Consider the following 144,179-nt stretch of genomic DNA (forward strand, 5'->3'; position numbering starts at 1 on the left):
TGAAGATTACCAACAGCCCATGGATTCTCCAGTCTATCGCAGAGGGCTACAAGATAGAATTCAGACAGATTCCACAGGGAAGGTTTCACTTGACAACAACCCATTCCGCTCAGGTCTCCAAAAGGCTGCTAACAGACGTGAGGAAGCTAATAAAATCGGGAGCAGTAATACCAGTACCAAAAGCAGAACAGTTCCTGGGCTTTTACTCGGGTCTTTTTTCAATAATTATCGCACCATAATAAATCTGAAATCTCTAAACAAATCAGTCGTTTACAAAAAATTCAAAATGGAATCAATCAGGTCGACAATTCCCTTAATTGGACACAACATGGTGACGTGTACAGTAGATCTCAAAGAGGCCTATTATCATGTCCCAATTCACCATCACAGTCCAAAATTTCTACGGTTTGCTCTAAAAGAAGGAGACACCATTCTACATTACCAGTTTACTTGTCTTCTGTTTGGCCTTTCTTCAGCTCCACGTATCTTTACCAAACTGATGGCCGAAGTTATAGCGTTGCTCAGGGAACAAGGAATATTAATTATTCAGTATCTAGACGACTTCCTGGTATTGGCAGACTCTCCACAGCCGCTAAAGACCAACCTAACAATCAACCATCCTGACCCTGAAAAATTTAGGATGGATTATAAACTGGGAAAAATCACATCTTGTACCAGAAAGAAGAAAGATTTTTTTGGGAATCCTTCTAGACTCAGAACAACAAATGTCTTTTCTCCTGGGAAAGAAACAGACAGAGTTCAGAGTCAGGATCAAGAAATTCATGAGGAACACGAAAGTTACCATTCGGGAAGGTATGAAAATCCTGGGTCTCATGACAGCTTCCATACCGGGAGTCAGGTGGAGCCAATTCCATTCAAGACAATTGCAGCAACAAATTCTATCAACCTGGGATCGGAAAATGGTCGATCTGGACAAAAAGGTTTCCTTATCAAAGGTAACCAAAAGATCATTGACTTGGTAGACCTCCAAAGCCAACCTACAGGAAGGAGTCATGTGGAGGTTGACCCCATTCGTGACTCTCACTACCGATGCGAGCAGCAGGGGCTGGGGGGCTCACGTAAACGGTCAATATCTACAAGTTACCTGGCGAACTCAGGATCGTCCGCTTGGCGGGCGAAATCTTCCAGTGGGCAGAAAGTTCGGTCCTTTCAATATCTGCAGTACATCTAAAAGGCTCTCAAAATACAGTAGCAGACTTCCTCAGTCGAGAAACTGTTCTACAGTCAGAATGGGAATTGAACTGGGAGGTGTTTCGGCAGGTAACACATCGATGGGGCATTCCCCAATGGGATCTTTTCGCTACTCAGAAAAACGCAAAGGCAGGAAAATTCTTCTCCCTCAATCCAGAAGACAGACCAGAAGGGATAGATGCGTGATCTCAGAAATGGAACATGAATCTAGCATATGCATTCCCTCCTATACCCTTAATACCATGGGTGCTAAAGAAGGTTCAGGAAGACCGAGACAGGGTGACAATAATCCTACCTTTCTGGCCCAAGAGAAGTTGGTTCCCCTTACTGAAGAAAATGTCCCTGGAGGATCCGATAATCCTTCCGGAGAGGCAGGACTTGCTGTTTCAGGGCCCGATATTCCATCCAGATGTGAAATTTCTCCAGCTTTCGGCATGGACCCTGAAAGGCAGATAATGAGATCTAGAGGCCTACCAGACGCAGTAATCTCAACCATGCAAAATAGTAGGAAACCGGTAACATCGGCCATCTATGCAAAAATCTGGAAGAGATTCTGTTTACAGTACCAAACAGCATCTGAGATTTCCGTTCCAGACTTCCCCAAAATATTAGAATTCTTGCAGACAGGGTTTGAAAAAGGTCTAAGGCCCAGCACATTAAAAGTACAAATTGCTGCATTGAGTGCTTTCATGGATTACCCACTAGCTCACCATCCATGGGTAGAAAGATTTGTTAAGGCTGCAACAAGGTTAAGACCAACAATTAAAACCCATATCCCACCATGGGACTTGAATATGTGTTAAAGAGCCTATGCAACAAACCCTTCGAGCCTCTCATAGAATCAAACTTAAAATTCCTCTCACTTAAGACAGTGTTCCTAGTCGCAATAACCACAGCGAGGAGGATAGGGGAAATTCAAGCATTCTCAATCAGAGACCCATACTTGAAATGCCTAGACGATTGTATTATCCTCAGGTTAGACCCAGCTTTTTTGCCAAAAGTAGTTACCCCTTTCCATATGAATCAGGAGGTAGTTCTACCCTCTTTTTGTCAGGACTATAAGAATGATCAGGAACTAACTTTCCACTCACTTGATGTCAGGAGAGTAGTTCAACAATGCCTAGAGGTCACGAAGGACTGGCGTATAGATTCCAACCTATTTATACAGTTTGGGGGAAAAAATAGGGGGGAAAAGCAACAAAATCTACATTAGCCAGATGGGTCAGATCAGTAATTAGTCTAGCCTATTTAGCCGAGGGGAAGTCCCCTCCAGAAAATATTAGAGCCCATTCTACCAGAGCTATGTCCGCATCATGGGCAGAAAGAGCAGGGGCATCTGTGGACCAGATCTGCAGAGCGGCAACTTGGACAAATCTGAACACCTTCTGTAAACATTATAAATTGGACATTCTATCAGGCCAAAAGATGGCCTTCAGAGGGAAGGTCCCCCAGGCAGTGGTCCCCCCCTAAATGTATACTCTGGTATTCTCCTAATGGTGCTGTCAGGAGGGACGTCCTGGAAAGTAGGCATTAAGGCCCCGTCACACTTAGCGACGCTGCAACGATCCCGACAACGATACGACCTGTCAGGGATCGTTGCTGCGTCGCTATGTGGTCGCTGGTGAGCTGTCAAACAGGCAGGCTCACCAACGATCAGGGGAGCAACGACATCGTGGAAAGAATCTTTCCACGATGTCCTGCTCCTGGTTGTCAGCCTGCTGAAGCAGGAGCAGGCTGGTAACCATGATAAACATCGGGTTACTAGGGGCACACGCGCACCTAGTAACCCGTTGTTTATCATGGTTACCACTCTGCTACGGTGAGCGGGAGGTTACCGCTCACTTTAGCAGGCTCGTAACCATGATAAACAGCGGGTTACTAGGTGCGTGTGTGCCCCTAGTAACCCGATGTTTATCATGGTTACCAGCCTGATCGCTGCTCCTGCTGGTCACACACAGCGATGTGTGCTGACCAGCGGGAGGGCAACGACCAAAAAATGGTCCAGGACACTTTGCAGCGATCAGCGACCTCACAGCAGGGGCCTGATCGCTGCAAAGTGTCACACATAGCGACATCGCTGGTGAGGTCGCTGTTGCGTCACCAAAACCGTGACACAGCAGTGATCTCGCTAGCAATCTCGCTATGTGAGACGGGGGCTTTAGACCTACCGGTAATAGGGTTTCCAGGAGTCCCTCATGACAGCACCCATTATATTCCCTCCCTAAATATTCCTAAACGGCTATGTGAAATTAACATAAATTGTTGAAAGGCAAATAAAATAGAGTTGCATCCATCCTGGTGTGGTACTTGGAAAATCACAGGAGTGAGGGTGGAGGGAGGGACCTTTTAACCTCTTGTGTGTTTCCTGTCCCTATCAAGGATATGAAGGACGACCGCCTGATGGTGCTGTCATGAGGGACTCCTGGAAACCCTATTACCGGTAGGTCTAATGCCTACTTTCTAGGGCACTTGCACAGGGCATAAACATTTTCTAGGAGGAAATATTACAATCCAGAGGTTACGAAGGAGTCACTTTATTTTGTAAGGGGCACAATGGTGGGCTTTCTTATGTTGAGCTTTAAGAGGAGCACAGTTCTTGTGCATGGTGAAAAAAAAAATTGGCAATGGATGAGCCAATGTAAGTGGGGGGGAAATAAAACAGTATAGCATCTAGCAATATGAAAGTGGGAGCCGATAGTAGCAGCATTACCACCATCACTAGCACCAGCCTTCTGGGCAGTGATGTACCGCCAAAAGGAGCAGGCCAACACCCCTCCTCCCCATCATCGCACGTTCATCTGTATACCAATACAGTTGAAAGAAATTATGAAAGAGGAAGCCGTCCACTCCCTTCTTCATCATACTCACTCGGCATCTGAACTCTGACGTTACAGCACAGCAGGCATGGTGACATCACTTCATGGTGCCGGCTATGCTGAGCACTAAAGACAAAGCTTCAGAACGTTCGCTGCAGAGACCGGAGTAGTGGGGGCACGAGGAAGAGAGGGGAGTATTGTATTTGTTGTTTTTAAATTGCTGAATACATTGTGGTGGCCATAATACTGCATGGAGCACTATGGGGGAGGAGCACTATGGGGGAGGGGCATTATACTATATGGAGGACTAAGGGGTGGGCATTATACTATATGGGGGACTAGGAGAAGTGCATTATACTATGTGGAAAATTATGGGGGGTGCATTACACTATATGGAGGACTATGGGCTGTGCACTATACTATATGTAGGACTATGGGGGTGCATTATACCATATGGATGACTATGGGGGTGCATTATACCATATGGATGACTATGGGGAGTGCATTATACTATATGGAGCACTATGGGGAGTGCATTGTACTATATGGCGGATACATTATACTATATGGAGTACTATGGGAAGTGCATTATACTATATGAAATACTATGGGGAGTGCATTATACTATATGGAGTACTATGGGGAGTGCATTATACTATATGGAGTACTATGGGGAGTGCATTATACTATATGTAGTACTATGTGGGGCTCATTATACTATATGGAGGACTATGGGACTACATTATACTATATGGAGGTATATGTGGGACCCATTATACTATATAGAGGGCTATGTCGGGCCCATTATACAATTTGGAGGCCTATGTGGGACCCATTATACTGTTTGGAGGGCTAGTGGGGGCCTTTTTACAGTCTAGAGGTGTTGAGGCCATTATACTGTGTGTTGGCCCATTATACTGCATGGAGGGCTGTGTGGGTGGGTCACAGTTGGTGATCATACTGTGTTGGGATTACCATATTTTGCCAGGGTAGTTGACAGTATGGTCATCATACCGTCCATGTGGAGGAATTCATTTTGGGGGTATCATACAGTGTTTGTGAAGCACTTTTGTTGGCATAATACTTTATGGGTGCAATGAAAGGGGAATCTATGGCTTCAGTAGGAGGAAAATTACTTTGGAAGGGCTGCAAAGTTGTGAGATATACTCTTCTGTGCCCCACCGAATATTATTTATTTTTTGGGGGGAGAGGAGCCCAATTAGAACTTCTGCTATGGGGCCCTATGATTTCTATGAACGCCCCTGCTTCTGGGAAGCACTTACTACCAAATATTACCAAATGCAGGTCACAACTGTCTTACTTTGCCTCCAGTAAGTGTACGAGTAGGGAGGAAGTGGATGACATTAAGGTTGATATGGCACATCACTCATCTCAGTCATAGCACGATAATGTTACCTATGCCAGTGAGCCTGTCAGTCAGGGTTCTGCACATTACTTCCCTCTGCAGTAGCAGTTAATCTTTTTGATTTAGTACTTTTTACTCCATCAATGACATGTCTGCTTTTCTGACCCCTAGTTCCTTAAGACACAATATTTCAGGAGGTAAGGAAGATATTTCACAATAACTTCTTCCAGTTGATATGTTGGATGAGAACCAGTAAGCATTTGGACTTGAATGAGTTGGGGATGTAAAACAGGTACACAGAAGCAAGGGCATAGAACATGCAGACTCAGTAGTAATACCGTAAATAGCACATTTCTTTAATTTAACTATTTACAATTCGAGTTGTCAAAGATGCAAAGTCTGGCAAATGACAATTCGCAAATCACAAAACGTTAAGCTGTTATACAATGCTTCAATTCATTGTTTTGATATACCTAAATACTAACTTATGCAAGACAATCAGAATCACAGTATTAGATAAACAATACACCAAATTATATTTATGAAAGATGCTCTGGTCCATAATTAGTCAACGTCCGTGTCATCACTATAATGGTCGATACCTAACTTTTCAGACTGTCGTTAGCGGTCACCTTGACAGGTCCTAACAGTAGTCTGTTCTGTTTCCTGTTAGGCCACAAATGTTGTGCCTTGGTCTGCTGGCAACTACAAGCTATAGCGGCTGCTTCCGTCTCCTACAGCGCAGCTCACGTCCCTTCTGTTATCTAGACCTTCTGGCCTCCAGCTCAATCGACTGTCCCTGTAACTAGGCCTCCTGGCCATTCAGATCACTCATATCGACCATCCCTTTAAGCTGACCTCCTGGCCTGGGTGAAGGAACCTGTCTCACTGTTCTACTGAGCGATTCTCCATACCGCTAGAAGGTCATCTTGTACTGTACAAATTAGTGGACTTGGCTGACCTTTGTCTAAAGTATATACCTGTGAGTGCAACACAGAGAGTCACGCCAGGTGTGAGTGCAACACAGAGGGGAAAGGGAGCCCAGACACTAGGGAAAGGGGGAAGAGGTGACCTCCTAATCTGGACTAGCATCACCCTGTCTCCCCCTAACGTACTGTTATGGAGACCCTCTTTGGCTTAAGGAGAACTTTGGTTTAGACAGCAAAGGGTCTTCACATTGCCAGCGAGATTCAAATTAAGGTACTTCATCGATGAAGGAAGAGAGACAGAATACATGTGACATGCATTGTCAGCAAGTAGAGTCTTCTGGTGTGGCAACCTAGACTCACCAATTTATTAGCTAGACAAAAAAGCAGAACTTCGTTTTTACATACAACTGAACAGACAACCAAAATAGCTTATCGGTAACAAACACATTTTCCCTTGACCCAACGTAAAATCTTCTCAGAGACTTTCACAGGAAACCAGTATCTTAGTCAGACATTTCACAATGTATGTCTTAAAACACTCAAGCAGAGGCCTCATGAATCAAAATTGTTTTATCTAATTAATAATATCTAGGTATTAAAATTTAACCATAACAATTCCTCCCTTTTTATTATTTTACAAAACAATTTATTCATCAGCTACTTCCCCATGCTATAAAAGCCTGGAGGGGACAAATCCTGTTCACCGACAAATATCTTGCTTGTAAATCTCATCATATATGTTTATAGGAGAAGTGGCATTATATTTCACAGGCCTGTGATGTTTAATCTTGTGTGTTTTCTTGCATAATCTCTTAATAGCAAATATACAAATCCTGGCAACTATATACACTAGTAATATCAAAATTCCTATTTGTAGAATACCTTGTAGGATACCCATTAGCCATCCACCTGTACCCTTGAACCAATTGACAGGATTAAGAAATGAGAAAGTGTTGCGCCACCAGGAATCTTTGTTGACATGATGTTCTTGGAGCCACGCATCCCTCATTTCTCTAACTATCTCTATCTTGGTCTTTACCTGGAAATTTCCGGCAGGGTCTATGTAGTGGCAACAGGTAGGGCCTATTATCTGTCACATCCCACCCTCTCTAGCAGTCAAGTAATCTAGCACTATGGTGTGTTGGTTAGTAACTGCAATTAGTTGTTTCTGTACAATATTAGATGTATTGAGAATGTCAAGAATCTGGAAGATCTGGTCATCTAGATAATCAGTCGCCTCTACCAACTTATCCCACATTTGCATTATGAATGGGTAAATGAATAAAACACTAAAAAATGTATTAGCCATCCCCATTTCTACAAGATGTGGCTTACCATTTGGTCTGGTCTTGTTGTCTGCAGCTCGTCTGTACAGTGTGTGTAGAGGGATTGCTTTAATATCTACTCTTGTGTGTGGTACTATAGAAGTAGAAGGTGTCAGAAAGGCCAATGTGCAAACTCCTGTGAAATTGTTGGGTAACCACTTGTAAGCCTGATGTCCACATACAATATATAAACTCTCTGGTGCTCCAACAACAGTGTTGTTGAACAAACTAGCAATCCATTTAGATAACAAGGTGGTGCTTAATTTTTCCATAATTCTTTCCTGATAATGAGTGTCAATTGAGGTAAAACCTGATATTAGATTTTGCAAGGTGACATTTACACAGTGAAGCTTAGGATTGAGAGTGGCATCAACCGCTATACACTGCGTAGCAGTGGTAGCAGATCCATTACACTCTGAATAGTCAGCTGTAGAGAAAGGAAACCCTCTGGATTTTATCTGAATACAGCTGCAAGAGGTAAAGTTCGGATAACAGGAGAGGTCGACGCGACTGGTCGCCCAAGGCATTTCAGTCTGACTTAGAGGTGGACCACTCCTGTTAAACAACAACCATGGCTCAGTCACCCAAGCAGCTACCGTTAGACTTACAGCCTTATTTTTCTTTGTTGTTCTTAATCTAATAGGAAAAGTGTAGTTAGTTAAGTAAAACATTTCATTCAAAGTCACTGGAATAGCTAAATAAGGCATAGTATTGGAGGATATTGGACTATGGGTGCATATCCAACAGTTCTTAGGACGGTCATTAGAGTTCATGTCTTGGAGTAAGACTTGGTGATGCTTTATCAGTTTGCTATCCCAGTTCTCTTTAAGTACTTCATGGAGAGTAAAGCCCCCGTCTCACATAGCGAGATCGCTGCTGTGTCACGGTTTTGGTGATGCAACAGCGACCTCACTAGCGATTTCGCTATGTGTGACACTTTGCAACGATCAGGCCCATGCTGTGAGGTCGCTGATCGCTGCAAAGTGTCCTGGACCATTTTTTGGTCGTTGCTCTCCCACTGGTCAGCACACATCGCTGTGTGTGACCAGCGGGAGCAGCGATCAGGCTGGTAACTATGGTAAACATCGGGTTACTAGGGGCACACGCGCACTTAGTAACCCGCTGTTTATCATGGTTACGAGCCTGCTAAAGTGAGCGGTAACCTCCCGCTCACTGTAGCAGAGTGGTAACCATGATAAACAACGGGTTACTAGGAGCGCGTGTGCCCCTAGTAACCCGATGTTTACCAGCCTGCTCCTGCTTCAGCAGGCTCGTAACCAGGAGCTGGACATCGTGGAAAGATTCTTTCCACGATGTCGCTGCTCCCCTGATCGCTGGTGAGCCTGCCTGTTTGACAGCTCACCAGCGACCACATAGCGATGCAGCAACGATCCCTGACAGGTCGTATCGTTGTCGGGATCGTTGCAGCGTCGCTAAGTGTGACGGGGCCTTTAGGGCAAAGGGTACGGTTGCTATCACCATAGTCCAAACAAACAGGGTCATCATCTTTGCTGCTGGGGTTCAAAACTTTTTTACAATGGCTGGCGTGAATCCAAGTGTCCTTGCCTTGAAGCTTGACCAAAGTGGCAGTGGTTAACAGCACTTGGAATGGTTCACTGTATCTGGGCTCCAGTGGTCTCCTCATATGTCTTTTTACCACGACCCAGTCTCCTGGTACCAAAGTGTGAGTGCCGCTGAGGCAATTGGGGTCTGGGATAGAGGAAAGAACACGATTATGAGTAACAGTCAAATGTTTATGCAACTCCAGAACATATTCAGTGAGAGAACAATAGGAGGCCTGCAGCTGCTGTGGGAAATACAACCCTGTCTTAGGGACACTACCAAACAGTATTTCATATGGGGACAGCTTCTCCCTCCCTCTTGGGGCGGTCCTCACTGAATACAATGCTATGGGCAAACAATCTACCCAGGACAAGTGTGTTTCTTCCATGCACTTTTGAATTTTTAGTTTCAAGGTACCATTGAGACGTTCCACCTTCCCACTACTTTGTAGGGAACATGGAAAGCCTGTTCTATCCCAAGAGTGACCATGATTTGTTTCATTAGTTCTCCAGTAAAGTGGGTTCCTCTGTCACTTTCTATAGATTCGGGCACCCCATATCTACAAACTACCTCACTGATCAATTTTTTAGCAGTAGTTTTTGTGTTTGCTTTAGTCACCGCCCAAGCTTCTGGCCACCCAGAGAAAAGGTCAATGCATACCAGGGCGTATTCATAATTACCCACCTTAGGTAGCTGTATGTAGTCCACCTGCAGTCTCTGAAATGGGTAATCTGGTTTTGGTGTGCATTTTCGTGGGACTCGAATAGGCCTACCAGGGTTATGTTTTGCACAAACTAGACATTCTTGAACATACTTTGCAGCCGTATTCGGGAACTCTGGGGCACACCAGTTTTGTAGCACCACTGCACACATAACACCCTTTGAGTTAGGCACCGGAGAATGTGCAAGGGCAGCCATCATGGGGAACAGGCAGCGTGGAAGGCAAATATGCTTGTTTACCTGCCATACCCCTGACACTGACTGTACGGCGCCCGCTTTGACCCATGCATTCTGCTCGTGAGGGGGAGCATGGGTCTGGAAGACCTGCAGTAGTTCGAGGTCCACGGCCACTGGGACCGGTGCAGAGGATGTCTCCTTATTTGAAAGAGGGCTTCCAGCACTCCCTGACTCTGAGTCTCCTGAGGTTCCCGTACTTGCGATAGCCAGTATCTCTGTCAGAGGTAATCGTGCTATTTCCTTAGCCGCCTGGTCGGCCAAAGCATTCCCTACTGCAAGGGGAGTTTCTTCCCGAGTGTGTGCTGACACTTTGACTATGGCTGCCCTTCGGGGAAGGGTGAGTGCTGTGAGTAGCTGCTCTACCGCTTGTGCATTCCTTATAGGTTTGCCAGCAGAGGTCAAGAAATTACGGCTTCACCAAATGGCGCCAAAGTCATGTGCAACACCATAAGCATATTGCGAGTCAGAAAATACATTAATTTCTTTACCTTTTCCCAGATTACATGCTGCAGCAAGTGCTTAAGCTCTGCCTCTTGCGCAGAGCAGCTGGAGGGGAGTGGTTCTTGTATCACTGCCTTACCATTGTGGACTACTGCATACCCGGTGATGAATCGTCCTTGTTCACTGTTCCAAGCTCTGGAACCATCTACAAAATACTCAGCAGAGGGGTTAGTGAGTGGTACATCAGTAATATTTGGCAAGCCCTTTATTTCAGCTTCCATCAATGCCTGACAATCATGTTCATGTGCCATATCAAATTGAGCTTCCTCATCTGCTAATTTGAAAAACAGGGGCAAATCTTGGCTCATGGTCTCTCCCTCTTCCACATCCTGATACTTTCCTCCCTTTTCTAAATCCACTGGAAGTAGTGTAGCTGGATTTAGAACATTACAGCGTTTGATAGTTATATGGGGAGGTGTAAGGAGTGAGACTTCATATTTTGTCAACCTTGATGCTGAGAGGTGACGGGTCTGAGCCTGTTGAAGTATTTCAGATACAGCATGAGGAACTTGAAGTGTGAGGGGGCTTCCTAACACTATGTCCTCTGTCTTTTTAACAAGTTCTGAAGCAGCTGCCACAGCTCTAACACAAGTAGGAGAACCCATAATGACTAGATCAAGGGTTACAGATTAATACCCTAGAGGGCACTGCCTACCACCATGTTCTTGGGTAAGGACACCAGACGCATGTCCAGCCTGTTCGTGGCAGTACAAAGTAAAAACTTGTCATAATTCGGGGTCACTGCCTTTCTGCAGAATGACAGAAACTAGATCATCCCATGTGGCCCGATATGCCTCCTGAACACCCTGGAGGCGCATTCTGAATGTTAAGGGGGTTATTCGGGGATCTGGGAGCTGTGTAGCGAGGGCAATAAGTTCACTGGGGGACCAAGGCCGATATGTTTCTATTGGCCATACTTGGGGGGGATCGTGTACCGGAACATTATCAACCTTCCTAGGAGGTTGAAACTGTACATGACTAGTGGTCCTCATAGGGAACAGAGGCACCCTGGGTGTTGTCCCTGGGTGTGAAGACCCACAGGACCTACAACAATTAACCCCAGGGGAATTCTGATGACCACAATGTCTGCAAGTCCATCCCATTGACCCAGCATAAGGCGGTGGTGCTGAAGGGGATGCAGAATTTACATCAAGTACAGAGACTACAGGGGTTGAGAGTTTTTCAAACTTTCATAGATTACATAGACCGTTCCATGACTGGTTTCCTCTGATTTATGTTCACTCATTGAGAGATGTTTTGCTACTTCTAACCACATCCAAGCCTGCTCTAGTTTTTTTTTATCTTTCAACCATCCTTCCCAATTGCAGACATAGTTCTCCCATTCCTTCTCTTCCAAATTTCCCCATTTTCCCATACCAAATTTCCTCAATATTATTTCATATCCTTCTACCGCTTCTTTCCCTTTTAGTCTCTCCACTATCTCACATGCTGGAACTGGGGCCTCGCCCTTTAGGTTAGTCAATTCCTTACTGCTGCCAGTCCCCATGACTGCAACCACTGTGCCAGAATTACTGCAGAACTCTCTTCAGCACACCTAGAGCCTCTCAGACTCTAAATTTGATCCCGTCCCAGTCTCCTCTGATCCTCGAAAGACGGATCTGATCCTGTCCTAGTCTCCCCTGAGCCTCGGAAGACAGATCTTTAAGGAAGTACTAACACCGATTTTCCAGCCCTGTGAGCTAGGGAGATTCTTACACACAACCAAACAAATAACAATACCTACTGCTCCAACTACTATTCCAATTATTTCTGCATGATCATATAACATTTCCCAGTTCAGAGGTTTTCCTTCTACACCTTGTAAAGGCACTACGTGACAACTATATCTGCAATAAGTGTTACTTTTTATACTATATGTTTCCCAGTGAGGGTATACAGGCTAAGCAAGAACTTCAGCTACTATGATTTTCCCTCTCTTGAGCTTACACAAAACAGAACACAGACACTGAGGACAACGATTCTGATTCATCAAAAACGACTTAACAATACGTCAATCATTCAATGCACACTGCACACTGCACAATCGCTGATATTAATCCCCCTGCTAAAATCTGCATTCAGTTACCCTTTTCTTGAGGGTGCCCTTATCAATTTACAGGGGTATTCAAGAGAACTTTGGTTTAGACAGCAAAGGGTCTTCACATTGCCAGCGAGATTCAAATTAAGGTACTTCATCGATGAAGGAAGAGAGACAGAATACATGTGACATGCATTGTCAGCAAGTAGAGTCTTCTGGTGTGGCAACCTAGACTCACCAATTTATTAGCTAGACAAAAAAGCGGAACTTCATTTTTACATACAACTGAACAGACAACCAAAATAGCTTATCAGTAACAACACACTTTTCCCTTGACCCAACGTAAAATCTTCTCAGAGACTTTCACAGGAAACCAGTATCTTAGTCATACATTTCACAATGTATGTCTTAAAACACTCAAGCAGAGGCCTCATGAATCAGAATTGTTTTATCTAATTAATAATATCTATGTATTAAAATTTAACCATAACAGTCCCTATACAGCCTCTGCAGCTGTCACCGATCATGTGCCTCACCCTACTATCCCTGGCGTAAGGCTATAACTGGGGGTGGAAGGAGATGAGCACTAGTCAACCTCCACTAGCACTCTAAAGACAAAAGGGGAAAACAACACAGGGGAACAACAACTCCGCTTTAGAAGAACTCCAACAGGGCACACGGCCTCAAGACTCCAGAGAGGACGTGATGCTGCTTCAGCCAATTTCCAAGTAGAAATGAGTATAACCAGCGACGCCCACCTAGACACACCAGGTATATATACACCCAGACTAAAGGGAGGTAGTCGCTGGGTCCTAAACGCTGCCTCCTATCTTGGCAGCTGTCAGCATTGCCAAACGTGGAGATCTCCTGCAAACGACTGCAGAGTGACTACCTGTCACCTCTGACACACCTATGACAGTACCCCCCCCCCCTCTATGAGTGGCCTCTGGACACTCAGAACCGGGTTTCTCAGGAAAAGAGTGTGAAAAGAGCGAACCAATCTGGTAGCGTTCACCTCTGACGCTGAAACCCACGTCCTCTCCTCCAGACCATAGCCTTTCCAGTGCACCAAGTATTGCAGAGAACGACTTTGGAGACGAGAATCTACTGTCCTCAAAATCTCAAACTCCAAATTACCATCGACCATTACTGGGGGCGGTGGTAGAGGTGAGGGCTCAAGAGGTTCTACGTACCTTTTGAGTAAGGTCCTGTTGAACACATTGTGAACCTTAAGGGCCCAAGGAAGTTCAAGACGAAACGCTGCTGTGTTAATGACGGCGGTAATTTTGTAGGGACCAATAAACCTAGGTCCCAGCTTCCAAGAAGGAACTTTCAATCTTATATTCTTGGTAGACAATCACACAAAGTCATTCACATTCAGGTCCGGACCTGGAAAGCGTTTTCTGTCAGCCATACGTTTATACCTGTCATCCATGGTCTTCAAATTACACAGAACACCCTGCCACACCGAGGAGAGTGACGAAGCAAACCGTTCCTCTTCTGGAACTCCTGAAGCTCCTCCCCCACTGAAAGTACCAAACTGTGCATGATAACCGCATGCACCAAAAAACGGTGACCTGCCAGTGGATTCTTAACGATGATTATTGATGGCAAATTCTGCCAGCGGTAAGTAGGATGCCCAATCCTCCTGATTTTCGGAGACGAAACACCTGACGTATGTCTCCAAGTTCTGATTGACCCGCTCGGTCTGACCATTCGACTGAGGGTGGAAGGCAGAGGAAAAGGACAGCTGCACCCCCAGTTGAGAACAGAATGCCTTCCAGAACTTGGAAACAAACTAAGTCCCCCAATCAGGCACCACATCGGAGGGAACCCCGTGAAGCTTCACAATCTCATTTATGAAAACCTGAGAAAGTGTCTTGGCATTGGGAAGTGCAGGTAAAGCGATGAAGTGAACAATTTTACTGAACCTATCTTCTACTACCAAAACCACCGTTTTGCCTGCAGAAACCGGTAGGTCAGTAATAAAATCCATGGACAAGTGTACAATACTACAAGCAGCTACGTGTTCAATTACATCCCGATGCAACCCCGGCCACCAAAAATGACGAGACAGGAGGTCCGCAGTTGCCTTACCACCTGGATGCCCAGCAAGCACAGAGTTATGATTGTAACATACCTGGCGGCATCCTTGCATAGTGGTCCATCTCCCACTGTGCAAGAGCGCGCACTTGATCTCCTGTCCAGAATGTCTCTCTGGCTTCCCTCCATGCTGTCTGTTTGTGTCTGTTTCTGCTGCTTAAGGGCGGCGCCCGATCACTTCCTGCTTTTTGTACCTGCTGTGGGTCACACCCCTTGTGCGTCCTCAGCCTATTGCTGTCTGTCACCTGGTATATAGCTCAGCTGCTCCCATCTATCCCTGCCTGAGCATAGTGTTTCTTTCAGTGTGTGCTTGCACTCTGAAGGTGCCAGGTCCCGTTCTGTGTTCTCTTGTCTGCCTATCCTGGAGGCTGTATTTCCAGGCCTGTCTGAACACGCTCCTAGCCTGTTCCTCCTGCCTTCTAGGGGCCGATTACCTAGACCCGTTCCTGTATCTTGTCTGACCTGTCTGAACACGCTCCTAGCCTGTTCCTCCTGCCTTCTAGGGGCCGATTACCTAGACCTGCTCCTGTATCTTGTCTGTCCTGTCTGAACACGCACCTTGCCTGTTCGTCCTGCCTCTCTGGGGGCCGTATTCCCAGACCCGCTCCTGTATTCCGCTGCAGTGTCTGTCTCCTCCGTACACTCAGTTCCAGTCTGAACTCTCTCCTATCCTTTACCTGTTTTGCCTCTATGTCCGTTCCCTTCCTTTTTCTGCAGAGTCTGAACTCGTACCTAACTCCTGCTTGTTGTCTCTGTACTCCCGTTAGTGAGTTTGTGGTCCACTCGCTACTTCTCTGCTAGTACCCTGTGGGTGTCTGGCTCTGCCTTTCCCTTCCTGTCTGTTCCGTGTGAACAGAGCCCTGTCCCCCCTACTCAGCCTAGCCTGCTCTGACTCCTTTGCTCACCGCTCCGGTGGTTCTAGCCTGCTCTGACTCCTTTGCTCACCGCTCCGGCGGTTCTAGTCTGCTCTGACTCCTTTGCTTACCGCTCCGGCGGTTCTAGCCTGCTCTGACTCCTTGCTCACTGCTCCGCAGCCTTGCTCCGCTCTGTCCCTTTTGCTCACTGCTCCGGCAGTCCTGTCCTGCCCTGCTTCTGCCCACTGCTCCGGCAGTCCTGTCCTGCCCTGCTTCTGCCCACTGCTCCGGCAGTCCTGTCCTGCCCTGCTTCTGCCCGCTGCTCCGGCAGTCCTGTCCTGCCCTGCTTCTGCCCGCTGCTCCGGCAGTCCTGTCCTGCCCTGCTTCTGCCCGCTGCTCCAGCAGTCCTGTCCTGCCCTGCTTCTGCCCGCTGCTCCGGCAGTCCTGTCCTGCCCTGCTTCTGCCCGCTGCTCCGGCAGTCCTGTCCTGCCCTGCTTCTGCCCGCTGCTCCGGCAGTCCTGTCCTGCCCTGCTTGTGCTCGCTGCTCCTGCAGCCCCGTCCTGCTCTGTTCTTGCCCACCGCTTCGGGCGTTCCCTCTCTGCTGTGGTTGTCTACCGCATCTGCGGTTCTGTGACCCAGTCTGTACTGGGTCTTAACCTTTCTGTGCTCCAGCCCGTCCTTTCGGCCAGTACCTCCCTGCCTGCATACTCGCCTGTATCCACCCATCTGCATACCTGCCGTGTTTGCTTATATCCACCAGTCTGTGCCAGCCTAACCTGCCTGTTCCTGAGTCCCAGTGTGTACTGGGTCCTATCCCGCCTGTGTTCCTACCTGCTAGTGCCTCCCTGTCTGCACTCTAGCTGTGCTTGCCTGTACCCCTCTACCTGTATTGTTCCTGAGTCCCAGTGTGTACTGGGTCCTATCCCGCCTGTGTTCCTACCTGCTAGTGCCTCCCTGTCTGCACTCTAGCTGCGCTTGCCTTTACCCGCCTGCCTGCATTCCAGTCGTGCCTGCCTATACCCTCCAGTCTGTGCGCCAGCCTAACCAGCCTGATCCAGTAATCCCTGTGTGGGTCAACCCCCGTGTCCGGAGTTTGACCTGGAGTAGCACCTGGTCCCTCTGCCCGGTTTCTCCCTGGTGCACTGGCGTCGTATGCCGTCGTGCCATCTTGGTCGGATCGGCCAGATACTTAGTCACGCCCCTCCAGGCACTCTCCGGTTCATGGTCCAGTGGAATCACTACAATCACACGCACACGCCGCTCAGCCCGGGCGTGTGCATAACAATGATGTTCCTTGATTACTTTATGGCGCAGATCAGGTGGTACAAATAACTTTCCTGAAGGGCAGGGGGCAGGGGCGTCCCCCTGAGCCTCCAGCACCTCACTCTCCAGTTCAGGAAAAAGAGCCGAAGTAACTACCCCTTTCTGTAATATCGGGGCAGGGTTCTCATGGTCACCACCACCATGGAAGCTCCGGGACAAAGCATCAGCCTTGATATTTTTGACCCCTGGACGAAAAGTGGCAACAAAATTGAACCTAGTAAAAAACAGGGACCATCTGGCTTGTCTAGGATTGAGACGTTTAGCTGATTGGAGATATGACAGGTTCTTATGGTCAGTAATAACAGTAATAGGATGGACAGCCCCCTCCAACCAGTGTCGCCATTCCTCGAACGCCAATTTGATTGCCAAAAGTTCCCTATTACCCACGTCATAATTTCTCTCAGCCGAAGACAATTTTTTAGAAAAGAAGGCGCATGGATGCCATTTACCAGGGGACCAACCCTGAGACAACACAGCCCCAACCCCGACATCCAAAGCATCGACCTCCACAATAAAGGGTTGAGAAACATCGGGTTGACTGAGAATAGGTGCAGTGGCAAAATTATTCTTTTAGGAAGAAAAAGCCTAGAGGGAAGCATCTGACCAGTTGGAAAAATCAGACCCCTTCTTAGTCATGTCAGTAAGGGGTTTCACTACCACTGAGTAATTTTGGATGAATTTCCTGTAAAAATTAGCAAAGCCCAGAAAACGTTGCAGGGCCTTTAGGTTCTCGGGACGCTCCCAGTCAAGGACTGCACGGATCTTCTCCGGATCCATCCGAAAACCTAAAGATGACAACAAGTACCCCAAAAACTGCACCTCCTGAACAGTAAAAACACATTTTTCTAGTTTGGGACAAAGTTTGTTATCCCTTAATATTTGGAGCACCTGCTTAGCATGCCCCTGATGAGTCTCAAAATCAGGTGAATAAACCAAAATATCGTCCAGATAGACCACCACAAACCTCCCCACCAAATGATGAAAAATATTATTTATGAAATGCTGGAATACCACAGGTGCATTGGTCAAACCAAAAGTCATAACCAGACTCTCGAACTGACCTTCCGGGGTATTCAACGCTGTCTTCCATTCGTCCCCCTCTCTGATTCTAACCAGATAGTAGGCTCCCCTTAAATCCAACTTGAAGAATACCTTAGCTCCCACAACCTGGCTGAACAAATGAGGAATGAGAGGAAGAGGGTATGGGTCACGGATGGTAATTTGATTTAATTCCCAGAAATCTAAACAGGGACGTAGACCGCCATCTTTTTTCTTCACAAAGAAGAACCCTGCCACCACGGGCGAAGATGAGGGTCTGATATGTCCTTTCTCCAGACTTTCCGCAATGAAAACATTCATGGCTTGTCTCTCAGGGCCAGAAAGATTATATAGTCTGGACTTTAGTAGTTTAGCTCCGGGGGTCAGGTTAATAGGACAGTCATAAGCACGATGAGGAGGCAAATCCTGACACCCCTTTTCAGAAAAAACGTCCTCAAAACCAGACAGTTAAGCAGGCAGTATCCCCGTAGAGACAACAGCAATAGAAACATTCAGACAGTTCTCATGGCAGTAATCTCCCCATTCAGTAATCACCCTGGTTTGCCAATCCACCAACGGATTATGTTTAACAAGCCAGGGGATACCTAAAACAATTGGAGTTGGGAGATTTTCCAAAACATAGCAAGGGATGATTTCACAATGAACTGACCCCACCCTCTGTTTTACATTATGTACAATCTGAGTAAATGCTTTCTGTGCAAGTGGAGCCGAGTCAATGGCAAAAATGGGAATAGGTTCAGCTAAAGCACAGCAAGCAAGACCATGAGTTTTCACAAACTCGGCATCAACCATGCTGACCCCGGCTCCACTGTCAACAAACACAGAATTTTTTTTCGGTTTTGCTCTCTAGCACCACCTCTGCTGTCAGGACAAAGCGGGAACTGCTGTTTGGCCACAAATGCACCCCTTGTTTATCTAACTCCAGACTACCGACAGGTCCCAACAAAGTGTCCCTTTTTCCCACAAAAAAAACATACGCCTCTTTTCTTGTGAATCTCCAGGGAGATGTATGATGTAGAGACACCCCCTAACTGCATAGGTTTCTCTTACCTCCCCCAGTACTGGTTCACCCCCAGACCGCTCCCTTGGCAAAGGTACACAACCCCGACAAGAAGGCTCCGGAGAAGAAGGTTGCACCCGTCTATCCTGAAGGCGCCTATCCAGACGTATGGCCAAAGACATGGCAGCCTCCAAGGACTGAGGGGTATCATATACAGCCAAGGCATCTTTCAACCTTTCAGTAAGCCCCTCACAAAATTGACTGGGCTGAGTCATTCCATTTGAAATCCGTTGCCCATCTACGGAATTCCAAACTGTATGTTTCCACTGACCTAATCCCCTGCTGAAGGCAACGTAGCTTAGCAGAGGCGTACATAGGAATCATGGGGCCCCATAGCAGAAGTTCTAATTGGCCCCCCCCACAAAAAATAAATAAATATTTGTCTGTGTCACAAAAGAGCAGATCTCACAACGTAGCAGCCTTTACACAGTAATTTTCCTCCTGCTGAAGTCCTAGATTCCTCATTCATTGCTCCCATAAAGTGTGATTCCAACAAAATTGCACCCCAAACACAGTATAATACCCCCATGGTGCATTCCTCCACATTAGCCTCCACATGCACAGTATAATGACCCTATTGTACCCAACTTCAACTCCCAAGGAAAAGTATGGTGACCCCAACACAGTATGATCCCCCAACTGTGACCCCCAAAGCTCTTCATACACTATAATGTGCCTATGTGACACCCCAGGGGTCTGGTTGCCACAGTGATAGAGATATTACGTCTGAGAGCAGGTGGGAGGTCCTTTGGTCAGGGATCCTGTGCATGCCACACCTCCTGCCCAGTCTTGGGAGGGGAAGGACTTCCCCTATATAAACCCGGGGCTGAGGCAGAGTTAGTGAGAAAGAAGACAGAACAAGAGTAGAGAAGAGAAGCAGCATAGCAAGAAACATCAGGAGCTCTGTGGGGAGCAGTGTTACAACGAGTCAGGGGCTGGCAGCTACAGAGCTCGCCCTGACTGAGAAGATTTCTTACCGGACCCGGAGTCCGAGGCTGTGGGGACTAACTCCTACCCAGCAGCAGAAACCGTCCGGCAGAGGATTTCAGGTCCTCTGGCCCAGAAGCCCGAATGCACGGTCACACGCGTGGGACCAGCACCGCCATCGTGGAGCGGAAGCCATTAGAAGGCCCCGAGTCACCGGCCATACGGGTGAGCACCACACGGTACACTCAGGGACGTGGGCTACTTATTCCCGCCTTTAGCAAGGTAGCCAGAAGAGTACAGTTAGTTGGGAAGGCCTACAAACTCCGCCTGGCCAGGGGAGATCCCATCTGCTCAAGGACTGACCAGGCCCCTATCACTAGCAAGTACTCCGGGAGGGTCTATCTTTGTCACCAGTAAAGACCCTGAACTACACCGCACCGTCTCTGAGTGGTTCCTGCTACCCCCATCATCCACGTCGGCTGCCCTGAGGCCATACCCCTCCCGTTGGGGGTTATACCATCCACGCTGCACCATCCTTCCACCGGCCTCAGCGGTCTGCCCTGCAGCGGCAGCTCCATAGCTGCATTCAACGGGTGGCGTAGTCACCAACCATCTACTGCTAGTACATCGCCGCTCAGTTTGACTCCCTGGGCGCGGACCGGGTCGCCGCCACGAGACTACAACCCTCAAGAGATCCGGCTCCGGGTAAGCTCCCGCGTGCGCAACGCAGCGCGACACAGGCCCAGGGGCGCGTCAACTTTGGCGTAGTCGGCAGGATTTCGTGCCCGCAACCACCGGGTACTGCGTGCCTGAAAAGCAAAGACTGTTCAAACTTACCAGTGGTGAAGATTCCCGCTATCCGTGGAGGTTTCCCGCCATCCGGCGCCATCTTCGACCTTCTTCCCGCCATCCGTGGAGTTTTCCCGCCATTGGACGCCATCTTGAGGACGCCGCGCGGGAAGAAGAGGGGCGTGGACTCCGAAAGCGCGCGAGAACTGAAGCCCCGCCTCACGTCCGGACGTTGCGTAAGGTCCTGGAAGGAGCCCAGCAGACGCCGACGTCACAGGAGCGCGACGGAAGGTCCTCAACCCTGACGATCCACTGCGGAGCCGCGGCCTACGGAACAGGATCATCGCAAGGTAGGCCACGGTCCACTAGGGGGGAGGAAGATGTCGGATACGGAGGAGAGCTTCACTGCCTCAACCCCCGCCAGCGCTACCGCTGCTGCAGTTATGCCCTTCACCATGCCCTATATCCCGGGAGCAGCTTGGCTACCCCAGTACTCAGGGGAGTCACATACCCTGCATGACTTTAGAGAAAAGCTGGATAGCCTCTTCCAGGTGTACCCCCTCACAGAAGAGCAAAAAGTGAGCATCCTGGTGGCCCAACTAACCGGGGCAGCCAAAAGGGAAGTAAAGTCCTGGCCACCTGGGAGGAAGACTGTCGCAGGGATACTAACCCGGCTGAAGGACACCTTTGATACCCGCACCTCAGCCGAGATTAAGCTTAGATTCTACGGGTGCAAGCAGCGAGCGCATGAGAGTATAAGGGACTATGCACTAAACCTACAAGAGGCCCTGAGGGCCATAAAGCAGACCGACCCTGATGGGGTGGGAAACGAGGACAGGCTGTTGACTGAACAATTTATAGAGGGTTTATATTGCAATGCCCACCGAACCCAGTTGCGGGCAATGGCCTTACAGGATCCCCATCTGGACTTTGCACAGTTCAAGGACAGAGCCATCCGGGTGCTCCGAGAACCGGCACCGGGTGGCGTTGTGACCCACAGGCGCCCAGCTATCACTTACCACCAGGAGGCGGCGCCCTTGTCGGCAGGGCCTGTGGGAGCTGATGCGCAGGCTTTGGACAATGACCCGGCTCCAGACCTACGCCATCAGGTCCAAGAGCTAGCTAAGAGCGTTGCTGCGCTAACCCGAACTGTGCAGTCTTTACAGGTTTCCACCCCAGGGAAGATCCAGCTGGCATCCGGACCGGAGGACATCCCGTGGCGTCGACCAAGGAGGACCCCACCGGCCAGAGGAAGACCCAGTGACCGATACAGCGAGGACGGACGACCCATCTGCCGCCGCTGCAATCAACCCGGACATATGGAAAGGTACTGTTCTTTAAACGGGCACAACCTGGGGTAGAGGGCCAACCCCCAGGAAAAAGATCACCAGGCCCATCGAACTGGCGCGACAGATATGTGGGAGGACGTCCAGTCTTGCCTGTGGTACTGGATGGCATTCCCATGAGTGCCCTACTGGACACCGGGTCACAGGTCACCACTATCCCGTACGTGCTCTTTAAGCAGTACTGGAATGACTCGGATATTACCCGCTACCCTGACGACGACTTGAGTATCATCGCCAGCAATGGCCAGCCCGTGCCACAGATCGGATTTAAAGAGGTGACCATCAAAATCGGTAGAGTCGAACTGGCAGCACAGGGACTGATCATTGTAGACATTGACAAACATGAGAGCCACCCAAAAATAACTCTAGGAACTAATGTAATTGAGAATTGTCTTGCAGAGGTGATTTTCCTTCTACAGCAGGTTGCCAAGAACGCCAGCTCCGGCGAGCAGCGAGTGCTCCAGAAAGAGATCCGGGCACTGATGCGACGGCAACAGGTGGAACTCTCCGGCGGTGAGATTGGTAGCGTAAGAATGTGTGACCCTTTCCCTATTGCCATGCCCCCAAAAAGCGAAATGATGATTTGGTGCCGGGCAGCTATTGGTCTGAGAGGTAGAGATTACCAGGCAATGGTAGAACCAGTTTACTCAGACAGTAGGCCCACCATTTTGACAGCACGGGGGGTGGTCAATGTACGCCATGGGAGGGTGCCCGTTCGCATAATCAATATCGGGGAGAGGGAAGTGTACCTGCCCCGGTATGCCACGCTAGCAAAATTATATACCATCAACCAAAACTCTATACAGTCTGTGGAACCCTTGCCTCCATCTCACCCGGAGGAAGGTAACGGCTCTAAGAAAGTAATGGAGGATTGGTGTCAGCAACTACACTTGGGAACTGACTCCACTCCCTCCCACCAGAAACAGGGAGTCTACCGGGTGGTTCAAGAGTATGAGAGAGTGTTTAGTAAACACCCGTTAGACTTCGGGCGAGTCAAGGGGGTAGAACACCGCATCCCCACGGGAGATCATCCTCCCATAAAAGAGAGGTATCGACCCGTACCCCCTGCACATTACCAACACGCCAAGGGGATGCTTAGAGACATGAAGGAGGCTGGGGTAATCCGGGATAGCTGTAGCCCCTGGGCAGCCCCGCTAGTTTTAGTCAAAAAGAAAGACAACACCATGAGGATGTGTGTAGATTACCGGAAAATCAACCGTATCACACACAAGGATGCGTACCCCTTACCAAGGATAGAGGAGTCATTGGCTGCTTTAAGATCTGCTAACTTCTTCTCTACCTTGGATCTCACTAGCGGGTACTGGCAGGTTCCTGTAGCAGAGGCGGACCGGGAGAAGACCGCATTCACCACCCCGATGGGACTTAGTGAGTTCACCTGCATGCCGTTCGGACTCTGCAACGCCCCAGGAACCTTCCAACGATTAATGGAGTGCTGTCTGGGCCACAGAAACTTCGAGACGGTCCTGTTGTACCTGGACGATGTCATCGTATACTCCAAAACTTATGAGGACCACCTGAAACACCTGGCGGAGGTGTTCGAAGCTCTGGCGAGTTACGGCCTAAAGGTGAAACCCTCCAAGTGTCACCTCCTGAAACCAAAGGTGCAGTACCTGGGACACGTGGTGAGCGCTGACGGAGTGGCTCCCGACCCCGATAAGATCACCGCAATTAAGGGATGGCCAAGCCCCTCCAGCGTAAAAGAAGTGCGGCAGTTCCTCGGGTTGGTAGGCTACTACCGAAGGTTTATTCCCGGTTTCACCAAAAAGGCAGCGCCTATGCAGGACCTCCTGATAGGCCAGTCCCGGAAGGCCAAGAACCAGAAGCCGCCCTTCAAATGGGAAGAGCTAGAAGAAGAGTCCTTCCGCCAGCTGAAGATGGCCCTCACGGGGGATGAAATCTTGGCGTACCCGGATTATAGCCAGCCCTTCATCCTCTACACCGACGCCAGTAACATCGGGCTAGGAGCCGTACTGTCCCAGATCCAGCAGGGGAAAGAACGAGTAATCGCCTACGCCAGCCGAAAACTGCGACCCACCGAAAGGAACCCCGAGAATTATAGCTCATTTAAGCTAGAGTTCCTGGCCGTGGTATGGGCAGTCACTGAGCGCTTTAAGCATTACCTTGCTTCTTCCCGGTTCACCGTGTACACGGATAACAACCCGTTGACACACCTGGACACGGCAAGACTCGGTGCCCTGGAGCAGAGGTGGATGGCCCGTCTGTCCAACTACGAGTTCATAATCAAATACCGGGCAGGGCGCTCCAATACTAACGCGGACGCCCTGTCCAGGATGCCCAACCTGCCGGACGAAGGAGAAGATCCGGAGGGACTGGAAGAAATTGAACTCCCTGCGTTCCACCGTCATGGGACTATCCAGTATTCCCACCGGATAAGGAGTAAGCAGGCTGCTACGTTGAACCCCTTACCTCACTACAACTGGGCGGAAACGCAAGACAGCGACCCTGCCGTCCGACTGGTGAAGGAGATGCTGACTCGGCCGGAGGCTCGCCTTGAACCAGACGCTCCGGAGGAAGCCAAACAACTATGGGCAGAGAAGAGTCGACTGTTCCTTTACAAAGGGAAGTTGTGCCGCAGAATGGTTAACTCCCGGACGCATGAATTACTCTGGCAAGTAGTGGTGCCACGAAGAGACGCAGCCATGGTGATGGAGGCATACCACGACGGAGCTGGACACTTCGGGTGGAAGAAGCTGGAGTTCCTGCTGCGCGAGCGATTCCAATGGGTAGGCATGAGGGGAACCATTGAGAAGTGGTGCAGAGACTGTGGCCCGTGCAACCTGAGAAGGAAGGACCGCGCCAGCCAGAAGACTCCCCTGCAGTCCATCGTCACCCGGCAACCGTTGGAACTGGTAGCCTTGGATCATGTAAAACTGACCCCAAGCAGAAGTGGCTACGTCTACGCGTTAACCATCGTGGATCATTACTCCCGGTTTCTGGTTGTCGTCCCCGTCAAGGACTTAACGGCTCAAACAGCAGCTAGAGCCTTCCAGCAGCACTTTTGCCGTCCACACGGGTACCCGGACCAAGTGCTGACGGACCAGGGACCTGCCTTTGAAGCGGAGGTCTTCCAGGAATTCTGCAATCTGTATGGCTGCCGGAAGATAAGGACGACACCCTACCATCCGCAGACTAATGGACTTTGTGAAAAAATGAACCAGGTGGTAATGGATCTTCTAAAAACATTGCCCCTGGAAGAACGCAGTCTGTGGCCTGAAAAGTTGCCCGATCTGGTGGACCTATACAACCACATCCCGGTAGGTTCCACCAACTGTACCCCGGCTTACCTAATGAGGGCAAGACCTGGTAAGTTACCTGTTGACCTGGAAATGGGAGTCCTGACACCCGAGGACACTTCACCAGAAACAGACTGGGACACAGAGAGGCAGCAGCAGTACCGGAGAGTACAGGAGAGCGTGGAGCGAAGTCTCTGTCAGGCTAGGGAAAGACAAGAGAAAACTTACAACCAGTATGCTCCCGCTGTTCCCCTGGTACCCGGAGAGCAGGTCTTGAAGAGGAAGAGACGGCTCCACAAGTTGGACGACCAGTGGGAGAAGGACCCGTACACCGTACTGCCCTCAAGCCACGAAAACCCGAAGGTCTGTACCATCAGTAAAGACGGAGGGGAAACCACAGCCATTGTATCCCGGGACCACCTGAAGAAGTGTCCCGAACAACTGAGGAACCCTGAAGAGGAACAAGAAGACCATCGACCCGTAGAGGAAAGGGAAGATATGGTTAGTACCGTGCTCGGGGACTTCCCTCGGTCTTGGACTCAAGTCAATGGTGCAGTTGTGGTACCCGTACTCACCTTCCTCCAACCATCATCCCAAGAACCTACGGAGCAACCGGTAGAGCTGGAAGAACAGCCGGTCCAGGAGGCAGAAGACTCTACACAAGCAGACCCGGAAAATCAACCCTCTGCTTATAGTGAGCATGCCATACCCCTAGTGAGCCAGAGGGCCCATGGACAGCTGCCCAGTTTACCCTTGGCAGCTCCTACACCCTGTAGTTCAGGGCCAGACAGTCAGCTCCGTAGGTCCACTAGGGCCACTAGAGGCCAGCTACCCGCACGTTGGAGGATCTAAATGTTTAAGCTATCTTATAATGTTTACTTGTTTATAGTTGCTTGTGTATAATTTTGTGTTTCTAGTTCTTTTAGGAGTCCTTGGTGGATTTACCGGGAATCCTTGTACATAGTTGGAGCGTAACCCAGGATGGACTAAAGACTGTTAAGGACTCGGGGCAGGACAGGCCCCTACCTGGTTACGTCTCCCTGTTTTGGTGAAATGGACACCTTGCTTTTCAAAACTGCACCCGGTTGCGGACACGCCGTAACCATCTTATGTGTTTTTCTTATTGTATTGTCATTGTTATACCTTGTTATGTTTTTCTAAAAAAAATATGTTTAGTCCCGGAGTACTAAATTTCACTAGGGGGGAATGTGACACCCCAGGGGTCTGGTTGCCACAGTGATAGAGATATTACGTCTGAGAGCAGGTGGGAGGTCCTTTGGTCAGGGATCCTGTGCATGCCACACCTCCTGCCCAGTCTTGGGAGGGGAAGGACTTCCCCTATATAAACCCGGGGCTGAGGCAGAGTTAGTGAGAAAGAAGACAGAACAAGAGTAGAGAAGAGAAGCAGCATAGCAAGAAACATCAGGAGCTCTGTGGGGAGCAGTGTTACAACGAGTCAGGGGCTGGCAGCTACAGAGCTCGCCCTGACTGAGAAGATTTCTTACCGGACCCGGAGTCCGAGGCTGTGGGGACTAACTCCTACCCAGCAGCAGAAACCGTCCGGCAGAGGATTTCAGGTCCTCTGGCCCAGAAGCCCGAAGGCACGGTCACACGCGTGGGACCAGCACCGCCATCGTGGAGCGGAAGCCATTAGAAGGCCCCGAGTCACCGGCCATACGGGTGAGCACCACACGGTACACTCAGGGACGTGGGCTACTTATTCCCGCCTTTAGCAAGGTAGCCAGAAGAGTACAGTTAGTTGGGAAGGCCTACAAACTCCGCCTGGCCAGGGGAGATCCCATCTGCTCAAGGACTGACCAGGCCCCTATCACTAGCAAGTACTCCGGGAGGGTCTATCTTTGTCACCAGTAAAGACCCTGAACTACACCGCACCGTCTCTGAGTGGTTCCTGCTACCCCCATCATCCACGTCGGCTGCCCTGAGGCCATACCCCTCCCGTTGGGGGTTATACCATCCACGCTGCACCATCCTTCCACCGGCCTCAGCGGTCTGCCCTGCAGCGGCAGCTCCATAGCTGCATTCAACGGGTGGCGTAGTCACCAACCATCTACTGCTAGTACATCGCCGCTCAGTTTGACTCCCTGGGCGCGGACCGGGTCGCCGCCACGAGACTACAACCCTCAAGAGATCCGGCTCCGGGTAAGCTCCCGCGTGCGCAACGCAGCGCGACACAGGCCCAGGGGCGCGTCACCTACATACAGTATAATGGCCCGCACAAGCCCTCCAAAAAGTATAATGGACCCCACACAACCCTTCACACTGTATAATTGCTTTCATACAGTATAATGGCCCCCCACATAGCCTTCAAAATATTATAATGGCTCCACAGTCTTCCATAGAGTATAATACACCACCGATAATCCTCCATATAGTACAATGCGCCCCCCATAATCCTCCATATAGTATAATGCACCCCCCATAATCCTGCATATAGTATAATGAACTTCCCATGGTCCTCCATAGAATATAATGCACTCCCCATAGTCCTCCATACAGTTTATTACACACCCCATAGGGTAAAATGCAGCCCCCATATAGTATAATGCACCCCACAGTCCTGCAGTATTATGGGCACCACGTACTCACTGATTTTAAAATACCATATATTTTAAATAAGCCGACCCGAGTATAAGCCGAGGCACCTAATTTTACCACAAAAAACTGGGAAAACTTATTGACTTGAGTATAAGCCCAGGGTGAGAAATGCAGCAGCTATTGGTAAATTTCCCCATCCTGGTATGTGTGGCACCCCCTCATCCCCCAATCCTGGTATGTGTGGCCTCCCCAATACCCCAATCCTGGTATGTGTGGCCTCTCCAATCCCCCAATCCTGGTATATGTGGCCTCCCCAATCCCGGTATGTGTGGCCTTCCCAGTCCCCCAATCCTGCTATGTGTGGCCTCCCCAATCCCCCAATCCTGGTATGTGTGGCCTTCCCAGTCCCTCAATCCTGGTATGTGTGGCCTTCCCAGTCCCCCAATCCTGGTGTGGCCTTCACAGTCCCCCAATCCTGGTATGTGTAGCCTCCCCAAGCCCCCCCCAATCCTGGTATGTGTGGCCTCCCCAATCCCCCCAATCCTGGTATGTGTGGCCTCCCCAATCCCCCCCCAATCCCGGTATGTGTGGCCTCCTCAATCCCTGCCCCAATCCTGGTATGTGTGGCCTCCCCAACCCCCCCCAATCCTGGTATGTGTGGCCTCCCCAATCCCTCCCAATCCTGGTATGTGTGGCCTCCCCAATCCCCCCCCCCAATCCTGGTATGTGTGGCCTCCCCAATCCCCCCCCAATCCTGGTATGTGTGGCCTCCCCAATCCTGGTATGTGTGGCCTCCCCAATTCCCCCCCAATCCTGGTATGTGTGGCCTCCCCAATCCCGGTATGTGTGGCCTCCTCAATCCCCCCCCAATCCTGGTTTGTGTGGCCTCCCCAATCCCCCCCAATCATGGTATGTGTGGCCTCCCCAACCCCCCTAATCCTGGTATGTGTGGCCTCCCCAACCCCCCCAATCCTGGTATGTGTGGCCTCCCCAATCCCCCCCCAATCCTGGTATGTGTGGCCTCCCCAATCCCCCCCCAATCCTGGTATGTGTGGCCTCCCCAATCCCCCCCAATCCTGGTATGTGTGGCCTCCCCAATCCCCCCCCCAATCCTGGTATGTGTGGCCTCCCCAATCCCCCCCAATCCTGGTATGTGTGGCCTCCCCAATCCCCCCCCCAATCCTGGTATGTGTGGCCTCCCCAATCCCCACCCAATCCTGGTATGTGTGGCCTCCCCAATCCCCCCCAATCCTGGTATGTGTGGCCTCCCCAATCCCGGTATGTGTGGCCTCCTCAATCCCCCCCCCCAATCCTGGTATGTGTGGCCTCCCCAATCCCCCCCCCAATCCTGGTATGTGTGGCCTCCCCAATCCCCCCCAATCCCGGTATGTGTGGCCTCCTCAATCCCCCCCCTCAATCCTGGTATGTGTGGCCTCCCCAATCCCCCTCCCCAATCTTGGTATGTGTGGCCTCCCCAACCCCCCCCAATCCTGGTATGTGTGGCCTCCCCAATCCCCCCCCAATCCTGGTATGTGTGGCCTCCCCAATCCCCCCCCCCAATCCTGGTATGTGTGGCCTCCCCAATCCCCCCCCCCCAATCCTGGTATGTGTGGCCTCCCCAATCCTCCCCCAATCATGGTATGTGTGGACTCCCCAATCCCCCCCCCCAATCCTGGTATGTGTGGCCTCCCCAATCCTGGTATGTGTGGCCTCCCCAATCCACCCCCCCAATCCTGGTACGTGTGGCCTCCCGAATCTCCCGCCCCCAATCCTGGTATGTGTGGCCTCCCCAATCCTCCCAATCCTGGTATGTGTGGCCTCCTCATCCCTCAATCCTGGTATGTGTTGCCTCCTCATTCCCCAATCCTACTATGTATGGCCCCAATCACTGCACACATAAAATAATAAACACTGATACTCACCTTCCTTCCTCACCTCTGCTCCAGCGCTGCGTCTTGTCTGCTGCAGTTCATGTCGGCGTCTGAGCAGCGCGCGCTCTCAGAAGCCGAGGTGAGCTGCTGCTGCTGCCGGCACATTCACGCTTCTCCATGCCGGGACTATGGGTGTGGAGAAGCGTGAATATGCTTTCTCTTTAGCAGCAGGCACTGACAGAAGGAGCCGGAGCTCAGCGCTCCTCCTTGGCCGCTACTTAAGAGAATGAATATTCCCTCTTCTCCACGCCCATGGGAGTGGAGAAGAGGGAATATTCATGTCCCTTTAGCAGCGGGCACACGTGATAGCTGCAGCAGCCGGCTACTGTGTGTGCTCGCTCCTCCACCGCCGCAACCTCCCTCCCCCCCAATACTCACCTATCCTCCTGGTTCCCACGCTGTTTGGGGCCCTCCCGGCTCATGGGCCCCCTTCCGGTCACGGACCCCATAGCAGTGGCGTGGCCTGCCGCCATTGGCGGTACACCACTGTAGCTTAGACTCAGCCAAGGCGACTCGGTCAGGGTCATCATAGATGAGGGCAAGAGCTCCAAAAAAAACCTCCACAGACTGGAGACAAACATTCCTGCGGTAATGAGAACGCCCATGACTGAGTATCGCCCTGCAGTAGAGAGAACACAATACCAACCCATTGCTCCTCATTACCGGAGGAGTAGGGACGAAGTTGAAAGTACAATTTGCATGCCTCCTTAAACACAAAAAAATTGTCCCTACCTCCTGAAAACCTGTCTGGGAGGGCAACCTTGGGTTCAGACTGGACAGGTCTACCAGCAGAAACCCCTACATTGGCGGCCTTTAACCAGTGATACTGCTGCTGAACCTCACAGCAGAGGTCATTCACCTCCAGAGACAAACAGCGGAACTGCTCTGCGAGCTCTGCATCTGATCCCATACTAAAGGGAGTAAGGAAAAAAAAGGTGCACGCCCAAAAACACACAAAGAAAAAAACAACAAAATGTCAATCTTGTGTCGTTTTTGTTTTTATTTCAAATACGTGCTCGGCCGGTTATAATGTCACGCCAGGTGTGAGTGCACCACAGAGAGTCACGCCAGGTGTGAGTGCAACACAGAGGGGAAAGGGAGCCCAGACAATAGGGAAAGGGGGAAGAGGTGACCTCCTAATCTGGACTAGCATCACCCTGTCTCCCCCTAACGTCCCTATACAGCCTCCTCATCTGTCGCCGATCAAGTGCCTTGCCTTACTATCCCTGGTGTAAGGCTATAGCTGGGGGTGGAAGGAGATGAGCATTAGTCAACCTCCGCTAGCACTCTAAAGACAAAAGGGGAAAACAACACAATGGAACAACTCAGCTTTAGAAGAACTCCAACAGGGCACACGGCCTCAAGACTCCAGAGAGGACATGATGCTGCTTCAGCCAAGTACCAAGTAGAAATGAATATAACTGGCGACGCCCACGTAGACACACCAGGTATATATACACCCAGACTAAAGGGAGGTAGTTGCTGGGTCCTAAACACTGCCTCCTATCTAGGCAGCTGTCTGCATTGCCAAACGTGGAGATCTCCTGCAAACCACTGCAGGGCGACTGTCTGTCACCTCTGACACACCCATGACTTTTAATGCCTTAAGACCAATACAAAAAAAAGGATATAGTTTGACCCATTACTATGCTTACGAATTCACATGAATGATAGCTACATACAGTCATGGCCGAAAGTGTTGGCAACCTTGAAATTGTTCCAGAAAATTAAGTATTTCTCCCAAGAAAATTATTGCAATTACACGTTTTGTTAAACTCATGTTTATTTCCTTTGTGTGTATTGGAACAACACAAAAAAAAAAACAGAAAAAAGGCAAATTGGACATCACTTCACACAAAACCCCAAAAATGGGCTGGACAAAATTGTCTCTATAACGACCATACAGCAACTCCATTCTAGCTGTCTCATTAGAGATGACTAGATCGGAGTTGCTGCACTGAGGTTCATCATTTCTGTGCACAGAGCACTGTCTATAAGGACGTCCTCAGTGCAGCAACTTAATTATAGATGTCTCACTACAGAGATGAATAGATGGAAGTTGCTGCAGGGAGGATCATGATTTCTGTGCACACCGTACTGTCTATAAGGACGTCCTCCATACAGCAACTCCATTCTAGCTGTCTCACTACAGAGATGACTAGACCAGAGTTACTGCACTGAGGTTAATGATTTCTGTACAGTGAGTATTGTCTATAAGGACGTCTTCCATACAGCAACTCCATTCTAGCTGTCTCACTACAGAGATGACTAGACCAGAGTTACTGCACTGAGGTTAATGATTTCTGTACAGTGAGTATTGTCTATAAGGACGTCTTCCATACAGCAACTCCATTCTAGCTTTCTCACTACAGAGATGACTTGATCGGAGTTGCTGCACTGAGATTCATCATTTTTGTGCACACAGCACTGTCTATAAGGACGTCCTCAGTGCAGCAACTTAATTATATATGTCTCACTACAGAGATGACTAGATCAGAGTTGCTGCAGAGAGGATCATGATTTGCAGCAACTTAATGCTAGCTGTCTCAATACAGGAATTACTAGAATGAAGTTGCTGTATGGAGGAAGTCCTTAACCCCTTAATAACATCTGACGTATTAGTACGTCATCGCGATCGCGCGCGCACACATGCTGTGCGGGCGCGATCGCCGCCGGGTTTCAGCTGATTGTCACAGCTGACACCCGGTACTATGTGCAGGGAGCGGTCCTGCACCGCTCCCAGCACATTAACCCCTGCGATGCTGCGATCGAAGTCGATCGCAGCCGATCGCAGCATTGCGGGGGCAAGGGGAGGTGATCGCAGATACTCACCTCCTCTTCCGGCTTCCAGCGCTGTCTGCAAAGGCTTCCCGGGTGTTGCCATGACGACCCGATGTCGTCATGACAACATCCGGGTCACCAGACAGCAGGAAGATTGTTTGGACATGCGCAGTGCATCTCCAAACAATCTTCTCACTGTGCAGCGCTGATAGCCTGTATGACACAGGGATGGTGCTGCATTCCTGTGCCATGCAGGCGATCAGAGAAAAAAAAGTGAAAGTCCCATAGTGGGACAAAGTAATAAAGTATAAAAACTGTCAGTAAGGGAAAAAAAAAAAAAAATTGCAAAAATATAAAAAAAAAAAAAATAATCCACCAAAAATAAAAATATAATTTACCCATCAATAAATATTATTCTAAAAAAATACAAAAAAAACAATAAAAGTACACATATTTGGTATCGCCGCGTCCGGAACAACCTGACCTATAAAACTGTCCCACTAGTTAACCCCTTCAGTGAACACGGTAAAAAAAAAAAAAAAAAACGAAGCAAAAAACAATGCTTTATCACCATACCGCCAAATAAAAAATGGAATAACATGCGATCAAAAAGACGAATATAAATAAAAATGGTACCGCTGAAAACGTCATCTCGTCCCACAAAAAACAAGCCGCCATACAGCTCCATCAGCCGAAAATTAAAAAAGTTATAGCTCTCAGAATAAAGCTATGCTAAAAAATATTTTTTTCTATAGAATTGCTTTTATTATGTAAAAGTGCAAAACATAGAAAAACTATATAAATGTGGTACCGCTGTAAACGTACTGACCCGAAGAATAAAGCTGCCTTATCACTTTTACCACACGCGGAACAGAATAAAAAAAAAAAAAAAACAATTCCTGAATTGTTGGTTTTGGTTTATTCTGCCTCCCAAAAATCAGAATAGAAAGCGATCAAAAAATGTCACGTGCCTGAAAATGGCACCAATAACAACGTCAACTCATCCCGCAAAAACTGAGCCGTCACATGACTGTCTGCCAAAATCTGGAAAAATTATAGCTCTCAAAATATGGCGATGCAAAAACTAGATTTTACAAAAAATGCGTCTTTTTGTGTGTGACAGCTGTCAGTCATAAAAACCCCATATGATTCTGGTATTGCTGTAATCACACCGACCCGAAGAATAAAGTCGTCTAATCACTTATACCACACGAGGAACGGCGTCAAAAATAAACTCTTGGGTTAGGATTGGGTTAGGGTTAGGGCTGGGTTTGGGGTTAGGGTTGTGCTAGGGTTAGGGTTGTGCTAGGGTTAGGGTTGTGCTACGGTTAGGGTTGTGCTACGGTTAGGGTTGTGCTACGGTTAGGGTTGTACTACGATTAGGGCTGGGGTTGGGGTTAGGGTTGTGATGGGGTTGGGATTTTTTTCAAAAGTAAGAAAAAAGATGACGATATGGCGACTAGTGTTGAGCGCAAGTGCTCGCTACTTGAGTTTGCATCGGGTGCTCTGGTATGCATTGAGTATCGTGGGTATTTGAGTGACATGCTCGAGTCTCTGCCCCATATGCTTCGCGGCCAAAAAAACTTTACGGGGATTGCCTGCCATGCACGAGCGATCCCCGCATGTTTTTTTTTGGGTGTCTAATAACCGTGAAACATGCGGAGCAGGGACTCGAGCATGTCACTCGAGCACACGCTGTACATGGTGCATACCTGAGTACCCGATGCAAACTCAAGTAGCGAGCACTTGCGCTCAAGACTAATGACAACTTATTCAATATGATGACCTAATGTAAACAAATTGTGTGTCGTATCTCTGGGTTCAAAATGTTCACTATACACCTTAATAAAATCCTTGAGGGGTATAGTTTCCAAAATTGGGTCACTTGTGGGGGAGCTCCACTGTTTAGGCACATCACGGGCTCTCCAAACGCGACATGGTGTCCGCTAACAAATTGAATGGAAAATCGGCTCAAATTGTTAGCGGATGCCATGTTGCGTTTGGAGAGCTACTGCGTGCACAAACATTGGAGCTCCCCCACAAGTAACCCCATTTTGGAAACTAGACCCCCCAAGGCACCTATCTAGATGCATAGTGAGCACTTGGAACCCCCAGGTGCTTCACAAATTGATTCGTAAAAATGAAAAAGTGAAAAAAAAAACACTTTTTCATATTTATGAATCAATTTGTGAAACACCTGGGGGTTCCAAGTGCTCACTATGCATCTAGATAGGTGCCTTGGGGGGGTCTAGTTTCCAAAATGGGGTCACTTGTGGGGGAGCTCCAATGTTTGGGCACACAGGGACTCTCCAAATGCAACATGGTATCCGCTAACAAATTGTCGGCTCAAATTGTTAGCGGACATCATGTTGCGTTTGGAGAGCCCCTGTGTGCCCAAACATTGGAGCTCCCCCACAAGTGACCCCATTTTGGAAACTAGACCCCCCAAGGCACCTATCTAGATGCATAGTGAGCACTTGGAACCCCCAGGTGCTTCACAAATTGATTTGTAAAAATGAAAAAGTGAAAAAAAAAACACTTTTTCATATTTATGAATCAATTTGTGAAACACCTGGGGGTTCCAAGTGCTCACTATGCATCTAGATAGGTGCCTTGGGGGGTCTAGTTTCCAAAATGGGGTCACTTGTGGGGGAGCTCCATTGTTTGGGCACACAGGGACTCTCCAAATGCAACATGGTATCCGCTAACAAATTGTCGGCTCAAATTGTTAGCGGACATCATGTTGCGTTTGGAGAGCCCCTGTGTGCCCAAACATTGGAGTTCCCCCACAAGTGACCCCATTTTGGAAACTAGACCCCCCAAGGCACCTATCTAGATGCATAGTGAGCACTTGGAACCCCCAGGGGTTTCACAAATTGATTCATAAATATGAAAAAGTGTTTTTTTTCCATTTTTACGAATCAATTTGTGAAGCACCTGGGGGTTCCAAGTGCTCACTATGCATCTAGATAGGTGCCTTTTGGGGTCTAGTTTCCAAAATGGGGTCACTTGTGGGGGAGCTCCAAAGTTTGGGCACACAGGGGCTCTCCAAACGCAACTTGGTGTCCGCTAACAATTTGAGCCGATTTTCCATTCAATTTGTTAGCGGATACCATGTTGCATTTGGAGAGTCCCTGTGTGCCCAAACATTGGAGCTCTCCCACAAGTGACCCCATTTTGGAAACTAGACCCCCCAAGGCACCTATCTAGATGCATAGTGAGCACTTGGAACCCCCAGGTGCTTCACAAATTGATTCATAAAAATGAAAAAGTGTTTTTTTTTTCACTTTTTCATTTTTACGAATCAATTCGTGAAGCACCTGGGGGTTCCAAGTGCTTACTATGCATCTAGATAGGTGCCTTGGGGGGTCTAGTTTCCAAAATGGGGTCACTTGTGGGGGAGCTCCAATGTTTGGGCACACAGGGGCTCTCCAAACACAACATGGCGTCCGCTAATTATTCAAGCAAATTTTACAATCAAAAAGTCAAATGGCGCTCCTTCCCTTCCGAGCCCTGCCGTGCGCCCAAACAGTGTTTTTTCCCCACATATTGGGTATCTGCGTGCCCAGGGGAAATTGCACAACAAATTTTGGGGTCCATTTTTTCTTCTTACCTCTGTGAAAATAAAAAAAATTGGGTCTAAAGTAACATTTTTGTGAAAAAAGTTAAATGTTCATTTTTTTCTTCCACATTCAAAAAATTCCTGTGAAGCACCTGAAGGGTTAATAAAGTTCTTGAATGTGGTTTTGAGCACCTTGAGGGGTGCAGTTTTTAGAATGGTGTCACTTTTGGGTATTTTCTGTCATAAAGACCTCTCAAATTGACTTCAAATGTGATGTGGTCCCTAAAAAAATGGTTTTGTAAATTTTGTTGGAAAAATGAGAAATCGCTGGTCAACTTTTAACCCTTATAGCTCCCTAACAAAAAAAAATGTTGGTTCCAAAATTGTGCTGATGTAAAGTAGACATGTGGGAAATGTTATTTATTAACTCTTTTGTGTGACATATCTCTCTGATTTAAGGGCATAAAAATTAAAATTTTCAAAATTGCAAAATTTTCAAAATTTTTGCCAAATTTCCATTTTTTTCACAAATAAACGCAAGTGATATTGAAGAAATTTTACCACAATCATGAAGTACAATATGTCACGAAAAAACAATCTCAGAATCAGGGGGATCCGTTGAAGCGTTCCAGAGTAATTACCTCATAAAGTGACAGTGGTCAGAATTGTAAAAATTGGCCTGGTCATTAACATGCAAACCACCCTCGGGGCTTAAGGGGTTAAAGACACTACTGTGTGCACAGAAATCATGAACCTCAGTACAGCAACTCCAATCTAGTCATCTCTGTAGTGAGGCCGCTAGAATGGAGTTGCTGTACAGAGGACGACCTAATAGACAGTACTGTGTGTACAGAAATCATGAACCTCAGTGCAACAACTCGAGATCTAGTCATCTCTGTAGTGAGACAGCTAGAATGGAGTTGCTGTATGGAGGACGTCCTTATAGACAGTACAGTGTGCACAGAAATCATGATGCTCAGTGCAGTAACCCTTTCTAGTAATATCTGTAATGAGACAGCTAGAATTAGAATACAGTTGCTGTACAGAGGTTCATGTTTTCTGGACAGTCACACAGCATTACAGCCCGAATTAATCAAAACCGCCATTTTGATGTGCCCGCTCTTAAAAATGATGGAGAAGTTGCTCAGTCAGGACTGATTGAATACTGGCAAAACTAATGAATTGGGGCCTAGGTGTAATTTTTATTATTAAAAAACAATAATAAACTGAATGCAACTTTTACTAATCACCAAAACATCCAGTTTTGTTAGACATAGAGCAATAAAAAATATCTAAATAACATTTATTGTAAAACTGTTCATGTTTACTGCATTATCAAATTGAGAAATACACCCCGAAAAAGTCCTGTGCTATTCTTTCCACCTGCTCCTCATTATGAGCACAGGATCCTGAGTGCAGGGCCTCTCCAGCCTGATCTGTATAGGACAGTGTGGAGTATTCTCCTCCATCATAGACGTGTCACACTGATCAGCTGTCTACAGCTCGGCGTTACCGCAGGGAGGAGCTCACAGGAGCCGCCTAGAGACGGATCCATCTCCTGCAGCATGTGACCACTCCGAGCCAGCACTTTCTGCACAGCCAAGGTAGCTCCTCCCACATAAGGCTGGTCACATGGGTATGACGTCATCTGAGGACCACCTTCAGCTGACTAGAATTTAGCATCTACTGTATTCCGAGACTTGTAACGCGTAAGCCGGAAATAGAAGTAACAGCTTCCAGTGCCTAAGCGACCAGACGAGGGAGGAGTCACCGCGCAGACGGCAGCCTCCTAACCCGCGGTGCTGTGCCCTCTAACCCGAGGTACTGTGCCCTCTAACCCGAGGTACTGTGCCCTCTAACCCGCGGTGCTGTGCCCTCTAACCCGCGGTGCTGTGCCCTCTAACCCGAGGTACTGTGCCCTCTAACCCGAGGTGCTGTGCCCTCTAACCCACGGTGCTGTGCCCTCTAACCCGAGGTACTGTGCCCTCTAACCCGAGGTGCTGTGCCCTCTAACCCACGGTGCTGTGCCCTCTAACCCGAGGTACTGTGCCCTCTAACCCGAGGTGCTGTGCCCTCTAACCCACGGTGCTGTGCCCTCTAACCCGAGGTACTGTGCCCTCTAACCCGAGGTGCTGTGCCCTCTAACCCACGGTGCTGTGCCCTCTAACCCGAGGTACTGTGCCCTCTAACCCGAGGTACTGTGCCCTCTAACCCGAGGTGCTGTGCCCTCTGACCCACGGTGCTGTGCCCTCTAACCCACGGTGCTGTGCCCTCTAACCCGAGGTACTGTGCCCTCTAACCCGAGGTGCTGTGCCCTCTAACCCACGGTGCTGTGCCCTCTAACCCGAGATACTCTGTCCTCTAACCCGAGGTACTGTGCCCTCTAACCCGAGGTGCTGTGCCCTCTAACCCGAGGTGCTGTGCCCTCTAACCCGAGGTACTGTGCCCTCTAACCCGAGGTGCTGTGCCCTCTAACCCGAGGTACTGTGCCCTCTAACCCGAGGTGCTGTGCCCTCTAACCCGAGATACTGTGCCCTCTAACCCGAGATACTGTGCCCTCTAACCCGAGATACTGTGCCCTCTAACCCGAGGTACTGTGCCCTCTAACCCGAGGTGCTGTGCCCTCTAACCCGAGGTGCTGTGCCCTCTAACCCGAGGTGCTGTGCCCTCTAACCCGAGGTGCTGTGCCCTCTAACCCGAGATACTCTGCCCTCTAACCCGAGGTGCTGTGCCCTCTAACCCGAGGTGCTGTGCCCTCTAACCCGAGATACTCTGCCCTCTAACCCGAGGTACTGTGCCCTCTAACCCGAGGTACTGTGCCCTCTAACCCGAGGTGCTGTGCCCTCTAACCCACGGTGCTGTGCCCTCTAACCCGAGATACTGTGCCCTCTAACCCGAGGTGCTGTGCCCTCTAACCCGAGGTGCTGTGCCCTCTAACCCGAGGTACTGTGCCCTCTAACCCGAGGTGCTGTGCCCTCTAACCCGAGGTGCTGTGCCCTCTAACCCGCGGTGCTGTGCCCTCTAACCCGCGGTGCTGTGCCCTCTAACCCGCGGTACTGTGCCCTCTAACCCGAGATACTCTGCCCTCTAACCCGAGGTGCTGTGCCCTCTAACCCGAGGTGCTGTGCCCTCTAACCCGAGGTGCTGTGCCCTCTAACCCGAGATGCTCTGCCCTCTAACCCGAGGTGCTGTGCCCTCTAACCCGAGATACTCTGCCCTCTAACCCGCGGTGCTGTGCCCTCTAACCCGCGGTGCTGTGCCCTCTAACCCGAGGTGCTCTGCCCTCTAACCCGAGATGCTCTGCCCTCTAACCCGAGGTGCTGTGCCCTCTAACCCGAGATGCTCTGCCCTCTAACCCGCGGTGCTGTGCCCTCTAACCCGCGGTGCTGTGCCCTCTAACCCGCGGTACTGTGCCCTCTAACCCGAGGTGCTGTGCCCTCTAACCTACAGCTGGAGCAGACTGTGGTGTCCTGTCTGTTATTATTACTATACAGGAGGAGCAGACTGTGTTGTCCTGTCTGTTATTATTATACAGGAGGAGCAGACTGTGGTGTCCTGTCTGTTATTATACAGGAGGAGCAGACTGTGGTGTCCTGTCTGTTATTATCATACAGGAGGAGCAGACTGTGGTGTCCTGTCTGTTATTATCATACAGGAGGAGCAGACTGTGGTGTCCTGTCTGTTATTATCATACAGGAGGAGCAGACTGTGGTGTCCTGTCTGTTATTATTATACAGGAGGAGCAGACTGTGGTGCCCTGGTTGTTGTTGTTATTATACAGGAGGAGCAGACTGTGGTGTCCTGTCTGCTCCTCCTGTATAATAATAATAACAGACAGGACACCACACTCTGCTCCTCCTGTATAATAATAACAGACAGGACACCACAGTCTGCTCCTCCTGTATGATAATAACAGACAGGACACCACAGTCTCCTCCTCCTGTATAATAATAACAGACAGGACACCACAGTCTGCTCCTCCTGTATAACAATAACAGACAGGACACCATAGTCTGCTCCTCCTGTATAATAATAACAGACAGGACACCACAGTCTGCTCCTCCTGCATAATAACAGACAGGACACCACAGTCTGCTCCTCCTGTATAACAACAGCCAGGACACCACAGTCTGCTCCTCCTGTATAATAATAACAGACAGGACACCACAGTCTCCTCCTCCTGTATAATAATAATAACAGACAGGACACCACAGTATGTTATTATTATTATACAGGAGGAGCAGACTGTGGTGTCCTGTCTGTTATTATTATTATACAGGAGGAGCAGACTGTGGTGTCCTGTCTGTTATTATTATACAGGAGGAGCAGACTGTGGTGTCCTGTCTGTTATTATTATTATACAGGAGGAGGAGACTGTGGTGTCCTGTCTGTTATTATTATACAGGAGGAGCAGACTGTGGTGTCCTGGCTGTTGTTATACAGGAGGAGCAGACTGTGGTGTCCTGTCTGTTATTATTATACAGGAGGAGCAGACTGTGGTGTCCTGTCTGTTATTATTATTATACAGGAGAAGCAGACTGTAGTGTCCTGTCTGTTATTATTATACAGGAGGAGCAGACTGTGGTGTCCTGTCTGTTATTATTATACAGGAGGAGCAGACTGTGGTATCCTGTCTGTTATTATTATACAGGAGGAGCAGACTGTGGTGTCCTGTCTGTTATTATTATACAGGAGGAGCAGACTGTGGTATCCTGTCTGTTATTATTATACAGGAGGAGCCGACTGTGGTGTCCTGTCTGTTATTATTATACAGGAGGAGCAGACTGTGGTGTCCTGTCTGTTATTATTATACAGGAGGAGCAGACTGTGGTGTCCTGTCCGTTATTATTATACAGGAGGAGGAGACTGTGGTGTCCTGTCTGTTATTATTATACAGGAGGAGGAGACTGTGGTGTCCTGTCTGTTGTTATTATTATACAGGAGGAGGAGACTGTGGTGTCCTGTCTGTTATTATTATACAGGAGGAGCAGACTGTGGTGTCCTGTCTGTTATTATTATACAGGAGGAGCAGACTGTGGTGTCTTGTCTCTTGTTATTATTATACAGGAGGAGCAGACTGTGGTGTCCTGTCTGTTATTATTATACAGGAGGAGCAGACTGTGGTGTCCTGTCTGTTATTATTATACAGGAGGAGCAGACTGTGGTGTCCTGTCTGTTATTATTATACAGGAGGAGCAGACTGTGGTGTCCTGTCTGTTATTATTATTATACAGGAGGAGGAGACTGTGGTGTCCTGTCTGTTATTATTATTATACAGGAGGAGCAGACTGTGGTGTCCTGTCTGTTATTATTATACAGGAGGAGCAGACTGTGGTGTCCTGTCTGTTATTATTATTATACAGGAGGAGCAGACTGTGGTGTACTGTCTATTATTATTATACAGGAGGAGCAGACTGTGGTGTCCTGTCTGTTGTTATTATTATACAGGAGGAGCAGACTGTGGTGTCCTGTCTGTTATTGTTATACAGGAGGAGCAGACTATGGTGTCCTGTCTGTTATTATTATACAGGAGGAGCAGACTGTGGTGTCCTGTCTGTTATTGTTATACAGGAGGAGCAGACTGTGGTGTCCTGTCTGTTATTGTTATACAGGAGGAGCAGACTGTGGTGTCCTGTCTGTTATTATTATACAGGAGGAGCAGACTGTGGTGTCCTGTCTGTTATTATTATACAGGAGGAGCAGACTGTGGTGTCCTGTCTGTTATTATTATTATACAGGAGGAGGAGACTGTGGTGTCCTGTCTGTTATTATTATTATACAGGAGGAGCAGACTGTGGTGTCCTGTCTGTTGTTATTATTATACAGGAGGAGGAGACTGTGGTGTCCTGTCTGTTATTATTATTATACAGGAGGAGCAGACTGTGGTGTCCTGTCTGTTGTTATTATTATACAGGAGGAGGAGACTGTGGTGTCCTGTCTGTTATTATTATTATACAGGAGGAGCAGACTGTGGTGTCCTGTCTGTTGTTATTATTATACAGGAGGAGCAGACTGTGGTGTCCTGTCTGTTATTGTTATACAGGAGGAGCAGACTGTGGTGTCCTGTCTGTTATTGTTATACAGGAGGAGCAGACTGTGGTGTCCTGTCTGTTATTATTATACAGGAGGAGCAGACTGTGGTGTCCTGTCTGTTGTTATTATACAGGAGGAGCAGACTGTGGTGTTCTGTCTGTTATTATTATACAGGAGGAGCAGACTGTGGTGTCCTGTCTGTTATTATTATACAGGAGGAGCAGACTGTGGTGTCCTGTCTGTTATTATTATACAGGAGGAGCAGACTGTGGTGTCCTGTCTGTTATTATTATACAGGAGGAGCAGACTGTGGTGTCTTGTCCGTTATTATTATACAGGAGGAGCAGACTGTGGTGTCCTGTCCGTTATTATTATACAGGAGGAGCAGACTGTGGTGTCCTGTCTGTTGTTATTATGCAGGAGGAGCAGACTGTGGTGTCCTGTCTGTTGTTATTATGCAGGAGGAGCAGACTGTGGTGTCCTGTCTGTTATTATTATACAGGAGGAGCAGACTGTGGTGTCCTGTCTGTTGTTATTATGCAGGAGGAGCAGACTGTGGTGTATTGTCTGTTACTATTATTATACAGGAGGAGCAGACTGTGGTGTCCTGTATGTTATTATTATACAGGAGGAGCAGACTGTGGTGTCCTGGCTGTTATTATTATTATACAGGAGGAGCAGACTGTAGTGTCCTGTCTGTTACTATTATTATACAGGAGGAGCAGACTGTGGTGTACTGTCTATTATTATTATACAGGAGGAGCAGACTGTGGTGTCCTGTCTGTTGTTATTATGCAGGAGGGGGAAGACTGTGGCGTCCTGTCTGTTATTATACAGGAGGAGCAGACTGTGGGGTCCTGTATGTTATTATTATACAGGAGGAGCAGACTGTGGGGTCCTGTATGTTATTATTATACAGGAGGAGCAGACTGTGGTGTCCTGTCTGTTATTATTATTATACAGGAGGAGCAGACTGTGGTGTCCTGTCTGTTATTATTATTATACAGGAGGAGCAGACTGTGGTGTCCTGTCTGTTATTATTATACAGGAGGAGCAGACTGTAGTGTCCTGTCTGTTACTATTATTATACAGGAGGAGCAGACTGTGGTGTCCTGTTTGTTATTATACAGGAGGAGCAGACTGTGGTGTCCTGTATGTTATTATACAGGAGGAGCAGACTGTGGTGTCCTGTCTGTTATTATTATACAGGAGGAGCAGACTGTGGTGTCCTGTCTGTTATTATTATTATACAGGAGGAGCAGACTGTGGTGTCCTGTTTGTTATTATACAGGAGGAGCAGACTGTGGTGTCCTGTATGTTATTATACAGGAGGAGCAGACTGTGGTGTCCTGTCTGTTATTATTATACAGGAGGAGCAGACTGTGGTGTCCTGTCTGTTATTATTATTATACAGGAGGAGCAGACTGTGGTGTCCTGTCTGTTATTATTATTATACAGGAGGAGCAGACTGTGGTGTTCTGTCTGTTATTATTATTATACAGGAGGAGCAGACTGTGGTGTCCTGTCTGTTATTATACAGGAGGAGCAGACTGTGGTGTCCTGTCTGTTATTATTATTATACAGGAGGAGCAGACTGTGGTGTCCTGTCTGTTATTATTATTATACAGGAGGAGCAGACTGTGGTGTCCTGTCTGTTGTTATTATACAGGAGGAACAGACTGTGGTGTCCTGTCTGTTATTATTATACAGGAGGAGCAGACTGTGGTGTCCTGTCTGTTGTTATTATTATACAGGAGGAGCAGACTGTGGTGTCCTGTCTGTTATTATTATACAGGAGGAGCAGACTGTGGTGTCCTGTCTGTTGTTATTATTATACAGGAGGAGCAGACTGTGGTGTCCTGTCTGTTGTTATTATACAGGAGGAACAGACTGTGGTGTCCTGTCTGTTATTATTATACAGGAGGAGCAGACTGTGGTGTCCTGTCTGTTGTTATTATTATACAGGAGGAGCAGACTGTGGTGTCCTGTCTGTTGTTATTATTATACAGGAGGAGCAGACTGTGGTGTCCTGTCTGTTGTTATTATTATACAGGAGGAGCAGACTGTGGTGTCCTGTCTGTTGTTATTATTATACAGGAGGAGCAGACTGTGGTGTACTGTCTATTATTATTATACAGGAGGAGCAGACTGTGGTGTCCTGTCTGTTGTTATTATGCAGGAGGGGGAAGACTGTGGTGTCCTGTCTGTTATTATACAGGAGGAGCAGACTGTGGGGTCCTGTATGTTATTATTATACAGGAGGAGCAGACTGTGGTGTCCTGTCTGTTATTATTATTATACAGGAGGAGCAGACTGTGGTGTCCTGTCTGTTATTATTATACAGGAGGAGCAGACTGTAGTGTCCTGTCTGTTACTATTATTATACAGGAGGAGCAGACTGTGGTGTCCTGTTTGTTATTATACAGGAGGAGCAGACTGTGGTGTCCTGTCTGTTGTTGTTATTATACAGGAGGAGCAGACTGTGGTGTCCTGTATGTTATTATACAGGAGGAGCAGACTGTGGTGTCCTGTCTGTTATTATTATTATACAGGAGGAGCAGACTGTGGTGTCCTGTTTGTTATTATTATACAGGAGGAGCAGACTGTGGTGTCCTGTCTGTTATTATTATACAGGAGGAGCAGACTGTGGTGTCCTGTCTGTTGTTATTATTATACAGGAGGAGCAGACTGTGGTGTCCTGTCTGTTGTTATTATTATACAGGAGGAGCAGACTGTGGTGTCCTGTCTGTTATTATTATACAGGAGGAGCAGACTGTGGTGTCCTGTCTGTTGTTATTATTATACAGGAGGAGCAGACTGTGGTGTCCTGTCTGTCTGTTATTATTATACAGGAGGAGCAGACTGTGGTGTCCTGTCTTGTTATTATTATACAGGAGGAGCAGACTGTGGTGTCCTGTCTGTTATTATTATTATACAGGAGGAGCAGACTGTGGTGTCCTGTCTGTTGTTATTATTATACAGGAGGAGCAGACTGTGGTGTCCTGTCTGTTATTATTATACAGGAGGAGCAGACTGTGGTGTCCTGTCTGTTATTATTATACAGGAGGAGCAGACTGTGGTGTCCTGTCTGTTATTATTATACAGGAGGAGGAGACTGTGGTGTCCTGTCTGTTATTATTATACAGGAGGAGCAGACTGTGGTGTCCTGTCTGTTATTATTATACAGGAGGAGCAGACTGTGGTGTCCTGTCTGTTATTATTATACAGGAGGAGCAGACTGTGGTGTCCTGTCTGTTGTTATACAGGAGGAGCAGACTGTGGTGTATTGTCTGTTATTATTATTATACAATAGGAGCAGACTGTGGTGTCCTGTATGTTATTATTAGACAGGAGGAGCAGACTGTGGTGTCCTGTCTGTTATTATTATACAGGAGGAGCAGACTGTGGTGTCCTGTCTGTTATTATTATACAGGAGGAGCAGACTGTGGTGTCCTGTCTGTTATTATTATACAGGAGGAGCAGACTGTGGTGTCCTGTCTGTTATTATTATACAGGAGGAGCAGACTGTGGTGTCCTGTCTGTTGTTATACAGGAGGAGCAGACTGTGGTGTCCTGTCTGTTGTTATTATACAGGAGGACCAGACTGTGGTGTCTTGTCTGTTGTTATTATTATACAGGAGGAGCAGACTGTGGTGTCCTGTCTGTTATTATTATACAGGAGGAGCAGACTGTGGTGTCCTGTCTGTTGTTATTATTATACAGGAGGAGCAGACTGTGGGGTCCTGTCTGTTATTATTATTATACGGGAGGAGCAGACTGTGGTGTCCTGTCTGTTGTTAATATTATGCAGGAGGAGCAGACTGTGGTGTCCTGTCTGTTATTATTATACAGGAGGAGCAGACTGTGGTGTCCTGTCTGTTATTATTATACAGGAGGAGCAGACTGTGGTGTATTGTCTGTTATTATTATACAGGAGGAGCAGACTGTGGTGTCCTGTCTGTTATTATACAGGAGGAGGAGACTGTGGCGTCCTGTCTGTTATTATTATACAGGAGGAGCAGACTGTGGTGTCCTGTCTGTTGTTATTATTATACAGGAGGAGCAGACTGTGGTGTCCTGTCTGTTGTTATTATTATACAGGAGGAGCAGACTGTGGTGTCCTGTCTGTTATTATTATACAGGAGGAGCAGACTGTGGTGTCCTGTCTGTTATTATTATACAGGAGGAGCAGACTGTGGTGTCCTGTCTGTTGTTATTATGCAGGAGGGGGAAGACTGTGGCGTCCTGTCTGTTATTATACAGGAGGAGCAGACTGTGGTGTCCTGTATGTTATTATTATACAGGAGGAGCAGACTGTGGTGTCCTGTATGTTCTTATTATACAGGAGGAGCAGACTGTGGTGTCCTGTCTGTTATTATTATACAGGAGGAGCAGACTGTGGTGTCCTGTCTGTTATTATTATACAGGAGGAGCAGACTGTGGTGTCCTGTCTGTTATTATTATTATACAGGAGGAGCAGACTGTGGTGTCCTGTCTGTTATTATTATTATTATACAGGAGGAGGAGACTGTGGTGTCCTGTCTGTTATTATTATTATACAGGAGGAGCAGACTGTGGTGTCCTGTCTGTTATTATTATTATACAGGAGGAGCAGACTGTGGTGTCCTGTCTGTTATTATTATTATACAGGAGGAGCAGACTGTGGTGTCCTGTCTGTTATTATTATTATACAGGAGGAGCAGACTGTAGTGTCCTGTCTGTTACTATTATTATACAGGAGGAGCAGACTGTGGTGTCCTGTTTGTTATTATTATACAGGAGGAGCAGACTGTGGTGTCCTGTCTGTTATTATTATACAGGAGGAGCAGACTGTGGTGTCCTGTCTGTTGTTGTTATTATACAGGAGGAGCAGACTGTGGTGTCCTGTCTGTTATTGTTATACAGGAGGAGCAGACTGTGGTGTCCTGTCTGTTATTATTATACAGGAGGAGCAGACTGCGGTGTCCTGTCTGTTATTATTATACAGGAGGAGCAGACTGTGGTGTCCTGTCTGTTATTATTATTATTATACAGGAGGAGCAGACTGTGGTGTCCTGTCTGTTATTATTATACAGGAGGAGCAGACTGTGGTGTCCTGTCCCTTCTTATTATACAGGAGGAGCAGACTGTGGTGTCCTGTCCCTTCTTATTATACAGGAGGAGCAGACTGTGGTGTCCTGTCTGTTATTATTATTATACAGGAGGAGCAGGCTGTGGTGTCCTGGCTGTTATTATTATACAGGAGGAGCAGACTGTGGTGTCCTGTCTCTTGTTATTATTATTCAGGAGGAGCAGACTGTGGTGTCCTGTCTGTTATTATTATCATACAGTAGGAGCAGACTGTGGTGTCCTGTCTGTTATTATACAGGAGGAGCAGACTGTGGTGTCCTGTATGTTATTATTATACAGGAGGAGCAGACTGTGGTGTCCTGTATGTTATTATTATACAGGAGGAGCAGACTGTGGTGTCCTGTCTGTTATTATTATTATACAGGAGGAGCAGACTGTGGTGTTCTGTCTGTTATTATTATACAGGAGGAGCAGACTGTGGTGTCCTGTCTGTTATTATTATACAGGAGGAGCAGACTGTGGTGTCCTGTCTGTTGTTATTATACAGGAGGAGCAGACTGTGGTGTCCTGGCTGTTATTATTATACAGGAGGAGCAGACTGTGGTTTCCTGTCTGTTATTATTATACAGGAGGAGCAGACTGTGGTGTCCTGTCTGTTATTATTATACAGGAGAAGCAGACTGTGGTGTCCTGTCTCTTGTTATTATTATACAGGAGGAGCAGACTGTGGTGTCCTGTCTGTTATTATTATTATACAGGAGGAGCAGACTATGGTGTCCTGTCTGTTATTATACAGGAGGAGCAGACTGTGGTGTCCTGTCTGTTATTATTATTATACAGGAGGAGCAGACTGTGGTGTCCTGTCTGTTATTATTATTATACAGGAGGAGCAGACTGTGGTGTCCTGTCTGTTATTATTATACAGGAGGAGTAGACTGTGCTGTCCTGTCTGTTATTATTATACAGGAGGAGCAGACTGTGGTGTCCTGTCTGTTATTATTATTATACAGGAGGAGCAGACTGTTGTGTCCTGTCTGTTATTATTATACAGGAGGAGTAGACTGTGGTGTCCTGTCTGTTATTATTATACAGGAGGAGCAGACTGTGGTGTCCTGTCCGTTATTATTATACAGGAGGAGCAGACTGTGGTGTCCTGTCTGTTATTATTATTATACAGGAGGAGCAGACTGTGGTGTCCTGGCTGTTATTATTATACAGGAGGAGCAGACTGTGGTGTCCTGTATGTTATTATACAGGAGGAGCAGACTGTGGTGTCCTGTCTCTTGTTATTATTATACAGGAGGAGCAGACTGTGGTGTCCTGTCTCTTGTTATTATTATACAGGAGGAGCAGACTGTGGTGTCCTGTCTGTTATTATACAGGAGGAGGAGACTGTGGCGTCCTGTCTGTTATTATTATACAGGAGGAGCAGACTGTGGTGTCCTGTCTGTTATTATTATACAGGAGGAGCAGACTGTGGTGTCCTGTCTGTTATTATTATACAGGAGGAGCAGACTGTGGTGTCCTGTCTGTTGTTATTATTATACAGGAGGAGCAGACTCTGGTGTCCTGTCTGTTGTTATTATTATACAGGAGGAGCAGACTGTGGTGTCCTGTATGTTATTATACAGGAGGAGCAGACTGTGGTGTCCTGTCTCTTGTTATTATTATACAGGAGGAGCAGACTGTGGTGTCCTGTCTCTTGTTATTATTATACAGGAGGAGCAGACTGTGGTGTCCTGTCTGTTATTATACAGGAGGAGGAGACTGTGGCGTCCTGTCTGTTATTATTATACAGGAGGAGCAGACTGTGGCGTCCTGTCTGTTATTATTATACAGGAGGAGCAGACTGTGGTGTCCTGTCTGTTATTATTATACAGGAGGAGCAGACTGTGGTGTCCTGTCTGTTGTTATTATTATACAGGAGGAGCAGACTCTGGTGTCCTGTCTGTTGTTATTATTATACAGGAGGAGCAGACTCTGGTGTCCTGTCTGTTGTTATTATTATACAGGAGGAGCAGACTGTGGTGTCCTGTCTGTTATTATTATACAGGAGGAGCAGACTGTGGTGTCTTGTCTGTTATTATGCAGGAGGAGCAGACTGTGGGGTCCTGTCTGTTATTATTATACAGGAGGAGGAGACTGTGGTGTCCTGTCTGTTGTTATTATTATACAGGAGGAGCAGACTGTGGTGTCCTGTATATTATACAGGAGGAGCAGACTGTGGTGTCCTGTCTGTTATTGTTGTTATACAGGAGGAGCAGACTGTGGTGTCCTGTCTGTTGTTGTTATACAGGAGGAGCAGACTGTGGTGTCCTGTATATTATACAGTAGGAGCAGACTGTGGTGTCCTGTCTGTTATTATACAGGAGGAGCAGACTGTGGTGTTCTGTCTGTTATTATGCAGGAGGAGCAGACTGTGGTGTCCTGTCTGTTATTATCATACAGGAGGAGCAGACTGTGGTGTCCTATATGTTATTATTATACAGGAGGAGCAGACTGTGGTGTCCTGTCTGTTATTGTTATTATACAGGAGGAGCAGACTGTGGTGTCCTGTCTGTTGTTGTTATACAGGAGGAGCAGACTGTGGTGTCCTGTATATTATACAGTAGGAGCAGACTGTGGTGTCCTGTCTGTTATTATACAGGAGGAGCAGACTGTGGTGTTCTGTCTGTTATTATGCAGGAGGAGCAGACTGTGGTGTCCTGTCTGTTATTATCATACAGGAGGAGCAGACTGTGGTGTCCTGTCTGTTGTTGTTATTATACAGGAGGAGCAGACTGTGGTGTCCTGTCTGTTATTATCATACAGGAGGAGCAGACTGTGGTGTCCTATATGTTATTATTATACAGGAGGAGCAGACTGTGGTGTCCTGTCTGTTATTGTTATTATACAGGAGGAGCAGACTGTGGTGTCCTGTCTGTTGTTGTTATACAGGAGGAGCAGACTGTGGTGTCCTGTATATTATACAGTAGGAGCAGACTGTGGTGTCCTGTCTGTTATTATACAGGAGGAGCAGACTGTGGTGTTCTGTCTGTTATTATGCAGGAGGAGCAGACTGTGGGGTCCTGTCTGTTATTATTATACAGGAGGAGCAGACTGTAGGGTCCTGTCTGTTATTATTATTATACAGGAGGAGCAGACTGTGGGGTCCTGTCTGTTATTATTATTATACAGGAGGAGCAGACTGTGGGGTCCTGTCTGTTATTATTATACAGGAGGAGCAGACTGTGGTGTCCTGTCTGTTATTATTATTATACAGGAGGAGCAGACTGTGGTGTCCTGTATATTATACAGTAGGAGCAGACTGTGGTGTTCTGTCTGTTATTATGCAGGAGGAGCAGACTGTGGGGTCCTGTCTGTTATTATTATTATACAGGAGGAGCTGACTGTGGTGTCCTGTCTGTTATTATTATTATACAGGAGGAGCTGACTGTGGTGTCCTGTCTGTTGTTATTATACAGGAGGAGCAGACTGTGGTGTCCTGTCTGTTATTATTATTATACAGGAGGAGCTGACTGTGGTGTCCTGTCTGTTATTATTATTATACAGGAGGAGCTGACTGTGGTGTCCTGTCTGTTATTATTATACAGGAGGAGCAGACTGTGGTGTCCTGTCTGTTATTATTATACAGGAGGAGCAGACTGTGGTGTCCTGTCTGTTATTATTATACAGGAGGAGCAGACTGTGGTGTCCTGTCTGTTATTATTATACAGGAGGAGGAGACTGTGGTGTCCTGTCTGTTATTATGCAGGAGGAGCAGACTGTGGTGTCCTGTCTGTTATTATTATACAGGAGGAGCAGACTGTGGTGTCCTGTCTGTTATTATTATTATACAGGAGGAGCAGACTGTGGGGTCCTGTCTGTTATTATTATTATACAGGAGCAGCAAACTGTGGGGTCCTGTCTGTTATTATTATACAGGAGGAGCAGACTGTGGTGTCCTGTCTGTTATTATTATACAGGAGGAGCAGACTGTGGGGTCCTGTCTGTTATTATTATTATACAGGAGGAGCAAACTGTGGTGTCCTGTCTGTTGTTATTATTATACAGGAGGAGCAGACTGTGGTGTCCTGTCTGTTATTATGCAGGAGGAGCAGACTGTGGGGTCCTGTCTGTTATTATTATACAGGAGGAGCAGACTGTGGTGTCCTGTCTGTTATTATTATACAGGAGGAGCAGACTGTGGGGTCCTGTCTGTTATTATTATACAGGAGGAGGAGACTGTGGTGTCCTGTCTGTTATTATTATACAGGAGGAGCAGACTGTGGTGTCCTGTCTGTTATTATTATACAGGAGGAGCAGACTGTGGTGTCCTGTCTGTTATTATGCAGGAGGAGCAGACTGTGGTGTCCTGTCTGTTATTATACAGGAGGAGCAGACTGTGGGGTCCTGTCTGTTATTATTATTATACAGGAGGAGCAGACTGTGGTGTCCTGTATATTATACAGGAGAAGCAGACTGTGGGGTCCTGTCTGTTATTATTATACAGGAGAAGCAGACTGTGGGGTCCTGTCTGTTATTATTATACAGGAGGAGCAGACTGTGGGGTCCTGTCTGTTATTAGAGGAGCAGACTGTGGGGTCCTGTCTGTTATTATTATTATACAGGAGGAGCAGATTGTGGTGTCATGTCTGTTATTATTATTATACAGGAGGAGCAGATTGTGGTGTCCTGTCTGTTGTTGTTATACAGGAGGAGCAGACTGTGGTGTTCTGTCTGTTATTATGCAGGAGGAGCAGACTGTGGTGTCCTGTCTGTTATTATTATTATACAGGAGGAGCAGACTGTGGTGTCCTGTCTGTTATTATTATACAGGAGGAGCAGACTGTGGTGTCCTGTCTGTTATTATTATTATACAGGAGGAGCAGACTGTGGTGTCCTGTCTGTTATTATACAGGAGGAGCAGGCTGTGGTGTCCTGTCTGTTATTATTATACAGGAGGAGCAGACTGTGGTGTTCTGTCTGTTATTATTATACAGGAGGAGCAGACTGTGGGGTCCTGTCTGTTATTATTATACAGGAGAAGCAGACTGTGGGGTCCTGTCTGTTATTATTATACAGGAGAAGCAGACTGTGGGGTCCTGTCTGTTATTATTATACAGGAGGAGCAGACTGTGGGGTCCTGTCTGTTATTATTATACAGGAGGAGCAGACTGTGGTGTCCTGTCTGTTATTATTATACAGGAGGAGCAGATTGTGGGGTCCTGTCTGTTGTTATTATACAGGAGGAGCAGACTGTGGTGTCCTGTCTGTTATTATTATTATACAGGAGGAGCAGACTGTGGTGTCCTGTCTGTTATTATTATACAGGAGGAGCAGACTGTGGTGTCCTGTCTGTTATTATTATTATTATACAGGAGGAGCAGGCTGTGGTGTCCTGGCTGTTATTATTATACAGGAGGAGCAGACTGTGGGGTCCTGTCTGTTATTATTATTATACAGTAGGAGCAGACTGTGGTGTCATGTCTGTTATTATTATTATACAGGAGGAGCAGACTGTGGTGTCCTGTCTGTTATTATTATTATACAGGAGGAGCAGACTGTGGTGTCCTGTCTGTTATTATTATTATACAGGAGGAGCAGAGTGTGGTGTCCTGTCTGTTATTATTATTATTATACAGGAGGAGCAGGCTGTGGTGTCCTGGCTGTTATTATTATACAGGAGGAGCAGACTGTGGTGTCCTGTCTGTTATTATTATACAGGAGGAGCAGACTGTGGTGTCCTGTCTGTTATTATTATTATACAGGAGGAGCAGACTGTGGTGTCCTGTCTGTTATTATTATTATACAGGAGGAGCAGACTGTGGTGTCCTGTCTGTTATTATTATTATACAGGAGGAGCAGACTGTGGTGTCCTGTCTGTTATTATTATTATACAGGAGGAGCAGACTGTGGTGTCCTGTCTGTTATTATTATTATACAGGAGGAGCAGACTGTGGTGTCCTGTATATTATACAGTAGGAGCAGACTGTGGTGTTCTGTCTGTTATTATGCAGGAGGAGCAGACTGTGGGGTCCTGTCTGTTGTTATTATTATACAGGAGGAGCAGACTGTGGTGTCCTGTCTGTTATTATTATTATACAGGAGGAGCTGACTGTGGTGTCCTGTCTGTTATTATTATACAGGAGGAGCAGACTGTGGTGTCCTGTCTGTTATTATTATACAGGAGGAGCAGACTGTGGTGTCCTGTCTGTTATTATTATACAGGAGGAGCAGACTGTGGTGTCCTGTCTGTTATTATTATACAGGAGGAGGAGACTGTGGTGTCCTGTCTGTTATTATGCAGGAGGAGCAGACTGTGGGGTCCTGTCTGTTATTATTATACAGGAGGAGCAGACTGTGGTGTCCTGTCTGTTATTATTATACAGGAGGAGCAGACTGTGGGGTCCTGTCTGTTATTATTATTATACAGGAGGAGCAGACTGTGGTGTCCTGTCTGTTATTATTATACAGGAGGAGCAGACTGTGGTGTCCTGTCTGTTATTATGCAGGAGGAGCAGACTGTGGGGTCCTGTCTGTTATTATTATACAGGAGGAGCAGACTGTGGTGTCCTGTCTGTTATTATTATACAGGAGGAGCAGACTGTGGGGTCCTGTCTGTTATTATTATTATACAGGAGGAGGAGACTGTGGTGTCCTGTCTGTTATTATTATACAGGAGGAGCAGACTGTGGTGTCCTGTCTGTTATTATTATACAGGAGGAGCAGACTGTGGTGTTCTGTCTGTTATTATTATACAGGAGGAGCAGACTGTGGGGTCCTGTCTGTTATTATTATACAGGAGAAGCAGACTGTGGGGTCCTGTCTGTTATTATTATACAGGAGAAGCAGACTGTGGGGTCCTGTCTGTTATTATTATACAGGAGGAGCAGACTGTGGGGTCCTGTCTGTTATTATTATACAGGAGGAGCAGACTGTGGGGTCCTGTCTGTTATTATTATACAGGAGGAGCAGACTGTGGGGTCCTGTCTGTTATTATTATACAGGAGGAGCAGATTGTGGGGTCCTGTCTGTTGTTATTATACAGGAGGAGCAGACTGTGGTGTCCTGTCTGTTGTTGTTATACAGGAGGAGCAGACTGTGGTGTCCTGTCTGTTGTTGTTATACAGGAGGAGCAGACTGTGGTGTCCTATCTGTTATTATACAGGAGGAGCAGACTGTGGGGTCCTGTCTGTTATTATTATTATGCAGGAGGAGCAGACTGTGGGGTCCTGTCTGTTATTATTATACAGGAGGAGCAGACTGTGGTGTCCTGTCTGTTATTATTATTATACAGGAGGAGCAGACTGTGGTGTCCTGTCTGTTATTATTATTATACAGGAGGAGCAGACTGTGGTGTCCTGTCTGTTATTATTATACAGGAGGAGCAGACTGTGGTGTCCTGTCTGTTATTATTATTATACAGGAGGAGCAGACTGTGGGGACCTGTCTGTTATTATTATTATACAGTAGGAGCAGACTGTGGTGTCATGTCTGTTATTATTATTATACAGGAGGAGCAGACTGTGGTGTCCTGTCTGTTATTATTATTATTATACAGGAGGAGCAGACTGTGGTGTCCTGTCTGTTATTATTATACAGGAGGAGCAGACTGTGGTGTCCTGTCTGTTATTATTATTATACAGGAGGAGCAGACTGTGGTGTCCTGTCTGTTATTATTATACAGGAGGAGCAGACTGTGGTGTCCTGTCTGTTATTATTATTATACAGGAGGAGCAGACTGTGGTGTCCTGTCTGTTATTATTATTATACAGGAGGAGCAGACTGTGGTGTCCTGTCTGTTATTATTATACAGGAGGAGCAGACTGTGGTGTCCTGTCTGTTATTATTATACAGGAGGAGCAGACTGTGGTGTCCTGTCTGTTATTATTATTATACAGGAGGAGCAGACTGTGGTGTCCTGTCTGTTATTATTATACAGGAGGAGCAGACTGTGGTGTCCTGTCTGTTATTATTATTATACAGGAGGAGCAGACTGTGGTGTCCTGTCTGTTATTATTATACAGGAGGAGCAGACTGTGGTGTATTGTCTGTTATTATTATTATTATACAATAGGAGCAGACTGTGGTGTCCTGTATGTTATTATTAGACAGGAGGAGCAGACTGTGGTGTCCTGTCTGTTATTATTATCATACAGGAGGAGCAGACTGTGGTGTCCTGTCTGTTATTATTATACAGGAGGAGCAGACTGTGGTGTCCTGTCTGTTATTATTATACAGGAGGAGCAGACTGTGGTGTCCTGTCTGTTATTATTATACAGGAGGAGCAGGCTGTGGTGTCCTGGCTGTTATTATTATACAGGAGGAGCAGACTGTGGTGTCCTGTCTGTTATTATTATACAGGAGAAGCAGACTGTGGTGTCCTGTCTGTTATTATTATTATACAGGAGGAGCAGACTGTGGTGTCCTGTCTGTTATTATTATTATACAGGAGGAGCAGACTGTGGTGTCCTGTCTGTTATTATTATTATACAGGAGGAGCAGACTGTGGTGTCCTGTATATTATACAGTAGGAGCAGACTGTGGTGTTCTGTCTGTTATTATGCAGGAGGAGCAGACTGTGGGGTCCTGTCTGTTGTTATTATACAGGAGGAGCAGACTGTGGGGTCCTGTCTGTTGTTATTATTATACAGGAGGAGCAGACTGTGGTGTCCTGTCTGTTATTATTATTATACAGGAGGAGCTGACTGTGGTGTCCTGTCTGTTATTATTATACAGGAGGAGCAGACTGTGGTGTCCTGTCTGTTATTATTATACAGGAGGAGCAGACTGTGGTGTCCTGTCTGTTATTATTATTATACAGGAGGAGCTGACTGTGGTGTCCTGTCTGTTATTATTATACAGGAGGAGCAGACTGTGGTGTCCTGTCTGTTATTATTATACAGGAGGAGCAGACTGTGGTGTCCTGTCTGTTATTATTATACAGGAGGAGCAGACTGTGGTGTCCTGTCTGTTGTTATTATACAGGAGGAGCAGACTGTGGTGTCCTGTCTGTTATTATTATACAGGAGGAGCAGACTGTGGTGTATTGTCTGTTATTATTATTATTATTATACAATAGGAGCAGACTGTGGTGTCCTGTATGTTATTATTAGACAGGAGGAGCAGACTGTGGTGTCCTGTCTGTTATTATTATACAGGAGGAGCAGACTGTGGTGTCCTGTCTGTTATTATTATACAGGAGGAGCAGACTGTGGTGTCCTGTCTGTTGTTATTATACAGGAGGAGCAGACTGTGGTGTCCTGTCTGTTATTATTATACAGGAGGAGCAGACTGTGGTGTATTGTCTGTTATTATTATTATTATACAATAGGAGCAGACTGTGGTGTCCTGTATGTTATTATTAGACAGGAGGAGCAGACTGTGGTGTCCTGTCTGTTATTATTATCATACAGGAGGAGCAGACTGTGGTGTCCTGTCTGTTATTATTATACAGGAGGAGCAGACTGTGGTGTTCTGTCTGTTATTATTATTATACAGGAGGAGCAGACTGTGGTGTTCTGTCTGTTATTATTATTATACAGGAGGAGCAGACTGTGGTGTCCTGGCTGTTATTATTATACAGGAGGAGCAGACTGTGGTGTCCTGGCTGTTATTATTATACAGGAGGAGCAGACTGTGGCGTCCTGTCTGTTATTATACAGGAGGAGCAGACTGTGGTGTCCTGTATGTTATTATTATACAGGAGGAGCAGACTGTGGTGTCCTGTATGTTATTATTATACAGGAGGAGCAGACTGTGGTGTCCTGTCTGTTATTATTATTATACAGGAGGAGCAGACTGTGGTGTCCTGTCTGTTATTATTATACAGGAGGAGCAGACTGTGGTGTCCTGTCTGTTATTATTATACAGGAGGAGCAGACTGTGGTGTCCTGTCTGTTATTATTATTATACAGGAGGAGCAGACTGTGGTGTCCTGTTTGTTATTATTATACAGGAGGAGCAGACTGTGGTGTCCTGTCTGTTATTATTATACAGGAGGAGCAGACTGTGGTGTCCTGTCTGTTGTTGTTATTATACAGGAGGAGCAGACTGTGGTGTCCTGTCTGTTATTGTTATACAGGAGGAGCAGACTGTGGTGTCCTGTCTGTTATTATTATACAGGAGGAGCAGACTGCGGTGTCCTGTCTGTTATTATTATACAGGAGGAGCAGACTGTGGTGTCCTGTCTGTTATTATTATTATTATTATTATACAGGAGGAGCAGACTGTGGTGTCCTGTCTGTTATTATTATACAGGAGGAGCAGACTGTGGTGTCCTGTCTGTTATTACTATACAGGAGGAGTAGACTGTGCTGTCCTGTCCCTTCTTATTATACAGGAGGAGCAGACTGTGGTGTTCTGTCTGTTATTATTATACAGGAGGAGCAGACTGTGGTGTCCTGTCTGTTATTATTATTATACAGGAGGAGCAGACTGTGGTGTCCTGTCTGTTATTATTAGACAGGAGGAGCAGACTGTGGTGTCCTGTCTGTTATTATCATCATACAGGAGGAGCAGACTGTGGTGTCCTGTCTGTTATTATACAGGAGGAGCAGACTGTGGTGTCCTGTATGTTATTATTATACAGGAGGAGCAGACTGTGGTGTCCTGTCTGTTATTATTATTATACAGGAGGAGCAGACTGTGGTGTTCTGTCTGTTATTATTATACAGGAGGAGCAGACTGTGGTGTCCTGTCTGTTATTATACAGGAGGAGCAGACTGTGGTGTCCTGGCTGTTATTATTATACAGGAGGAGCAGACTGTGGTTTCCTGTCTGTTATTATTATACAGGAGGAGCAGACTGTGGTGTCCTGTCTGTTATTATTATACAGGAGGAGCCGACTGTGGTGTCCTGTCTGTTATTATTATACAGGAGGAGTAGACTGTGGTGTCCTGTCTGTTATTATACAGGAGGAGCAGACTGTGGTGTCCTGTCCGTTATTATTATACAGGAGGAGCAGACTGTGGTGTCCTGTCTGTTGTTATTATACAATAGGAGCAGACTGTGGTGTCCTGTCTGTTATTATTATTATACAGGAGGAGCAGACTGTGGTGTCCTGGCTGTTATTATTATACAGGAGGAGCAGACTGTGGTGTCCTGTATGTTATTATTATACAGGAGGAGCAGACTGTGGTGTCCGGTCTGTTATTATTATTATACAGGAGGAGCAGACTGTGGTGTCCTGGCTGTTATTATTATACAGGAGGAGCAGACTGTGGTGTCCTGTACGTTATTATACAGGAGGAGCAGACTGTGGTGTCCTGTCTGTTATTATTATACAGGAGGAGCAGACTGTGGTGTCCTGTCTCTTGTTATTATTATACAGGAGGAGCAGACTGTGGTGTCCTGTCTCTTGTTATTATTATACAGGAGGAGCAGACTGTGGTGTCCTGTCTGTTATTATACAGGAGGAGCAGACTGTGGTGTCCTGTATGTTATTATTATACAGGAGGAGCAGACTGTGGTGTCCTGTCTCTTGTTATTATTATACAGGAGGAGCAGACTGTGGTGTCCTGTCTGTTATTATACAGGAGGAGGAGACTGTGGCGTCCTGTCTGTTATTATTATACAGGAGGAGCAGACTGTGGTGTCCTGTCTGTTATTATTATACAGGAGGAGCAGACTGTGGTGTCCTGTCTGTTATTATTATACAGGAGGAGCAGACTGTGGTGTCCTGTCTGTTGTTATTATTATACAGGAGGAGCAGACTCTGGTGTCCTGTCTGTTGTTATTATTATACAGGAGGAGCAGACTGTGGTGTCCTGTCTGTTGTTATTATACAGGAGGAGCAGACTGTGGTGTCCTGTGTATTATACAGGAGGAGCAGACTGTGGTGTCTTGTCTGTTATTATTATACAGGAGGAGCAGACTGTGGTGTCCTGTCTGTTATTGTTATACAGGAGGAGCAGACTGTGGGGTCCTGTCTGTTATTGTTATACAGGAGGAGCAGACTGTGGTGTCCTGTCTGTTATTATTATACAGGAGGAGCAGACTGTGGTGTCCTGTCTGTTATTATTATACAGGAGGAGCAGACTGTGGTGTCCTGTCTGTTATTATTATACAGGAGGAGCAGACTGTGGTGTCCTGTCTGTTATTATTATTATACAGGAGGAGCAGACTGTGGGGTCCTGTCTGTTATTATTATACAGGAGGAGCAGACTGTGGTGTTCTGGCTGTTGTTATTATACAGGAGGAGCAGACTGTGGTGTCCTGTCTGTTGTTGTTATACAGGAGGAGCAGACTGTGGTGTCCTGTATATTATACAGTAGGAGCAGACTGTGGTGTCCTGTCTGTTATTATTATACAGGAGGAGCAGACTGTGGGGTCCTGTCTGTTATTATTATACAGGAGGAGCAGACTGTGGTGTCCTGTCTGTTATTATTATACAGGAGGAGCAGACTGTGGGGTCCTGTCTGTTATTATTATTATACAGGAGGAGCAGACTGTGGGGTCCTGTCTGTTATTATTATTATACAGGAGGAGCAGACTGTGGTGTCCTGTCTGTTATTATTATACAGGAGAAGCAGACTGTGGTGTCCTGTCTGTTATTATTATTATACAGGAGGAGCAGACTGTGGTGTCCTGTCTGTTATTATTATTATACAGGAGGAGCAGACTGTGGTGTCCTGTCTGTTATTATTATTATACAGGAGGAGCAGACTGTGGTGTCCTGTATATTATACAGTAGGAGCAGACTGTGGTGTTCTGTCTGTTATTATGCAGGAGGAGCAGACTGTGGGGTCCTGTCTGTTGTTATTATACAGGAGGAGCAGACTGTGGGGTCCTGTCTGTTGTTATTATTATACAGGAGGAGCAGACTGTGGTGTCCTGTCTGTTATTATTATTATACAGGAGGAGCTGACTGTGGTGTCCTGTCTGTTATTATTATTATACAGGAGGAGCTGACTGTGGTGTCCTGTCTGTTATTATTATACAGGAGGAGCAGACTGTGGTGTCCTGTCTGTTATTATTATTATACAGGAGGAGCTGACTGTGGTGTCCTGTCTGTTATTATTATACAGGAGGAGCAGACTGTGGTGTCCTGTCTGTTATTATTATACAGGAGGAGCAGACTGTGGTGTCCTGTCTGTTATTATTATACAGGAGGAGCAGACTGTGGTGTCCTGTCTGTTGTTATTATACAGGAGGAGCAGACTGTGGTGTCCTGTCTGTTATTATTATACAGGAGGAGCAGACTGTGGTGTCCTGTATGTTATTATTAGACAGGAGGAGCAGACTGTGGTGTCCTGTCTGTTATTATTATTATACAGGAGGAGCAGACTGTGGTGTCCTGTCTGTTATTATTATTATACAGGAGGAGCAGACTGTGGTGTCCTGTCTGTTATTATTATTATACAGGAGGAGCAGACTGTGGTGTCCTGTATATTATACAGTAGGAGCAGACTGTGGTGTTCTGTCTGTTATTATGCAGGAGGAGCAGACTGTGGGGTCCTGACTGTTGTTATTATTATACAGGAGGAGCAGACTGTGGTGTCCTGTCTGTTATTATTATTATACAGGAGGAGCTGACTGTGGTGTCCTGTCTGTTATTATTATACAGGAGGAGCAGACTGTGGTGTCCTGTCTGTTATTATTATACAGGAGGAGCAGACTGTGGTGTCCTGTACGTTATTATACAGGAGGAGCAGACTGTGGTGTCCTGTCTGTTATTATTATTATACAGGAGGAGCAGACTATGGTGTCCTGTCTGTTATTATACAGGAGGAGCAGACTGTGGTGTCCTGTATGTTATTATTATACAGGAGGAGCAGACTGTGGTATCCTGTCTCTTGTTATTATTATACAGGAGGAGCAGACTGTGGTGTCCTGTCTGTTATTATACAGGAGGAGGAGACTGTGGTGTCCTGTCTGTTATTATTATACAGGAGGAGCAGACTGTGGTGTCCTGTCTGTTATTATTATACAGGAGGAGCAGACTGTGGTGTCCTGTCTGTTATTATTATACAGGAGGAGCAGACTGTGGTGTCCTGTCTGTTATTATTATACAGGAGGAGCAGACTGTGGTGTCCTGTCTGTTGTTATTATTATACAGGAGGAGCAGACTCTGGTGTCCTGTCTGTTGTTATTATTATACAGGAGGAGCAGACTCTGGTGTCCTGTCTGTTGTTGTTATTATACAGGAGGAGCAGACTGTGGTGTCCTGTGTATTATACAGGAGGAGCAGACTGTGGTGTCTTGTCTGTTATTATTATACAGGAGGAGCAGACTGTGGTGTCCTGTCTGTTATTGTTATACAGGAGGAGCAGACTGTGGTGTCCTGTCTGTTATTATTATACAGGAGGAGCAGACTGTGGTGTCCTGTCTGTTATTATTATACAGGAGGAGCAGACTGTGGTGTCCTGTGTATTATACAGGAGGAGCAGACTGTGGTGTCTTGTCTGTTATTGTTATACAGGAGGAGCAGACTGTGGGGTCCTGTCTGTTATTGTTATACAGGAGGAGCAGACTGTGGTGTCCTGTCTGTTATTATTATACAGGAGGAGCAGACTGTGGTGTTCTGGCTGTTGTTATTATACAGGAGGAGCAGACTGTGGTGTCCTGTCTGTTGTTGTTATACAGGAGGAGCAGACTGTGGTGTCCTGTATATTATACAGTAGGAGCAGACTGTGGTGTCCTGTCTGTTATTATTATACAGGAGGAGCAGACTGTGGGGTCCTGTCTGTTATTATTATACAGGAGGAGCAGACTGTGGTGTCCTGTCTGTTATTATTATACAGGAGGAGCAGACTGTGGGGTCCTGTCTGTTATTATTATTATACAGGAGGAGCAGACTGTGGGGTCCTGTCTGTTATTATTATTATACAGGAGGAGCAGACTGTGGTGTCCTGTCTGTTATTATTATACAGGAGAAGCAGACTGTGGTGTCCTGTCTGTTATTATTATTATACAGGAGGAGCAGACTGTGGTGTCCTGTCTGTTATTATTATTATACAGGAGGAGCAGACTGTGGTGTCCTGTCTGTTATTATTATTATACAGGAGGAGCAGACTGTGGTGTCCTGTATATTATACAGTAGGAGCAGACTGTGGTGTCCTGTCTGTTATTATTATTATACAGGAGGAGCAGACTGTGGTGTCCTGTCTATTATTATTATACAGGAGGAGCAGACTGTGGTGTCCTGACTGTTATTATTATACAGGAGGAGCAGACTGTGGTGTCCTGTCTGTTATTATTATACAGGAGGAGCAGACTGTGGTGTCCTGTCTGTTATTATTATACAGGAGGAGCAGACTGTGGTGTCCTGTCTGTTGTTATTATACAGGAGGAGCAGACTGTGGTGTCCTGTCTGTTATTATTATACAGGAGGAGCAGACTGTGGTGTCCTGACTGTTATTATACAGGAGGAGCAGACTGTGGTGTCCTGTCTGTTATTATTATTATACAGGAGGAGCTGACTGTGGTGTCCTGTCTGTTATTATTATACAGGAGGAGCAGACTGTGGTGTCCTGTCTGTTATTATTATTATACAGGAGGAGCAGACTGTGGTGTCCTGTCTGTTATTATTATTATACAGGAGGAGCTGACTGTGGTGTCCTGTCTGTTATTATTATACAGGAGGAGCAGACTGTGGTGTCCTGTCTGTTATTATTATACAGGAGGAGCAGACTGTGGTGTCCTGTCTGTTATTATTATACAGGAGGAGCAGACTGTGGTGTCCTGTCTGTTATTATTATACAGGAGGAGCAGACTGTGGTGTCCTGTCTGTTATTATTATACAGGAGGAGCAGACTGTGGTGTCCTGTCTGTTGTTATTATACAGGAGGAGCAGACTGTGGTGTATTGTCTGTTATTATTATTATTATACAATAGGAGCAGACTGTGGTGTCCTGTATGTTATTATTAGACAGGAGGAGCAGACTGTGGTGTCCTGTCTGTTATTATTATCATACAGGAGGAGCAGACTGTGGTGTCCTGTCTGTTATTATTATACAGGAGGAGCAGACTGTGGTGTCCTGTCTGTTATTATACAGGAGGAGCAGACTGTGGTGTCCTGGCTGTTATTATTATACAGGAGGAGCAGACTGTGGTGTCCTGTCTGTTATTATACAGGAGGAGCAGACTGTGGTGTCCTGGCTGTTATTATTATACAGGAGGAGCAGACTGTGGTGTCCTGTCTGTTATTATTATTATACAGGAGGAGCAGACTGTAGTGTCCTGTCTGTTACTATTATTATACAGGAGGAGCAGACTGTGGTGTTCTGTCTGTTATTATTATTATACAGGAGGAGCAGACTGTGGTGTCCTGGCTGTTATTATTATACAGGAGGAGCAGACTGTGGTGTCCTGGCTGTTATTATTATACAGGAGGAGCAGACTGTGGCGTCCTGTCTGTTATTATACAGGAGGAGCAGACTGTGGTGTCCTGTATGTTATTATTATACAGGAGGAGCAGACTGTGGTGTCCTGTATGTTATTATTATACAGGAGGAGCAGACTGTGGTGTCCTGTCTGTTATTATTATTATACAGGAGGAGCAGACTGTGGTGTCCTGTCTGTTATTATTATACAGGAGGAGCAGACTGTGGTGTCCTGTCTGTTATTATTATTATACAGGAGGAGCAGACTGTAGTGTCCTGTCTGTTACTATTATTATACAGGAGGAGCAGACTGTGGTGTCCTGTTTGTTATTATTATACAGGAGGAGCAGACTGTGGTGTCCTGTCTGTTATTATTATACAGGAGGAGCAGACTGTGGTGTCCTGTCTGTTGTTGTTATTATACAGGAGGAGCAGACTGTGGTGTCCTGTCTGTTATTGTTATACAGGAGGAGCAGACTGTGGTGTCCTGTCTGTTATTATTATACAGGAGGAGCAGACTGCGGTGTCCTGTCTGTTATTATTATACAGGAGGAGCAGACTGTGGTGTCCTGTCTGTTATTATTATTATTATTATTATTATACAGGAGGAGCAGACTGTGGTGTCCTGTCTGTTATTATTATACAGGAGGAGCAGACTGTGGTGTCCTGTCTGTTATTACTATACAGGAGGAGTAGACTGTGCTGTCCTGTCCCTTCTTATTATACAGGAGGAGCAGACTGTGGTGTTCTGTCTGTTATTATTATACAGGAGGAGCAGACTGTGGTGTCCGGTCTGTTATTATTATTATACAGGAGGAGCAGACTGTGGTGTCCTGTCTGTTATTATTAGACAGGAGGAGCAGACTGTGGTGTCCTGTCTGTTATTATCATCATACAGGAGGAGCAGACTGTGGTGTCCTGTCTGTTATTATACAGGAGGAGCAGACTGTGGTGTCCTGTATGTTATTATTATACAGGAGGAGCAGACTGTGGTGTCCTGTATGTTATTATTATACAGGAGGAGCAGACTGTGGTGTCCTGTCTGTTATTATACAGGAGGAGCAGACTGTGGTGTCCTGGCTGTTATTATTATACAGGAGGAGCAGACTGTGGTTTCCTGTCTGTTATTATTATACAGGAGGAGCAGACTGTGGTGTCCTGTCTGTTATTATTATACAGGAGGAGCAGACTGTGGTGTCCTGTCTGTTATTATTATACAGGAGGAGTAGACTGTGCTGTCCTGTCCCTTCTTATTATACAGGAGGAGCAGACTGTGGTGTTTTGTCTGTTATTATTATACAGGAGGAGTAGACTGTGGTGTCCTGTCTGTTATTATACAGGAGGAGCAGACTGTGGTGTCCTGTCCGTTATTATTATACAGGAGGAGCAGACTGTGGTGTCCTGTCTGTTGTTATTATACAATAGGAGCAGACTGTGGTGTCCTGTCTGTTATTATTATTATACAGGAGGAGCAGACTGTGGTGTCCTGGCTGTTATTATTATACAGGAGGAGCAGACTGTGGTGTCCTGTATGTTATTATTATACAGGAGGAGCAGACTGTGGTGTCCGGTCTGTTATTATTATTATACAGGAGGAGCAGACTGTGGTGTCCTGGCTGTTATTATTATACAGGAGGAGCAGACTGTGGTGTCCTGTACGTTATTATACAGGAGGAGCAGACTGTGGTGTCCTGTCTGTTATTATTATACAGGAGGAGCAGACTGTGGTGTCCTGTCTCTTGTTATTATTATACAGGAGGAGCAGACTGTGGTGTCCTGTCTGTTATTATTATTATTATACAGGAGGAGCAGACTATGGTGTCCTGTCTGTTATTATACAGGAGGAGCAGACTGTGGTGTCCTGTATGTTATTATTATACAGGAGGAGCAGACTGTGGTGTCCTGTCTCTTGTTATTATTATACAGGAGGAGCAGACTGTGGTGTCCTGTCTGTTATTATACAGGAGGAGGAGACTGTGGTGTCCTGTCTGTTATTATTATACAGGAGGAGCAGACTGTGGTGTCCTGTCTGTTATTATTATACAGGAGGAGCAGACTGTGGTGTCCTGTCTGTTATTATTATACAGGAGGAGCAGACTGTGGTGTCCTGTCTGTTGTTATTATTATACAGGAGGAGCAGACTCTGGTGTCCTGTCTGTTGTTATTATTATACAGGAGGAGCAGACTGTGGTGTCCTGTCTGTTGTTGTTATTATACAGGAGGAGCAGACTGTGGTGTCCTGTGTATTATACAGGAGGAGCAGACTGTGGTGTCTTGTCTGTTATTATTATACAGGAGGAGCAGACTGTGGTGTCCTGTCTGTTATTGTTATACAGGAGGAGCAGACTGTGGGGTCCTGTCTGTTATTGTTATACAGGAGGAGCAGACTGTGGTGTCCTGTCTGTTATTATTATACAGGAGGAGCAGACTGTGGTGTTCTGGCTGTTGTTATTATACAGGAGGAGCAGACTGTGGTGTCCTGTCTGTTGTTGTTATACAGGAGGAGCAGACTGTGGTGTCCTGTATATTATACAGTAGGAGCAGACTGTGGTGTCCTGTCTGTTATTATTATACAGGAGGAGCAGACTGTGGGGTCCTGTCTGTTATTATTATACAGGAGGAGCAGACTGTGGTGTCCTGTCTGTTATTATTATACAGGAGGAGCAGACTGTGGGGTCCTGTCTGTTATTATTATTATACAGGAGGAGCAGACTGTGGGGTCCTGTCTGTTATTATTATTATACAGGAGGAGCAGACTGTGGTGTCCTGTCTGTTATTATACAGGAGAAGCAGACTGTGGTGTCCTGTCTGTTATTATTATTATACAGGAGGAGCAGACTGTGGTGTCCTGGCTGTTATTATTATACAGGAGGAGCAGACTGTGGTGTCCTGTACGTTATTATACAGGAGGAGCAGACTGTGGTGTCCTGTCTGTTATTATTATACAGGAGGAGCAGACTGTGGTGTCCTGTCTCTTGTTATTATTATACAGGAGGAGCAGACTGTGGTGTCCTGTCTGTTATTATTATTATACAGGAGGAGCAGACTATGGTGTCCTGTCTGTTATTATACAGGAGGAGCAGACTGTGGTGTCCTGTCTGTTATTATTATGCAGGAGGAGCAGACTGTGGTGTCCTGTCTCTTGTTATTATTATACAGGAGGAGCAGACTGTGGTGTCCTGTCTGTTATTATTATACAGGAGGAGCAGACTGTGGTGTCCTGTCTGTTATTATACAGGAGGAGCAGACTGTGGTGTCCTGTATGTTATTATTATGCAGGAGGAGCAGACTGTGGTGTCCTGTCTCTTGTTATTATTATACAGGAGGAGCAGACTGTGGTGTCCTGTCTGTTATTATTATACAGGAGGAGCAGACTGTGGTGTCCTGTCTGTTATTATTATTATACAGGAGGAGCAGACTGTGGTGTCCTGTCTGTTATTATTATTATACAGGAGGAGCAGACTGTGGTGTCCTGTATATTATACAGTAGGAGCAGACTGTGGTGTTCTGTCTGTTATTATGCAGGATCAGCAGACTGTGGGGTCCTGTCTGTTGTTATTATACAGGAGGAGCAGACTGTGGGGTCCTGTCTGTTGTTATTATTATACAGGAGGAGCAGACTGTGGTGTCCTGTCTGTTATTATTATTATACAGGAGGAGCTGACTGTGGTGTCCTGTCTGTTATTATTATTATACAGGAGGAGCTGACTGTGGTGTCCTGTCTGTTATTATTATACAGGAGGAGCAGACTGTGGTGTCCTGTCTGTTATTATTATTATACAGGAGGAGCTGACTGTGGTGTCCTGTCTGTTATTATTATACAGGAGGAGCAGACTGTGGTGTCCTGTCTGTTATTATTATACAGGAGGAGCAGACTGTGGTGTCCTGTCTGTTATTATTATACAGGAGGAGCAGACTGTGGTGTCCTGTCTGTTGTTATTATACAGGAGGAGCAGACTGTGGTGTCCTGTCTGTTATTATTATACAGGAGGAGCAGACTGTGGTGTATTGTCTGTTATTATTATTATTATACAATAGGAGCAGACTGTGGTGTCCTGTATGTTATTATTAGACAGGAGGAGCAGACTGTGGTGTCCTGTCTGTTATTATTATCATACAGGAGGAGCAGACTGTGGTGTCCTGTCTGTTATTATTATACAGGAGGAGCAGACTGTGGTGTCCTGTCTGTTATTATTATTATACAGGAGGAGCAGACTGTGGTGTTCTGTCTGTTATTATTATTATACAGGAGGAGCAGACTGTGGTGTCCTGGCTGTTATTATTATACAGGAGGAGCAGACTGTGGTGTCCTGGCTGTTATTATTATACAGGAGGAGCAGACTGTGGCGTCCTGTCTGTTATTATACAGGAGGAGCAGACTGTGGTGTCCTGTATGTTATTATTATACAGGAGGAGCAGACTGTGGTGTCCTGTCTGTTATTATTATTATACAGGAGGAGCAGACTGTGGTGTCCTGTCTGTTATTATTATTATACAGGAGGAGCAGACTGTGGTGTCCTGTCTGTTATTATTATTATACAGGAGGAGCAGACTGTAGTGTCCTGTCTGTTACTATTATTATACAGGAGGAGCAGACTGTGGTGTCCTGTTTGTTATTATTATACAGGAGGAGCAGACTGTGGTGTCCTGTCTGTTATTATTATACAGGAGGAGCAGACTGTGGTGTCCTGTCTGTTGTTGTTATTATACAGGAGGAGCAGACTGTGGTGTCCTGTCTGTTATTGTTATACAGTAGGAGCAGACTGTGGTGTCCTGTCTGTTATTATTATACAGGAGGAGCAGACTGCGGTGTCCTGTCTGTTATTATTATACAGGAGGAGCAGACTGTGGTGTCCTGTCTGTTATTATTATTATTATTATTATTATTATACAGGAGGAGCAGACTGTGGTGTCCTGTCTGTTATTATTATACAGGAGGAGCAGACTGTGGTGTCCTGTCTGTTATTACTATACAGGAGGAGTAGACTGTGCTGTCCTGTCCCTTCTTATTATACAGGAGGAGCAGACTGTGGTGTCCTGTCCGTTATTATTATACAGGAGGAGCAGACTGTGGTGTCCTGTCTGTTATTATTATTATACAGGAGGAGCAGACTGTGGTGTCCTGTCTGTTATTATTAGACAGGAGGAGCAGACTGTGGTGTCCTGTCTGTTATTATCATCATACAGGAGGAGCAGACTGTGGTGTCCTGTCTGTTATTATACAGGAGGAGCAGACTGTGGTGTCCTGTATGTTATTATTATACAGGAGGAGCAGACTGTGGTGTCCTGTATGTTATTATTATACAGGAGGAGCAGACTGTGGTGTCCTGTCTGTTATTATTATTATACAGGAGGAGCAGACTGTGGTGTTCTGTCTGTTATTATTATACAGGAGGAGCAGACTGTGGTGTCCTGTCTGTTATTATACAGGAGGAGCAGACTGTGGTGTCCTGGCTGTTATTATTATACAGGAGGAGCAGACTGTGGTGTTCTGTCTGTTATTATTATACAGGAGGAGCAGACTGTGGTGTCCTGTCTGTTATTATACAGGAGGAGCAGACTGTGGTTTCCTGTCTGTTATTATTATACAGGAGGAGCAGACTGTGGTGTCCTGTCTGTTATTATTATACAGGAGGAGTAGACTGTGCTGTCCTGTCCCTTCTTATTATACAGGAGGAGCAGACTGTGGTGTTCTGTCTGTTATTATTATACAGGAGGAGTAGACTGTGGTGTCCTGTCTGTTATTATACAGGAGGAGCAGACTGTGGTGTCCTGTCCGTTATTATTATACAGGAGGAGCAGACTGTGGTGTCCTGTATGTTATTATTATTATACAGGAGGAGCAGACTGTGGTGTCCTGGCTGTTATTATTATACAGGAGGAGCAGACTGTGGTGTCCTGTACGTTATTATACAGGAGGAGCAGACTGTGGTGTCCTGTATGTTATTATTATACAGGAGGAGCAGACTGTGGTGTCCGGTCTGTTATTATTATTATACAGGAGGAGCAGACTGTGGTGTCCTGGCTGTTATTATTATACAGGAGGAGCAGACTGTGGTGTCCTGTACGTTATTATACAGGAGGAGCAGACTGTGGTGTCCTGTCTGTTATTATTATACAGGAGGAGCAGACTGTGGTGTCCTGTCTCTTGTTATTATTATACAGGAGGAGCAGACTGTGGTGTCCTGTCTGTTATTATTATTATACAGGAGGAGCAGACTATGGTGTCCTGTCTGTTATTATACAGGAGGAGCAGACTGTGGTGTCCTGTATGTTATTATTATACAGGAGGAGCAGACTGTGGTGTCCTGTCTCTTGTTATTATTATACAGGAGGAGCAGACTGTGGTGTCCTGTCTGTTATTATACAGGAGGAGGAGACTGTGGCGTCCTGTCTGTTATTATTATACAGGAGGAGCAGACTGTGGTGTCCTGTCTGTTATTATTATACAGGAGGAGCAGACTGTGGTGTCCTGTCTGTTATTATTATACAGGAGGAGCAGACTGTGGTGTCCTGTCTGTTGTTATTATTATACAGGAGGAGCAGACTCTGGTGTCCTGTCTGTTGTTATTATTATACAGGAGGAGCAGACTGTGGTGTCCTGTCTGTTGTTATTATACAGGAGGAGCAGACTGTGGTGTCCTGTGTATTATACAGGAGGAGCAGACTGTGGTGTCTTGTCTGTTATTATTATACAGGAGGAGCAGACTGTGGTGTCCTGTCTGTTATTGTTATACAGGAGGAGCAGACTGTGGGGTCCTGTCTGTTATTGTTATACAGGAGGAGCAGACTGTGGTGTCCTGTCTGTTATTATTATACAGGAGGAGCAGACTGTGGTGTTCTGGCTGTTGTTATTATACAGGAGGAGCAGACTGTGGTGTCCTGTCTGTTGTTGTTATACAGGAGGAGCAGACTGTGGTGTCCTGTATATTATACAGTAGGAGCAGACTGTGGTGTCTTGTCTGTTATTATTATACAGGAGGAGCAGACTGTGGTGTCCTGTCTGTTATTATTATTATACAGGAGGAGCAGACTGTGGTGTCCTGTCTGTTATTATTATACAGGAGGAGCAGACTGTGGGGTCCTGTCTGTTATTATTATACAGGAGGAGCAGACTGTGGGGTCCTGTCTGTTATTATTATTATACAGGAGGAGCAGACTGTGGGGTCCTGTCTGTTATTATTATACAGGAAGAGCAGACTGTGGGGTCCTGTCTGTTATTATTATTATACAGGAGGAGCAGACTGTGGGGTCCTGTCTGTTATTATTATTATACAGGAGGAGCAGACTGTGGGGTCCTGTCTGTTATTATTATTATTATACAGTAGGAGCAGACTGTGGTGTCCTGTCTGTTATTATTATTATACAGGAGGAGCAGACTGTGGTGTCCTGTCTGTTATTATTATTATACAGGAAGAGCAGACTGTGGTGTCCTGTCTGTTATTATTATTATACAGGAGGAGCAGACTGTGGTGTCCTGTCTGTTATTATTATTATACAGGAGGAGCAGACTGTGGTGTCCTGTCTGTTATTATTATTATACAGGAGGAGCAGACTGTGGTGTCCTGTCTGTTATTATTATTATACAGGAGGAGCAGACTGTGGTGTCCTGTATATTATACAGTAGGAGCAGACTGTGGTGTTCTGTCTGTTATTATGCAGGAGGAGCAGACTGTGGGGTCCTGTCTGTTGTTATTATACAGGAGGAGGAGACTGTGGTGTCCTGTCTGTTGTTATTATTATACAGGAGGAGCAGACTGTGGTGTCCTGTCTGTTATTATTATTATACAGGAGGAGCAGACTGTGGTGTCCTGTCTGTTATTATTATTATACAGGAGGAGCAGACTGTGGTGTCCTGTCTGTTATTATTATACAGGAGGAGCAGACTGTGGTGTCCTGTCTGTTATTATTATACAGGAGGAGCAGACTGTGGTGTCCTGTCTGTTATTATTATACAGGAGGAGCAGACTGTGGTGTCCTGTCTGTTATTATTATACAGGAGGAGCAGACTGTGGTGTCCTGTCTGTTATTATTATTATACAGGAGGAGCAGACTGTGGTGTCCTGTCTGTTATTATTATACAGGAGGAGCAGACTGTGGTGTCCTGTCTGTTATTATGCAGGAGGAGCAGACTGTGGGGTCCTGTCTGTTATTATTATACAGGAGGAGCAGACTGTGGTGTCCTGTCTGTTATTATTATACAGGAGGAGCAGACTGTGGGGTCCTGTCTGTTATTATTATTATACAGGAGGAGCAGACTGTGGGGTCCTGTCTGTTATTATTATTATACAGGAGGAGCAGACTGTGGGGTCCTGTCTGTTATTATGCAGGAGGAGCAGACTGTGGGGTCCTGTCTGTTATTATTATACAGGAGGAGCAGACTGTGGTGTCCTGTCTGTTATTATTATACAGGAGGAGCAGACTGTGGTGTCCTGTCTGTTATTATTATTATACAGGAGGAGGAGACTGTGGGGTCCTGTCTGTTATTATTATTATACAGGAGGAGGAGACTGTGGGGTCCTGTCTGTTATTATTATACAGGAGGAGCAGACTGTGGTGTCCTGTCTGTTATTATTATTATACAGGAGGAGCAGACTGTGGTGTCCTGTCTGTTATTATTATAGAGGAGGAGCAGACTGTGGTGTCCTGTCTGTTATTATTATACAGGAGAAGCAGACTGTGGTGTCCTGTCTGTTATTATTATACAGGAGAAGCAGACTGTGGTGTCCTGTCTGTTATTATTATTATACAGGAGGAGCAGACTGTGGTGTCCTGTCTGTTATTATTATACAGGAGGAGCAGACTGTGGGGTCCTGTCTGTTATTATTATACAGGAGAAGCAGACTGTGGTGTCCTGTCTGTTATTATTATTATACAGGAGGAGGAGACTGTGGGGTCCTGTCTGTTATTATTATTATACAGGAGGAGGAGACTGTGGGGTCCTGTCTGTTATTATTATTATACAGGAGGAGGAGACTGTGGGGTCCTGTCTGTTATTATTATACAGGAGGAGCAGACTGTGGTGTCCTGTCTGTTATTATTATTATACAGGAGGAGCAGACTGTGGTGTCCTGTCTGTTATTATTATTATACAGGAGGAGCAGACTGTGGTGTCCTGTCTGTTATTATGCAGGAGGAGCAGACTGTGGGGTCCTGTCTGTTATTATTATACAGGAGAAGCAGACTGTGGTGTCCTGTCTGTTATTATTATACAGGAGAAGCAGACTGTGGTGTCCTGTCTGTTATTATTATTATACAGGAGGAGCAGACTGTGGGGTCCTGTCTGTTATTATTATACAGGAGAAGCAGACTGTGGTGTCCTGTCTGTTATTATTATACAGGAGGAGCAGACTGTGGTGTCCTGTCTGTTATTATTATACAGGAGGAGCAGACTGTGGGGTCCTGTCTGTTATTATTATACAGGAGGAGCAGACTGTGGGGTCCTGTCTGTTATTATTATACAGGAGGAGCAGACTGTGGGGTCCTGTCTGTTATTATTATACAGGAGGAGCAGACTGTGGGGTCCTGTCTGTTATTATTATACAGGAGGAGCAGACTGTGGGGTCCTGTCTGTTATTATTATACAGGAGGAGCAGACTGTGGGGTCCTGTCTGTTATTATTATACAGGAGGAGCAGACTGTGGTGTCCTGTCTGTTATTATTATACAGGAGGAGCAGATTGTGGGGTCCTGTCTGTTGTTATTATACAGGAGGAGCAGACTGTGGGGTCCTGTCTGTTGTTATTATACAGGGGGAGCAGACTGTGGTGTCCTGTCTGTTATTATTATACAGGAGGAGCAGACTGTGGTGTCCTGTCTGTTATTATTATACAGGAGGAGCAGACTGTGGTGTCCTGTCTGTTATTATTATACAGGGGGAGCAGACTGTGGTGTCCTGTCTGTTATTATACAGGAGGAGCAGACTGTGGTGTCCTGTCTGTTATTATTATACAGGGGGAGCAGACTGTGGTGTACTGTCTGTTGTTATTATACAGGGGGAGCAGACTGTGGTGTACTGTCTGTTGTTATTATTATACAGGGGGAGCAGACTGTGGTGTCCTGTCTGTTATTATACAGGAGGAGCAGACTGTGGTGTCCTGTCTGTTATTATTATTATACAGGAGAAGCAGACTGTGGTGTCCTGTCTGTTATTATTATTATACAGGAGAAGCAGACTGTGGTGTCTTGTCTGTTATTATACAGGAGGAGCAGACTGTGGTGTCCTGTCTTATTATTATACAGGAGGAGCAGACTGTGGTGTACTGTCTGTTGTTATTATACAGGGGGAGCAGACTGTGGTGTACTATCTGTTGTTATTATACAGGAGGAGCAGACTGTGGTGTCCTGGCTGTTATTATTATTATACAGGAGAAGCAGACTGTGGTGTCCTGTCTGTTATTATACAGGAGGAGCAGACTGTGGTGTCCTGTCTGTTATTATTATTATACAGGAGAAGCAGACTGTGGTGTCCTGTCTGTTATTATACAGGAGGAGCAGACTGTGGTGTCCTGTCTTATTATTATACAGGAGGAGCAGACTGTGGTGTACTGTCTGTTGTTATTATACAGGGGGAGCAGACTGTGGTGTACTGTCTGTTGTTATTATACAGGAGGAGCAGATTGTGGTGTCCTGTCTGTTATTATTATTATACAGGAGGAGCAGACTGTGGTGTCCTGTCTGTTATTATACAGGAGGAGCAGACTGTGGTGTCCTGTCTTATTATTATACAGGAGGAGCAGACTGTGGTGTACTGTCTGTTGTTATTATACAGGGGGAGCAGACTGTGGTGTCCTGTCTGTTATTATTATACAGGAGGAGCAGACTGTGGTGTCCTGTCTGTTATTATTATTATACAGGAGGAGCAGACTGTGGTGTCCTGTCTGTTATTATTATACAGGAGGAGCAGACTGTGGTGTCCTGTCTGTTATTATGCAGGAGGAGCAGACTGTGGGGTCCTGTCTGTTATTATTATACAGGAGGAGCAGACTGTGGTGTCCTGTCTGTTATTATTATACAGGAGGAGCAGACTGTGGGGTCCTGTCTGTTATTATTATTATACAGGAGGAGCAGACTGTGGGGTCCTGTCTGTTATTATTATTATACAGGAGGAGCAGACTGTGGGGTCCTGTCTGTTATTATGCAGGAGGAGCAGACTGTGGGGTCCTGTCTGTTATTATTATAATACAGGAGGAGGAGACTGTGGGGTCCTGTCTGTTATTATTATTATACAGGAGGAGGAGACTGTGGGGTCCTGTCTGTTATTATTATACAGGAGGAGCAGACTGTGGTGTCCTGTCTGTTATTATTATTATACAGGAGGAGCAGACTGTGGGGTCCTGTCTGTTATTATTATACAGGAGAAGCAGACTGTGGTGTCCTGTGTGTTATTATTATACAGGAGGAGCAGACTGTGGTGTCCTGTCTGTTATTATTATACAGGAGGAGCAGACTGTGGTGTCCTGTGTGTTATTATTATTATACAGGAGGAGCAGACTGTGGTGTCCTGTCTGTTATTATTATACAGGGGGAGCAGACTGTGGCGTCCTGTCTGTTATTATTATACAGGAGGAGCAGACTGTGGTGTCCTGTCTGTTATTATTATACAGGAGAAGCAGACTGTGGTGTCCTGTCTGTTATTATTATTATACAGGAGGAGGAGACTGTGGTGTCCTGTCTGTTATTATTATTATACAGGAGGAGGAGACTGTGGGGTCCTGTCTGTTATTATTATTATACAGGAGGAGGAGACTGTGGGGTCCTGTCTGTTATTATTATACAGGAGGAGCAGACTGTGGTGTCCTGTCTGTTATTATTATTATACAGGAGGAGCAGACTGTGGTGTCCTGTCTGTTATTATTATTATACAGGAGGAGCAGACTGTGGTGTCCTGTCTGTTATTATGCAGGAGGAGCAGACTGTGGGGTCCTGTCTGTTATTATTATACAGGAGAAGCAGACTGTGGTGTCCTGTCTGTTATTATTATACAGGAGAAGCAGACTGTGGTGTCCTGTCTGTTATTATTATTATACAGGAGGAGCAGACTGTGGGGTCCTGTCTGTTATTATTATACAGGAGGAGCAGACTGTGGTGTCCTGTCTGTTATTATTATACAGGAGGAGCAGACTGTGGGGTCCTGTCTGTTATTATTATACAGGAGGAGCAGACTGTGGGGTCCTGTCTGTTATTATTATACAGGAGGAGCAGACTGTGGGGTCCTGTCTGTTATTATTATACAGGAGGAGCAGACTGTGGGGTCCTGTCTGTTATTATTATACAGGAGGAGCAGACTGTGGGGTCCTGTCTGTTATTATTATACAGGAGGAGCAGACTGTGGGGTCCTGTCTGTTATTATTATACAGGAGGAGCAGATTGTGGGGTCCTGTCTGTTGTTATTATACAGGAGGAGCAGACTGTGGGGTCCTGTCTGTTGTTATTATACAGGGGGAGCAGACTGTGGTGTCCTGTCTGTTATTATTATACAGGAGGAGCAGACTGTGGTGTCCTGTCTGTTATTATTATACAGGAGGAGCAGACTGTGGTGTCCTGTCTGTTATTATTATACAGGGGGAGCAGACTGTGGTGTCCTGTCTGTTATTATACAGGAGGAGCAGACTGTGGTGTCCTGTCTGTTATTATTATACAGGGGGAGCAGACTGTGGTGTACTGTCTGTTGTTATTATACAGGGGGAGCAGACTGTGGTGTACTGTCTGTTGTTATTATTATACAGGGGGAGCAGACTGTGGTGTCCTGTCTGTTATTATACAGGAGGAGCAGACTGTGGTGTCCTGTCTGTTATTATTATTATACAGGAGAAGCAGACTGTGGTGTCCTGTCTGTTATTATACAGGAGGAGCAGACTGTGGTGTCCTGTCTTATTATTATACAGGAGGAGCAGACTGTGGTGTACTGTCTGTTGTTATTATACAGGGGGAGCAGACTGTGGTGTACTATCTGTTGTTATTATACAGGAGGAGCAGACTGTGGTGTCCTGGCTGTTATTATTATTATACAGGAGAAGCAGACTGTGGTGTCCTGTCTGTTATTATACAGGAGGAGCAGACTGTGGTGTCCTGTCTGTTATTATTATTATACAGGAGAAGCAGACTGTGGTGTCCTGTCTGTTATTATACAGGAGGAGCAGACTGTGGTGTCCTGTCTTATTATTATACAGGAGGAGCAGACTGTGGTGTACTGTCTGTTGTTATTATACAGGGGGAGCAGACTGTGGTGTCCTGTCTGTTATTATTATACAGGAGGAGCAGACTGTAGTGTCCTGTCTGTTATTATTATACAGGAGGAGCAGACTGTGGTGTCCTGTCTGTTATTATTATACAGGAGGAGCAGACTGTGGTGTACTGTCTGTTGTTATTATACAGGGGGAGCAGACTGTGGTGTCCTGTCTGTTATTATTATACAGGAGGAGCAGACTGTGGTGTACTGTCTGTTGTTATTATACAGGGGGAGCAGACTGTGGTGTCCTGTCTGTTATTATTATACAGGAGGAGCAGACTGTGGTGTCCTGTCTGTTATTATTATACAGGAGGAGCAGACTGTGGTGTCCTGTCTGTTATTATTATACAGGAGGAGCAGACTGTGGTGTCCTGTCTGTTATTATTATACAGGAGGAGCAGACTGTGGTGTCCTGTCTGTTATTATTATACAGGAGGAGCAGACTGTGGTGTCCTGTCTGTTATTATTATACAGGAGGAGCAGACTGTGGTGTCCTGTCTGTTATTATTATACAGGAGGAGCAGACTGTGGTGTCCTGTCTGTTATTATTATACAGGAGGAGCAGACTGTGGTGTCCTGTCTGTTATTATTATTATACAGGAGGAGCAGACTGTGGTGTCCTGTCTGTTATTATTATTATACAGGAGGAGCAGACTGTGGTGTACTGTCTGTTGTTATTATACAGGAGGAGCAGATTGTGGTGTCCTGTCTGTTATTATTATTATACAGGAGGAGCAGACTGTGGTGTCCTGTCTGTTATTATACAGGAGGAGCAGACTGTGGTGTCCTGTCTTATTATTATACAGGAGGAGCAGACTGTGGTGTACTGTCTGTTGTTATTATACAGGGGGAGCAGACTGTGGTGTCCTGTCTGTTATTATTATACAGGAGGAGCAGACTGTAGTGTCCTGTCTGTTATTATTATACAGGAGGAGCAGACTGTGGTGTCCTGTCTGTTATTATTATACAGGAGGAGCAGACTGTGGTGTACTGTCTGTTGTTATTATACAGGGGGAGCAGACTGTGGTGTCCTGTCTGTTATTATTATACAGGAGGAGCAGACTGTGGTGTACTGTCTGTTGTTATTATACAGGGGGAGCAGACTGTGGTGTCCTGTCTGTTATTATTATACAGGAGGAGCAGACTGTGGTGTCCTGTCTGTTATTATTATACAGGAGGAGCAGACTGTGGTGTCCTGTCTGTTATTATTATACAGGAGGAGCAGACTGTGGTGTCCTGTCTGTTATTATTATACAGGAGGAGCAGACTGTGGTGTCCTGTCTGTTATTATTATACAGGAGGAGCAGACTGTGGTGTCCTGTCTGTTATTATTATACAGGAGGAGCAGACTGTGGTGTCCTGTCTGTTATTATTATACAGGAGGAGCAGACTGTGGTGTCCTGTCTGTTATTATTATACAGGAGGAGCAGACTGTGGTGTCCTGTCTGTTATTATTATTATACAGGAGGAGCAGACTGTGGTGTCCTGTCTGTTATTATTATTATACAGGAGGAGCAGACTGTGGTGTCCTGTCTGTTATTATTATTATACAGGAGGAGCAGACTGTGGTGTCCTGCCTGTTATTATTATACAGGAGGAGCAGACTGTGGTGTCCTGTCTGTTGTTATTATACAGGAGGAGCAGACTGTGGTGTCCTGTCTGTTATTATTATTATACAGGAGGAGCAGACTGTGGTGTCCTGTCTGTTATTATTATTATGCATGAGGAGCAGACTGTGGTGTCCTGTCTGTTATTATTATACAGGAGGAGCAGACTGTGGTGTCCTGTCTGTTATTATTATTATACAGGAGGAGCAGACTGTGGTGTCCTGTCTGTTATTATTCTTATTATATAGGAGGAGCAGACTGTGGTCTCCTGTCTGTTATTATTATACAGGAGGAGCAGACTGTGGTGTCCTGTCTGTTATTATTGTTATGCAGGAGGAGTAGACTGTGGTGTCCTGTCTGTTATTATTATACAGGAGGAGCAGACTGTGGTGTACTGTCTGTTGTTATTATACAGGGGGAGCAGACTGTGGTGTCCTGTCTGTTATTATTATACAGGAGGAGCAGACTGTAGTGTCCTGTCTGTTATTATTATACAGGAGGAGCAGACTGTGGTGTCCTGTCTGTTATTATTATTATACAGGAGGAGCAGACTGTGGTGTCCTGTCTGTTATTATTATACAGGAGGAGCAGACTGTGGTGCCCTGTCTGTTATTATTATTATACAGGAGGAGCAGACTGTGGTGTCCTGTCTGTTGTTAATATTATGCAGGAGCAGACTGTGGTGTCCTGTCTGTTATTGTTATACAGCAGGAGCAGATGGTGGTGTCCTGTCTATTATTATTATACAGGAGGAGCAGACTGTGGTGTACTGTCTGTTGTTATTATACAGGGGGAGCAGACTGTGGTGTACTGTCTGTTGTTATTATACAGGGGGAGCAGACTGTGGTGTCCTGTCTGTTATTATTATACAGGAGGAGCAGACTGTGGTGTCCTGTCTGTTGTTATTATTATTATACAGGAGGAGCAGACTGTGGTGTCCTGTCTGTTATTATTATACAGGAGGAGCAGACTGTGGTGTCCTGTCTGTTATTATTATACAGGAGGAGCAGACTGTGGTGTACTGTCTGTTGTTATTATACAGGAGGAGCAGACTGTGGTGTACTGTCTGTTGTTATTATACAGGGGGAGCAGACTGTGGTGTACTGTCTGTTATTATTATACAGGAGGAGCAGACTGTGGTGTCCTGTCTGTTATTATTATACAGTAGGAGCAGACTGTGGTGTCCTGTCTGTTATTATTATACAGGGGGAGCAGACTGTGGTGTCCTGTCTGTTATTATACAGGAGGAGCAGACTGTGGTGTCCTGTCTGTTATTATTATACAGGGGGAGCAGACTGGTGTACTGTCTGTTGTTATTATACAGGGGGAGCAGACTGTGGTGTACTGTCTGTTGTTATTATTATACAGGGGGAGCAGACTGTGGTGTCCTGTCTGTTATTATACAGGAGGAGCAGACTGTGGTGTCCTGTCTGTTATTATTATTATACAGGAGGAGCAGACTGTGGTGTCCTGTCTGTTATTATTATTATACAGGAGGAGCAGACTGTGGTGTCCTGTCTGTTATTATTATTATACAGGAGGAGCAGACTGTGGTGTCCTGCCTGTTATTATTATACAGGAGGAGCAGACTGTGGTGTCCTGTCTGTTATTATTATTATGCAGGAGGAGCAGACTGTGGTGTCCTGTCTGTTATTATTATACAGGAGGAGCAGACTGTGGTGTCCTGTCTGTTATTATTATTATACAGGAGGAGCAGACTGTGGTGTCCTGTCTGTTATTATTCTTATTGTATAGGAGGAGCAGACTGTGGTCTCCTGTCTGTTATTATTATACAGGAGGAGCAGACTGTGGTGTCCTGTCTGTTATTATTGTTATGCAGGAGGAGTAGACTGTGGTGTCCTGTCTGTTATTATTATACAGGAGGAGCAGACTGTGGTGTACTGTCTGTTGTTATTATACAGGGGGAGCAGACTGTGGTGTCCTGTCTGTTATTATTATACAGGAGGAGCAGACTGTAGTGTCCTGTTTGTTATTATTATACAGGAGGAGCAGACTGTGGTGTCCTGTCTATTATTATTATACAGGAGGAGCAGACTGTGGTGTCCTGTCTGTTATTATTATTATACAGGAGGAGCAGACTGTGGTGTCCTGTCTGTTATTATTATTATACAGGAGGAGCAGACTGTGGTGTCCTGTCTGTTATTATTATTATACAGGAGGAGCAGACTGTGGTGTCCTGTCTGTTATTATTATACAGGAGGAGCAGACTGTGGTGCCCTGTCTGTTATTATTATTATACAGGAGGAGCAGACTGTGGTGTCCTGTCTGTTGTTAATATTATGCAGGAGCAGACTGTGGTGTCCTGTCTGTTATTGTTATACAGCAGGAGCAGATGGTGGTGTCCTGTCTATTATTATTATACAGGAGGAGCAGACTGTGGTGTACTGTCTGTTGTTATTATACAGGGGGAGCAGACTGTGGTGTACTGTCTGTTGTTATTATACAGGGGGAGCAGACTGTGGTGTCCTGTCTGTTGTTATTATACAGGGGGAGCAGACTGTGGTGTCCTGTCTGTTATTATTATACAGGAGGAGCAGACTGTGGTGTCCTGTCTGTTGTTATTATTATTATACAGGAGGAGCAGACTGTGGTGTCCTGTCTGTTATTATTATACAGGAGGAGCAGACTGTGGTGTCCTGTCTGTTATTATTATACAGGAGGAGCAGACTGTGGTGTACTGTCTGTTGTTATTATACAGGAGGAGCAGACTGTGGTGTCCTGTCTGTTATTATACAGGAGGAGCAGACTGTGGTGTACTGTCTGTTGTTATTATACAGGAGGAGCAGACTGTGGTGTACTGTCTGTTGTTATTATACAGGGGGAGCAGACTGTGGTGTCCTGTCTGTTATTATTATACAGGAGGAGCAGACTGTGGTGTACTGTCTGTTGTTATTATACAGGGGGAGCAGACTGTGGTGTCCTGTCTGTTATTATTATACAGGAGGAGCAGACTGTGGTGTCCTGTCTGTTATTATTATACAGGAGGAGCAGACTGTGGTGTCCTGTCTGTTATTATTATTATACAGGAGGAGCAGACTGTGGTGTCCTGTCTGTTATTATTATACAGGAGGAGCAGACTGTGGTGTACTGTCTGTTGTTATTATACAGGAGGAGCAGACTGTGGTGTCCTGTCTGTTATTATTATTATACAGGAGGAGCAGACTGTGGTGTCCTGTCTGTTATTATTATTATACAGGAGGAGCAGACTGTGGTGTCCTGTCTGTTATTATTATACAGGAGGAGCAGACTGTGGTGTACTGTCTGTTGTTATTATACAGGGGGAGCAGACTGTGGTGTCCTGTCTGTTATTATTATACAGGAGGAGCTGACTGTGGCATCCTGTCTCTTATTATTATACAGGAGGAGCAGACTGTGGTGTCCTGTCTGTTATTATTATACAGGAGGAGCAGACTGTGGTGTACTGTCTGTTGTTATTATACAGGGGGAGCAGACTGTTGCTGCAGATTTAAATCTGCAAGTCAGAAATAAGCAGTGTGTGAATGAGAATTCAGGGTTGCCATTTACTTTGCTGGCGTCAGGAAACTCTCCAGGTTTTGTGACACATCTACGCAGAAAAAAAATCAGACAAATCTGCAACATGTGCACAGGCCCTAAGATGCTGTGTTTTTGAAGCTGTGAAAATAGGCAGTGTCAAAAACTCATCATGGGCACACAGTCTTAAGTTGATGTTTCCTTTTGTTGTGTTTTTTTTAATAATGAGTTTCTCATTAATTACTAGATGAAGTTGTGAAGTCCCTTTATGCCGGTCCTGGAACTTCTTGTGGAGATCACATGACTTGCTGAGGATGGACAAGGACAAGAGTCAAGTGACTGAGGATGTACTGAATCTCACCCTAGAGATCATCTACCTGCTAACTGGAGAGGTGAGCGATTCATGAAATTTGAGTTCTCTGTATGTAGCTCATTCTTAGTTCTATGGATTACACTGGGATATGACCAGTGATGTAAAGAGGTTTTCAGAAAGGTCCAAGAAATACAACTGTGCCTTGGAAAAGTGTTGTCCACTACTGGACAACCACTTATTACTTGACCCTTATGTTGTATAAAATAAGTATACTTGCCTCCCCTACCAGTGCCACTCCTTTACTTTGAACCCAGTGTTCCCCACTATTCTGACAACAGGAATAGTGATGAGCGAGTATGTTCTATTAACCCTTTCGGCGAGTATGCTCAGGCCGAGCTCCGAGTATTTACAGCTGCTCGGTGATGAGGTTAAATCGCTCCCGTGTGCATGATTTGCGACAGTTTGACAGCTTTATTACATGTGAGGAATGTGTAAGAAATAGACATTCCTCACATGTAATAAAGCTGTCAAACAGTTGCAAATCATGCACATGGGAGTGATTCAAACATAACCCTGAGCAGCTGTAAGGCTATGTGCCCAGGATTCAGAAATGCTCCGGATTTTTTCCTGAGCGTTTCTGCATCTCCCTGGCAGAAAAAAAATGCATGCGAATTGTACATGGGGATTGTACATGCGGGTTATACATGCGTTTTTCCTGCCAGGGACATGCGGATGTGAAGCGTTCTTCACATGCATTTCTGCATGCGGGTTGACAAGCGATTTTAGCATCACTTGGAAAGTGCTTGACAACTTGGTCACACTATATAAATCCATGCAAATGGCATGGATTTATATAGTGTGACCTAAAGAATATTTTTTTAAAAAAAAAAAATCTATACTTACCTTCTGATGGCCCGTGCTGTCTTGATTCCCTCCGTCCCGGCTGCCGGCAGCGGTAGACTGAAGGACCTGCCGACGTCAGCATCGCGTGACCCGTCACATGACTATGACGTCAGCGCAGGTCCTTCAGTCCATCGCGAGCTGCCGGCAAGCAAGGAGGAGCGCAGCGCGGGCCGCCATAAGGTAAGTATATATTTATTTTTTATTTTATTCTTTTCTTTACAGTTTTCTATGGTACCCAGGTCCGGAGGAGAGTCTCCTCTCTTCTAGACCTGGGTACCATCCGCACATTGGAACGCATGGAATGCGCATCTACATATACAGTGATGCGTAATCCATGCGGTCTAATGCAAGTCAATGGCGGTGAATACACAGCACTTCCGCAGCTAAAATTTCCGCAGCTTGTGCACAGCACATGCGGATTATCATTGGGGAACATGGCAGACCTTCTACCAAGCGTTTTTTAAGCGTCTTTGCTCTTAAAAAAACGCATCGTGGGCACACAGCCTTACTACTCGGTGCTCGGCCCGAGCATACTCGCCGAAAGGGTTAACAGAACATACTCGCTCATCACTAAACAGGAGCAATGTGACGTGACTGCTGCAGCCTTCACAATTACCTCTGAATGCAAGAAACATTGTGTCTGAGCGGGAGAAAAGTGTTTCTGCCATTCAGACGTAATTGTTAAGGCTGCATCTGACATTGTTTGTCGGGGACACTGCTCAAAATATCCTTCCCTGATACAGAATCACATTGTTAGGAGCAGAACAAGGGCACCACACATACCCTGGAGGTTGGCAAACCTAACCCCACTGTATGACATATAATCAATAATTACGGTCAATGAATATACCATTCATTGCTTACATTCTCCTTGAAAATAACACATAATTGAGTATAAAGATGACAGTGTCTCAATTATCATTGTAGGTCTCTATGACTTTTCAAAGAATAGCTGGATATCAAAATGCACAGATGACTACACCAATTCCTTACAACGCTGTCCTATCTCTAAGTTAATAATGTCATTAAAGACAAACCCAACAGGTATTCTTGAATAAAAGTGACGGTAAGACAAGGGAAGTCTAGCCACCAACCCCATAACTTTTTCTAATTTTAAGTGTGGCACCTCTCTTGAGGTATGTTCCATTTTCTAATGGTAGGATGTTTTTAACCCCTTAACGACCTTGGGTCTTTCTGTTTTTTGTGTTTTCATTTTTTGCTCCCCTTCTTCCCAGAGCCAGAACTTTTTTAATTTTCGTTCAATATGGCCATGTGAGGGCTTATTTTTTGCGGGACGAGTTGTACTTTTAAACGTCATCACTGGTTTTACCATATCATGTGCTGGAAAACGGGGAAAAAAATTCCAAGTGTGGTGAAACTGCAAAAAAAAAATGCAATTCCACAGTTTTTTGGGTCCTTTTTTTACCACGTTCACCGATTGCTAAAACTGACCTGCCATTCTTATTCACCAGGTCATTACTAGTTCGTAGACACCAAACATGTATAAGTTCTTTTTATTTAAGTGGTGAAAAAAAAATCCAAAGTTTGCTAAAAAAAAAAAAAAAAATGACGCCATTTTCTGAGACTCGTAGCGTCTACATTTTTCGGGATCTGGGGCTGGATGAGGGTTTATTTTTTGTGCGCCAGGCTGACTTTTTTATTGATACCATTTTGGGGTAGATCCAAAGTTTTGATTGCTCGTTATTGCATTTTATTGCAATGTTGCAGCGACCAAAAAACGTAATTCTGGCGTTTAGATTTTTTTTCTCATTACGCCGTTTACTGATTGGATTAATTCTTCTTTTATATTGATAGATCGGGCGATTCTGAACGCAGCGCTACCAAATATGTGTTTTTTTTTAAATTTTATTTTGAATGGGGCGAAAGGGGGGTGATTTAAACTTTTATATATTTTTTTATTTTTTAATATTTTTAAAAACTTTTTTTTACACTTTCTGCTTGCTTCTATAGTCTCCATAGGAGACTAGAAGCAGCAGTTGTCTGATTGCTTCTACTGCATACATCGCTTGTATGCAGGAGAAATGCTCACTTGATATGAGCGCTGACCACTAGGTGGCGCTCATAGCAATTGAGACATGACAACCACAGGTGTCTGCTGCAGACCCTGGGTTGTCATGCCCACCCATTGGTGACCCGCAATCACGTGACGGGGTCACCGATGGGCGGGGCTTAGGACGAACTTCCCGGAAGTGCAAGTTAAATGCCGCTGTCAGAGATTGACAGCGGCATTTAACATGTTAATAGCTGCGGGTGGATCGCGATTCCACCCACGGCTGTTGCGGGCACATGTCAGCTGTAATAATCAGCTGACATGTGCTCGGTTCAGTGTGGGCTCAGCGCCGGAGCCACCACTGAACTGGCCTTCCCGACCTGGTGCGTACTATTACTGACCAGGCTGGAAAGGGGGTAAAGGGGTTTTCCCACCAACAAAAGTTCATTTTAATCAATAGATCTTGGAATAATAATAGTTCCACAATTGGATGTGATATAATAAAATGTTCCTGTGCTGAGATAATCTTATAAATGTGCCCCTGCTGTGTACTGTGTAATGGCCGTGTCTGACCGTGCTGGAAAATGGTCTGATCATACCACAGCTCCTGGGCAGGGGGTAGAAAAAAAGCAGGGGATCACAACTCATTCTTTTTGTGAGGTAAAACATTTTTCTGCCTGATTTTAAAAACAATGTTTTAATTCAAAGAAAGCGAATCATTTGCAGTCCTGAACTGTAATGTCTGTATAGTCCCCCTGCTCCCCCCCCCCTGCCCAGGAGCTGTGGTATGATCAGACCATTTTCCAGCACGGTCAGACGCAGCCATTACACAGCACACAGCAGGGGCACATTTATAAGATTATCTCAGCACAGGAACATTTTATTTAAACACATCCAATTGTGAAAATAATAATAGTCATCTTTCCAAGATCTACTGATTAAAGTGAACTTTTGTTCGTGGGATAACCCCTTTAACTCTATTAATATATTCTCTCTTACATGGGACTACATTTGAAAGGCATTGTTGAACTGTCAACTTCCTCACCATGTACAGTAGTCTCCCTATTGCCACTTTACCAAATTCATCAATTGGCAATTCATCCATATAGCCCACTACAAGCACAGTTGGGTCATAGGCCCTTGTCACAGGCCTCTCACCCATCCAAACCAGTTCTGCTTTGCATTAATGGAGGAGCAAACACCCCGAATCACGTGTCTGCACATGTTTCTGGTTTGGCTGCTTACCCTAAGTCATGTGGCAAGGCAATTTTAAAGAGTTGATCTTGATTTCTAGGATTGCTACTTCCAATAGGTACCACTAGAGTTCATGTCCTCTTCCTCTCAGAAGAGGCAATTTGCATTCTAGCTCTTGAGTCATCCTCATGCACATCATCTAGACTGCATTGCCAGTGCTGATTACTGAACAATGGGAAAAGGGAGAGAATTGTCAAATAATCTGAATGTAGTTCAGCTTAATAAATCAGAAAAAGGTTTATGAAAAGATATCCATAGATTTGAAAATGCAAGTTGGATTAAACTCTCTGATGAAGAATTGGAAAGTAGCAAGTTCTGTTAATAGCAAGCCATGGTCTGTTAGGCTAAAGAAGATTTCAGACACAATTTGCACCTGTAAAAAAAAAAATGTAAAACTCTCACAAGCAACTTCTGAAATCCAGGCATCTCTGGCACAATAAAGAGATACATTCTGGAGAGCTTAGAAAAGCTGCAAAACTTGTAGTACACAATAATTTCTAGTAATGAGACTGGACATGAACTCTATGTGCGCAATCATAAACACTGTGCTTTTAGTGGAGTCAGCAAAGTCCCAAGTTTCTGCCTTAATGAAGACTATCCACAAGGCATGTCACCTAATAATGGATGAGGTGTGCCTTTGGATTCCTAACACCCCCTCCCCCACACTAAAAAAAAACACGTTAGCCAGTCGAAAAATAATTGATTGATTGTTCTCCGTGGGAGAAACCAAAACAATAATCTTGTGATACCTTTTAATGGCTAACAAAAATAAAATACGTGATGTTACATAGCAAGCTTTCAAGACTACTTGGGTCTCTTCATCAGGCATGGTATAACAAAGTATCAGAAGAAACACAAATATATATATAAAAATGTGTTTCTATAACTGCCTCTGATCACATGGGAAGTTGTGAAGTGGCCAGCCTTTTAGTGCTCCAGGGAACACTCATTGCATGCCAGGGTACAGTGACTGCACCATAAATAAAGTGCTAAGTAATTTTAATCACTAAGTGCTGGAGTACAATTTGTTTTTGACTTTTACTTCAGCCGTGATTCGGAGGACTAGTAAACCTGCTGCCATGTAGTCCTCCATGTTTATGAGCTCTGTATAACCCTGCCACCACCACTGATAGCTATATTTCTGCCTATGCAGTGTACACTGAAAGCTGCCAATCAGTAGTGTGGATGGGGTTAGTCAGATCTCAGCATCATTGATGAGCACAAGTGCTCATTATTTGAGTTGGCCTAGGGCGCTCGGGTATGTACGGAGTATCGCGGGTGCTCGGGTATGTACGGAGTATCGCGGGTGCTCGGGTATGTACGGAGTATCGCGGGTGCTCGGGTATGTACGGAGTATCGCGGGTGCTCGGGTATGTACGGAGTATCGCGGGTGCTCGGGTATGTACGGAGTATCGCGGGTGCTCGGGTATGTACGGAGTATCGCGGGTGCTCGGGTATGTACGGAGTATCGCGGGTGCTCGGGTATGTATGGAGTATCGCGGGTGCTCGGGTATGTACGGAGTATCGCGGGTGCTTGAGTGACATGTTCGAGTCCATGCTTCCACTTATGTCGTCGCTGTTAGACGGCCACAAAACAAGCTGGGTTTGCCTGACAAACGCAGGCAATCCCTCGAAAGTTTTGTGGCTGTATAACAGCTCAGAAACATGCCGGTGCGTGGACTTGAACATGTCATTCGAGCACCCGCCATACTCTGTGCATACCCAAGTACCCAATGCAAACTCGAGTAATGAGCACATGAGCTCATCACTACTCAGCATTCAGAGAACAGGTAGATCAGCACCAGTTAAAAGAATGATTTCATCAAAATTGACAGCAAACAGCCCAGTAAGTAATAATCAGATAGTACTCGCTCTCCCCGGCCCCGGGGGCCCACGCTCTGACAATGCTCCCATCTCTGTGTTTTGTATGCAGCAATGTATCATTGCTGCAACTGAGCTCAGTGATTGGCTGCAGCAGTGTTGTGTGAATCAGGACCAGTGGGGGACAGTCTGCACTGGATCCGGGGAGAAAGAGTATTTTCTGATTCTGTTATTTTACATGATTGACCTTTCAAAGGGGTTTTCTCCTTTAAAAATAAGGGTCCCAAAACTATGGTGTTCTTGTCTTTCTATTTCTGCGCCTATTTCTTTTAACCGTTACATGGTAAAGTCTTCTTAGGTATCCTGGTTACAAGATTTTTGCTGTAGAACACAATCAAAGAGAAGCCAGAGATTGCACAATGCTTTTCTCTTGGAAAGGAGGCACAAAGTAACAGCAGCGTAAGCAATCTGTAATATCCAAAAAACACACTGAATAACTAAGGATTCTAAAAGGCCAACCTCCTGTCCCAGCAATACTTTTCCATTAATATATGTATGCATATGAAAGACAACTTTAAGTGATTTATTTAGCAATATTTCTTTTGCTTACATAGGATTACATAATAGTGAAGAAGAAATCAAGTGAGCCTAAAGTCCACAGCAATGAGCCTGCGGAGTGGAAGAGAGCCCACAGCCCTATTATAGTACCTCTACCCCATTCACTAATACACAAGAGGAGCCATGATCAAAAGATCCTAGAACTCACCAACCAGATCATAGAGCTGCTGACTGAAGAGGTGACATTGTACAGTAATGCCAAGGGATGTGTCTTGTGGATGTCTGTATAGGTCAGGTCTTAGAACCTGTGCAAAGAAAATTATTTGAGGTTATCAATACCACTATAAAAGACATACTATTCTCTCTCGTGTGTGTGTAAAAAATATATATATTTATTTGTTGCAAGTGGACACAAATCTAAATTCTATTAGGTCTCCAAGTTAATAATCTACTTGTTTTACAAAGTATATCCGTAAAAATGTAAACCTGTTGAACTAGCCAAGCTCTAAATATGTGTGTTAAGGGGTTATTTTTTTTGGGGCATTAATTATGGATGTGTGGTTTATAGTTGATTATATGTGTGAACAATTGGGCTCGCCCTTGCCTTCTCTCACTTTTCAGTGCTTATTTTTCATGCAGAATTGTGAGTATTTTGAAGACAATAGTGGCCTGTACCAGCCCCGCCCATCACCAGGTAAGAATGTTTCAAGTGTCTTCAGAAACTGACCTATAGTAGGCTGACTTAAAGGGGTTGTGCCACTAGAAGATACATTTAATTAAGAGGGAAAACGTGAATAAGTATTTTTGCAATTTACAACTATTAAAAATGATGCACCGTTCAAAAAAATATCAACCGTTCATCTTCTGTAATAGCCCCCCCCCATGGTACTATTCCATCTGTGTGTTATCAGTCAATCCCAATGGCCACTCGGGTGGCAGAGCATGCACAGCTGCTTCCACAGGTCTGACAGCGAGTGCCGCTGATGTAGAATGATCTCACCCAGCTGTCAGATCTGTGAAAGCAGGGCCTGTGTCTGTCTGCAATCACTGCAGATGATTCCAGCATTCTACAGCCTGCATGCGCATTCATAGCTGTGTGAGCACGTATCAGGGGGACTATTTTTTAATTTTATCTTTATTTATTTTTTTATTTATTTATTTTTTTTAACGGAAGTTTTTATTGATTTATAAAATGCTGAAATCATAATGCATTACAATCTGATTATTAGCAGGAGAACAAACATTCCTATTTCTAGAAGACCTTCATTGTCCATCGACTGGATACTAACAAAGATAACAAGTCCGAAAGATTGGGTTCCGAGATGATCCTAAAATCAAGCTCATCCTCCCCCCTGATGCCAAGGTCTTCTAGCTGTCAATATTAAATCATTCCAAACCGTCTAGGAAAACAATGATCATCAACTAATACAAAACCAATTAATTGACAATGGACAAAAACAGACAGAAGGAGGGGAATGGGAAGGATAGGGTAATACGAGCTAGTCAACAAATATGCTGAGCCCAGTAGTAATCCCAGAAGGCCCAAATTGTGTTGAATAAGGCCACTTTATCATTCAGTATAGCCGACATATACTCCATCCTCCTGATGTCCGACACTCTACTCATCAGTTCACGTAAGAAGAGAGGAGCCCTCCTCTTCCAATGAAGTGCTATTAAGCATCTGGCCGCTGTTAATAGATGGAGTAGCAATTTAGCAGAGTTTTTCCCCATCCCCTTCGGAGTAATGTTAAGAAAGTATATGTGGGTCTAGGGGGATATCCGTAAGTAGTACCTTTTTGAAGAAGGGATTTGACTGATTCCCAGAACCTTGTTATCAGTGAGCAGGTTCAAATAATATGAAACTGAGAGCCTCCCGAAGAACTACAGTGCCAACAGAGATCTGGAATTCGGGGATCAATTTTGTGAAAAAGTTCTGGAGTATGGTACCAGGACATTCATATTTTGTACTGATTCTCCTTGTACAGTGTACAAATGGATGTTTTGGACACCTTATTCCAGATAGTCTGCCAGTCCCGAGGTGAAATATCCCTACGAAACAGCCTCTCCCATCTATTCATGTAGGAGTGCTTGAGAAAAGAATATTTTTGGGGAGTATTAAGAATATTGTATATGTTAGAGATCAAACCCTTAGTTGAAGGGCATCTCTTGCACAGTATTTCGAATTCAGTTGGTCTAGACACTTTTGCTGATCCATACAAGGTTGAGGCCAGATGTTTAATTTGTAAGTATTGGAAAAATTCTCTATTTGTTATTGGGAACATGGATTTAATGCTGTCAAGTGGGATAATTTCCAATGTATCTCTATCCACTATGTCCGTGTATCTAAAAAGGCCTGTTGAGAGCCAAGGGCCAACCATTAAAGGATCTGAACTGTTAGGCAGTAGAGGTTGAAATATAAAAGAGACCATTGTAGAATTTTGTGAGCATAGGTCGAAGCGTTTCTTACACGTTGTCCAAATATCTCTAGTGAACTAAATGGGCCCTTAAAGTGGGATTGCAGTTTTAACAGATAGGGAAGGCCATATTAATGAGTTTGGGTGAATGGGAGCCAGCCATAATTTCTCTATCTCCGTCCATTTATTATACACCCACAGTGAGGATCAAGAGGGGACTCTTCGTAGATGGACAGCCCAGTAGTAGTTAGTAATATCAGGAACCGACATGCCCCCATTACTTTTGAGTAATCCATATTTGTTTCGATATTCTGTGACTCTTCTCACCCCTAATAAATAACATGATACTAGCCTGTAGAGATTTAAGTTCATTCACAGGGACCTTAACCCCTTAAGGACCGGAGCATTTTCCGTTTTTGCGTTTTTGTTTTTTGCTCCCCTTGTTCCCAGAGCCATAGCGTTTTTATTTTTTGGTCAATATGGCCATGTGAGGGCTTATTTTTTGCGGGACGAGTTGTACTTTTCAACACCATTACTAGTTTTACCATATCATGTACGGGAAAAAAATTCCAAGCGCCGTGAAATTGCAAAAACAGTGCAATACCACAGATGGTTTTTTTTTTTTTTTTTTTTTTTTTTTTTTTTACCATGTTCACTGAATGCTAAAACTGACCTGCCATTATTATTCTCCAGGTCATTACGAGTTCTTAGACACCAAACATGTACAGGTTCTTTTTTATTTAAGTGGTGAAAAAAAATTCCAAAGTTTGGTTAAAAAAAAAAAAAAAAAAAAATTGGTGCCATTTTCCGAGACCCGTAGCGTCTCCATTTTTTGGGATCTGGGGCCAGGTGAGGGCTTATTTTTTGCGCACCGAGCTGAAGTTTTTATTGATGCTATTTTGGGGTAGATCCGATGTTTTGATCGCCCGTTATTGCATTTTATTGCAATTTTGCGGCGACCAAAAAAACGTAATTCTGGCGTTTAGAATTTTTTTCTCATTACGCCGTTTACCGATCGGATTAATTCTTCTTTTATATTGATAGATCAGGCGATTCTGAACGCGGCGATACCAAATATATGTATGTGTCTTTTTTATTTTTTTTTTATTTTGAATGGGGCGAAAGGGGGGTGATTTAAACTTTTATATTTTTTAAAACATTTTTTTTTTTACTTTTTGCATACTTCTATAGTCTCCATAGGAGACTAGAAGCAGCATTTGTCTGATCGCCTCTGCTACATAGAGGTGATCAGCAGATCACCTGTATGTAGCAGAAATGGTCCTGTGCTATGAGCGCCGACCACTAGGTGGCGCTCATAGCGACCAGCTCATGACAACCACTGGTGTCTGCTGCAGATCCAGGGTTGTCATGACCACCCATCGGCGACCCGCGATCATGTGACGGGGTCGCCAATGGGCGGGGTAAGTGACGCGCTTCCCGGAAGCGCGAGTTAAATGCCGCTGTCGGAGATTGACAGCGGCATTTAACAACCGCGGGTGGATCGCGATTCCACCCGAGGCTGTTGCGGGCACATGTCAGCTGTAAGAATCAGCTGACATGTGCTCGGTTCAGTGCGGGCTCAGTGCCGGAGCCCTCACTGAACCGGGGGTGATGTCATAAAGGGGTTAAGTGGAAGTGTTTCAAAAAAGTACATTAATTTTGGAAGTGGGGACATTTTGATCTGTTATTCAACTCATTAGAGAAATTGTTAATGTCTTCCACTTGGTTAATAAACCTTTTAGTTCTCTAAATAGGTTCGGAAAATTGGGTGAGTATAGTTTTTTATAGGAAGCCGAGATATTAATCCCCAGATATTTGATCGCTTGTTCCTTCCACCGAAATTTTTTAGTTTAAGATGAACTACTGCATCTATTGGGAGATTCAGCGAGAGAGCCTCTGTCTTTAGAGTTGTTTATCTTATACCCTGATAGGTGTCCGTATTCTTTTAGGGTCGAAAATAGATTAGGTAGTGTGATATGTGGTTTAAGTGTTAATAGAACGTCATCTGCAAATAACAAAATTTTAAAAACTTTGTCTCTCACCGTCACCCCCTCTACATTGGGATTAATATGTACAGCTGCTACAAGTGGCTTTATACAGAGTGCAAACAGTAGAGGGGACACCCCTGTCTCGTCCCGTTGGAGATTTTAAAGGAAGGGGAAGGGCAGAGGGACTTGTAGAGCACTTTCAATGCTGTTAGGAACGGCCCCAAGATCCCAAATGCTCTCTGTCTCAAACATGAAAGACCAATTGAGACGGTCAAATGCCCTGGATCTAGACTCAGGAGTAAAGCCTTAACCTCATTTTTATTGACAACTTCTATCAAGTCTACTGCTCTCCTTGTGTTATCCCCTCCCTGAAGAAAAGGGACAAACCCCACCTGGTCTTTGTGTATGAGCTGTAGTAACCAGTGGTTCAGTCTGTCAGCCAGTAGTCGGGTAACTATTTTCAAGTCCGAATTGAGGAGTGCAATGGGTCTATAGTTTGAACAGTCCAAAGGATCTATACCAGTCTTATTAATAAGTGTAAGATAAGAGTGAGATGGGGTGTCAGGGATGGATGATCATTCCATGAAGGAATTAAACTGTTTGACCATGTGAGGGGTCAATTCCTCTCTGAAAGTCTTGTAATACAGGTAAGTCAGTTCGTCGGGACCTGGGGATTTGCCCAGGGGGAGGTCCTTAAGGATTTCCTCCACTTCCGCCCCCATAATAGTTTTATTCATAGTCAACTGCCTCTGGAGGTAGGACAGGCAAGTTAAGTTTAGACATATAGCATTTCAATAGCTCCGATCTCCTATTCTGGCTCAATGGAAGAGGGTCTTGGAGGTTATAAAGATTTTTATAATATTTGTAGAATATTTTTGAGATTACAGCTGGGTCGTATTGAGTTGTGCCCTTTTTCGTCTCTAAGAGCCTGAGGAGCTAGGGCCACAGATCGGTCCTTTAATTGATTGGCTAAAAGAGTATGGGCTTTATTGCCCTTCTCATAATATCTCTGTTTGGAGTATAAGAGCATCTTCTCTACCTTACGCATAGTGAGGTCTTTCAATTCCTCTGCAGCAACCAGCTTCCTCAGGACTCTCCTAGACGATGCCGTTGTTAGCCTCGTCTCCAAACCCTTAATTTGAGAGTTGAGTCTGACATGAATAAGGTTTGCATTTTTTTTTTAATTCTAGTCCCTTCCCTAATGCAGTGGCCCCTCATCACTGCCTTATGTGCTCCCCAGAGTACCGAGGAGGAGGACACCGTACCAGAGTTGAGTAAAAAGAACTCTTTTTAAATGATCCAAAAGCACTTGCCTAGTATTTGGATCCTTTATTAATAACCGTACTGAAGGAAACTTGGTTTTCAAATTCAATAGTATTGGAGCGTGATCTGACCATGTAATGAGATCCATTTCAGCCCCCAACAGCATCCTAATTATTGTGATGTTACCAAAAAAGTAATCTATTCTAGTGTGAGTACTGTAAGGGGGCGAATAAAAGGAGTAAGCCCTCTCCCCAGGATAAGCGATCCTCCATAAATCATATAGCAAATGAGATCTAATCAATTTCCTAAAATTTCTTACCAAGGTGACTAACTTTGCAGAGGGAGGAGAGTCATTTATTGAACGTCTGTCAAAGGATTCGGAATATTAAAGTCCCCACCAACTATCAGTGGTGCTGCACTCAGACCCCGAAGGAGGGAAAACACTCTTTTTAAGAAACAAATTTGTCCTATATTCGAAGCATATATATTGCACATAATGATAGGTTTGCCCCCTAGTAGGGCTTCCAATATGATGTACCTACAATCTGGGTCTAAGTAGGAACCAGTCACCTGTAGTAGGCAGGTCGAGAAAATCGAGATCGCCACCCCACCCTTCTTATTCCTATTAAACGCTGAGTATGCTATTGGGAACTGTCTAGTCGCAAAGTGAAAGGTTCCTGATTTATCATAGTGAGTCTCTTGAAGGAAAACGATTTCCGGTCCCTGGGCCTTCAATTCTCTTAAGGTGATAATTCTTTTTTGGGGAGTTAAGCCCCTTAACATTTAAAGATAATAGGCATACCACTTTTGTATATTAACGAGTGTAAAGAAGATGATATTGCTACTCACTCTTTTGGGGAATGCTCCACTGGGGAGATTGTTTCCCCTGGGGGTTAAATTGCCAACATGATTCAATGATATGCATATCTGAACTTGTGGAGGAAAGACACAAGAGGGGGTTGTTATGACAAGTTCGGAGACAACAATGAATACATATAGATAGCATAAGAAACTGTACAGTAAGTTCAAAATTCCCAGATTTCCTGGTAGGGGACATTTCCTGTGACATCTATTGAGCCCACAGGATATCAACCATTAAGGCTACGGACTGCCCTAGCTGCCTTAATAATGGCAGCCCTGATGAAAGCAAAGTAAAAGAAAAACTATCCCCTATAGTTGTAAATTGGGCAAGGAAATACCCAGAGCCACCAAGAAGAGAGTGTCAATAACCTTCCCCAGAGCTCCCAACAGAACACCCAACGCTGAAGAACCTGCGGTTGTGCCACAATAGTAAGTTACTGCAAAAAAAAAAAAAAACATATAAAAGAAAAAAAGTTCTAGTCGTTGTAGCAAAAAAGTGTACTGGCCAGTACTAATAAAAGAGAGAGACTTGCAAACGACCTATCCATAGAGCCGAAGGGACCCCAGTGTCCCAAGGAGAGAGCTAACATGGTCGAGGAGTCTCTGGGGGACTGCCGTTGCTTTGTCTACTTCAGCCTCTCCCCACCCTTCTTGTTCCAGACTGGTGAGGGCACTTCAGTCCACAATCTTGCGGGGGTGAGGGGAATGCCAAGGGTTTCACAGAAGGCAGGGGGGTCCCCCACGGTTCTCACAACAGACGAGACTCCCTCATGTCTTGCAATCAGGGCAAATGGAAAGCCCCACCTATAGGGGAATCTATGATCCTGCAGAATCTGTAGCAGCGGTTTTAGGTGTCTTCTCTTCTGGAGAATCAAGCGGGAGAGATCCGGGAATATTTGTATTTCAGATTCCTTGTACTTTATAGCCTTCTGGAGTCTGGCCCTTTTCATTATTCTTTCCTTTGTTTCAAAGTCGTGCAGACGACATATAATGTCTCTTGGATGCGCCATAGAACCTTTTGGTTGTAGGGCTCTGTGTGCTCTGTCCAGCTTAATAGGGGTGGTGGTGGGGGGGGTCTCCCAATATAGAATTAAGCCCCCGTCACACTAAGCGAGATTGCTAGCGAGATCGCTGCTGAGTCACAAGTTTTGTGACGTAACAGCGACCTCAGCAGCGATCTCGCTACGTTTGACACGTAGCAGCCACCAGGCCCCTGCTGTGAGATCGCTGGTCATGTCGAAATGGCCTGGACCATTTTTTGATCGTTGAGGTCCCGTTGGGTAGCATGCATCGGTGTGTTTGACACCTTACCAGCTACCTCATTGGTGACTCAGAACTGAGACACATAGGCGTGCCTTTGCATTGCATCGTTATACAGGTCGCTACGGGTCGCCGTATCGTTGCTGCGTCGTTGGGAAGATCTGACTGTGTGACATCTCACCAGCGACGCAGCAATGATCCCTGCCAGGTCGTATCGTTGTCGGGATCGCTGTAGCGTCGCTAAGTGTGACGGTACCTTTAAAGATTGTCTGGAGTATCAGTTTGAGGTCTTCTTGGTCAACAGCCTCAGGAATGCCACAGAGTCTAATATTACACCACCTTCCCCTGTTATCTAGTTCCTCCATCTGCCTGTTGAGGTCATTCACAGTATTCTGTTGTGCCAGTATTAGCTTCTGCAGCTCTGCTACATGAGAACGTGTAGCATCATGATTCCCCTCTAGAACATCTATGCGGCTTTCAAGGTGCTGCAAATCCTGCCTCACACATGTAATTTCAGTTCTGCATGCTTCTTTCACCTCAGAAATTACATTTTTTAAATCCTTCTTAGAGGGCAGCAAAGACGAACTTTTTCCGAGCACAAGGAATTAAAGGAGGTTCAACATCCTGCCCTTCATCTTCAGATAACATTGGAGGGGACCTCCTGGGCCCAGCATGTCCTGCCTTAGTTATGGACCTCTGGTCAGTAGAAATCCCCCCCCTCGCCCACTCAGCAGTGTCCTCTCCTTATTCTTGGGACCACAAATCCTTATGAGAGGAGTCAGCCCCGCCTCCCAGAGGGGTCTCGTCACGTCTTCCGACAGTCTGTGCCCCCCCGTCAGCATTATCCAGGGCCCCACCACCACCACCTTTCTCGGGAATCTGTAGAGCAGGAGGTCTCCTCTCCTTCCTCCATCAAAGAAGCTGCACCCGCTCCTACCTCTCTCACCGCCTCCTGCTGAGCCTGTGTCTCCTGCATACCGCCGGAAGGCATGGGGCAAGATGGCGCTGGAGCTCCCGGACCCGCTGAGTCTCTCATGAGGAAAGCCTCCAGGATTGTTGCGGAGGCTGCTGCAGCAGTACCCACGGGCACCGCAGACCGGGCCCTTCTCGGTCCCATGTCGTTGAGGTATGTGGCCGGTGTAGCTGAGGGTTTCTTGCCTAGGTGGATCTGTGTTCTGGAGGAGCTCCTCTGCCGCGCGTCTTCTCAAGTCGGCATCCGGTCACGCCCCCCTTAAATTTTTTTTTAAGATGAACAGAACTGTGAATGCTCGGCCACATTGGTTGTCGTTGGGATGGACAGATAAAGAAAGCTCACAGTCGGAAAAAAGTCAGATGGCCCATTCCAGAAGATGACAGGTTATTTTTCTGAACATAGCATCCTTTTTAATGGTTGTAAATTACAAAAATACTTATTTACATGTTATCTGCTTCATGAAATGTATCTCTTATGGTGCCACAACCCTTTTAACCCCTTAATGACCACGATGCGCCTTTTAACTGAAGTAATTAAGAGGTCTTATTCCTCCGTGCCGCTTTTTAAAGGCACTGAGGAATAAGTGAACAGCGCCACCCAGCAGGTGCAATTCCATAGGTGACATCTAACACCATACGGTATCAGCCCCGGGCCCTTTTTTTACTGATTGGGGCCAATTAACCCCTTAAATACCACAACACTGGTGTCTGTCATTAAAAGGGAATCTGTAGCCGCATTTGACCTATCTAAACTATTAATATGGGCATACAGGTTATAGAATACTGAAAAAAAGTAATTCCTGTATGTCTCATATCAGATGTCTTGTTTTGGGGAGGATGCTGCCTGTAAGATAACTTTGCCTCCAGGACTTATTTTATATGACTGTGTAATTTATCATGTTCATCTGAGGTTGTATTTACCGAATTTTAAGACCTTCTAAGGTCCAGTGACTGACAGTTTTCTTTCTATAAATGTGTGTGTAGAGCTAGCTGTCTGTAGCTGATAGGACCAAAAATCCCTGAAAGAGCAGAGAATTTTTTTCTCACAAAACTGTTAATCAATCTTCTCCGCTTCCCTTGCTTTATAACATGATGCCTGTAGACTTTTCCTGGATTTTCATGGTGACTGGTTCCTTTTAAGTCCTGATGCACAAAATTATGAAATTCAAAAAATATTCACTTAGTTTTTCCCAGGACTGCTCTCTAGAATTTCAATTCTGTAATGTATAACTCTTTGCCTATAGTGTCCCAACCTGGCTGGTTACCTAGGATGAGCTTGCAGCGTGAGCTGGCTCTATGGTTTACAACCTGCTTGTACCACTTGAAGTCTGGTGGGATTGCTGGATCTCATCAGCTTTAGTCTCCCTGTGCTACTGCTGTGAAGGCGAATCAGCCTTAAAGAATAATGCTCAGTTAAGACAAGCAGTGTAACATGCTGCTTGTCTGGATGAACTGTCAATCTTCAGGGACGCACCGCCCCGGCAATGCAGGAAGGTGGGTGGGAGGGTAGTGTGTGGAAACTGTGTGCTCGTGAAGCTTCATGTTGAGAAAACCCATTAAGTGACACTTCTGTGTTATTATGTTTTGCACAGACAATCTTCCCTCAATCACACATGTCCAGGGCATGCAGTCGTATTTTGTCTCTTACTCGATTAATGTTGTTAGGCTGAGTTCACAATTCTTCACTTGTTATAGATCTTGATGCATAATGTGACTTTATTCATAGGTTGTCATTGAATATCAAGAGTGTCTTTTTGCCATACCTTAGGATGTTTGCATTAATGTATTTTTGTTCCTGATTTGAATAGCTGTATAGACTACACTGTTAAATCAAGATATAAATCCAAAAACGTATGTCTTGTGCTATACTTCCTTGTCCAATAAGATATCCAACACTTGTATTATAAATTTGGAGGCAGATGACACAGGACCCACAATAAGTGATGGCGTTAGAATTTCCACCCCTGCACAGGTCAATGACCATGCACACACAACGCCCATGTGTTTATTTTGTTATAGATGGATCCAGTGACAGAAGTACACCGGAGAGATGTCACAGTCCTCTTTCTCCACAGGATTGTTTGGATGAAAATCAGGATGTTCCTCCAATAAGCCAGGTATTTAGTGTTCCCAAATGCCAAAGTATTTTTGTAACTAAAGCTTTATTGAATTCTTCAAAGAACCTTTAGGGAAATATTCTTACAAATTTATTTTGCTTAAATCAAAATACACTGCTCAAAAAATAAAGGGAACACAAACAACAGAATATAACTCCAAGTAAATCAAACTTCTGTGAAATCAAACTGTCCTCTTAGGAAGCAACACTGATTGACAATCAATTTCACATGCTGTTGTGCAAATGGAATATACAATAGATGGAAATTATTGGCAATTATCAAGACACCCTCAATAAAGGAGTGGTTCTGCAGGTGGGGACCACAGACCACATCTCAGTACCAATGCTTTCTGGCTGATGTTTTGGTCACTTTTGAATGTTGGTTGTGCTTTCACACTCGTGGTAGCATGAGACAGACTCTATAACCCACAGAAGTTGCTTAGGTAATGTGGCTCATCCAGGATGGCACATCAATGCGAGCTGTGGCAAGAAGGTTTGCTGTGTCTGTCAGCGTAGTGTCCAGAGGCTGGAGGCGCTACCAGGAGACGTGGAGGGGGCCATAGGAGGGCAACAACCCAGCAGCAGGACCGCTACCTCCGCCTTTGTGCAAGGAGGAACAGTAGGAGCACTGCCAGAGCCCTGCAAAATGACCTCCAGCAGGCCACAAATGTGCATGTGTCTGCACAAACGGTTAGAAACCGACTCCATGAGGGCCCGACTTCCAGAGATGGGGGTTGTGCTCACAGCCCAACACCGTGCTGGACGCTTGGAATTTGCCACAGAACACCAGGATTGGCAAAGTCGCCACTGGCATCCTGTGCTCTTCCCAGATGAAAGCAGGTTCACACTGAACACATGTGACAGCCGTGACAGAGTCTGGAGACGCCGTGGAGAGCGATCTGCTGCCTGCAACATCCTTCAGCATGACCGGTTTTGCAGTGGCTCAGTAATGGTGTGAGGTGGCATTTCTTTGGAGGGCCGCACAGCCCTCCATGTGCTCGCCAGAGGTAGCCTGACTGCCATTAGGTACCGAGATGAGATCCTCAAACCCCTTGTGAGACCATATGCTGGTGCGGTTGGTCCTGGGTTCCTCCTAATGAAGGACAGTGCCAGACCTCATGTGGCTGGAGTGTGTCAGCAGTTCCTGTAAGATGAAGGCATTGAAGCTATGGACTGGCCCGCCCGTTCCCCAGACCTGAATCCGATTGAGCACATCTGGGACATCATGTCTCGCTCCATCCACCAACGTCACGTTGCACCACAGACTGTCCCGGAGTTGGCGGATTCTTTACTCCAGGTCTGGGAGGAGTTCCCACAGGAGACCATCCGCAACCTCATCAGGAGCATGCCCAGGCATTGTAGGGAGGTCATACAGGCACGTGGAGGCCACACACAATACTGAGCCTCATTTTGACTTGTTTTAAGGACATTACATCAAAGTTGGATCAGCCTGTAGTGTGTTTTTCCACTTTAATTTTGGGGGTGACTCCAAATCCAGGCCTCCATTGGTTAATAAATTTGATTTCCATTGATGATTTTTGTGTGATTTTGTTGTCAGCACATTCAACTTTGTACAGAACAAAGTATTCAATGAGAATATTTCATTCACTCAGATCTAGGATGTGTTATTTGAGTGTTCCCTTTATTTTTTTGAGCAGTGTATATTATTTTGCCTTTTCAGTCTGACCATATGATTGCCATCAAAATGGAAGTTGCAGAGGAAGACAAGGAGGATGCTTATCTAATTGATGAGTGCTTAATTAAGGAAGAGGAAATTATGGTAGACATTGGCACAGGTTAGTGATAGCCATGGAATAAACTAGCTTATTTATCATTATTTATGCAATTTCCTTAATCCACTCCAATGTTTGTATATTGGGCAAGTCGGGAAAAACAGCTCCCATAATAGCACAATAATATATAGCACAGCATATATTTTATGTCTCTTCCCTGCTTTCTTCAACAAATGGTAAGTGCCCCTTAACACCATGTTATAGGGCAAGAGGAGCTGAGTAGATTGATGTATAGTTTTGTGAGAAAAGATTCAGTATAACCTGTGTTTCCATCATTTAATCCTCTGCTCTTACTGGGATTTTCAGTCCAGTGGACGGTCCCGTCAGTGACTGACAGCTCTTCTTGTATATGTGTGTATAGAGATAGCTGTCAGTCACTGATAGGACCGTCCACTGGACTGAAAATCCCAGAAAGAGCAGAGGAGTAAATGATGGAAACACAGGTTATACTGACTCTTTTCTTATAAAACTATATAGAAATCTACTCTGCTCCTCTTGCCCTATAACATGATGCCTGCAGATTAGACTACATTTTCATGGTGACAGGTTCCTTTTTAAAGGGACTTTGTCAGCACATAATGACTGTTCAAACCAAGTACAGGTGCTCAGGTGCTCCCCAGCGTGGCCAAACATTTAACTACACCTTCCCACCTGCTTGTATTTAATCTTTTATAATTAGGTACGCAGAGAGATGTATCAGATGAGCAGCTCTTATCTTCGGATTGTAAAAGTGAAGATAATGACTTTTCACAAGATTCTCCAGAAGAAACCTCTGTTACACCTCAAGTCTTTGACACTACAGATCAGTCTCCTGATTTATCACATTATGACGAACCTTCTTTTGATAAGTCATTTACTGACACTCAAGGTAAAGATCATAGTATGGACAAAATCTACACATGTTCTGAATGTGGTAAATGTTTTACGACAAAATGTTTCTTACTTCGTCATCAGAAAATGCACTCAAAAAAGATTCTGTTTTCATGCTCGGACTGTGGAAAATGCTTTATACATAAATCAGAACGCACTCGGCATGAAAGAATTCATACCGGAGAGAAGCCTTTTTCATGTTTTGACTGTGGGAAAAGTTTTCCCCACAAATCAGAACTTGTTCGACATGAGAGAATTCACACAGGTGAGAAGCCATTTTCATGTTCTGACTGCGGGAAGAGTTTCAGGCAGAAATCTGACTTTCTTAAGCATCAGAGAATTCACACTGGGGAAAAGCCGTTTTCATGTTCTGAGTGTGGGAAATATTTTACGCAAAAGTCTAATCTTGTTGAACACCAGAAAATTCACACTGGTGAGAAACCATTTGCATGTTCAATTTGTATGAAAAGTTTTGCAAGGAAAGCAGAACTTGGTAAACATCTGAGAATCCACACAGGAGAGAAGCCCTTTTTATGTTCTCAGTGCGGTAAACGGTTTACACACAAATCAGAACACATACGACATGAACGAATTCACAAGGGGGAGAAGCCATTTTCATGTTTTCAGTGTGGATACAGCTTTGCAATGAAATCCGAATTGGTTAAACATCAGAGAATCCATACAGGAGAGAAGCCGTTCTCGTGTCCAGATTGTGGCAAATGTTTTACTCAAAAGTCTACTCTTGTCACTCATCAAAGAACACATACAGGAGAGAGGCCATTTATGTGTTTGGAGTGCGGAAAGGGTTTTACCCAGAAATCTGATCTTGGAAAACATCTAAGAATACACACTGGGGAGAAGCCGTTTTCTTGCTCTGAATGTGGGAGATGTTTTGCAAGGAAACCTGAACTTCTCACCCATGAGAGATGTCATAAATATGAGAACACTAGCACAGTGTTGGATGAATAGAAATTCTGAAATGTACTATCTATTGCTCGTAGACAAGCCATTTTCATATATTGAATGTTGTAGTGCTTCTGGTTCTTCTGTTTTTAGTGTCCCTTCCCACCACTCTATTTATATTTGTCTTCCTAGAAAGAAACGTATGAAAATGCACCTTCTTAAATTTTACTTCTGTAAAATGCTTTATTTTTAAACATTGCAATCCATTAATGTAAAAAACATTAATTTGAGCACAAGATATTTTTTCCCTTCATTAATGTGATTAAGATGAACCCTTCATCATAATTAAATATACCCTTGAGCTGGGTAACAATGACAGTTTGTGTGTGACTGATTAATCCGAAAGTGAATAAAGGCATGCATTCTACAGATACTATTACTTCACTTCCATAGATGCTTTAATGCACCAGTCTACAGCCTGTTTTCCATATGCCCCAGGTGTCCACGTCTGCCTCAATACACTGTAGTCCATTTTCCTAAAATATGGACTATTGATCAATTCAACTGATGCCAGCAATATTAATGGGAAAGTATTGAGGATTACTTCTGCCTGCTCAGCCTCAACCCCTTTACCCCCGAGGGTGGTATGCATGTTATAATGACCAGGCCAATTTTTACAATTCTGACCACTGTCACTTTATGAGGTAATTACTCTGGAACGCTTCAACTGATCCCACTGATTCTGAGATTTTTTTTGTGACATATTGTACTTCATGATAGTGGTAAAATTTCTTCGATATCACTTGCGTTTATTTGTGGGGGAAAATTTTTTTTTTACAATTTTGAAAATTTCTCAATTTTCAAAATTTGAATTTTCATGCCTTTTAATCAGAGATATGTCACACAAAATAGTTAATAAATAACATTTCTGACATGTAAAGTAGACATCAGCACAATTTTGGAACCCAAATTTTTTTTGTTAGGAAGTTATAAGTGTTAAAAGGTTTTTTTTGGGACCACATCACATTTGAAGTGACTGAGGGGCCTTTATGACAGAAAATCCCAAAAGTGACACCATTCTAAAAACTGCACCCCTCAAGGTGCTCAAAACCACATTCAAGAAGTTTATTAACCCTTCAGGTGCTTCAATTTTTGGAATGTGGAAGAAAAAAATTAACATTTTTTTCACAAAAGTTACTTTAGACCCCAATTTTTTTATTTTCGCAAGGATATCAGGAAAAAATGGACACCAAAATTTTGTTGTGCAATTCCTCCTGAGCACGCCAATAACCCCATATGTGGGGTAAAACCACTGTTTGGAAGCACGACAGGGTTTGGAATAGAAGCAGCGCCATTTGACTTTTTGAATGTAAAATTTGCTTGAATAATTAGCGGACGCCATGTTGCGTTTGGGGATCCCCTGATGTGCCTAAACAGTGGAAACCCCCCACAACTGACCCCATTTTGGAAACTAGACCCCTCAGGGAACTTATCTAGGTGTGTGGTGAGCACTTTAAACCCCCAGGTGCTTCACAGAAGTTTATAACACTGAGCTGTAAAAATAAAATTTTCACATTTTTCCCACAAAAAATGTTTTTCGGCCTCCAATTTTGCATTTTCATATAGTGAACATTTTGAACCCAGAGGTACGACACAGAATTTGATAACATTAGGTCGTAATATTGAATAAGTTGTCATTAGTCTTGAGCTCAAGTGCTCGCTACTTGAGTTTACATCGGGTACTCTGGTATGCACCAAGTATCGCGGGTGCTCGAGTCCCCGTCCCGCATGTTTCACGGTTGTTAGACATCCAAAAAAGACCATGCGGGGATTATCCTCGTGCATGGCAGGCAATCTCCGCGTGGCTTTTTTGGCTGTATTACAGCCGCGAAACATATGGGGCGGAGACTTTAGCACCCGCGATACTCTGTGCATAACCGAGCACCCGATGCAAACTTGCAGCACTTGCTCTCAACACTAGTCGCCATATCGTCATCATTATTTTTTTTTCTTTACTTTTAAAAAAAATCCCAACACAGCCCTAACACAACCTTAATCCTAACCGTAACCCTCACCCAACCCTATTCCGAGGGATCCATTCACTATATTAAGGCAGCAGAGTTACTCTGGACTCCGTCTGGCCTGTGTTTAGCGGTGTCCTTTTTTTCCAAGATTCACAAAACTGTGGCAGACGGCACTTCTATGCACGCCTAATAAAAAGACGGACACTGTGGGATCACAGGCCAGATGGAGTCCACAGTGTCTCCATCTTCCTCATTACAGGGAATCTTCCGCCGGGAGTTCCACTTATTTCAGAGATTTACACGGAAACCTCAGTATAAACTCTCAGCATAGAGCGCAGGATAGATGTGATCTTTGGATGCAAAAGAAACAAAAACCAACATTTCAGGAATTTGTTTTTTTTATGCCGTTCCGCGTGTGGTAAAATTGATAAGGCAGCTTTATTCTTCGGGTCAGTAAGTTTACAGCGATACTACATGTATAGAATTTTTTAATGTTTTGGCGCTTTTACACAAACTATTTTATAGAAAAAAATACATTTTTGCATCACTTTATTCTGAGAGCTATAACTTTTTATTTTTCAGCTGATGGAGCTGTATGGCGGCTTGTTTTTTGCTGGACAAGATGACATTTACAGTGGTACCATTTCTATTTACATTCGTCGTTTTATTCCACTTTTTGTTCAGCGGTATGATAACCATTTTTTGCTTTTTTTTATTTATTTATTTTTTTACAGTGTTCACTAAAGGGGTTAACTAGTGAGAACGTTTTATAGGTCAGGCTGTTCCAGACGCGGCGATACCAAATATGTGTACTTTTATTGTTTTGTTTTTTTCATACTATTTATTTGTGGGTACAATATTTATTTTTTTTGGATTATTTCTTCTTTTTTTTTTTTTTTTTTTTTTTTTTTATATATTTTTACAATTCCTTTTATTTACTTTACTTTGTCCCACTATGGGACTTTCTTTTTTGCATGCTGATTGCTTGTATAGCATAGGGATGCAGAAGCATCCCTATGCTATGCGGGCTGTCAGCGCTGCACTGACACAAGTTAGATCATGCACTGCACATGATCTAACTAACTTGCTTGGGCCGGGTGACCTGGATGTCGTCATGACGACATCGGGTCACAATGGCAACGATCGGGGTCTCTGATCCAAGGTAAGAGGGGCTGTCTTACCTCTGCCTGCTCCTGAAATGCTGCGAAAGACTTCAATCGCAGCATTTCGGGGGTTAATGTGCCGGGAGCGGTGTGGGACCGCTCTTGGCACTGAGTGCTGGGTGTCAGCTGTCAGAATCGGCTGACACCCAGCAGCGATTGCGCCCGCACAGCCTTTGAGTCGGCGCTATCGCCGAGGCGTAATAATACGTACCTGGTCATTAAGGCCCAGGCCACAGGGACGTATTATAACGCTTCACGTCAGAAAGGGATTAATAGTGTTATCCGACATGACAGGCTAACTTTAAATACTGCACTCAGGTTTTCTTTAAATGCCACTTTGTCATGTTAAAAAAAAAAAAACAAACAAACAACATTATTTACCTGCGGATATGGGGTTAATTTGTAGGTCAAGATTGCTCTTAAACTGCGACCTCTGCACTCAAAGCCTAGCAACCGGGCGGAAATGAGCTTTATTCCTCCCAGCAGCCTAGGCTTTCAATCATAGAGGCGCAGTTTCAGTCACTACTAAGTATATAGTGAGTGGTGGCTGTAACCACCCCCTAGCATTGATGGGCAGCCATCTCTGCAGTGCATCAGTGCTGAGCCAGCTGTCTGTAAGCGGGCCACTCACTATGTATTAAGCGGTGACTGAAGCCGCTCCTCCTTGAAAGCCAGAGGCTGCCGGGAGGAATAAACTTCATTACCTCCCAGTAGTTGGCCTCTCAGAGCGGCAGCAGCACAGATATAAAACGCTATTAACCTGCAGATTAACCCCATAATGTGTATTTTAAACTTTTAGCACACTGACTAAGAATATTCTGGGGTGGGAGCCTTGTGCTGCTGTCTGGACCTAAGGGAAAACATCTACATTCTAAATCCTCACTTTCCTTACAGCAATGCAACATCTGGGGATGTAGCAAGTAAATCTCTAGGGAGTGACCTACTGCACAGATCTCAAAATTGACAGCTAAAGGTAATCTACTGTGTTATCGCAACCAAAGAGGAAAAAAATAGCCCTGGTATACAAATAATTAACCAAATTAGAAAAACCCATATAAAGATCTCTCTCTAAGGCTATAAAACTTAGCTTTTAATATTCATGTTAAAATGTGTAGAGGGTATTAGGCTATGCGCTCACGATGCAGAAATGCTCCGGATTTTTCCTGAGCGTTTCTGCATCTCCCCTGGCAGAAAAAATGCATGAGAATTATACATGCGTTTTTCCTGCCAGGGACATGCGGATGTGAAGCGTTCTTCACTTTCATTTCCACATGCGGGTTGACAAGCGCTTTCCAAGCGATTTTAGCATCACTTGGAAAAGTGCTTGACAACTTGGTCACACTATATAAATCCATGCAACCGGATTCCATGAGTTCCAATGCAAGTCAGTGGCGGTGAAAACGCCGCGCTTCCGCAAAATAATTGGTAGTGCTGCGGATTTTTCTGCAACTTGTTTCACCGCACAAGCGGCGTCATCAGTGGATGGGACACTGACATGAATTAGGGATAATATTTTAATACCCTCTACACATTTTAACATGAATATTAAAAGCTAAGTTTTATAGCCTTATAAAGAGGGATATTTTATATGGGTTTTCCCATTTGGTTAATTAATCTAGTCTGTAGATCATTACCCTGAGTAATGAAAAGTATTTGACGTTGCTGAGAGGCTATGTTACTTATTTGCTCCACAGAAATAAGGAGTGTAATACAATGCTGGAAGATGAGACCCAAGGCCTCAAGAATCTTACTGAATGGATGAAATGTTATCCTCGAAATGTTTTCTTTTCAAGTGATAACTAATAGATATTTTAAGAGGGTTTTCTCCCTTTTTTTTCCTTTTTGTAATGTATTTTCTTCCAAGCAAGTGTTCGGAAATAGGCCAAGGACACTGCAATTGCCACATCGAGAGACCTCCACACTGAATGATCTTCAGACGCCGTATCTGGCTGAAGAATTGGAAAAGAGAATAAAAATGAGTAGTATTGACACATGAAGGAAATCTTGGGGTTAAATAATGGTAAAACCTCAGCACAACCTATTCTGGAAAGTTCGGAATAACTAAGAGCATGAAGGTCTCTCTTTGCAGAGGTTTAGCTAAGGTGACTTCCCTCAAGAGCTCAAAGTCAGGACTGCATAATTGCAAAATTGTGTTTTGTTCCTGGAGGTAATTTTAGTTGTAGGAGGCCTACTAACTGATGTAATTTATCGGGATGATTAATTCCCTTGGATGTCAGAAGAATCAACTTCCCCGGTTGACAAACTGCTTCTTTGAGACAATAGATTTTCTCATAATTCATCTGCATGAATATGTAAGGAAATAAACCTTTTCTCAGCCAATACAGAATTATGGCTATGAGATGTTTGACCCTATCATACCTTTACCTACTAGAGGAAAAAAAAACATGGGATTTATATCCCATCCGCTATAAAGCGCAGGAGCAGATGGACATTAGGACGAAACTATAACACTAATGGTGTCCAGATGTCCCTCTGGCTTAGCTGGGCGTTGTCTGTTGTGTCATGCTTCCATTTAGTTATGTGAATGAATGAATGAACTGTTGGGTGGTTTTCTCCAAGTGACTAATTTGCCCATTTAAGCATTTAGTGGTCGTCTTTAACTTGGATAAGATTCTAACTGAATAGCACACATTCTCTACACCAATTGGTCTTCTAGCAAAACTAATGAGCCCTAGCATCCTGTATACTGAGCACTAAGGACACTATACTGGAGGATTGCGGAACGTCTGAATAATATGAATTGATTGGAGAGATATTATGAAGTACAATGAAAGTGAAGTATATATCCTAGATATTTGATACTTACAAACAATCTGAGACTCCAAGTCCAATGTAAAGAATTAGGACACTTTCTGACCTGTTAGAAGCCTGAGTAAAGCTCCTTCGTTAGGCCAGTATTTGGTCAGTATTTTACATCAGTATTTGTAAGCCAAAACCTGGAGTGGGTGAAAAATGCAGAAGTGGTTCATTGCTTCTGTTAGACTTTTCTTCTGATTGTTCCACTCGTGATTTTGGCTGAACCAAATACTGAGTGTGTGAATGTGGCCTTAAGCAGAAAATTTATATTACATTTATCATAGTCATTGACCTCTGAACAGAATGAAGGCCAGAGATCAACTCCACTTTGCACATGTATGTTGTGTGTGAGCCATAGCAAAAGTCAAATATCTCACCAGTCTACATTGGAGAAAGATGTACTTCTAGCAAATTCTGACTGTCAGTCGCTAGGATAATTTAATTGAATTTTTATATAGCCAAACTCATCTTGACTTCGCTTGTGAGGTCTGCCTCAGGAACAAGGTTGCAGAACTTTAGTGGTATAGAAAAGCAATCACGCTTTAACAGGACCAAAGCCGTTGTCAAATCTTAGGCAATAGTCTACTGAAGACTTGGCCCATTCATTAAAACTGGCTTTGAGCACGCCAGTCTTAGTGAATTAGTTACATCATAGTCCAACCAGCCCGTTCTTTAAGACTGGTGTGCTACTTAATGAATTAGGGAGGAAAAAAAAGGAAAGTGACATTTACTGGGCGCCACAAGCAAGAGACAAGCCAGGTCCAGGTAGGATAAAACGTTATTTATTCCACTACGCGTTTCAAGGACGGTCTGTCCCCTTCAGCAGGTGCATATAGGCCATAGATCACCATCACCCTTTATACAGGCAGGTGGTGACATCACAATGCGTATAACATTTTGATTGGTCACTCAATTATTACAAATTCAGTTAGCAAATAAAAGCCATATATTGTTCACTGAATTCTGACATTTAAAATACAATGAATTCATTGTTATCCCACTAATGACCCAAAAATTAAGATAATTTTTTTAAAAAAAGAAATGTTTACTGAGCTAAAAATACTGAAGTAAATATGAAGTGTTTATATTACAAAACCTCTCATTCACCGAAGAATATCGAGGAGAGTACCTAAATTATCTCAGACCCCACACTATAAACCTGGAAAATTTATATATAGATAGATGGATATAGATCTACAGTATCACACCTTACCTTAGCGTGCATATTCTATTTTTATATTTTTGTTTAGGCCCTCAGGGGTGAATGAAGCTAATTTTTAGATCCAAAGGGACTCCTTATTAATCTCTGAAATTAATCAGGATACTCGTTGGGTATATGCTATAGTATTAGGCGTAAACAATCTGGATTGTTTTGGTGGTCAGGGAAGAAATGACTAGACAAACTGTGGTTTATTACTCTGCTCCTAATGCCCCCATTTAATGCCCCATGTCTACTGGGCCCCCATATAATGCCCAATGCGGGCTGGGCCTCCATATAATTCCCCATTCTGGTGCCCCATATAGGTGCCCCATGCCTCCATACATTAAAAAAAAAAAAATTTCAAATCCTCACCTGCTGCTCCGGACTCCTCAGCCGCTTCGCCGTCTTCACGCTCTGCACTGAGACTGCTCAGTAGAGGGAGTGGTGGAAAGACGTCATTGCGCCCTCTGACCTGAGACGTCACAGTGTAGCAGCCGTGAAAGATACAGGACCTGCTGCGGAGGCACAGGGAGAGGTAAGTATTGTGCTGGTGTCCTGAGCAAGCGGGGAGGGGGGGCAGGCGTGGGTACTGGGCTCTCCTCCGCTCACGGGTCCCATAGCGCATCGGGGTGTCTGACGGTGAGTGGGCCCCCCCCCCCACCCGCCTGCTCAGGTCCCCTGTCCTTGCCCAGGTATCCGGTGAGGGGTGAATGCTAAATATTTTTGTGCACTTGTGGGTTATTTATAATCAAAAGAGCAAAGGAATTGTCCTATAATAGCATACGTAGTTGCTGAACCAGCATAAACATAGATATCACATAATTTGGTCCACAGTCTGATAGATTAGTCAGAAACCAAATAGATTCAGCAAGTATTAAATCTTTATTAGTAAAATACACAAACATAAATAAGAAAGAAGATAAAAAGTACCTCCATACTGTGAGGGATCAGTAACCGCATATATGTGCCTAATAAAGATATATATGTACACATGATATTATATATCCACGAAAGTGCTATAGTGCAAACTGTGAGTAGAATATACCCTAACAGTGCAAAATGCAATACATGGTATGATAAGGAGATAGACGTACCACAAGGCAGTAATATTGCAGGCACCAAGACTATGCAGCGTCCCTCAGACCCCTATGCACGTTTCATCATAATGACTTCCTCAGGGGCCGTGGAAATATAGGAGAGGTAACAGCCTTCTTATGTGTGGTAAGAGCCAATAGATGTGAAGAGAGGTATCACGAGACGAAGAGCTTATCAAATAAAATGCCGGCTCTGTGAAAAGCAAGCGTCATAGAGCTGGAGACAGCTAAAGATCCAATAGTCACCGACCATGTACGGCGCGTGCTTAAAAACCTCCCGCAGCGCTTCCTGTAACTGTGACTTCCGGGTTCCGGCCTGTGGAGCGCACGCTACCCCAGTCACCATAGTGATATGAGGTTTACTGCGCGTGCGCTCCCACTGTGGCCGGATACTCCGAAGTCTGGAGCGCTGAACGTGAAGGCGCAAGCGCACTAGTAGGTGACGCCGGAAGAAGAGAAGTAACTTGTGGGTTATGGCTGATTTGGGTATATGTCCCATTTTTCAAATAAAAATTGCTGTAAACTGCACTTTATCATCGACAGACATAATCGAATTTACACAATGTAGAATATAAACTTCCCTCCAGGAAAATGTTAATTTCTTTCATCTGGATGGACGGACATATTTGTAATGTAGGGCTCCATGATCCCAAAAACTGTTTGATAGTACCAGAAAAGTGAGTGAGATGTCTGAAATCTCATGGAAAAGCAGCTTATTTTCTCCTTGCAGATTTGAAGCAGTTTTATGTCTGCAGCGTCTATTCTTTCAGCATTTTTACAGCGTTTTTTACCCATTCTAAAGAACAGGAAAAAAATCTCATGAACGCAGCAATATCAAGGCGATTTTCCTGACAAGAGACACGTTTTCGGTGTAAAAATGTCTGTAGCAAATACTTATTGTGTGCACATACCCGTACCGTATCATTACCAATGCTGCAATTATCTTGGGCAGGAGAAAGATGCATTTACACCAGCCGACTGCAACCGTTAAAGCGGCTTTCCAACGCTCTGTCATGTAACTAAGAATGGGATTTCCTCAGTTGCAGTTACGTGCTGAACAGATCCTCATTATCTTCTGTCAATGTTCTTCTGAGTAAATCAGATGACAATCTCATCATAACATGACCAAAATGTAGCGCAAATCACATTCCTGCAGTGACAACCGCTACAACCGACAAGCAGAGCCAAATCCTAAGGGCAGAGACACACTGCCGTATTCCTCGAGGATCGCATCATAAACAACGCACTGGCCGGCACCTCTCGTGCACGGAGCTTGACAGCTGCATAGAAATCCATCATGCTGTCATGCTCAGGTCAGGAGAGGTGTAGGGCCAGTCCGTTCAGTGTGATGCGATCATTGCACGAATCATATGGCAGTGTGTCCCTGCCCTAACATTGTATAAACTGCACACTGAAAAAAAACACAAAATTGGAGCCTGGTTTAAGTTGGTATATATGCAGCACATAAATGCGTGTTTCACAATGGCCATGAATCAGAAAAACGTGCAAGAAGCAAAATGAACATAAACCCTGCTGTAAATAAATAAAAAGCAAGTGCATTTAAATAAAATAGGGTTCTTAGTAACACTGTTTTTGATCAAAAATAGTATATAAGCCATCAACAAGGTGATTATTCACACAGAGGTCAACTTTGGCACATGGTAAAGTTTTTAATATTAGACAGACTAGGTTCTATCCCAAACGGGTTCACCTTGTCACTACAAATCAGTCTGAAGTCAAAGAGCTCAGGTAGATGTAGCAGCATCCACTGGAAGCCTAAGGCCACGTCCCCACTATCAGTATTTGGTCAGTATTCGGTCAGTATTTTTTCTCAGGAGTGGGAGCCAACACCAGGGGAGGAACAATCAGAGAAAAGGTATAATAGAAACAAGTCACCAATTCTGCAGTTATCACCCTTTCCTGGTTTTGGCTCCCACTCTTGAGAAAAAATACTGACCAGATATTGATCGTGGGGCTGTGGCCTAAGCCTCACTCCTGGATGAATAGAAGGACTCTAACTCCATCTACAACCTGGAGGACTGGTATCTCTTTACATACTCTGTGCAGCGGAGTGTCGTTTAGGTTTCATGTATTATGGGTAACCGGGGATTATATAGTGATGTAAAGATTGTGGCCGATTGTGTAACGGTATTGGCATACTCAGGACATGGATTTAGTTGCAAACTATAGAAAACATTGACAATGGCCCCCCTGACCCCCAAATATTGTCACAGACTTTTTAATAACATTTTTCCAGCTCCAGAAGTCCATGTAAAAACTTCCTGGCTTTATTTAGTTCAGCCAACTTTAGTCCAATATCAGAAAACACATGCATTGGTTACCATGATGAAGACCATAGGGGGCGCTCTGCCATAGCAAAGCTACGTCCTATCTCCTACCACCAGAAGCTTTCTTTCTCAGACCTATCTTCATGATGCTGTGGGCAGTGATGCCCGGGTGCAAAAATGACTGCACGACCCAATCAAGAGGAAATATAACTAAGCGTAGGGGCTGGAAAACACTTTGGGGTTTGGTTATGAATCTTATTTAATTTTGGGGTGTGATGCACTACTTAGGTTAGAGGTGCGACCTTTAATAAAGGAAGGACATATATTATTAATAATACAGTAATGGGGCTACCAGGACACTAAACTTCAGGAAAGCAAATTTCCATCTGCTAATGGATGATCTGGATACTGGGCAATGTGCTTGATAATAAAAATACACAAAGCAAAAAAGACACTTTTATAAGCATCTGGTCTAGACTAGGACCTGTGCACAATATATACTCTATAGGAATAAACAAGCTAGAAATAGGAGGAAAGCACTAAGGCCAAACAGAGCTGTAAGGGGCGCAATAAGTGACAAAAAGAAAATGTTTAGGGAATTAAAGCACGTGGATAGGGATGAGGCATTAAATAACTAGAAAACATAAATTATGTAGAAAGAAAATCAAGGCAGCACAGATAGAGAGACTAATTGCCTAGGAAAGTAAAAATAATCCAAAATCATTCTTCAATTACATAACCAGTAAGAAATGTAAAAATTATCATGTTGGTACTGTGCAAGCAGGCCTTATATTATGCAGCTCTTCCCACCACTCTTGGCCCAAACGTTGGTTCCTAGTCAGTTTGTTCTGCTAGTGTCCTGTTAGTTCATGTGTGTTTTGTTTCTCCCGATGACCTGACTCATATCCCTGTCCAGTCTGATCTCTCCGCTCCTGACCTCGGCTACGTATCCTGAACCTGTGCTGCCTGCCCCCGACCTCAGACTGTTTGACCTCGTCCTTGTCTTCACCCTCCTGTACCTGGTACCCGCGCCTCTGACCCTCCGGTCTGCTGGTGCAGTCCCAGGGACTGCCCTGGAGTGGTTCCTGGTGTTTACCTGCAGCCCAGCCTATCCTCACCACCTGTTGCTGTAGTGAAGACTCAGTAGACACGAAGTCACATCCCTCCAGGGTAAGCCCGGCCAGTGGTGCAGTGGGTCCACATCCACCAGCGAAATAGCTGCATAGCAAATGTGGTACCAATATTGAAGAAGGGGACAACAGCTGAGCCTGGCATTTATAGGCTGGTAAGTTTAACCTCTACTGTAGGCAACATCTTTGAGGGTTTTCTAAGAGATGCTGTCCTGGAGTGTCTAGATAAGAAACTAATTTCCCAATATCAACATATGTTTATGAGGGATTTATCCTGCAAACTAATCTGATCAGATTCTATGAGGAGGTAAGTTCTAGACTGGACCAGCGAAACACAGTGGATGTTGTCTGTATGGACTTTTCAAAGGCATTTGATACGGTGCCATACAAAAGGTTGGTACATAAAATAAGCGCAATAGGACCAGGGGAAAATGTGTGTAACTGGGTCAACAACTGACTCAGTGATAGGAAACCGTTAACAGTGGGGTGCCACAGGGATCAGTAATGGCAGGGGCGGACATATTGCCGATTCATCGGGGCCCAGCGTAGAAGGGGTCCCACAATACCAGCACACATCCAGCTGAAATGTATTACGACGCAGTGAACCCGCCGGCTCCCTATGCTGCTATATATGCCGCTGGCCAATCAGAAGCTGGCAGCTGATTGTCTGTGTGCCCCTGAATGGGAGAAAATGGCAGTGACGTCATGCACCATGGCTCGCCCCACCACTACTACTCAAAGCACATAAGCAATTTACACTCTTACAGTCACATTCCAGCTAGCTGCTCTTCCTAATTCAATGTTTAGTGAAAAACAGAGAAGCAGGAAGAAAAGCTCGTCATGTGAAAATCGCATATGAGTGAAGCAGCCATGTGATGCGGGAACTAGCAATCAGCTGAATCCTGACAGTGAGTATATTACACGCTGTTAGGATTGGCTACAGGGCTTCATTTTATAGTTAAAGGGCTTGTCCAGGTTTGAGATGAAGTCTGCAGTCACTCTATGTGACTGCAGGCTTCTGAATTCTCTCAGCGCATGCACTGCATACTTTTTAGGATTCTACAAGTATGCTATTTGTATACTTCTGGCCACATTATGACTAGACTTGTCCGGCCTCACTCAATTCATTGAGTGAGGCCACGCATGTCTAGTCAGGACGTGACCACAAGTATGCAAATCGCCAGCATGAGAGAAACTTGACAGCGTGCATTGTGCACTGTGAGAATTCAGAAGTCTGCAGTCACTCATCACAAACCTGGACAACCCCTTTAATGCTTTTAACATAAATAAAAGTATGAGAATTAGTATCACAAAAAAAAAACATTTCCATCCAGCTACCTTTTTAGATGAACTCCAGAGACAACGTCTCTTTTTTTTCATCTTCATCTTGTCCAGGCGCCATGATGAGCTTTGTCAGCTCGTCTCTACAGGCTTCCATCTTCTCCAGTTTTTTGCAGCACATCCTGACACAATGCCCTTAAAGATAGCAGTGTCATTATAAGCCTCCTGAATAAAAAATAACTGCTCTACGCTAAGCCCCTGAATAAATAATTGTCCCCCACTATAGTCCCTGCACAAAATATGACCCCCACACTGTCCCCTCTTATGGTACATGCTCTTCACACTGCCCCCTCCTTCCATATTGGGCCCCTTCTCACATTGTCCTCTCACACTCCCCCCCCCCCCCCCTATAAGGCTCAGTCTCTATTCTATGCCCCCTCATCACACTCCCCCTCCTTAGCATGCTATGCTGTCTCCTCCTGGCTGTGCCCTTACACTTTCCCTCCATGCTAACCCCCCCTCCACACACACAAACTACTTTTCTCCCCCATACTGTTTCTTCACACATTTCCCCTCCCTCTTCATACGGTCTTCTCTCACATCCCCCCCGATTCCCCATACTGTCTCCTCACAAATTCCCCTGACTCCCCATACTGTGTGTGCACCCATCCCCCCACTCGCTCCCCATACTGTGTCCGTATACATTTCCCCTCTTCACTCCCCATACTGTGTTCGCACCCATACTCCCCATTCTGTGTCTGCACCAATCCCCTACCATACTGTGTCTGCACCTATCTCTCCCAATCACCATATTGTAAAGGCACCCATCCCCCATACTATTTCATCATGTATGCCCCCTATCTCCCCACTTTCTCCTCATACTGTGGTTTCAAATCCTGCTCTCCATATTGTCTAAACCTGTCCCTCCCTTGTTCCCCAAACTTGTGTCCTCAAATCTTCCCCACCCCTCTCCCCCACAGAATAAATATCCCCCCCACAGCATAAATATTCCCGCCAACCGCATAAATAATTCCCCCCACAGCATAAATATCCTCACCCACAGCATAATTATCCACCACAGCATAAATATTGCCCCCTCTCCTTTCATGGTCTTCAGCTCCAGTATGGAGCACTTATCACCATCTCTGTGTGCAGCTGCGCTGACCAGTGACGTCAGCAGTGTGATCACATGACCTGATCATGCTGCTAACGTTGCTCTGAGAGATAGCCTCGGCACTCAAAACTTGAAAGTTAATATGAAATTTATTACAATCCAAATCCAAAGTGAACAAAAACAACAGACGTTTCGGCCTCACTCTGTGGCCTTCATCAGTGCAGTCTATAATCAGAAATGGACACAGCAAATTACAAATTACCTAAAGCCATGAAATACTCCATACCTAAATCCCAGTTCAAAAGAGTAGACAGAATTGTCACAGATGAACACCTTAAACAAACGAGATTACAAGAAATGAAAGAGAAATTTGTCCAAAGAGGATATCCCATACCTATTTTGGATCAGAGCCATACAAAACCCATCCGCCAAAATCCCCCAACTAGAGATCGTATTCCTTTCGTGCATACTTACCATCCATATGCCTATATACTCCATAAAGCCATTAGGAAGCACTGGGGAATACTAGGTACAGGTTATCCAGACATCCCCTCCTTTCAGTTACCTTTCCTACCATGCTTTAAACGACCCACCAACATAAGGGACTCCTTAGTACGGGCGGATATAGGGGGCACTAACCCAGGCCCTAGACAAAGGTTCCTTCAAAATCCCAGGACAGGCACCTTCCCCTGCTTACAATGTAGACTGTAACAACGTCTTACGTGGCGACACTGTCCATCATCCACTATCTGGGAAGAGATACAGGATCAAAGACTTCTTTACATGTGACACATCATTCGTGGTCTATCTAATCAAGTGTCCCTGTGGACTTGCCTATGTCGGGGAAACTACACAACCAGTCAAGGATAGAATCTCGAAACATAAATCCACCATCTGTTGTAAAAATCTATTGCTGCCCTTTCCATTTCATTTTCACACAGCAGGTCACCAAGTCTCACAGCTAAAATTCCAGGTATTAGAACAGGTGCTGGCACCACGCAGAGGTGGCGATCGTGTACGCATCCTCAAACAAAGGGAGGCGTACTGGATACATGAGTTACAGTCCCTCACCCCTAGAGGTCTAAACAGAGATTACGACTTAATGTCTTTCATCTGACATCCTAGGGTCAGACGTACAAATCATTCGATACATTTACCCTTATATGATGCATTTATTAGATACTGTTTATATATCTTACCCTTACAGGATGCATGTACTTTTATTTTTGCATAATACATTCATTGTATGTTGGTAATATCAATCTATGATATCTAACACCTTTTTATTTTATTGCAGATAAATAAATCTCTGTTTCTATTTTGTTATGTGGGACACCCCCCATGGACCGATACTCTGCACAGGACTGTACACTCCTGTACAAATTTCCTCCGGCCAGCACCTTGCACTCTTCCGACGTGACAGGTTAAACTGAGCATCCCTATGGTCCTCATTGCTCTATGTATTGGTGGAACGCATACTTCCTTACTCGTGGTACGCATCGGACTTCCTTATTGCGCTTACGTCATATCCGGTTACGTATCGTCCGGAAACGTCACTTCCGGTTTCGCGGAACGCACGCTGAACTGGCAACACAGCACTGTGCGTTCCACCCACACTGGCCATCAAACTGACGTTCCTCACTGGTGCACGAGACGCACACCTCCTCCTCCTGTCTATATAAAACAGGATAGACATATCCACATGGTCACTCTCTCCGTAACCAGCGGTGGACACCGCGTTAGGACTACAGGACCATATCCTAAGATTACAGGTACACTCTAACAGGTCATATGTGCGATACTCTAGCTCACCTTTAGGATATCAGTATCTGATCCCATGACTTACATCCCTTTACAGGACTGACATCAGTTCCAAGAGGCATTTGCCCATACTCCCTTATCTTACTCCAATCCACTTGGTAGGTGCCATATACTAGAGTTTTCTCAATGATATGTGTTGCTTATCCTATACTTACATTGACTATTCTTTACTTTGTGAAATTTTTGTTGCATTTCTATTTATGATTGCACTTCTATGTATTATTATATTTCGTATTGTAATTTGCTGTGTCCATTTCTGATTATAGACTGCACTGATGAAGGCCACAGAGTGTCTGTTGTTTTTGTTCACTTTGGATTTGGATTGTAATAAATTTCATATTAACTTTCAAGTTTTGAGTGCCGAGGCTATCTCTCATTATCCGGGTTAGGCCCCTGCTAACGTTGCTCTGACCTGGCAGTCAGAGCTTCAGTTGTACCTGCGTCTGAAAGACACAAGCACAATTGATCACTGGGAGCCGGCGCGCTGCACGTTCTGTGAGCTGTGCGTCCGCTTGACACCCTGCTCAGAGAACGGCCGAATCCCGGTCCAGAGGGGCGGCAGAACGCAGCCGTCGGGGAATACATTTCGGACCACTGCATTAGGCGGCCCGACTGTGCCCTCTCTGCCAGCTACGCCCGAGGCACATGCCCCGGCTGCCGCCCCTAGATACGCATCTGCCCCAGGGTCATCTGGTCCAACCCCTGATCAATGCAGGATTCACTAAACTATCTCAGACAGATGTCTGTCCAGTCTCTGAAGACTTCCATTGAAGGAGAACTCACCACCTCTCGTGGCAGCCTGTTCCATTCATTAATCATCCTCAGTGTCAAAAAGTTTTTTCTAATATCTATGCTGTATAGTCTCCCATTAAGTTTTATCCCATTGCTTGTAGTCTTTCTTTGTTAAAATAAGAATAAAGCTGATCCCTCTACGCTGTGACATTTCTTGAGATATTTGTATACAGCTATTAAGTCTCCTCTCAGTCTTTTCTTTTGCAAGCTAAGTGACACCAAGTGACAGAGTTGCCCAGTGAAGGTACCAGCCCATTTGGCAATTGTCAGATGGCCAGTCCGGCCCTGTTTGGGTCCCCCACTCCTCCGAAATCTGGAAACAGATAAGCTTGGGATGATTTTATGCTTGCCCAATTTTTATTGATACGGCATGGTGCAACATAATTCTTCAAATTTCTGTTCCTCCTGAAAACAATATTAGGGTTTTTTGTCAGACTATTCGCTAAAATGGGATTATTCTCCAAGATAAACTAATATCTTTTTGAGTAGTTCCCTAATATAACCATGGGAATTATTAAAGGTAGTGACAAAACTATACTTGAACCTGTTGTTAATAGTAATTTCCTTCCAATTAGCTAGGGGATCTTTACTGCTTATTTTAGCTAGACAGCCAGACTGTATTAAAGGCCCCGTCACACTAAGCGATATCGCTAGCGAGATCGCTGCTGTGTCACGGTTTTGGTGACTCACCAGCGACCTCACCAGCGATGTCGCTATGTGTGACACTTTGCAACGATCAGGCCCCTGCTGTGAGGTCGCTGATCGTTGCAAAGTGTCCTGGACCATTTTTTGGTCGTTGGCCTCCCGCTGGCCAGCACACATCGCTGTGTGTGACCAGCGGGACCAACGATCTGGCTGGTAACCATGGTAAACATCGGGTTACTAGGGGCACGCGCGCACTTAGTAACCCGCTGTTTACCATAGATACCACTCTGCTACGGTGAGCGGAGGCTCCAGCTCACGGTAGCAGAGTGGTATCCATGGTAAACAGCGGGTTACTAGGGGCACACGCGCACTTAGTAACCCGATGTTTACCATAGTTACCAGCCTGCTCCTGCTTGCAGCAGGCTGGTAACGGGAGCAGGACATCGTGGAACGATTCTTTCCACGATATCGTTGCTCCCCTGATCGCTGGTGAGCCTGCCTGTTTGACAGCTCACCAGCGATGTATTAGCGATGCAGCAACGATCCCTGACAGGTCGTATCGTTGTCGGGATCGCTGCTGCATCGCTTAGTGTGACGGGGCCGTCCCCAATTCTCACAAAAACATCCTCTAAGATGCCTTTGGGGATCAAAAATGTGTTTTACAGACAGTACTGGCGGATACACAAGAACTGCACAAATAAAGTTGATATCTTTCATGAGTCATGTATTTTAAGGAAAAGAGTTAGGGAAAAAGGCTACACAGGACTAGGTTTTAAGAACTATGGGCCAGGCACAGACCTCCTTGAGAATCCACCTCCAGGACTTATTTTTAATAAAAAGGGGGAAGGTGTGTGTGTGTGTGTGTGTGGGGGGGGGGGGGGTTGGAGGTTACCAGTGTAACTAATATAAACAGTAGAACTGATCTTTGTCTCCTCACAAACATATTTTGCGGTATTGCAACAATATTGCAGCACTAGATGCCTGTGAGATGTAAGCTGGAGCTGAGAAGAACCTGTAGATGTGTCAGGTATAATCACACACAGCTCTGCAGTGAGATCAGGAGAGCAGAGAGCGGCCATTACACATCACACTGGTAACTCCTCCTTCATGTAAAATAAGCTCTGGAGGCAGATCTGGATATGGCCAATAGTTCTGAACAGCTCATTTACATGTAAAGAAAAATGTGGATTTCTGTAGAATAAGACATTGGATTGCAGCTATCAAAGTATCATTTTATTCAGCTTCCTATGACCTTCATGTCCATATAGATGGCTTAGGAGGGGTGATCCTACTGACAAATTCCCTTTAAGTAAGCATCAGCTGAGACGGTCTCATTTGAGTTGAAAGCCCTTGGACCGTACAGTCGTGTTTCTTTTCACCTTATGGAATATTTCAAAGTCCTTAGACTAGATTTAGACATTAGCGCTTAAAATCATCCACTCTAAAGGCCCCTCCATGGCTTTCTTCAAGAAATCAGACTGGATTTAAAAGACATCAGCGTTGTGAAAACACCACTTTGAAGGGCCTAGGCCCCATAGTGGTGATATCTCCCTGTGGGCTGTCCTATGATTCTCTGACCAAATGGCTCAAAAGATTTTAGCTGTATTGTCTATCATCTTCCTCTGATGAATTGAATTCTTAATAATTATTGAGATATCCAACTCTTGGATGTATCTGGCTGGAGAGTGGCCGTACCTTTTTGAAGGTCTTTGGCCTCAGATAAGTGGCATCACATCCCTTGGAGCAGGTCCCAGATTCTAAAAGGCTTGTCTGAACAAGTTTAACTGTTTTAGCATTGAAGTCAAAGTGTGGCCAGCTTCTTTAAGCAAGCAAACAGTACAACAATGACAACTCTAACCTGTTTTTGAGAGTATATACCCAAACTAGGCCGACAGTCCCTTTCTTAAACAGTTAGTAGAGGGACATTACACAATTTGCATTTTAAAACTGCTGATGGTGTTCTTTCAGTGCTTTGAATACGTGGAAATTCATTTCCATTAAGGTTATTAGTGGGATTCAAAGCCGTGAGCTTTGCGTTTCTTGGCAGCAATAATAACTAATCATTCATACACATGTAAAAAATGTCTCTGGCACATCATCTCTTGAAATAAATAATTAATGAACGCTTATTCACACATTGAAATAATGGTTAACATACACTATTGTAGTTTGAAAACTGGCCACAAGGAGGCCACAGCAGAAAGATTCACAATCTTATAGTGGAGCCTAACGTGGTAATAGTACATTGGCTCACTAGTTTCTGCTTGATTTTTTTAAACTGTAATCAAAGGGAGTCTTCACCCCCCAAATAAAACCACGTATACATTCTCATAGAGGACTTAGTTCCTTTTAAAAATTGTACCTGTAGTACAGACTTCAGTAATTTTGTTTTGCATAAAACACCTTTTTTTACATATATAAATGAGGGGATCTTTGTGCACCATTCTGCTCCCTCAATTACAATATTCTGCAGCCCCCTTCTTTTCCTTCACACTGGCTGGCAGGGTGGGCAGCATTTTCTCTCAGCCTGGATCGTAGCTATGGAGGCGACAAAGGGTTTATATTAAAGCTAGAATTTTAAAGGGAAGGTGCTGTGATTTTTGTGTATTAATAATTATTGATTATATAATCAATTATTTTTAATACAAAATTAAATTCAATGTTTTAATAGTTTTTTTTAATTATTTTCTGCAGCCACTGGGGGCTGCCATTTGCTGGTGTGTAATGTAACTTACCGCAAATACAGCAGCCCCTGGGCTTAAGGTACTGTGGTTGCCGTCCCACTGCATCTCTTGCATTGTGGCTGCCTCCTGCTGGTATGTTGGCATGCCCCCTGGGCTGTCCCGGTCACAGCTGTGGGAGGAGCTTGGCACCATCTTTGTGTAGGCCGCAGTGTATGATGACAGCTACACTTTCCCACTGCCAGTGCTCTGCATGAGCCGAGTGGTGACAGGAGCTGCCAGGCTGGGAGTGGTGGTCTGGGATGAGGTGAGCATCTGTGGCGGGTGTCGATGATCACAGCTTGTTATCAGTAGTACAGTACAGGCAGGGACGGACTGGGGTGTCTGGGGCCCACAGGGAGAACTGACTCTGGGGGCCCACCTACAGCCATATGCAAATATCTGTTATCCGCTATCCCTGTTATAGTGGAGCATTGACTGGAGGCTCCTGCACATCTACTGTGCGACACTAACTGGGATGTACAATTACGGTAGTTTGCATTAAAGGGGTTCTTTGGTTAAAACAAGTTATCACCGATCCATGGGATCCACAGGATCGGTGATCACTTATTGATCGTTTGGGTCCGAACATTGGAAAACGCACCTATCGGAAGAATGGGGAAGTTTCATCCCTGACAGAACACTTATCCCCATTTTAAAATGCAGCGACAGCTGGGACGTCTGAACTCAGCTCTATTCATTCTCTTGGGGGCTTCCAAAAAAGAGCAGCGCACACAGTCACTGAGGGAATGAATGGATCAGTGGTCGCATCTCACATGCCGCTCCAGTCTAATGGGGAGAAAAGCTTCACATTCTGCCGATTGTGTCCCAGCAGTCAGGCCCCCACCAATCAATATTATCACTGATCCTGTGGAGAGGTGATTACTTGTTTTCACCAGAGAACCCCTGTAAGTGCATCTCTGCCGCTCTGGTCCAAGTATTTAATCTCTAAAGCCACGGCCTCACTATCGGTATTTGGTCAGTATCCGGTCAGTATTTTTTTTCAGGAGTGGAAGCCAAAACCAGGTGAGGAACAATCAGAGAAAAGGTATAATAGAAACAAATGCAGAATTGGTGCACTTATCACCCACTCCTTGTTTTGGCAGCGACTCCTGAGAAAAAATACTAACCAAATACTAATGGTGGGGCTGTGGCCTAATGGAAAAAAATCTTTTCCTAGTTAATATCAGCAAGAACAAAATGACCGCCATACACAACACAGTTCATTATATCAACACCAATAATACCACATACAAAAGGGACAAATATCGCCACACCATGACTAGATCACATATTACCACCACATAGTGACCGAATAATACCACATACAAGGAACAAATACGGCCACACCATGACCAGACCACATATTACCACCCCAAAGTGACCAAATACTACAATACTGATCATGAATACAAACCACAATACTAACAACACTGTTATTACCACCAGCGACATTATACACAGGAGCTCTGTATATAGTGTCAGTGTACTGGTAACACAGTGATCACCAGTGACATTATACACTGGAGCTCTGTATATAGTGTACAGGTCATACAGTGGTCACCAGTGACATTATACACAGAAGCTCTGTAAATAGTGTATACGTAATACAGTGATCACCAGTGACATACACAGGAGCTCTGTATATACTATATACACACGTGGTCAGAATTGTTGGTACCCCTCGTTTAATGAAAGAAAAACCCACAATGGTCACAGAAATAACTTGGATCTGACAAAAGTAATAATAAATTAAAAATCTATGAAAATGAACAAATGAAAGTCAGACATTGCTTTTCTGCTTCCACAGAATTTAAAAAAAAAATAAACTCATGAAATAGGCCTGGACAGAAATGATGGTACCCCTGAAAATAATGTGACGAAAGGGACATGTTAAATCAAGTTGTGTCCACTAATTAGCATCACAGGTGTCTATAATCTTGTAATCAGTCAGTGGGCCTGTATATAGGGCTACAGATACTCACTGTGTTGTTTGGTGACATGGTGTGTACCACACTCAACATGGACCAGAGGAAGCAAAGGAAAGAGTTGTTTCAGGAGATTAGAAAGAAAATTATAGAAAAGCATGTTAAAGGTAAAGGTTATAAGACCATCACCAATCAGCTTGATGTTCCTGTGACTACAGGTGCACATATTATTCAGAAATTTAAGATCCATGGGACTGTAGCCAACCTCCCTGGACGTGGCCGCAGGAGGAAAATTGATGACAAATCAAAGAGATGGATAATATGAATGGTAACACAAGAGTCCAGGAAAACTTCTAAAGAGATTAAAGGTGAGCTTAAAGCTCAAGGAACATCAGTGTCAGATCGCACCATCCATCATTGTTTGATCCAAAGTGAACTTCATGGAAGACGACCAAGGAGAACACCATTGTTGAAAAAAAAATAATAAAAAAGCCAGACTGGAATTTGCCAAACTACATGTTGACAAGCCATGGGCAGATGAGACAAAAATGGAAGATTGTGGCAAGGCACATCAGCTCTATGTTCACAGATGGAAAAATGAAGCATATCAAGAAAAGAATACTGTCCCTACTGTGAAACATGGGGGAGGCTGTTATGTTCTGGGGCTGCTCTGTTGCATCTGGCACAAGGTGTCTTGAATCTGTGCAGGGTACAATGAAATTTCAAGACTATCAAGGGATTCTAGAGAGAAATGTGCTGCCCAGTGTCAGAAAGCTTGGCCTCAGTCGCAGGTCATGGGTCTTGCATGACCCAAAACACACAGCTAAAAACACCCAAGAATGGCTAAGAGGAAAACATTAGACTATTCTGAAGTGGCCTTCTATGAGCCCTGACCTAAATCCTATTGCACATCTTCGGAAAGAGCTGAAACATGCCGTCTGGAAAAGGCAACCTTCAAACACGAGACAACTGGAGCAGTTTGCTCATGAGGAGTGGGCTAAAATACCTGTCAAGAGGTGCAGAAGTCTCATTGACAGTTACAGGAATCGTTTGATTGTAGTGCTTGCCTCAAAAGGTTGTTCAACAAAATATTAAGTTAAGAAGAACCATCATTTCTGTCCAGGCCTATTTCATGAGTTTAATTTTTTTTTAAATTCTGTGGAAGCAGAAAAGCAATGTCTGACTTTCATTTGTTAATTTTCAAAAATTTGTAATTTATCAGATTCAAGTTATTTCTGTGACCATTGTGGGTTTTTCTTTTATTAAACGAGGGGTACCAACAATTTTGACCACGTGTGTAGTGACTGACTCACCTGTGACGTCTCTAGGTGAAGTCCTTCATCTTCGCTTTTCTTCTTCATCTGGCACAAACCGCCATCACTTCTTCCAGCCAGGAATCATCTCTGCAGAAAATAACACACAGTTATCAATAACTGATCTCTTCTAGAGAATATTCCCACTTTTCCCCCCCGACTTCTACACTACACCAGTTGAAGAAAAAAAGCTATACAGTGCCGCTCTGCACAGTAACAGGACCCCTCTTTTGTCCCATCCCATGGAAAACAATTTCCTAAAAAGTAAATTATATTACAGAAGTAATAATGTAATAATAATAATTGGAATCTAAAGTAATAATGTTCCCCACTGGCCACCATAAACTAATAAAGTATGTTCCTCAATCTGGCCCCCAAACAGTAATTAAGTCCCTTGTCTAGCCAGGCACCCCCATATGTCCCTTCTGGCCCCCATATGTCCAGGGTGGCCTCTCCATATATTTATCCTAGCCCACGTGTATCGAGCCTGCCCTCCCCCCATATATCCATCCTGCCCCCCTCCCCTGCATACCGTACAGACCAAAAGTTTGGACACACCTTCTCATTTAAAGATTTTTCTGTATTTTCATGACTATGAAAATTGTACATTCACACTGAAGGCATCAAAACTATGAATTAACACATGTGGAATTATATACTTAACAAAAAAGTGTGAAACAACTGAAAATATGTCTTATATTCTAGGTTCTTCAAAGTAGCCACCTTTTGCTTTGATGACTGCTTTGCACACTCTTGGCATTCTCTTGATGAGCTTCAAGAGGTAGTCACCGGAAATGGTTTTCACTTCACAGGTGTGCCCTGTCAGGTTTAATAAATGGGATTTCTTGCCTTATAAATGGAGTTGGGACCATCAGTTGTGTTGTGCAGAAGTCAGGTGGATACACAGCTGACAGTCCTACTGAATAGACTGTTAGAATTTGTATTATGGCAAGAAAAAAGCTGCTAAGTAAAGAAAAACGAGTGGCCATCATTACTTTTGGAAATGAAGGTCAGTCAGTCCGAAAAATTGGGAAAACTTTGAAAGTGTCCCCAAGTGCAGTTGCAAAAACCATCAAGTGCTACAAAGAAACTGCCTCACATGAGGACCGCCCCAGGAAAGGATAAGTTTGTCCGAGTCATCAGCCTCAGAAATCGCAGGTTAACAGCAGCTCAGATTTGAGACCAGGTCATTGCCACACAGAGTTCTAGCAGCAGACACATCTCTTCATCAACTGTTAAGAGGAGACTTTGTGCAGCAGGCCTTCATGGTAAAATAGCTGCTAGGAAACCACTGCTAAGGACAGGCAACAAGCAGAAGAGACTTGTTTGGGCCAAAGAACACAAGGAATGGACATTAGACCAGTGGAAATCTGTGCTTTGGTCTGATGAGTCCAAATTTGAGATCTTTGGTTCCAACCACCGTGTCTTTGTGCGACGCAGAAAAGGTGAACGGATAGACTCTACATGCCTGGTTCCCACCATGAAGCATGGAGGAGGTGTGATGGTGTGGGGGTGCTTTGCTGGTGACACTGTTGGGATTTATTCAAAATTGAAGGCATACTGAACCAGCATGGCTACCACAGCATCTTGCAGCTGGCATGCTATTCCATCCGGTTTGCATTTAGTTGGACCATCATTTATTTTTCAACAGGACAATGACCCCAAACACACCTCCAGGCTGTGTAAGGGCTATTTGACCAAGAAGGAGAGTGATGGGGTGCTACGCCAGATGACCTGGCCTCCACAGTCACCAGACCTGAACCCAATCGAGATGGTTTGGGGTGAGCTGGACCGCAGAGTGAAGGCAAAAGGGCCAACAAGCGCTAAGCATCTCTGGGAACTCCTTCAAGATTGTTGGAAGACCATTTCCAGTGACTACCTCTTGAAGCTCATCAAGAGAATGCCAAGAGTGTGCAAGGCAGTCATCAAAGCAAAAGGTGGCTACTTTGAAGAACCTAGAATATAAGACATATTTTCAGTTGTTTCACACTTTTTTGTTAAGTATATAATTCCACATGTGTTAATTCATAGTTTTGATGCCTTCAGTGTGAATGTACAATTTTCATAGTCATGAAAATACAGAAAAATCTTTAAATGAGAAGGTGTGTCCAAACTTTTGGTCTGTACTGTATATCCATCCTGACACCCCCCTGCATATATCCCTTCTGGCCCCCATTTGTCCAGTGTGACCCCTCCATATATTTATCCTAGCACATGTGTATCAAGCCTGCCCCCTCCCTCATACCCATCCTAGCCCCCCATGTGGCCAGCCTGCCCCCCCCCACATATCCAGGCTTGCCTCCATGTTTCCAGCCTGCCCCCCCATATATCCATCCTGGACTCCATGTGTCCAGCCTGCCCCCTACATATCCATCCTGGACTCCATGTGTCCAGCCTCCCCCCCATATATCCATCCTGCCCTTCCCCCCTGCATATATCCATCCTAACACCCCCCCATATATCCATCCTGCCCCCCTACATATCCATTCTGGACTCCATGTGTCCAGCCTGCCCCACCCATATATACATCCTGGCCTCCATGTGTCCAGCCTGCCCCACCCATATATCCATCCTGGCCTCCATGTGTCCAGCCTGCTCCCCCTACATATCCATCCTGGCCTCCATGTGTCCAGCCTGCCCCCTCATATATCCATACTGCCCTTACCCCCTGCATATATCCATCCTGACATTCCCCATATATCCAGCGTGCCCCTCCATATATTTATGCTAGCCCACGTGTATCGAGCCCGCCCCCCCACATATCCATCCTAGCCCCCCATGTGTCCAGCCTGTCCCCCCCCCATATATCCATTCTGGCCTCCACGTGTTCAGCCTGCCCCCCCATATATCCATCCTGGCCTCCATGTGTTCAGCCTGCCCCCCCATATATCCGTCCTGGCCTCCATGTGTCCAGCCTAACCCCCCCTCATATATCCATTCTGGCCTCCATGTGTCCAGCCTGCCCCCCCATATATCCATCCTAGCCCCCATGTGTCCAGCCTGCCCCCCCCATATATCCATCCTGGCCTCCACGTGTTCAGCCTGCCCCCCATATATCCATCCTGGCCTCCATGTGTTCAGCCTGCCCCCCCATATATCCGTCCTGGCCTCCATATGTCCAGCCTAACCCCCCCTCATATATCCATTCTGGCCTCCATGTGTCCAGCCTGCCCCCCCATATATCCATCCTGTCCTCCATATGTCCAGCCTGCCCCCCATATATCCTTCCTGCCCCCCATATATCCATCCTGGCCTCCATGTGTCCAGCCTGCCCCCCCATATATCCATCCTGGCCTCCATGTGTCCAGCCTGCCCCCCATATATCCATCCTAGCCTCCATGTGTCCTGCCTGCCCCCCCATATATCCATCCTTGCCTCCATGTGTCCAGCCTGCCCCCCCCATATACCCATCCTGCCCACTCCCCTTTGCCTGGGTCCAGCCAGGGTTCCCCCTTGTGTGTCCAACCAGGGCCCCCCCTTGTGTGTCCAGCCAGGGCCCCCCCCTTGTGTGTCCAGCCAGAGCCCCCCCCTTGTGTGTCCATCCGGGCCCCCCCTTGTGTGTCCAGCCAGGGTTCCCCCTTGCGTGTCCAGCCAGGGACCCCCTTGTGCATCCAGCCAGGGATCCCGCCTCATGGATCCAGCCAGTGCTCCCCCCTCGTGTGTCCAGCCAGGGCCCCCCCTCATGTGTCCAGCTGGACCCCCCTCGTGTGTCCAGCCAGGGTTCCCCCCTTGTGTGTCCAGCCAGGGTTCCCCCCTTGTGTGTCCAGCCAGGGTTCCCCCCTTGTGTGTCCAGCCAGGGTTCCCCCCTTGTGTGTCCAGCCAGGCTACCCCTTTGTGTGTCCAGCTGGGTCCCCCTTGTGTGTCCAGCCAGGGTTCCCCCTTGTGTGTCCAGCCAGGACCTCCCTATTGTGTCCAGTCGGCTCCCCCGTTGTGTGTCCAGCCAGGCTACCCCCTTGTGTGTCCAGCCAGGCTACCCCCTTGTGTGTCTGTCCAGCTGGGCCCCCCTTGTGTGTCCAGCCAGGGTTCCCCCTTGTGTGTCCAGCCAGGGTTACCCCCCATGTGTGTCCATCCAGGACCCCCCCTTTTGTGTCCAGTCGGCTCCCCCCTTGTGTGTCCAGCCAGGCTACCCCCTTGTGTGTCTGTCCAGCTGGGCCCCCCTTGTGTGTCCAGCTGGGCTTCCCCTTGTGTGTCCATCTGGGCCCCACACACACACACACCTCTTACCTTCCCGCGCTCCCGTGCTGTGTCCTCCTTCTCCTGAGTTGCGCGCCTCCTTCACAGCAGGCGCATGACGATGACCTCATACGCCGGCCGGTGAAGGGAGACACGCAGCTTCAGCTGCTTCACTGGGACGTGCGCCGCGGTGGTTCAGGTAATGAACGCTGCGTGCGCGCGTCCCTGCATACACTGTGCCTGCGCTTTTAAAGGGCCCGTGCCCCTTAAAACCGCAGGATTTTTTTTTGTTCTCTTCTCCCCCTCTCCTCTGCAGCAAGGGGCGGGGCCCACCGGGAAAATTCCCGGTATCCCGCCAGCCCAGTCCGACCCTGAGTACAGGCTGCTGATCACCGCTGACATATTCAGAGCACTGCAGGGAAATCATCAAGTTGCTGTGCTCTGAACACATTGACACAGCTCTGCTATGTCAGAGTAAACTACTGTGATATAGAAGAGCCGTGTGCTGTATGGAGCACTATGTGGGTCTCATTATACTATGGAGCACTATGTGGGTCTCATTATACTGTGGAGCACTATGTGGGGCGCATTATACTGTGGAGCACTATGTGGTGCCATTATACTGTATGGAGCACTATGTGGGGAGCATTATACTGTGAAGCACTATGTGCAGCCCATTGTACTATATGATAGGCAATGTGGGGCCATTGTACTATATGGGAAATCTAGGGGGTTCAATAAGACAAAAATACTTTGTAAGATATCTACAGGATATCTATGTGGGGCCATTATACTGTGGAGCACTATATGGGGCGCATTATACTGTGGAGCACTATGTGTGGCGCATTATACTATGGAGCACTCACTATGTGTGACGCATTATGCTATGGAGCACTCACTATGTGTGACGCATTATGCTGTGGAGCACTCACTATGTGTGGCACATTATACTGTGGAGCACTCACTATGGGTGGTGCATTATACTGTGGAGCACTATGTGTGGCAGATTATACTGTGGAGCACTATGTGTGGCGCATTATACTGTGGAGCACTATGTGTGGCGCATTATACTGTGGAGCACTCACTATGTGGGGCACATTATACTGTGGAGCACTATGTGTGGCGCATTATACTGTGGAGCACTGTGTGGGGCCCATTATACTGTGGAGCACTATGTGTGGCACATTATACTGTGGAGCACTATGTGGGACCCATTATACTGTGAAGCACATTATACTGTGAAGCACTATGTGGGACCCATTATACTGTGAAGCACTATGTGGGACCCATTATACTGTGAAGCACTATGTGGTGCCCATTATACTGTGAAGCACTATGTGGGGCCCATTATACTGTGAAGCACTATGTGGGGCCCATTATACTGTGAAGCACTATGTGGGGCCCATTATACTGTGAAGCACCATGTTGGGCGCATTATACTGTGAAGCACCATGTTGGGCGCATTATACTGTGAAGCACTATGTGGGGCCCATTATACTGTGGAGCACTATGTGGGGCCCATTATACTGTGGAGCACTCACTATGTGTGGCGCATTATACTGTGGAGCACTCACTATGTGTGGCACATTATACTGTGGAGCACTCACTATGTGTGGCATATTATACTGTGGAGCACTCACTATGTGTGGCGCATTATACTGTGGAGCACTCACTATGTGTGCCGCATTATACTGTGGAGCACTCACTATGTGTGGCACATTATACTGTGGAGCACTCACTATGTGTGCCACATTATACTGTGGAGCACTCACTATGTGTGGCATATTATACTGTGGAGCACTCACTATGTGTGGCACATTATACTGTGGAGCACTCGCTATGTGTGGCGCATTATACTGTGGAGCACTATGTGTGGCACATTATACTGTGGAGCACTATGTGGGGCGCATTATACTGTGAAGCACATTATACTGTGAAGCACTATGTGGGACCCATTATACTGTGAAGCACTGTGTGGGGCGCATTATATTGTGAAGCACTATGTGGGGCCCGTTATACTGTGAAGCACTGTGTGGGGCCCATTATACTGTGAAGCACTATGTGGGGCCCATTATACTGTGAAGCACTATGTGGGGCCCATTACACTGTATGGAGCACTATGTGGGGCCCACTATACTGTGAAGCTCAATGTGGGGCCCATTATACTTTGAAGCACTATGTGGGGCCCATTACACTGTATGGAGCACTATGTGGGGCCCACTATACTGTGAAGCACAATGTGGGGCCCATTATACTTTGAAGCACTATGTGGGGCCCATTATACTGTATGGAGGACTATGTGGGGCCCATTACACTGTATGGAGCACTATGTGGGGACCATTACACTGTATGGAGCACTATGTTGGGACCATTACACTGTATGGAGCACTATGTGGGGCCCATTACACCGTATGGAGGACTATGTGGGGCCCATTACACCATATGGAGGACTATGTGGGGCCCATTACACCGTATGGAGCACTATGTGGGGCCCATTACACCGTATGGAGCACTATGTGGGGCCCATTACACCTTATGGAGCACTATGTGGGGCCCATTACACCGTATGGAGCACTATGTGGGGCCCATTACACCGTATGGAGCACTATGTGGGGCCCATTACTCCGTATGGAGAACTATGTGGGGCCCATTACACCGTATGGAGCACTATGTGGGGCCCATTACACCGTATGGAGCACTATGTGGGGCCCATTACACCGTATGGAGCACTATGTGGGGCCCATTACACCGTATGGAGCACTATGTGGGGCCCATTACACCGTATGGAGCACTATGTGGGGCCCATTATACTGTGAAGCACTATGTGGGGCACATTATACTGTGGAGCACATTATACTGTGAAGCACTATGTGAGACCCATTATACTGTGAAGCACTATGTGGTGCCCATTATACTGTGAAGCACTATGTGGGGCGCATTATATTGTGAAGCACTATGTGGGGCGCATTATACTGTGAAGCACTATGTGGGGCCCATTATACTGTGAAGCACTATGTGGGGCCTATTATACTTTGAAGCACTATGTGGGGCCTATTATACTGTATGGAGGACTATGTGGGGCCCATTACACTGTATGGAGCACTATGTGGGGACCATTACACTGTATGGAGCACTATGTGGGGCCCATTACACCGTATGGAGCACTATGTGGGGCTCATTACATCGTATGGAGCGCTATGTGGGGCCCATTACACCATATGGAGGACTATGTGGGGCCCATTACACCGTATGGAGCACTACGTGGGGCCCATTACACCATATGGAGCACTATGTGGGGCCCATTACACCGTATGGAGCACTATGTGGGGCCCATTACACCGTATGGCGTACTATGTGGGGCCCATTATACTGTGAAGCACTATGTGGGGCACATTATACTGTGGAGCACTATGTGGGGCCCCTATACAGAGGGCAGCATGACTCGGTGACTCTGACGAGCAGTGTCGTTACTGATGTCACCGCTCATCACACCTTCCGGGTCTCGCTAAGCGCAGTGGGACCCTTTGTGGCCGCTGCTACAGCCTATGGAGCTTGGTTCTCTGAAAGAGGCTCCATAGCCTTTGGACGTCGGATTCGGGGATCATCATGGGAACGCCATGGACTATGTCGGAGCTTTTGTTTTGTGGGAACTTTTTGTTTTCTAATAAATTGGTGAACGAGAGACAGTGTCTTGTCTTTATTTTTCATTTTATGTTTTTCAGGTTTCCATTTGTGGACTATGGCAGATTTGATGGACTACGGCGGACCTAAAAACTAATTTACATGAAAAGTAAAGCCACATACAATAGAGACAATTAATCAAATAAAATTGCATCTTTATTAATATATGGTAAAAATTCCATGAGTGCACACAAGGGGGTGACACAGAGCAGGAGGAGATATACAGTACAGACCAAAAGTTTGGACACACCTTCTCATTTAAAGATTTTTCTGTATTTTCATGACTATGAAAATTGTACATTCACACTGAAGGCATCAAAACTATGAATTAACACATGTGGAATTATATACTTAACAAAAAAATGTGAAACAACTGAAAATATGTCTTATATTGTAGGTTCTTCAAAGTAGCCACCTTTTGCTTTGATGATTGCTTTGCACACTCTTGGCATTCTCTTGATGAGCTTCAAGAGGTAGTCACCGGAAATGGTCTTCCAACAATCTTGAAGGTGTTCCCAGAGATGCTTAGCACTTGTTGGCTCTTTTGCCTTCACTCTGCGGTCCAGCTCACCTCAAACCATCTCGACTGGGTTCAGGTCTGGTGACTGTGGAGGCCAGGTCATCTGACGTAGCACCCCATCACTCTCCTTCTTGGTCAAATAGCCCTTACACAGCCTGGAGGTGTGTTTGGAGTCATTGTCCTGTTGAAAAATAAATGATGGTCAAACTAAACGCAAACCGGATGGAATAGCATGCCGCTGCAAGATGCTGTGGTAGCCATGCTGGTTTAGTATGCCTTCAAGTTTGAATAAATCCCCAACAGTGTCACCAGCAAAGGACCCCCCCACCATCACACCTCCTCCTCCATGCTTCACGGTGGGAACCAGGCATGTAGAGTCCATCCGTTCACCTTTTCTGCGTCCCACAAAGACAAGGTGGTTGGAACCAAAGATCTCAAATTGGGACTCATCAGACAAGGCACAGATTTCCACTGGTCTAATGTCCATTCCTTGTGTTCTTTAGCCCAAACAAGTCTCTTCTGCTTGTTGCCTGTCCTTAGCAGTGGTTTCCTAGCAGCTATTTTACCATGAAGGCCTGCTGCACAAAGTCTCCTCTTAGCAGTTGTTGTAGAGATGTGTCTGCTGATAGAACTCTGTGTGGCATTGACCTCGTCTCTAATCTGAGCTGCTGTTAACCTCCGATTTCTGAGGCTGGTTACTTGGATAAACTTATCCTCAGAAGCAGAGGTGACTCTTGGTCTTCCTTTCCTGGGGCGGTCCTCATGTGAGCCAATTTCTTTGTAGCGCTTGATGTTTTTTGCAACTGCACTTGGGGACACATTCAAAGTTTGCCCAATTTTTCGGATTGACTGACCTTCATTTCTTAAAGTAATGATGGCCACTCGTTTTTCTTTACTTAGCTGCTTTTTTCTTGCCATAATACAAATTCTAACAGTCTATTTAGTAGGATCATCAGCTGTGTATCCACATGACTTCTGCACAACACAACTGATGGTCCCAATCCCATTTATAAGGCAAGAAATCCCACTTATTAAACCTGACAGGGCACGCCTGTGAAGTGAAAACCATTTCCGGTGACTACCTCTTGAAGCTCATCAAGAGAATGCCAAGAGTGTGCAAAGCAGTCATCAAAGCAAAAGGAGGCTACTTTGAAGAACCTAGAATATAAGACATATTTTCAGTTGTTTCACAATTTTTTGTTAAGTATATAATTCCACATGTGTTAATTCATAGTTTTGATGCCTTCAGTGTTAATGTACAATTTTCATATTCATGAAAATACAGAAAAATCTTTAAATGAGGTGTGTCCAAACTTTTGGTCTGTACTGTATATACACAAATCAATAGGCATATGTTGATAGCATATTTATATAAAGCTAATCCCTATAAAGTGCATTGTGTAAGTAATAAATATAAATTTAGACAAAACTGTATCACTATCATAAGATTATATGTAAATATTTAAATACAATAATCACAATGCATTAGTAAACATGTAATGTTCCCATTATTCAGATATATACAGGGTTAGCAGTATAGTTAATACTACAATCATATGACCAGGAAGAGATAGGATAATATAGCAGCAATCATTTATCTAAAAAGGAGTAGAATGGTATAGCAGCAAGTAATAATAAATAATGACTCTAACCTGAATTCATCTCCTCCTGTTGGAATAGCGCCAAGTCCGGATTCGCGTTTCGGTGTCTCCCTTCATCAGGGGCATTGGCGTTAGACCAGCAGGGAAGTCTATATATTCAACGCCGGACCAATCATAGGCAATAAATTATTCAAAGGGAGGGTTAGACACGACACATGCCGTGATCCCGAGTGCGGCAGGACGCATCATACGCTACGTCATCCCAGGTGGCTGGGATGACGGAGCACGAGCCTGACACAAGCGGACTTTCCCCGTCACGTGTATGGTTATATGATTGGGAGCCAGACACATGACCTGGCCCGCACAAGGATAGAGACGCAGCTCTAGATACGACCAGCCCATGGTATAGACACATGTGCACAACCCACTAATTCATACTATATGCTGTAATCCAATGCTGTGAGGAACTGGCCTTGTTCTAAGACTATTGGACCAATGGAAGTAAAGCGGAGTCCACGGCTCTAAGAGATGCAGACTTTTTCCAGCACGGGGCACCGGTTCCGTAGATATTATTATTATGTTTTGTTAGTGATTTACTTATGTTCTATAGAGTTCTGCTTGCTTGTCAGTATGTACACTAATTTCACTTGTAAAGTGTCCAGCATTCCAGTAATCTCATTAGTGATTTGTTTGCTCATCAGTTCAGCTTCAGGAATCAATGCTTCCATTCAATGACCATATCTCAGGAGCCTTAAACCATTGTTCTCTGAGAGGAGCCATCACCCAAGGGGTCACCAGTGATGGGTGTCTGAAAGATTTTTCATTCTTACAGCTAAAAACAAATGTCTAAGGCGGAGGGGCTAATCTCAGGGAGGGAGAAAAGAGAAGCCACATGTTTGGTCAAGGAGTTGTGTAGAATGATATTGAAGGAATAGGATCGAGACTGGACTTGGAAGGTTGAATGGAACTATAGCATATGGAATGTTGGAGATCAGTTACCGACTGGACTGGATAAACATGCTACCATTGTGGGACCTGTCGTTTGGATTTAAACTTTCTTAAAGGATTGTTAACACTGGATACCTGTGCTTCCATCGGTTTACCTGTCGTCTGGAGGATCGGGGACTGTGACTACAGACTATACTGGCACAAAGGCAGTGGAACTATTGTCACGGGAAGGGGATCTTGTGGACTGAGACAATTGTATTTTGGACATTTACCTGGAATTGCTGTATTACCATGGATGTGAGGAATAAAATATTGTTGCATTGTTAACCTGTCTAGGTGATTATTAAAACCCCACAATCTCAGATCTTCACAAATACATATTACATATTAATAAAAGTGGCAAAAAGAAAGGGCAATGGAACAATGTATATACATCTCATATGCACATATGATTATCTTTGTGATCATAGACAGATCATATATATAAAGAAGGATAATAGAAAAAAAATAATATCAGATGTATAACAATATATCTGACTACGTACACATAGGATAAATAAAATGAATATGAGAAAAATAGTAATAATTCTGGAAATAATATTGAAAGATGAAGAAAATTGAAAATAATAAAAAATGGAAAAAAAAATAATATTAATCACATATATAGCACTATGTCTGTCTATATATATATAATAAATAACTAATAAAATAAATACATAGTGTAAAGTGAATAATGTGGAAAAATATATTTAGAACCAGTGAAAAACTATATACAGGTGCATCTCACTAAATTAGAATACCATCAAAAAGTTAATTTATTTCAGTTCTTCAATACAAAAAGTGAAACTCGTATATTATATAGAGTCATTACAAACAGAGTGATCTATTTCAAGTGTTTATTTCCATTAATGTTGATGATTATGGCTTACACCCAATGAAAACACAAAAGTCATTATCTCAGTAAATTAGAATACTTTATAACAGCTTGAAAAATGTTTTTAAAATCCGAAATGTTGGCCTACTGAAATGTATGTTCAGTAAATGCACTCAATACTTGGTCGGGGCTCCTTTTGCATCAATTACTGCATCAATGCAGCGTGGCATGGAGGCGATCAGCCTGTGGCACTGCTGAGGTGTTATGGAAGCCCAGGTTGCATTGATAGCAGCCTTCAGCTCGTCTGCATTGTTGGGTCTTGTCTCTCATCTTCCTTTTGACAATACCCCATAGGATTCTCTATGGGGTTAAGGTCAGGCGAGTTTGCTGGCCAATCAAGCACAGTGATATTGTTGTTTTTAAACCAGGTATTGGTACTTTTGGCAGTGTGGACAGGTGCCAAATCCTGATGGAGAATGAAATTTCCATCTCCAAAAAGCTTGTCGGCAGAGGGAAGCATGAAGTGCTCTAAAATTTCCTGGTAGACGGCTGCGCTAACTTTGGTCTTGATAAAACACAGTTGACCTACACCAGCAGATAACATGGCTCCCTAAACCATCACTGATTGTGGAAACTTCACACTAGACCTCAAGCAGCTTGGCTTGTGTGCCTCTCCACTCTTCCTCCAGACTCTGTGACCTTGATTTTCAAATGAAAATTGGAACTCTGGGACCTTGTGAAGTGTGTCAATGACTGCCTTCTGGACATCTGTCAAGTCAGCAGTCTTCCCCATGATTGTGGAGCATACTGAAAAAGACTAAGGGACTTTTTTAAACGCATAGGAAGCCTTTGCAGGTGTCTTTTGTTAATTATTGTAATTTACTGAGATAATGACTTTTGTGTTTTCATTGGCTGTAAGCCATAATCATCAACATTAACAGAAATAAACACTTGAAATAAATCACTCTGTTTGTAATGTGTAGCATCGGTGTCTCTGCCTCCTGCCGGTCCAGGTCCGGCGTCCTCCCGCTCCCCTGCTGCTGTGGCGTGCACTGCACGCAGCTTCCCGGGCTCTGTGCTTAGGGCTCCCTCCCTCTTAAAGGGGCCGCGCACGCCATCCTATAGAGTCCCCGGCCAATGGCCGGAGGACTGCCCCTATATAAGGCACCTCCTCCAAAATGGAGGAGCCTGTGCAAGGTTGTTGTTCCGTGTGCTAACACTTGCTTCAGCCCTCAGGTCCCGTTGCCTGTCAGTCCTGCTCGCCAGTCTGCCTGCCAGTTACCTGCCATGCTCAACAGCCTGCTTACCTGGAAGCACCTGTTACCTGTTGTTCTTGCAAGCATGCCTACCTGGAGCACCTGCCAGTTACCTGCCGTGCTCACCAGCCTGCTTACCTGGAAGCACCTGTTACCTGTTGTGCTCACCAGCCTGCCTACCAGGAGCACCTGCCTGTTACCTGTCGTGCCCGCCAGCCAGCCTACCCAGAGCACCTGCCAGTTACCTGCCGTGCCCGCCTGCTGCCAACCCGGAGCACCCGTCTGGCTATCTGCTGAACCAGCCTGCTTATCAACCCGGACCACCCGTCAGCCTTCCTGCCGTGCTAATCTGCTGTACCAGTCAGTTCCTGCCATCTGACCCGTGGGAGTCACCTGCTCTCACACAAGGTCGGTCCCAGAGTGGCACCTGGTCCCCCTGCTCGGTCCCTCCCTGGTTCACAGAGTCAATTGATCGGCCGTGTGACCTTGGTCAGGCCGAGTAGGCACTTAGTCACGCCCCTCTGGTCCCTCCTTGCACTGAAGCACAGAGGTTCCACCACCAAGACCCGTTACATAATGACTCTATATAATATATGAGTTTCACTTTTTGTATTGAAGAACTGAAATAAATTCACTTTTTGATGATATTCTAATTTACTGAGATGCACCTGTATATGAAAGTAAAGCTATAAATATATAAAACATATATATATACACACAAAATATATATATATAATAGTGTATGCGACGATACAGCCTATAATATTAATAGGCCAAACATTCAGATTTGTTAATCCAAGAGAAATACACTAGTATCTTTGTGTTGAATTTTTAACCTGTGTTCTTCTTTAGTTGATTAACACAGACCAGTATTTGTATAACCCTGATTGTTATCTCCTCTTGGGTCTGTGAAACAATGCTGTTTGCTAATATGCTAATTACATATTGTACTAAAAGCCAGATGAATATTGATTTAAAGAGCCCACTGTATACCTACTACGTAAATTGATTAGCTCAAACAATGAGACAAGAGCCCTGTGAGTAATGCCCTCCCTAATCCCATACCTGCGAATGTGTACTTGAAGGACAACTGTAACTATTTTAAGGGACATGTGCTTCTGTAGCAGTCAGACTTGGGACAGAGAATAAAGGAGAAGCAAGGGGACATTCAGACTCTCTTCACACCATCAGCTTGGTAGTAAGGCTTTACCCAAAGAGACACAGATCTGGATTGTACATGATTTTAGTCTAAGGGTATATAGCCCTGACTGGAAAGATATGGATCTGCTCCATTGACCATCAGAGAGACTATGGATTCATTTTGGGAAACCAGGTTGTGATGATGAAGTCACCTGGCCCAATGGATATGTTGTATGGGGTTGCGAGGAGGAACCCACCAGTTTCCTGGAACTCATGGAGACATTCGGAGACCCACCGGTCATCTGGCTCCATGGAAACTCTCAGGCCAGGGTGGGACTCTGGGGTCTCCTGACCTTGTATCTCGATGGACTGCTAGCTTCCTAAGCTTGCCGCTACCTTCTCTCTGTGGGGGCCCGCCAGAAGCGGGGGGCCACTGGTTGAGGTAGTTGACCCTGGAAGTCCCAAAGTCGCAGCTGTTCTATCCCAGGCGGGCCAGCGGAAGGTTGAGACTGTGTAATGTTGTACCATCTTGGGTATTAGCTGGGACTGTTCTATGTGTTTATTGTCCACTTTGTGGTTCAATAAAATATTGCCATGCTGTTTTACCCTCACCCTGTGTTGTCTGAGTAGCGTTACCCCCACGGAAGACCCCGGGTCTTCACAGTGTACATTATACAATAAATCAATAAATACTTCATAATTTCATATCCATCATAATATAAATCTAAAGTGCTAAGTGATTATACACATGTGTGCGTGCATCATAAGTGTAGGCACATGCAATGCCGACTCCAGGTTTTTGTGGGACCCGGGCGAAAGAGTCTCAGTGGGCCCCTTTAACACATACCACGATTCATAATGCACAGATATGGCAGAGAAATATAGGTATAGTACAGTGCCAAAGATTTCACTTACTTCTTACATTACATGAGTGATATCTATTGTAAATTTTACAATAGCTCAAAAACCGAATCCTCGCAGTGTGCAGTGCTTGACCTGGGGGATTCAAAAGTTTTCATTTTATAGACAGGACAGTATAGTCCTTCATATAGTATTATGAGCCCCATATAGTGCTCCATACAGTACAATGCGCCCCATATATTTCTCCATAGAGTATGAGCCCCATATAGTGCTCCATACAGTGTGAGACCCATATATTGCTCCATACAAAATAATGGACCCCATATATTGCCCCATACAGAATAATGGGCCTCATATAATGCTGCATACCGAATAATGGGGCCCATCTAATGCTACATACAGAATAATGGACCCCATATAATGCTCCGTGGAGAATGGGCCCCATATAATGCTCCATACAGAATAATGGACCCCATATAATGATCCATACTGAATGGGCACATATGGGCCCCATATAATACACCATACAAAATGGGCCCCTTATAATACGTCATAGAGAAAGGGCTCCATATAATGCTCCATACTGAATGGGCACCATATCATGCTCCATACAGAATGGGCCCAATATCATGCTCTATACAAAATAATGGGCCCCATATGCTCCTTAGAGAATGGGCTACATACATACATAAAAAATAAATAATTAAATATTTACCTCTCCTCATTCTCCGCTGCCACAGCTTCAGTCTCAGCTGCTCTGGTCTCCTCAGCTCCGGTGTCTTCAGCCTATTCTGGCTCTCTGCACTGTGACTGCTCAGCACAGGGGGCGCACTGTAGTGACATCGCACCTTCTGCCCTGAGAAGTCAGAGTCAGAAGACGTGGAAGATGCAGGACTTGCGGCCAGCGAGGAACAAGGAGAGGTATTTCAAAAAGTTTAAAGCACGGGGGCACTTGCATTGAGCCCCCCGGACTTACAGGCAGGGGCGGAACTACCGCCCGTGCAGCCGGTTCATTGAACGGGGGCCCCGAGGGAGAGGGGGCCCCTCCAGCCTCCAGCAGGGCCGCCATCAGGGCATGACTGCCCTGACTCTAGTATGGGGCCCGGCCGGTAGGGGCCCCCTCGGGGGCCCCCCTCTTGTGCGTCTCTCTCCTCATGGGGCCCCCGGCCCCATGCTATGCGCCGGGTCCGGGACATTTCAGCGCTGAGCTGCGCTGTTGCAGCAGCGCCTTCATGATTCCCCTGACTTCCGGTCATGTGACGGTGCCGTCACATGGCCGGAAGTCAGGAGAACCTGCTGTCAGCGATTTGGACGAGCGCCAGGATTCTGCAGGGATCGCATGGGGGTAAGTATAACAAGTTTTATTTTTTTTAAAATACAATTAACTAGGAGTGGAGAGATGGGAGAAGCACATGTGTGTGTGTGTGTGTATGTATGTGTGTGTGTGGGGGGGGGGAGATGGGAGATGCACATGTGTGTGTGTGTGGGGGGGGAGATGGGAGATGCACATGTGTGTGGGGGGGGGAGATGGGAGATGCACATGTGTGTGGGGGGGGAGATGGGAGATGCACATGTGTGTGGGGGGGGGGAGATGGGAGATGCACGTGTGTGGGGGGGGAGATGGGAGATGCACATGTATGTGGGGGGGAGATGGGAGATGCACATGTGTGTGGGGGGGGGAGATGGGAGATGCACATGTGTGTGGGGGGGGGAGATGGGAGATGCACATGTGTGTGGGGGGGGAGATGGGAGATGCACATGTATGTGGGGGGGAGATGGGAGATGCACATGTGTGTGGGGGGGGGAGATGGGAGATGCACATGTGTGTAGGGGGGGGAGATGGGAGATGCACATGTGTGTAGGGGGGGAGATGGGAGATGCACATGTGTGTGTGGGGGGGATGGGAGATGCACATGTGTGTGGGGGGGGGGATGGGAGATGCACATGTGGGGGGGGATGGGAGATGCACATGTGGGGGGGGGATGGGAGATGCACATGTGGGTGGGGGGATGGGAGATGCACATGTGGGGGGGGAGATGGGAGATGCACATGTGTGGGGGGGAGATGGGAGATGCACATGTGTGGGGGGGAGATGGGAGATGCACATGTGTGGGGGGGGAGATGGGAGATGCACATGTGGGGGGAGATGAGAGAGGTGCACATGTGGTGGAGGGGGATGAGAGAGGGGCACATGTGGGGGGGAGGGGGTGAGAGAGGGGCACATGGAGGGGGATGAGAGCTGCACATGGGGGAATTGGGAGTAGGGGGATAATGAGCTGCACATAACGAATGTGGGGTGGGGGAGAGTAAATGATAAATGATGATGGGGTGGGGAGAGCACGGACATGATATAATGAATTGGGGCAGGGGGTGCATGTAAATATTGAATGCGGGGAGCAGGAAGTATAGAGTAGGGGGCGTTGCGGATGCAGGAGTGTGACTGGTAACAAATTGGCGGAAA

General features: G+C 45.4%; 1 protein-coding gene across 5 annotated transcripts; it reads left to right on the forward strand.

Moving 5' to 3' along the window:
* The first annotated feature begins 37,885 nt into the window (after positions 1-37,885).
* LOC141272999 (uncharacterized) lies at positions 37,886-103,709 on the forward strand. Of its 5 annotated transcripts, none has more exons than XM_073684272.1 (7): positions 37,886-38,116; positions 82,281-82,425; positions 88,950-89,132; positions 89,533-89,587; positions 99,671-99,768; positions 101,449-101,563; positions 102,240-103,709. In XM_073684272.1, exons 2-7 carry the CDS (start codon positions 82,348-82,350, stop codon positions 103,397-103,399), a joined length of 1,689 nt encoding a protein of 562 aa, XP_073540373.1. In that variant the 5' UTR covers positions 37,886-38,116; positions 82,281-82,347; the 3' UTR covers positions 103,400-103,709. The 5 variants fall into 5 exon arrangements, with proteins under 5 accessions (XP_073540373.1, XP_073540371.1, XP_073540374.1 ...); XM_073684270.1 differs by having other exon boundaries at positions 37,886-38,094; XM_073684273.1 differs by having other exon boundaries at positions 37,886-38,072.
* The last annotated feature ends 40,470 nt before the right edge of the window (positions 103,710-144,179 follow it).

This window comes from Phyllobates terribilis, unplaced genomic scaffold (assembly GCF_046119375.1).
Source record: "Phyllobates terribilis strain yellow unplaced genomic scaffold, ASM4611937v1 Scaffold_5__5_contigs__length_657084704, whole genome shotgun sequence".
NCBI lineage: Eukaryota > Metazoa > Chordata > Amphibia > Anura > Dendrobatidae > Phyllobates > Phyllobates terribilis.

Excerpts from the sequence above, each read along its gene's own strand:
- LOC141272999 (XM_073684272.1), top strand. The coding sequence starts at position 82,348 with ATGGACAAGGACAAGAGTCAAGTGACTGAGGATGTACTGAATCTCACC. Across the intron at positions 82,426-88,949 it reads TCTACCTGCTAACTGGAGAG|GATTACATAATAGTGAAGAA; the intron begins GTGAGCGATTCA and ends TTGCTTACATAG. Across the intron at positions 89,588-99,670 it reads CCAGCCCCGCCCATCACCAG|ATGGATCCAGTGACAGAAGT; the intron begins GTAAGAATGTTT and ends ATTTTGTTATAG.